The sequence below is a fragment of the Bolinopsis microptera genome, chromosome 6, assembly GCF_026151205.1.
Source record: "Bolinopsis microptera isolate Bmic1 chromosome 6, MBARI_Bmic_1.0, whole genome shotgun sequence".
Classification (NCBI taxonomy): Eukaryota; Metazoa; Ctenophora; class Tentaculata; order Lobata; family Bolinopsidae; genus Bolinopsis; species Bolinopsis microptera.
Window position 1 is genome coordinate 16,600,752 of NC_087077.1, and position 144,179 is coordinate 16,744,930.

Below are 144,179 nucleotides of genomic sequence, written 5' to 3' on the forward strand. Positions count from 1 at the left end.
TCAGGGGGGCGCAAAAAGCTGTAGGGACACAAAAAATTTTAGGGGGGGGGCACTTTTCGTCACTGAGCGGGGGGCGCCAACAGGCAAAGTTACGCCACTGAAGTAAGGTAATGTTACAAGATATAAAAACTTTATAAAATGAATCAATCAAAAAGGGGTGGCTCAAGAGCTACATAAATATTTGTTCTATTTTTTATCATAGTAAAGTAAAAAGTATAGTAGTTTAATTGAATCCCCCGTTCAGCGTGTTATTTTGAGTTAACCCCTGTTAATTTGGTTATTTGAATGTTATGCTGAAGTTTTCCCAGGATCACCTTTTATCGTTTTAGTGATAATGAGTAACAGGGGGAGGGGTTGGGATGTGGCCACCAAATCTTCGTTTAAATCTGGAATAATTTTCCACTGAAATCACACGTTTACAAACACAATATTTTAGGGATGTTATTGGTCAATCACCTAATTTGTTCAATTTTACATATTTTGTACTTTGTTAGTATACATATAATATACCTTAATTATAAGGGTAATAATGCTGACCTACTAATGCGACTGTTATTAAAATTAATTCTCACTAAAATACTTAGGACAAACATGGACGCTATCATTATGATTAAGTACATCGCATTGTTGGGAGGTGTCATTCTTCTAACCATTCCTTTGATAAGCAACTACTCTTCCACATCTACATCTAATTTACCTCAAATAAGCAGATCTCATAAACATGGGACCATCCTCTTCTTCAAGGAGTTATTTGATGAAGATCAGAAAAATCAGCTAAGAGAGTTGCGTTCAGCATTATTTGGAGTAAGTGATATTCAATTTTTCATTGATTCTTTTTTAAATACTGCATTGTGATTTCGAGTTATCTTGAATTAAAATCGAAATGGATAACATGCTTAAATTGAATAACTTAATACATAATATCAAGATAGTTACGGGTATCGGCCTTACAAAATGACACGAAAAAGGAGATGGCTCTGACATGCACAAAAATGAGTTTTGTTCATGTTTTATTATCCAGATAGGTAGTTCAACAGGTATATTTTTCTTACCAGGGGTTGATTTGATTGAAAAACCGTAAATTTTGCGATGAAAATTGTCATCTTTGAAATCTTCCAAAAAAACATGCCTTACAAAAAGACAATTTCGTCACGGCTGTCATTTTTTAACAGCAGCCTATAGAAATTTGATTTCACCTAGGACAGTTAGATAAATATAATAGATTGAAGATTAGAATAGCTTTTACAGGAAAAAGGATGATTAAAAAAAGTTGGGCAATTTCGCGTGAGATAGTGCCTTACAAAATGACAACCCAAAACGGCATCACTTCAAATCCGATTTGGGAAAAAGTTTCATTATTCTTTCACGTGTCTTACTGTTAGATATATATGTTGTTTATATTATACCAGTTCTGTTTTTACTAGAATATATTAAAAAAGGAACATTTTTTATACTTTAAAAAAATTATAAAAATGTCATTTTGTGAGGCGTAAAAATCATTTTTTGTTTTCATACTTGAACACAGTATTTGGTTATATTTGATATTTTCTATGACTGGATAGATCACTTTTCAGTGTTTAGTTAACGTTTGACATGTTTTAGGAGTTGTTATTACTCTCTGCTTTCACAAAATAGAAGCTTTATTTCGTTGAGTTTTGAAATCAGAGTTTGAAATCAAAGAGTTTGAAATCAAAGTTTTGATATCAGAACTGCACTTTTTTAATGCTACTTGATTGTTAACTGTCAGATTATGATTATTTTTAACTCCTTCTTGTATTGACTGTTTCTGATCCATTTTAGATGATGAAAGTAATTCAATCTGAAACATTGTCATTTTGTAAGGCTTTTCGGTGTCATTTTGTGAGGCATTTTGATCAAAATTGATGATCAAACAAACACATTTAGGCTCATCATAAGCTTACTGGGTTTAAGAATACCAATAATTAGGCGAGGGGCATCCAATATAAATATGCCATCTTTGTATCATAAAATAAAACTGTCATTTTGTGAGGCATAACACTGTCATTTTGTGAGGCTAGGTCATTTTTTTGTCATTTCTTCTACCAAAGTCACTAAATCAGTTTTTTTATTTGACCAGATTAGTCTTTGATTGACATAAGTCATGGTAGTACCTGGTTTTCTGGGGTTAAATTCTAAACTTTGGTCTCCATTCTGGGTAACAGTTAGGCGGGGCAATGACTGAACAGGAAAAACGTCCATATTTATGTAAGAAATATAGATTCTATGTCATTATCATTCCTTGGGAAGTGTTAATTAATGCTTTTTCTTTCATACAGTAAAAGGAATAGGGTTCAATGTATGGGGAACCTAAGCTACAGCATGGTCTATGTGGGCTGTCATTTTGTGAGGCCTGTCATTTTGTAAGGCCGATACCCGTATTAAATTTATTATTAAAGGAATGTAAAATACAACTTTTAGTTTAACTGAAAACCTTTTTCATTTAATACATAATATTACAGAAATGGTAGAACTAATATATAATTATAATCGAAATTGCTTTTCTATTGAATCAACATTCAGCACTGTTCCAGGACTATATCATAGAGTAAAAGCCACTCATAACCGTTAAAAGCATGTCCATTTGATTCTTCTTGGTCGATCTTGCTTAATATTGTACTCCCTAATAACATTACATGTGTTGCAAACATGCAGGTTAGAATACAGTTCTTTGTTAGAATAACTATCCACAGGCTGTGTAACATGACACAGTACACACTCCACCACACACAGCACTGGGGATCTATCTATCACGTGACTGTAAACCCGATTATGAATGTCATACTCACTTCCGTCTCTGTGTGCTTTCCCTGAGTTCACTTTGCTGTGTCGGTGTGAGATTGTGGTGAAGTAGGTGGAATCGTGAGGTATCAGACTGGTGCTGTAGTCTGTGAACTGTGTCATGGTATCTTGTTTTCCGTTAAAAAGGACTTCTCCTAACTCGATCAAAAAGGAAAAATGCTTGTTGAAATATTCAACCACCAGTATTTCACTGTCTAATCCTCCCATTTTGTTATCTAGATAGTATCTAGAGCACTCGTTTATATCAAACAATTGATCTCGTAGTATAACCTTGACTATCCGACCATCCCTCTGCACTGCCTCCATGGGTAGTGCTACTCGTGACCCCACCTGCCCTCTTAGAACCAGCTCCATTATCTGCAAATCCAGAACATTGTCCAATGTGAGGTTGTGTCTTCTCAAGAGGCAGTCAGCAAGATCTCTGCAGTCAAACACCACCTTTTTTATTAGAGAGTGCTGAAGAAAGGAGCTTAGCGATGATAGGTGCGAGGATGTGACTATGTAGATAATTCGTTCTGGAATCATTATTCCCAAACCTTGCAACTTTCCTGGAATGTTTTGGTAGATCAATTATAATGTGTGATAATTAAATTTTTGATTCGTATTTTATCACAAAAGTACATGATCTGGAGAAAAACTTACCTAATCTATTGAGAGAAGGTACACCAAGACCAGCAATGTAGACATATTTAGCGTCTTCAGCCCACCTTTGACACCTAAGCTCCTCAAGCCTGACTGCTAACTGTTTCACCTCACTTAATGTGGACACCCATTTCACTGGCAGATCTGAGATCATTTCACTCGAACATTTCACTCGAACATATTATAGTGGTAGTTTTCAACAATTTCCGCCCACTTTTAGTTTTACAACGTAATTTAAGAAATCACGTCTCAAGCAATCATGATACAATCATACTACACAATACACATGAAAGTAAAATACGGAGTACAGAAATGACAGTAGTTACTTAGTAGGTTACTCTTATAACGCTCTTTAGTTCCTAGTACTTGTTTTGATGTTGAAAGCTATTGTTTCTCAAAATAAGTTGATTATCGCCATTGTTTCCGTTATTAAAGAGGCAGGAAATTGATGAGTGGCTATATTTTGGTATACTACTATAATAAAAGTCTGAGGTTTCGATAGGAGTTACATAATTAAATTGTTAATGCACATCATATTATCAGAAACGCATGTTTGTTAGGGCTAGAGGTAAGCACTCAGTATTCGAGGGATGAATAAATATTAATATGCGTTAAAGTAAACACTTTGAAGTTAGATTGGCTGCACGGCTTAGTGAATAACCTGTTACTCCCTACTAGCACGGTATTTTGGTGTTTTACTATGTTTTACGTATCGAACTATCCGATTATCACATCATATCACAAAACATTTAAAACAGATGATTTACTACTTTTTTTCTGTAAAAGTTCACATATTACAGGGTTACTGGAGGTATTATGATCATGAACATACCCCGAAAGATGGTATTTCATGGCAACTACCAGTTGACGCAGCTCTACTATCCCAATCTCCGTTCTGGAATCTTCTCAACGAAATTATTCCTGATAATGAGAGTCAGGTAAGACCGTCAATTTACCTTAATTCCCAAAAATTTGGGCGACAAAAATTTGAGCGGGCCTCTCGCCCAAATTTTTTGCAGACCAAATTAATTGCATAAATCTTTTCTGTCTGCTAAATTTTTTGCTAACCAAACTTTTGGCATTTGGCCTGTGGCCCTGAAATCTATAGAAAGATGGCTTTGTCTTCATATCCAAGTGAAATAATATTTGAAATTTTAGTTTTCTAATCTGTCATTCATGGCTTGACCAAGTAAAAAGGCTTATATTTTAAATGAACAGAAATAACTGGAATAGCTAACAGCTACTAATAAAACAAATGGCTAGAGGTACGGATAGCTAGAGGTTTAAACAAGATCTGCAAATGGATTATCATCCACCGTAAAGTCTGATCTACAAGCATCAGTTATACCCGACTTCTCAAAGCCTTTCCTTATGTCATCTGGCCTCCCTTTTAAATATACAAAAAGTTCGTTCATCCAACGAGCGTGTACTTCACGGATCACTGTCAAGCGGGTATCAATTTTCGCATTGTCTGATGAAACTCCTCCATTGATCTGACACACTATGTTTTTCGCGTACCAATCTTCGTACTTATTGCGCATGAATTTCTTAGCCAGTCCATTGATAGATATGTCCAGGGGATGTAGATGATGGGTCATATTAGCTGGAACTTTCTGTAGGATGCAGTTGTTGGCTGTCATCAGATCTTTTATTGTCTTTGTGTGTTGGGCCGGAAACACATCTGATATCAGTAGCGCTTTCTGCTCAGGGTTGTTGATGGAGGCTCGAACTGATTCTATGTGGGGAAGAAGGATTTTCTCAAAGAACTGGACACTGGTCAAACCTTTCGACCATCTGGTGAGGCGTCATAATGATAATTGTATGTGAAAGGGGTATGATAAGATATGCTGAGTGTAAGTAGACTAAACTATCTGATTGAGAGACTAAATATCACTATTGTATATCTATCATTTTGTACTGTGCCATCATCACTGTATTTTTTAGTAGTTACTGGGCAGATCGTAAAGTTCATAATGTGAAACAACTCAGACTACCACCTACATGCTTAAAATTGAAAGCAAAATGACTGGAATAATAAGGAATAATAATGTACTAAGGCAAATATCTAACTGAAATTTTAGTGGAAAATTGTTCATTTTTCGAAGAATTTGTGCCCAAATTTTCGGTCGCCCAAATGAGTTCAAATTTTCTGCCCAAATTTTTCGGGCTCAAATAAATTGTGCTCAATATAATGGCACACAAATTTTTGGGAACTAAGGTAATTTCGAATGACCGTTAGTCTGGGGGGCGGGGGGGGGGCAACCTCATGCCCCTTGCCCATTTATTCCACAACTTTTGGTCAAATGGACATGGGCATTACTGTTTTTAAGACTTTCCCATTGGGTAAATCCTTAAAAACAGCGAAAACTTGAGTTGTGATGAAAATAAACATAACAGTGTATTATACCACCAGGGTTCCTCAGAGCACGTGGACGCGCGAGCACGTGTGCTGAGACGTGGAGATAACGTGAAGATACACTCCGTGTGCAATGAGCAGGAGTCTGGGTATACTATTGTTCTGTTTCTCTCCCAGCTTAAGGATAGGAACGATTACGGGGAGGTCCTCTTCTTTCAAGATGTGAGTAGCTGATCACTGGTCACGTGGGCGTGTTTATCATGTTACATAATATAATAGTAGATAGTTATGTACAATGTACATTGTACATTTTTAAACTTATAAGTACTGTATTTCACTATACCGCTTTTAAGTAACCATATTCATTTTTAAGTTTTTCAATACGACTGATTTCGTGAAATAACTCCAAACACCAGAATGATGTGCACACAACCCTACAACCTAAACAGTACAGTGTACTGGTGTGGTCCTGTAGGATACCCTACCAGTTCCAATATCCGTCCATATCTACCGGCTTCGGTCAAGGTAATAACTTGGTCCATATTTAGCTCTGTTCATTTTGTAGGAAGATTAAACCAAATAAATCTTATATTATTAACTGATAATTTTAAATCAAATTTGATTTATCCATTCTGCAACATTATATATAATATCGAAGTTATTTATTGTTTCAAATATAAATAGAAGCTGAAACCCTCATTTCAGTGCCACACGTTTGTCCTTATCTTATTTTATCTCTCCCTTATGATCTCCCTGACAATAATCAATATCCCTTATCTCTATCAGTGTTACTCCAGATAACAATGTACAATACAGTTGATGTGAAGCCCGCTTATCTTCCTCACTCAGTCAAACATTTCCCTATTTTCCAAGGAGTTGACGCTATCAACAAAACTTTCAGGTAAATTTACTACTAAAGTAAGTAAAATTGTACACAGATATGTGTATATATCGCTTAAATTTATTTTTAACAACACATTTACATGGCAATATGTTATGCAGATCTGCCTGAACTGGCGTCTGGGATGACCATAATATATTTGAAATTTCATTTGTCTCAGAAGCACTGCAACCATCATCTACCAACACTTTAATTTAAGATAAAGGTCACAAACAGTGGTGTCAGAATTTATATATAAATTAATGCGATATATCGCATAACCTACCAGCAATTAGATATTTTTAATTGACTAATAGTAATACAGCTGTTGGAGAGTAAGTACGAATAGTAGGAACAGTGATAGATTACAGGACAAACGGCATCAGGTGTTCATACCTTATCAGAACAATACAAATTATTGTATAAACATGGTGCAGTTAATTGAGTTGAGATAGTTAAATGTACTGAGGGTATTTCAAAGAGGCTGTACTCACCGTGCACGTGATGTTACATCCCATTTCTCCCTTTGTTCCCTTCAAAGAGTGAAAACTTCTGTAATTTCAGGGCAGAAGATCACGTGACTACTGTGGAACACACGGCTCTAAACCGACCAATCTACGTGCTGGATAATCTGTTCAGAGAGGGTAAAACTAAATTCTAAATTCTATTTATTAGGGATTTAGTGTGGATCTATTTTATAATAATATGGACATTGTACATTAATACTTTCAACACTACTATATAACAAATAATTTGAGGGATGGAGCCAAAGAATGTACCCGAAGGGGCGTCGACACGAAGCAAAGTGAAGATGAGCCCCCCAAAGGAGGATTCTACTATCAATGTTCCAAAGTCTGAAGAGAAATATTGTCAGTGCGAAGATTACATTCCGGAGCAGCTTTCAGTAGAGTGTGAATCCTGTAAACTTTACTGGCATCTGAGTTGTGTCGGCTTGACAGGTTTAAAGGAGGAAATGCTTCAACTTCTTATCAACTGGAAGTGTCCGTATTGTTTCGTGGTACCCAACACCTCACACGACTCTGTTGAAAACAGAGCAATCAGGGCTATCCTCAAAGAAGAGATCAAGCTTATTACACCAGCTCTGACAAACTCTCTCAAAGAAGCCCTCAAAGGGAGCGCAGAGAAAACAGTTGATATTAAGCTGTTCGTCTCTATTCTGAGGTAACAGCACAAACCCAGAAGAAGGTTCTCGATGACATGAGTCGTGAACAAGCTTCTAAAACTGTTATTTCGGAAGTGCAAATGAAGATGCACACTGATACATTTGAGCGAAACAAACGAAAACTCAATCTGTGTGTGCTCAAGGTTCCAGAAAGCAAAAAGACTACCTCTAAGCAACGCCAGGAGGACGACTCCAAGTTCTGCAGGGAGACCCTAAAGATTAAGAAGGACGACATGATTAGTTGCCATCGCTCTGGCAAGCTTGATGCTGACAAGCCAGATCACCGTCGCCCGCTCATCATCCAGACACGAGATGAAGAGTCAGTAAATTTCTACGCTGACCATGGTAAGGGCTGGAAAGAGTCAACTTATTGGATCAACTTGGACCTCTGCAAGGCAGACAGAGATATTCGTTTTTTAGCCAGAAAGGAGAGGAAGAAGAGGCAGGAGGAAGCGAAGAAAAGAGAGACAGAGAAGATGAAGGAGGAAGCAAAGAAAAGAGAGCCAGAGAAGACAGAGGACAAAGCGGAGGCCGCAGTGCCCAGCCGTTAAATATTTTTTATACCAATGCTAACGGCCTATTTAATAAAATTGATGAACTAAAATGTATTTTATCAATGTATAAATCTATTGAGGTAATTTGTGTAACAGAAACTCTTTTTAGTAGTGATATATTAGATGCCGAAATTTATATTGAAGGATTTAGTATGATTAGAAAAGATAGAGATTTTAGAATTGACAATTCCACTGGCAGTATAAGTGGTGGAGGAGGCTCTATAATTTATGTTAAAAACTGTTGTAATGCTTCACTAGTGAACTCTTTTTTAAAGGCACCGGATTCTTTAGCTGTTAATATCAACACATCAGGTGGACTGATTAGTATTTGTTGTATTTACAGATCCACTTCATTGAATTTAGAACAGAATAATGCGTTAATATCTTGTATCAAGAGCATCTGTAGTGAAAGGAATGATTTTGAAACACTCCTTTTAGGAGATTTTAATTTACCAAATGTTTTATGGGAAACTGGTAGCATAAATAGTAATATTGCTAGCAAGAACCAGTTTTTAGTTACTCAACAGAAATTCATGGATGTTTTCAATGACAGTGGTTTAACTTGGTATTTCACCAACGAGACAACTAGAAGACGGCTTGTGAAGGATACTCTCAAGGAGAGTCTTCTTGATCAGGTCTTGTATACAAATGATGCTCTTGTCAACGGTTGTAAGATCGTTTCTCCGCTTGGTAAGAGTGATCATGTTGGGATACTTGTCGAACTAGTTGTTTCGCCGGATACTAGCAAATGTTTAAAAGAGAAGATTATCAAACCTATATGGGGTAAGATTTCCTCTGAAGAGTTATTAAATTTTAGTTTGAAAAATATCGACTGGGATTATAGTTCTACCAATGATGTTCAAGATATGTGGGCTGAATTACATGGTAAACTGGAGACTGTTGCTGCAGCTGTTCCGACTGCTTCGGTTTATCTCGACAACAGACCTGTCAAGTTGCCATGGAGTACATCTGCACTTAAACGAATGAGAAAGAATAAAGATAAAGCATGGGCTGAGTTTGATATTAATCCATCTGATGTTAATTTTAGTTATGCAAGTAGCAAACAACATACTTATGAAGTAGCAGAAATTAAAGCTAAAGTTAACTATGAAAAGAAAATTACATCTAATCTGAAGCAGAATTGTAAGTCTTTTTACTCTTATTTACGAAATAAACGGCAAATTAAATCAAGTGTGGTTTCTTTAGATAGAGGAGATGGTACACGCACAGATAGTTCGACTGAGTCAGCTGAGGTACTCGCAAGTGCCTTTAGCTCTGTTTTTGTGCGTGAACCACCTGGCCCTCTCCCTAAAACTGAGAATTTAAGACCTGACAATGAGAGTATTGATGATATTGATGATATGGAAGTCAACAGTTCTGATATAAAAAAGCAACTTTTAAAGCTTAACATTTTTAAGAGTTCTGGTCCGGATGGTGTTCATCCGAAGTTGTTGAAATCGCTAGCTTATGACAACAATTTTGTTGAAGCATTAACTAAATTATTTCAAAAGTGTTCAGATACAGGATCTTTACCTGCAGTGTGGAAATCTGCATCTGTTGTAGCATTGTTTAAAAAGGGTATTAAATCGGACCCCTTAAATTATAGACCAGTTTCATTAACTTGTATTTTGTGCAAAGTGTATGAAAAGTTGGTGAGAGCACATGTTTTAAATTTTCTAGAACATCGAATTTCGAAGCATCAGCATGGATTTGTTAAGGGTAAATCGTGTTTATCTAATCTTTTAGAGACATTTGATGACATTCTTGACATTTTAGATGAAGGTGCCCCGGTTGATCTTCTATACTTTGATTTTAGTAAGGCATTCGACACAGTCCCCCACTTTAGACTTCTGTCTAAATTGGAAGGCTTTGGTGTCAAAGGAAAGGTTTTAGATGTTATTAAAGATTTTCTGACAGACAGGACTATGAGGGTTTCTGTAGAAGGACAATGGTCCGAGGTTAAACATGTTTTATCTGGTGTTCCTCAGGGGTCAGTTCTAGGCCCTCTCCTATTCATTCTGTATATTAATGATTTGCCTGACCTTGTAAAAAATAAGATAAAGTTATTTGCTGATGATCTTAAATTAATTGGTAATGCAGCTAACCACGGTAGTGTTGCTGAAGATATCGAAGAATTAGAAGTTTGGGAAAGTATTTGGCTTTTACAATTTAATCCTGCCAAGTGCAAAGTAGTGCACATAAATTTTAACAACAATCCTAATTTAAATTATAAGGTAAATGGTATAGAACTTGAAGTATCTGCACAGGAAAAAGATTTGGGGGTTATTACCCATAACTCCCTGCTTTGGAACGAACAGATCAAAGCATGTATCGCTAAGGCAAATCGTATGATTTGTTGGATTGTAAGGAATTTAGTTATTAGAGAAAAGGTTGTTATGATTGCTATATATAAAGCTTTAATAAGACCTCATCTTGAGTATTGTGTCCAATTGTGGAATCCACCTGCGGCTCATGGAAGTTGGGGGACTGTTTTGGAGCTGGAGAGCGTCCAGAGGCGGTTTACCCGTCTGATTGATGAGGTGGGTACTCTTCCATACAGCCGTAGACTGGAAATCCTCAATTTGACAACGCTGGCAGAGCGGCGAATACGTGGGGATCTTATTGAAGCTTTTAAGGTTATTAATGGTATGACTGATTATGGTTCAGACTTGTTCAGACCAAGCAGATCAGGTCTTAATCTGGTTTCATCCAATAGATGTAGTAAAAGTGTGACAAAAGTCAAGAATATCCAGAAGTCTTTTCTCCCGGAGCGAGTTATTCCATATTGGAACAAACTCCCTCCGGACGTCAAGAACTCTGTGACAGTTTTAGGTTTTAAAATTAAATTAGAAGGATATAAGATAGATATGATTTCTAAAAGTATTACAAATGATTGCTTTTTTTGGAATGTTTCTAATGAAGTTTTAATAAGAATTGAGGGAGCCAGTTATGTCAGTAATAAAGAGAAACATAACAATTATCTTTGGTTCCATCCTTATGTGGCAAAGAAGCGTTTTATAAATCTTTATTCCACTGGGAAGTTTTTAAAATAGGATAATGTTTTTGATGAAATTGTTTTTAAATATTGTATTTGATAATTAATTAATGTTGGTGGGGAAATATTTATTATATATTTTTTCACACAGTGCGATGATAGTCTGTAGACATTTGTGATGATGTGATGTCATAAATTTTACTTTACTTTACTTTACTTTACATGATAGTCAGCTAGTGACTGAATAGATAAACTATTTTAAAGATTCTACTTCAAGACTTACATTATTTATTATAAAACTTTATTCAAATAAATAATTGTATAAACAAATTAAAAATCTGATAAGTAACCTACTAAAACTAAAATAACTTTCTCCACTTAGGTCTGTCTTGGGCTAAAAAAAATCAAATTATAAATGTCTCTCAAGACTTACAACACACTTTAACGGAATTCCTTCACGATCTCTTCTCAGATATGCTAGTTGAGCTGCGTGAACACCTGTACATGTCGTCACAGTATTACTACGACGACAGTGACGACGAGGGGGAGACGGACAACGTGCAGTGGATCAGTGGTCACCGTACCAGCGAGTTTGTGAAGTCAGAAATGTGGGCAGTTGTCAACCAAACCCTTAATCAGATAACAGGTAACTTTAGTTGTTTAATATTTAGTTATTTGTATTGAATATTTGTATCTTTTAAATGTATTGATAATAACCAGATAGGAGAGCGACCGAAAATGGAAACAAAATATACAATTTAATAACTAAAACTAGATTTTATTAAACAATAAACAGTAAGTTCATAAAACCACTCTTAGAATGTCGAGTAATACTAGAGCTGAATACAAATTTGCCTATAGATTATCAAATTTCACAATTATTCAGAAATGTTCAGATTATAATTAACTGTTTAAAGGTTAAGATAAGTTATTTAATTGTGGAAAATGGCGTGTCTGATATATGAAAAACCACAAGAAATTTAAAGAATAGGCGGCTCAGTCTTGCTGATATCAATTTGTCTGACTTCTACCTCGTGTCATTAGATCCATTGTTCTCGATGGCCGTCTAACTCTTCTTTTCTCGTCATCTCTCGCTGAAAAGAGATATGACTAGAAACGTCGAGCACATAATACAAACCTAACAAAAACTGTGTTTAAATTAAATGGCAAGAAGGGGGAGGGGTTTGGGAGGGGACCGAGGGGTGAGTTGCCCTATTCCCTACCTGTTCTCAAAGAGACTGGAAGAAGAGACTGGAACTTTATTTGGATGAATCTCCGGAAACTTTCTATCGTCACAGTGTAAATGTAAACGTTGCACATCACGTATATCGACAGCAAGAAAATTGCTATTCTATACAGATGAAATTGGCACGTGTCCGTTTTGACGAAATGTTTCCAGACGTAGCAAACAAACAAGGGCGAAATAGAGATCAGATAAAATATAGCGGTAAAGGAAACCGCCATGGCTCCTATAAATGAGGGAACTCTTCCTCGAACTCTTCTGGCAGATTTTCTAGCTTTAGCTAGATACATCAGAGTGGGAATTGTGGTACAAATGACAATGATGAACGGAGAAAAAATCATTATGAAGGAGAGGACTAGCGTTATCTTGCTCCATGTTTCGGTTACGTAACGACAAGAATAAATCCTGTAGTCGAACTCCACGTCATTTGTACCAATGATGTGGAGGTATGCCGGGTACATAAGAAAGTAAATCCAAATGATGCCGCATATCATATGGGCCCTTTTCCTGGTCCAATTTCCTGCTCGGAATGGATATCTTAGTACCATCAGTTTGGATGAAGTCAGTACTGCGATGAAGCTCGTGCCTGCATAGAAAAGGACAGGGTTGGAATAAGCTGAAAGAGGACACAAAGAATCTCCCAGTACCCATGAATTGGAAATCAATGAGATGATTCTAGGAAGAATACGAAGAATAACGACAGCTAAATCCGATACAGCTATGTGCTGCATTGTTGTGGCTACGAAGGCATGAAGTTTCAAAGCGTTCTTCTGGTGAGATGCATAGAGGATGAGAGTATCTCCGATGAGAGTTGATAGAAACACGAAGATGTGATAGGCAAGCCACAAGTATCTCTCAACATAACTGTCCGTTCCAAATGAGGTGTGCTCGTTTGAGATTATCATCTGAGGCTCTGGTCTTCGTTATGAATCCGATTGAGCAAACAACGTTTTTAAGTAGCTGGCTTTAAAGTAAAGATTGCTGAAAAGCGTTAAATTTAAATCCCGCAGGAAACAATAACTTTTGCATTCACAGCTAAGTAAAATAATGAACTAGTGATGTAATGATTGCCTACGTTACTGAGATATTTCGATCGAAGAAGTAGCAAGAAATACGCAAAGTGGCGGCATACAGTTTTTGTAAAATTTAACGTATCCCACGATACTGCTGAGATATACGCTTATACTGTTAACACGAACACAAAAGTTTATCAAAAGAAATCTACAGAAATAATTGTTTCATTGAATTGGTATCTTTTCATGATATCCGACGAAACCTTTGTCTAGTAATGATGTTATGCCTTCTGAGGAAACTGTTGCTATCAGAGATGAACAGTAACCATAGTTTATCATGATCTAGACAATGCTTATTTTCATGGTGGCATCATGAATACAGCGTGATCTCGTACGATCTCAAACGTGATCTCTTACGTGATCTCGCTTAAATGGACGTTTCGTCATCAAGTTGGATGTTTTTTTACTCTTACTTCCTCAGGGTCATCCGAAGTCTCTGAAAAGAGAAATTTTAAGCGAGGCACCATATTAAATATCATCTAAAATTAATTGTGTGATCTACCTATCATGGTGATATTGTTTTAAACAATTTCAATTTACAGTGAACCCTCAAATCCGGGCCAAGTTCGTGCCAGCCAGCTGGTCCGGCATTAATCTACATGAATAGATTTAAATGAATAGATTGCTCACCTTGCATAACTGCCGAGTTTTACGGACTGGTTGAAATGACCGGATCTTTAGCCGAAGAAATCTCCGGAAATTTCGTATTGTGAGCGCGTATATACAAGTTGGACACAACGTTAAGCAACGACAAGAAAATACCAATTCTAAGCATATGAAAGTTAAACGGACTCTTTGGCTCATTTGCATGTTTGAAAAACTTGTTACGGATAGTGAAAACTGTCATGGTCGTAGCCGAGACAAGGTAGATAATGGCCGTGAGGGCCACAGCCAATGTTCCTTGCCATGGATCTCTTCCTCTAAGGGGTCGTTCACATATTATTACGTAATCAATATTTTGGCAATTTTTACCCCCCCCCCCTCCGTTATCAACCGTAATCAAGACCGAACCCCCCCCCCCCCCCCTATATTACGTAAATCAAGGTTTGACCCCCCCCCCCCCCCCCCCCCCCCCCCGTAATAATTTTATTACTGATTTAATTTTATTACTGATTTAATTTTATTACTGATTTAATTTTATTACTGATTTAATTTTATTACTATCTATTACATGTTCATGTTAAGCCATTTATTTATTAAAAGCTATCACAACAGATTAATGAATGAAATAATCGCAAAGCACTTACTAAACGAAAATTGGTTTAAAACACGAAATTTTGATTACATAATTAACGAAAATTGTCCAATTGGTATTTCGAAAATCGGTGAAAAATTAAACTTTTGATTACGTAATCAACGACCAAACCCCTCTCTTCATCATGCTGCATCCTGAATAATGTGAAATTGTTGAAATTGCCCATCAGTCAGTCATTATCAACCAGCAAGCTAGTTTAAGTTTAGAGACTGAACGACTCCGTTATGTGGGAAACACTGTTGTAAGGATCGCCAATTACAATGAGACAATCCAAACTGTGGTAACCACCCATCGTATCACTATCAACTGGGACTACATGAGTATGGTGACTTAATAGTAAAAATATGGTAGGAATTATTTCCATTCATCAGCTAATATCTTTGGGAATATATTAGTTGCGAAAAAGGGTTTTGAGTATACCTATCTGAGTGAAACTGAAAAGCACTAAAGCAGCTGTGGTTGTTTGAGTCAGGCCGTTGTAACCACATTTATATATAACTACATATTATAATATATACACAATAATATATTTATACAATAATCTGCAGCTGGGCAGAGTAAGGACTATGGTTGTTTTCCCTCTAGATTACAGCTAGGTAGCTATAGTGACTAGTGTGAGAGTGTCTTAAAATGACAGTATTACATTAAAACAAAGAAATATTACTATCGCCTCTTTGTACGGCTATAATACAATTATATTTACAAATAAAACATTCTACAAATAGAAAGATAGAACCCTCGTTTTATGGCTAAGGATCCTATAGCTGGTGGCTGGTGCACTCTACTTAACGATAATTAGTGAACTATATGTCTATGGTTAGCACCTGCAACCAATCTCAAATAGCTATTATGTTGAAATTACACACGCGTAATCATTTAGAAACCCCCCCTCTCCCCTCAATGAGTATGTTATGATATGTGAACAACCCCTAATAGCCGTTTTGAATACTATTTACAGCTATTTTGGAGCATTGGGAGCTGACTTTACTTTTAAACGCCCGTTTAAATCAAGACATAGGAGCTCTGATTAATCCAGTGCTGCCTGTAAAGACAAAGCAGCTCACTGATTACTACTCGGAAAATAGAATTCTATCGTGGCTTGAAATCCAACTTTAACAAAGAATGTTACCTAGATAGCGTCAGTAAATACACAGACTACTAACAACTTCAACAAAGAATGTTACCTAGATAGCGTCAGTAAATACACAGACTACTGACAATCAGAATACCCGACTATAATATAGGTACAGCCTTCTGTTTTTTCTTGCAAAATTCCAAGGTCAAAAATCAATTGTTCCCACAGTCAGACAACGAATGAGTTAAAAAGTTCCAACAAAATCTTTATAACATCATTGGTATTAAAATATTTTCGGACATCTTCAGTACTTAATAAAGATAAGGGTTAATACTCCAATTATATCAGAAAATTATTATTAAAATGTAATGTAAAGGAAATTAAAAGTCAAACGCTCAAAAAAAAATTCCTAGGTTTCGTGTTAATCTGACGTCACTCTGTCTGTTGTGACTTCACTCTGTAGTCTGTCTGTTGTGACGTCACTCTGTCTGTTGTGACGTCACTCTGTCTTTTATGACGTCACTCTGTCTGTTGTGACGTCACTCTATCTATGTTGCGGTAGTTGCATGGAATTGCGAGTTGCTTTCTACAGCTGCTTCAGTTCCTTGAGTATCTTGGGCTGCTGAAATAATATATTCCATTAACTACAGCGATGGTGGAAGCAATGACACTCTTGGTTAACTTTGTAAAATTACTTCAAGGACTTTTCTGTGCTTTCGTCAGTATTCATTCTATAATTATCGTTTAAAAGTACTGTGTAAAATTGAGACATTCATAGTTATTTTATTCATCTAATAAATAAACTGTACACCTGGAAAACCTCTTGAAGAACGCAGAGAAACCGGAACAAATGAAAATATTTTGCATATTTTCAAATGTAGGAACGTCCGGAAACTTCTTATCGTGAGCGCGTAGATATAGAAATTAGACATAACGTTAAGCAGCGTCATAAAAACTGCAATTCTATACAGAGTAAACTCAAACGGTCCTGTTGGATCTGGCGCAACAAATTTTCTGCTGATTAAGTAAACAATAATCGGTGTAGCCGAAACTAGGTAGACTATGGCCGTGAGGGCCACAGCCAAAATTCCTTGCCATGGATCTCTTCCTCCGACTCGTCTTGCAGATTCTCTAGCTGTAGCTAGATACATCAAAGTGGGAATTGTGGTGCCGATGATGATCGTTACTGGAACAAAAACAAACACAAAGGAAAGAAGAGATGTTATCTTAGCTGTGGAAATGTAACTGCAGGAATAGGTTTTATACCGGAACATAACATCCCCACTGTCAATGAAATACAAGAGTACCGGATCACAAATGGCGATAATCCAGATGGCGCTGCATATCAGATGAGCTTTACTTCTGGTCCAGTTCGCTGGTCGGAGAGGGAATTTCAGCATCAACAGTTTAGAGGTAGTTAGAACTGCGATAAGATTGGCACCCACTGGAAACATTATACGCATAATGTAACCAGTAGCATAGCACAGAGAGTCTCCTATCACCATGGAGTTGGCGATCAGAGAGATGGATCTAGGGAAGGCACGAACTAGGGAGGTTATGATGTCAGATGCGGCTATGTGCTGGATTACTGCGATTATTACTTGGTGAACTTTAAAAGCGTCCTTCTGGAAAGATGCGTAGAGGATGACAGTATCTCCAATGAGTGAAGACAGGAGAACGAAGATGTGATAAGCAGTCCATGAGTACCTCTCTGCATTATTGTGCATCCCGTATAGCGTGTAGTTACTTGTAGTGATCATTGGAAATTCGGGTCTTTCTTGCTTTCTCGTGTCATAGCTTGCTAGGTAGCAAGAGAGTGTAAAGGGTATGCAGCAACAGAAGAGAGCTCAATAAGAGTAGAGTAGTAGTAATAGAGTTGTAGAGAGCTGAACTTTAAAAGTAAAGTCAGCTCCCAATGCTCCAAAATAGCTGTAAATAGTATTCAAAACGGCTATTAGGGGTTGTTCACATATTATAACATACTCATTGAGGGGAGAGAGGGGGTTTCTAAATGATTACGCGTGTGTAATTGTAACACAATAGCTATTTGTAAAACTGATTGTGGAGGAGGGAGGGGGTAACAATTAGCAAGGGATTACGCAATATAATATATATATGTGGAGTGTGGACAACCCCTTTCCATTCAAAATGGCTACTAGCATTCAAAATGGCATTCCAAAAGAGGATTTTCTCATTAAAACGTTTCAAAAAACAAATTCCCCTGCAATCAACCCCCATATCCACAAAGTTGGCAAACCCACCAGATATCTGGGAGGAAATTTGGGAAGAATGAGGAAATTTTTGGCATCTGAGAGGAAATTTCTTGGTTAGCGACTGACAATTGCAGTCCGCAAAGAGCAGTTCAATCATTGGGTATCGAGAGGAAATTTTTCCTCTCTAAATGACTTAAAATTCGTGCCATCTTTTATTTTAATTTGTCCAATGTTTTGAATCAAAAATATTACCGAGTGTCTAATCAACTACTTTGAACCTTCTCTATTGATATCCTATTGGTTTAGCATATAATGCAGTTAAAAATTTTCAGGGGCTGTGCCCCCTGCGCCCTTAAAATATTACTTATAACCACTTGTGTCTAATCAACTGTTTGAACCTTCTGTATTGATATCCTATTGGTTTAGCATATAATCCAGTTAAAATTTTCCGGGGGCTGAGCCCCCGAGCCCCTGCCGCAGTAGCCTCGGAGCCGGCGCTTCGCACCGACTCCTCGCCCACCCCTTTTAAAAATCCTGCGCACGCCCCTGTTGGGAAAGTAACTTAGCCGCTGCGAGCGAAGCGAGCGGGCCACAGCGAGCGAAGCGAGCGGGCCACAGAAGGGTCTGAAAATGGGTTTGGGAGGAAATTTTTAATTATGTGGATACGGGAATCAACCCGACCCATGGAGAGTAAAATATTCACACCTCATGTCATTATGAAAAGTTTTGTATGTCGCTACTCGCTGCAGAGAATGCTGGAGCACTTTTATCAACACTACTCGGAAAATAGAATTCTATCGTGGCTTGAAATCCAACTTCAACAAAGAATGTTACCTAGATACCGTCAGTAAATACACAGACTACTAACAGTCAGTATAACCGACAGCCTTCTGTTTTGTCTTGCAAAATTCCAAGGTGTCATGTTGTGACGTCACTATGTCTGTTGTGACGTCACTATGTTTGTTGTGAAGTCACTCTGTCTGTCGTGACGTCACTCTATCTATAATGTTGCAGTAGTTTCATGGAATTGCGAGTTGCTTTCTACAGCTGCTTCAGTTCCTTGAGTATCTTGGGCTGCTGAAATAATAGATTCAATTAACTACAGCGATGGTGGAAGCAATGACACCCTTGGTTAACTTTGTAATTACTTCAAGGACTTTTCTGTGCTTTTGTCAGTATTCATTCTATAATTATCGTTTTAAAAAGACGTACTGTGTAAAATTGAGACATTCATAGTTATTTTATTCATCTAATAAATAAACTGTACACCTGGAAAACCTTTTGAAGATCGCAGAGAAACCGGAACAAATGAACATATTTTGCATATTTTCAAATGTAGGAACGTCCGGAAGCTTCTTATCGTGAGAGCGTAGATATAGAAATTAGACATAACGTTTAGCAGCGTCATGAAAACTGCAATTCTATACAGAGTAAACTCAAACGGTCCTGTTGGATCTGGCGCAACAAATTTTCTGCTGATTAGGTAAACAATAATCGGTGTAGCCGAAACTAGGTAGACTATGGCTGTTAGGGCCACAGCCAAAATTCCCTGCCATGGATCTCTTCCTCCGACTCGTCTTGCAGATTCTCTAGCTGTAGCTAGATACATCAGAGTGGGAATTGTGGTGCCGATGATGATCGTTACTGGAACAAAAACAAACACAAAGGAAAGAAGAGATGTTATCTTAGCTGTGGAAATGTAACTGCAGGAATAGGTTTTATACCGGAACATAACATCCCCACTGTCAATAAAATACAAGAGTACCGGATCACAAGCGGCGATGATCCAGATGGCGCTGCAAACCAGATGAGCTTTACTTCTGGTCCAGTTCGCTGGTCGGAGAGGGAATTTCAGCATCAACAGTTTGGAGGTAGTTAGAACTGCGATGAGATTGGCACCCACTGGAAACATTATACGCATAATGCAAGCAGTAGCATAGCACAGAGAGTCTCCTATCACCATGGAGTTGGCGATCAGAGAGATGGATCTAGGGAAGGCACGAACTAGGGAGGTTATGATGTCAGATGCGGCTATGTGCTGGATTACTGCGATTATTATTTGGTGAACTTTAAAAGCGTCCTTCTGGAAAGATGAGTAGAGGATGACAGTATCTCCAATGAGTGAAGACAGGAGAACGAAGATGTGATAAGCAGTCCATGAGTACCTCTCTGCATTATTGTGCATCCCGTATAGCGTGTGGTTACTTGTAGTGATCATTGGAAATTCGGGTCTTTCTCGCTTTCTTGTGTCATAGCTTGCTAGGTAGCAAGAGAGTGTAAAGGGTATGCAGCAACAGTAGAGAGCTTAATAAAAGTAGAGTAATAGTAATAGAGTAGTAGAGAGCTGAACTTTAATAGTAAAGTCAGCTCCCAATGCTCCAAAATAGCTGTAAATAGTATTGAAAACGGCTATTAGGGGTTGTTCACATATTATAACATACTCAATACTCATTGAGCTGAGGGGAGAGAGGGGGTTTCTAAATGATTACGCGTGTGTAATTTTAACATTTGTAAAACTGATTGTGGAGGAGGGAGGGGGTAACAATTAGCGAGGGATTACGCAATATATATAACTATCAAGAGTTTAAATTCCCAAATAGTCAGACTGAGCAGGTTAAACTGTAGTAAAACACAGTACGGAGGTGTTAAAACATTTTCATTACTATCTTCAGTAACATCCTGAATCAGAAACTCGGTTAATATCAGTTCCTACAAAGTGTAACATTGGAAATGAAATGACACAACTAAAAACGATATGAATATTCAAAAAAACATAACTCTTGTGCCCCAATGCAATAGAAAACATTTAAGATAAATCCAATAATGGAATCCCAAACGGGTCCATGGCATTGAGCCCCAATGGACGTATAGTTCTTAGTTTCTGAATATAACGGTGTTCATCCACTTCTAGAGTTCTTGGGCTACTATTACTGAGAATTGACACTTAATAAGCCTGGTTGAAATTGTCACGTTGTTTCATGTTATGAACTTCTACAAGGTGTTTACCCATGCTGAATCCGTCGTCGTTTTCTTCAGGGACAAACGTATTGTCCGAAATGAGTTTGTAGTAATGGGCGCGGATGTTCGTATACTCGTGCCCTGAGGGGCTGCACCGTTCTTCCTACATAACACATGTTACAAAGTTGGCAACTGAAGAGTGAAGAGGTATACAACATTGTAGCTGACACATGTACCAGACACTGCTTTGGCTCGCTGTCCATTGACTGTTATTGATGGATTTGGAGATATGATGTTACAGGTACCGCAGTGTCTGCCCCCACATGGTCTTGTGTGAGGTTGGGTTAAGTCATCTGCAAACTGTTTTGCTTTGACTAACTTCCTTCTAAATGATGTTCCAGTACGTCTGACAAATTTGAAGATAGGGCGTGATGTACCGGCTCTAGATGATATTGGGGAGCCTGGGGTGTTTCCACTTGTATGGGAACCAGATAATCCTGAGAAGCTCCTGGTTCTACTGAGTTCTAGTTCCAATCTTTGCACCGATTCTACTAACTCTTGATCACTGCCAAATGTTGAAATAACGCGGACTGCTGGTTCTGGAGACTTTGGTACCAGGACATTGCTGTTTGAGTTGTCCAGTGGTTTGAGACATCTTTCGAAGCCTTTGACCTTTTCACTGATGTTATCTACCATAGTTTTAGGGTAGTTGGATTGGAAGAAAAAGGTTTTTAATTCATCAATTTATTTTCGGAGTCTGTCGTTATCATTGATGATTCGCCGGAGTCTCAGGCATGCACTATAGACTATGCTGCTGAATGTATGGTTCGGGTGGTGGGAACCGAAGTACAGGTAGGAGCGGGCATCAGTCTCTTTAACATGGAGGTCTGTCTGAAGATCACCTGCGGTGTCGAAACAAAATTTGATGTCTAAGAACGACACATAAACATTGTTATCTTCTATGATGTTCTCATCAATGTGGAGGCCAAGTTCTGCTAGCCTTGAGTTGACAGTCGCGATGAATTTTGAAAACTGTCTTTTCGTACCATGGAATACTCCACATATATATAACTATATAATATGTGGACGACCCCTTACCATTCAAAATGGCATTCCAAAAGAGGACTTTCTCATTAAAAAGTTTAAAAAACAAATGTAAATACACTATGTCTGTTGTGACGTCACTCTGTCTGTCGTGACGTCACTCTGTCTGTTGTGACGTCACTATGTCTGTTGTGACGTAACTCAGTCTGTTGTGACGTCGCTCTGTCTGTCGTGACGTCACTCTGTCTGTTGTGACGTCACTCTGTCTGTCGTGACGTCACTCTATCTATATTGCAGTAGTTTCATGGAATTGCGAGTTGCTTTCTACAGCTGCTTCAGTTCCTTGAGTATCTTGGGCTGCTGAAATAATAGATTCCATTAACTACAGCGATGGTGAAAGCAATGACACCCTTGGTTAACTTTGTAATTACTTCAAGGACTTTTCTGTGCTTTTGTCAGTTTTCATTCTATAATTATCGTTTGAAAGTACTGTGTAAAATTGAGACATTCATAGTTATTTTATTCATCTAATAAATAAACTGTACACCTGGAAAACCTCTTGAAGATCGCAGAGAAACCGGAACAAATGAACATATTTTACATATTTTCAAATGTGGGAACGTCCGGAAACTTCTGATCGTGAGCGCGTAGATATAGAAATTAGACATAACGTTAAGCAGCGTCATGAAAACTGCAATTCTATACAGAGTAAACTCAAATGGTCCTGTTGGATCTGGCGCAACAAATTTTCTGCTGATTAAGTAAACAATAATCGGTGTAGCCGAAACTAGGTAGACTATGGCCGTGAGGGCCACAGCCAAAATTCCTTGCCATGGATCTCTTCCTCCGACTCGTCTTGCAGATTCTCTAGCTGTAGCTAGATACATCAGAGTGGGAATTGTGGTGCCGATGATGATCGTTACGGGAACAAAAACAAACACAAAGGAAAGAAGAGATGTTATCTTAGCTGTGGAAATGTAACTGCAGGAATAGGTTTTATACCGGAACATAACATCCCCACTGTCAATAAAATACAAGAGTACCGGATCACAAGCGGCGATGATCCAGATGGCGCTGCAAACCAGATGAGCTTTACTTCTGGTCCAGTTCGCTGGTCGGAGAGGGAATTTCAGCATCAACAGTTTGGAGGTAGTTAGAACTGCGATGAGATTGGCACCCACTGGAAACATTATACGCATAATGCAAGCAGTAGCATAGCACAGAGAGTCTCCTATCACCATGGAGTTGGCGATCAGAGAGATGGATCTAGGGAAGGCACGAACTAGGGAGGTTATGATGTCAGATGCGGCTATGTGCTGGATTACTGCGATTATTACTTGGTGAACTTTAAAAGCGTCCTTCTGGAAAGATGAGTAGAGGATGACAGTATCTCCAATGAGTGAAGACAGGAGAACGAAGATGTGATAAGCAGTCCACGAGTACCTCTCTGCATTATTGTGCATCCCGTATAGCGTGTAGTTACTTGTAGTGATCATTGGAAATTCGGGTCTTTCTTGCTTTCTCGTGTCATAGCTTGCTAGGTAGCAAGAGAGTGTAAAGGGTGTGCAGCAACAGAGCTTAATAAGAGTAGAGTAGTAGTAATAGAGTAGTAGAGAGCTGAGTAAGTATGTTTATTCAAACGTTCAAGAAGAGAGCTATTTTACTTCGTCCTCTATTTAAAATGACAAAAGAAGTGTCACAATATGTTGACATTGCAATTATGTTGAACATCACTTGTTACATACTGTCATTGAACCCGTATAATTACAATCTAGAGCAATTATAACACAAAAGTGACAGCTATAGGCACATAAGGGCTAATTTGAGTACAGATGCACATTTATATCATATGACTAGTGACATTTCACAAGTATCACCTTTTATTCTCAACAAAATGCTGAAAATGACTGTTAACTACACTAATACAACTACTACATAGCTTGACAATGTAACACTCAAATTGTAAAACTCCTCTTAAGTTACTAAAAAGGTAAATATGTGAAAATATAAGAAAACGACTACTACTATACAGTATACAGCTATAAAATGGGTATAGGACACTAGAGCGTAGGACACAAGGGCGGTAGACGCAAGAGCGGAGGACACGAGGGCGAATCACATGATTCATTTTAGAATGGACACGAAGGCGGAACAAAAACCGTCCTGAATGATGGTCGTTTTAACTGAGAGGATTGATGGTTTGAAATTGAGTGAACACAGTACACACCTCAGTGAAATTCGTCTACCCAAAGAAAATACCTGTTTTGGTACGTACTACCCCTGATCTAAACCCAGGTAACCGTAGCGTCAGCGACTGCGATATTTTGAAGGCCAAGTTTGTCACATGAACATCTCGGCAGTGTTTGATTGGTCTAAGCACGTTACCAAACGCCAAAATCTGCTGCTGAGTTGGCTGAGATATTTGAGAAAAATCTCTCAATTTTTGGCTCGTTTAAATCTGGGGGATTATTTGTCACATCACTATGTTTTGTTTCAAATTTACACGCGAGTAGATCCAATTCTTCGAGCTAAGTTTTACCTCAACCAGACTGTTGAGAACATCAAAAAACCCATTTGTCCATGTTAATGTGATTCATTTGATTCGCCCTCGTGTCCACCCTTTAAAGAAAGTAGCGCACTTGTGTCCTACGCCCTCGTGTCCGGTTCCCCTATAAAATATCTGAAGTAATAAATTAAACCGTACTGTAACTACTATAACAAACAGTAAAAGAAACAAAGCCTCTATCGTATTCGACACTAAAGTAAATATTTTACAATTAAAACTTGAATAAAAGATAAATAGACGTCAGTTAACATTTCACCACCTTTTATTCTCAACAAAATGATGAAAACGACCCTTCTTCGTTAGTTTCCCTAAAAATAACCATTACATGCGAAAATAACCATTACATCCTCTCAAATATGTAGTATAGTACATATCTAATATCTATTGTATATTACTAACTTACTTGAAGTAGATTGGTACATCTAACACGGTAAGTATAATTGTGGTGGCGATGATAAATGGTAAGAGACACATATCAAACTAACAAAAAGATAATGTGTGTCGACCGTTAAGCTTTTAAATGCATCTTAAATTGTCTCCTTTTATGTCAAAGAGTAGAGGAGTATTCAAGCAATGATGATAAATAAATAATATATTTCATATTAGTTCTTTATATAAATATCTATACTATAATTTAAACTTGACGAAATTTCCCCGGCAACGGGGACATAGAAGAAAAAACACCGAAAATCGACCTCAAAATGACCCTCTGGTGATGCCAAACCCAGCTCGCAAATGGAGTTGAAACCTCGCCATTTTTAGCAGGGTTGTAGAAAAAGGATAGGAATAGGCTATAGCATTCTTAGAATTTTGATTTAGGCTTTAGATTTTTTATAATTAACGTCAGAAGTGAGGTAAAATAACCGTTAGAATAATGTCGTTATTTTAGCAAAGGTTTACTGCGCTGTTGCGTAGCAACGTTAAAATGCACGTGCGCGAGCAAAAACATTTTAACTACGCGCGTTGTTATGCTGTATGCTACGTCATAATTTCAAAACTAGCTCACATTTACGCTCACGCTATGACTTATATTCATAACTTGGGTTGTGATTGGTATTTTTTGATGCGGTAAAAAGTATCGTTTTGGGAATCCGAATACTAACAACGCTGTCGCCATTGTTAGATAAATTCCATTATGTCTACAGTATAACAGAGCTATATGATGAAGAGAAATTAAAACATAACTGATTTTTAAAATTTCCTCGAACAAAGCTTTCGACTAGCGGGTTTCTAGTATAATATATTCTAACAGTTAGAATTTTGTCTTTACTGCTACACACCTATTCAGCCTACATAATAGTATATGGAATTGAGAAGAAACCTAAGATATTCATTATACTTCATGACTGAAAGATGATATAATACTGTATCAGAAAACTCTGGATTATCATAGTTCAGATATCCACTAACCACTTCAATCCTCAGAACTTTTACCTATGACTAATAGTAATCGTACCAAGCTGCATGTCAAACTTTTAAAAACCTTATTTAATGTAAATTTCAGGCCACGAAGGATGGTACCCTTACGACGTTTCCTGTAATCTGAACCGAGCATGGGACCACACAAGGATACATAAAGACTGCTACGACAAGGATGAGTACACATTTCTCCTCTACCTTAACCCTGAGTTCAAACCGGGACATCTGGGTGGTACGGTCTACTATGAACGTAAGTAATTAATTAGTTAATTAGTTAATTACTATGAACGTAATTAGTTTTCTATTATGAAGCCTGAAGGTGGCGTGACAGCTGTATCTACTAGGGGCTGCAACCACTGAGGGGTGCATGATCACTAATCATCGTATATAGTTCTTTTAATAAAATCTTTGAGCGTTTTGACTCCAGCTGCCTGTAAACAGCTGTATAATTTAAAACACCAATGCTATTTAGTCGTCAGGTGACTACATAGACCTGACAAATAATTAATAGTTCTTATTTCTAGATTTAAGGAACTAACTTTACAATTGAAACTTTCATTTTACAGACGAAGATTTATCCAACATTGTGATGTCAGTACAGAACAGATACGGACGTGTAGCACTATTCCACTGCGAGATAAAACATGCCGGACGACCACCACACGCTTATCTTACTAACGCACGATATTCGTTCGCTGTAAAGGTTGCTAGGACCAAGTGAGTGAATCATGAACTAGATTTTCGCTAGCTGCCACATTTTGACTTAAGTCGCGACATCCTACATGAAGTGGCTATTTGAGGCTAAAATTGGGCACTCTAGGCCGCATGTTTGATGGAAGGCGCACTACAAATTTTCTTGAACACAAAGCGCACAGTTGGCCGCGCGATCGATCACGGCTGTTCAGAACGTCGATTTCTGCGATTCTAATTAGACAGGATTACACTAGGATTTATCCTAGCGCGCCCGAGATCTCTCGGATTTTATCAATCCTAACGCCGATCCAGTCCCCCCAGGATACCTCCGATGAATTCCTATCGCCGAGCGGCGATAGGATGTGTAAGTTCCGAGAGGCGATAGGATTTGCTCTCGGACCCGATAGGAAATTAAAACCCTATCGGATCCGAGCGCTAATCCTAGCGGAGATAGGATTTAACAATTCCGAGTGCCGATAGGATTTGCTCTCGGACCCGATAGGATACTCAAATCCTATAGGATCCGAGAGCAAATCCGAGAGGCGATCAAATTTCAAATATCAGGACCGATATAATTGGAAGACGACGCATATCTAACTGTAGGTTGAAACTTCATGCTTTCTGTCAGTTAACTTCAGGATCATATCATCGCTTTATCTTAAGTTGATCCACGGTTGCCTGCAGGTTACAACAACATGGAGGTTGTTTAGGTTAAATTAAGTAGATAAATGATAACTTGAAGCTAACTTGTAGTTCTCTATAAGAGTTAACTCTAGGATACCTTGTAGTACTCTTCAAGTTAAGTTCAGGATACCTTGTAGTACTCTTCAAGTTAACTTCAGGATACCTTATAGTACCCTTCAAGTTAACTTCAGAATACCTTGTAGTACTCTTCAAGTTAACTTCAGGTTACCTTGTAGTACTTTTTGAGTTAACTCCAGGATACCTTGTAGTACTCTTCAAGTTAAGTTCAGGATACCTTGTAGTACTCTTCAAGTTAACTTCAGGATATAACCTTGTAGTACTTTTTGAGTTAACTCTAGGATACCTTGTAGTACTCTTCAAGTCAACTTCAGGATAACTTGTAGTACTCTTCAAGTTAACTTCAGGATACCTTGTAGTACTCTTCAAGCTAAGTTCAGGATACCTTGTAGTACTCATCAAGTTAACTTCAGGTTACCTTGTAGTACTCTTCAAGTTAAGTTCAGGATACCTTGTAGTACTCTTCAAGTTAACTTCAGGATAACTTGTAGTACTCTTCAAGTTAACTCTAGGATACCTTGTAGTACTCTTCAAGTCAACTTCAGGATAACTTGTAGTACTCTTCAAGTTAACTTCAGGATACCTTGTAGTACTCTTCATTCTTCAAGTTAAGTTCAGGATACCTTGTAGTACTCTTCAAGTTAAGTTCAGGATACCTTGTAGTACTCTTCAAGTTAACTTCAGGATATAACCTTGTAGTACTTTTTGAGTTAAATCCAGGATACTTTGTAGTACTCTTCAAGTTAACTTCAGGTTACCTTGTAGTACTCTTCAAGTCAACTTCAGGATATAACCTTGTAGTACTTTTTGAGTTAACTTCAGGATACCTTGTAGTACTCTTCAAGTCAACTTCAGGATATAACCTTGTAGTACTCTTCAAGTTAACTCCAGGATACCTTGTAGTACTCTTCAAGTCAACTTCAGGATATAACCTTGTAGTACTTTTTGAGTTAAATCCAGGATACTTTGGGGGGGGGGTGTAACCCAAAAAAACCCAACTCCTACCCAAGAAAAGGTAATACTGGGATTGGGTTTTTTTGGGTTTTTTTGGGTTTTTTAAACAAAATTTAAACAAAATTCTAGCCATTTCATTAATTGTATTGAATGTGAATTATTTCCCACTGAGTCTTACCTACGTGTTGTTCTCATGTCTTAACTTAATAGATAGTTTACATAGTATATAAGTGTGTTTATATTGATAGTATGTTATCACGATAGCAAACAGGATGTCTCGTTCATCGAGATATAATCCATATGAATGCACAAAGTGGAAATGTGCCAAACGTGGCAAATGTTTTCTCCTGTCATGAAAGGAGGCTATGACGAAGGTCAAGGGCAAGTCAAAGCACATGACTTAAATTACTTGACTTAAGGCGGCTTCAGAGTCCGAGTCTCGATGATGTGTCTCCAAAGCTTTCTGTCCGCCATAAGCTCCTTAATCTCCCCAGTGTTCTTGAGTCCAGTGTCACTTATTAGGTTATAGACGAAGGTTAGCGGTGGTCTACCCCTCCCTAGGTTCCCAAAGGAGAAGTTGGTGTGCTGCCAGGTCATCATGTCGCTGGATGTGCCCAGCCAACCTCATTCCTCTGGCCTGTATCTTCGAAATAACTCTTGGGAGTGATCCAAAGACCTCCTTGTTGGTGCGATGTCCTCTCCAGTCCACGTTTAGGGCCATCCGAAGCATTCTACTGTAACATCCGTCTATTCTTTTCTTCAAAGATTCTGTTATTGTCCACGTTTTCGTTCCATACAGGAAGATTGATTCAACCGTAGCTTGAACAAACGGATCTTTAAATCTCGGCGCAAATTGGACCTCCATATAGCCTACATTTTGTGGTAGGCAGCCCATGCCTTGGCATTGCGTAACCTAAAGTCGTGCTCCGTTGTACTAAAATCCTCAACTTCTTCTAAGGCATGTCCGTCCTTAGAAATTATTGTGTGTGGCTCCTCTCCTACTAAATTAACTGTAAGATGCTTGGTTTTAGACAAAAAAGATTTCATGTCTCCTCATCAGATGAGGCTTCTGTAGGACTGTAGCATGTGATGACAGTGAGCATGGGCTTTCCATTAAGAGACATGGTGAGGATCCTTGCGCTGTAAGATTTTATAACTTTATAAGACTTATAGCCTCATATGCGCTGCTGTCCTCGTCAAGATGATTCCTACTCTCCCATTAGAAGCGCCAGCTGCGTTTCTCCACGCAGATGATATCACTGGATGAATCCCTTTGTTCATCTTTTCTATTCTGGTATTCTCAGCAATCAGCATGCACTACCCGATGTTCGATTCTTGCAGGCCAAGGATGTGCAGCTTGCTTCGAGAAAATAGTTCTGCAAGTTCGATGCGTTTGTGCTGTTCTCTGGCTGTTCTTATGTTAAATGTGCTAACCTTAGCAGTCCTTTTACATGATACAATACAATTGATGTTCATATTTTTTTGATGTTTTCTTGTTTGACTTTCTGTAGAAATAGGTTGTCGTGATGTGGAGACCGAGTCATCAGCTTCTGTAATAGCAGCGTAATTACCCCGGCAACCACTTCCACTAGAAAAATAAAGGGCTTTAACCCTTAAGCTGTTGATAAACTTCATCTTGACTTTTCAGTTGGCTCACAATCCTGTGCAGTCCCTTGTAGTACTTTTTGAGTTAAATCCAGGATACTTTGTAGTACTCTTCAAGCTAAATTCAGGATACCTTGTAGTACTCTTCAAGTTAACTTCAGGTTACCTTGTAGTACTCTTCAAGTTAAGTTCAGGATACCTTGTAGTACTCTTCAAGTTAACTTCAGGATAACTTGTAGTACTCTTCAAGTTAACTCTAGGATACCTTGTAGTACTCTTCAAGTCAACTTCAGGATAACTTGTAGTACTCTTCAAGTTAACTTCAGGATACCTTGTAGTACTCTTCATTCTTCAAGTTAAGTTCAGGATACCTTGTAGTACTCTTCAAGTTAACTTCAGGATACCTTGTAGTACTCTTCAAGTTAACTTCAGGATACCTTGTAGTACTCTTCAAGTTAACTTCAGGATACCTTATAGTACCCTTCAAGTTAACTTCAGGATACCTTGTAGTACTCTTCAAGTTAACTTCAGGATAACTTGTAGTAATTTTTGAGTTAACTCTAGGATACCTTGTAGTACCCTTCAAGTTAACTTCAGGATACCTTGTAGTACTCTTCAAGTTAACTTAAGAATATATTCTAATCAATTTTGAGCAGATAAGAATGTTTCAGATAGATCTTAGAATGAAACAACAAAGCCCTTTCAGACAAAACTTTGTAGCTATTCTAAGCCATGTTATTCTGACATTTGGAAACATTTCCTTGCGTTTGAACATAGACTATATTGCTAAGGATAAAATGCTATTCTTAATAACCACTGCAATTCTGAAAAAGCCATTCACAATTTCTTCTGTTCAGTAAAACAATTCTTCGGAAATATAACAAAAGGATACGGCACCGAGAATTCCCAGGCGGTCACCCATCCAGGTACTAACCCGGCCTGCAGTTGCTTAACTTCCCAGATCGAACGAGATGGGGTGTATTCAACCGAGTATGGCCGTATCTAATGATGATGAATTTTGCTTCTCTATATTTTCTCATTAATTTTACGGAAGAATGAAAACATACTAAAAGTTAATATTTTAAATTTTTTTTTCATGTTTTCGATCTCGATGGAATTTTATTTGAGTTCGGAAACGCGCAACACGCATTTTATCTCCCGGAAATGATAAATCCGAGAGCACACCTCTCGGAAACGTAAAATCCTAGAGCTAGGCTCTCGGATTTTTTTATCCTATCGCCTCTCAAAAATAAAATCCGAGCGCCTAGCGATCAGGAGCGATCGGACGACGATCTGAAATGCGATCGGATCGCCCTAGGACAGCGAACGTCGTCCAACCAGGAATGGCGTAATCCTATCGGATTAGAATCCACGCTAGAACAGCCGTGCGATCGATGTGCGCATGCTGAATGGTATATATATATAGCGTTCATATATACTGCATTTAAATCTGATATTTAACTTTTCAACTAGCTATATATCTCCCTAGTAATTGAACATGCAGTATGACTAAGCACATACAATTATCAAGCTAGGTTGTCTACTTTCTTCAAACTCAGATGACATGACAATGTATCCAATTAATATCGTATAAATTTCAGTGTCGTTCCGCCAAAAATTAGCCCTTCAAATCAAAATAAATCGGTCTGCAGCAGGTTTCCTCGAGGGGCCATGAGCCATCTACTTAGGACGTCCGGCAAATAGGGAGGGGGTGGTTTTGGAATTTCGGACAAATCCGGGCAGGGGGAGGGGGGTGGTTTCTGAAAATCCGGACGTCTGGAAATTTTGGCAGAATTTACGAAAACGTCCCATTTATTTCAACTCTTTGATGGCCCCGGCCCCAACCATTTGATACGGAAATTGCTAGATACTATCTATGATATTCCATTATTTAGGCTAGAAGCTGTTCAACGTGAGATGCAACAGAGTCTGTGGAATGATTTAGATGACGAGTGAGTGATTAGTTTTACATCATTTTAACATGAGGTTAACGAATTTCTCTTTTAGAGGCAATTTCAAACTTGATCAATAGTAATGTCATATGTGATCAATAATAGATGATAATAAGCAGCGATCGGATCTTATTAATTATGAACACACCACGTGACTGACTAATATTGCAGGGATAAGCCGGAGGAGATGACTAAATTGACTGAGGAAGTGGGATCCGATCCGGATCTACTCGAGAATAAGTTTGTAGATTATTTTGAAGAAGAATTGGACAATAGGTTAAATGATTTAGAAACAGCTTTGAAAACGGCTGGTGGCAGCTAATTTTTTAATCCAAGACTCAGGTTAATATTGTTTCTTATTTTCAGAAATTAATTGATTTTTATTTTGCAATACTGAAGAATTTTGTGTTTGTTGGTTTTCCTGTATTGATTAAGACCGTCCAGGAAAGGGTTTGTTGGTTAATTTCCTGGACAGTGAACGGTATCTTATGTAAATTATTGAATTTTAATCCAATTTGCAAGTCTTTAATATTTATTCACAATATGACTTCGTTTAAAAGGTTGGTTTAAATGAATAACAAGCAAAAAAATGTATTAGGATCGAATATAATCAAATAGATCAAAACAGTAGGTCTGGGTAAAATACAAGAAGTAAAGAAAACGACGTCCCCGTCCCCGGCTTGTCACGCGGCCCAGCCAAACGGCACGTGACCTCAATTTGCTGACCAATGTCATTTAAATTAAGTCGGCGATGTTCATGGGCATCTCCTCAATCTGCGTATTGTAGTAGTTCTCGATGTCTTTCATAATACGCTCAGTATCAGTGGTCACAAAGTTGATCGCAACTCCCTTACGACCAAAACGACCAGATCGTCCGATTCTGAGATGGAAATATGTTACACTTCCTTAATCCTTTTATTCCCAAATTTCCTCCATCAATGAGAATTTGAAGTCATGTGGCTCACTGAGTTTAAATCTAACAGTAGCTCCAAGGATCGAACACCAAAGTGATGCTATACCAAAATTATTTTTAATAAGGGATGAATTTAGTCTTTAAAATCTCACCTGTGGATGTAGTTTTCTCTGTTTTTGGGAAGATCAAAGTTAATTACGAGGGAGACTTGCTGTACGTCAATACCTCGAGCCTGAAATTATGATTGTGTGAATGTACTTGTTATATCTTTGTAAGTGTTGCTTTTCAGCTATAGTACTTACTTTTGAGTAAATCCGGCTGGAATAGCATTCAGAGAAAGGTATCATGCAGGTTCTTCATCATATCGTCGACTACAGTTCTATAGTGTATAGATGATGTCGGGTGGGATATACCCCCTCGGAATCATTTTAAAGAAGCATCCGAGAAAAATTTTGAGACTGTAGCGTTGGTTGTTGGTGAACTTCTGTTGGCAAAAGATTCAGTAACTTTGTGGTATTTAAACCAAATGAGTTCTCACAATGAGTTGAAATGAACTTCTGAGCTTCGTTATTTATCACTGCTTCTCAGGCAGATATGAATAGCTGAGATTAAATACAAAAACTTAAACGAGAGAAGAAAAAAGGCCTATGACAGGCTGATGATCTAAGACACAAATGCCACACTCCAGGTATGTACATACCAGCAGATCTGTGGTGATGAGAACACGAGAGGAGCCAGTCCTGAATTCTCTCATGATACAATCACGAGTCTTCTGGTCCATATCACCGTGCATGGCAGACACAGTGAAAGTTTTCTCTCGCAAATGTCTTGTCAGGTCGTCCACACGTCGCCGAGTATTACAGAAGATGACAGCTTGGGTGATTGAGATGGCTTCGTACAGATCAGCACAGGGTCTCGTACTTCCAGGCCTGAAAATGAAGAAATGTTATTAGGGTATTAAATATTATTATGGGATTGTTGTAGGGCGGGCGTTTTAAATCCGATGACAAGTATTAGTGTCTATCAACCACACGTTTAAAGTGGTTCAACATGTACATTCCGATATACACGTAAAATGTACATATGTGCGCGGCGCCCTCTGGCGCGTCGTAAAATAGCAAGTCAAATGCTTAAATGTTGTGCTTGCCGCGAAATCGTACCCAAATATTGCTAGTTGTTCAAGATGTTTCGCGCTCTATTGCATAACCGACCGGGGCATCAACCCATAAAAATCCAGTCTTCAACGATTTGACTATTTTCTAGAACAGGAAACAATTCTACCGGTTATTATACACCGATACATCCACTAGAATACATCCGCGATTGTCAAGAACATTGGTTCACCGAAATTCATTCCCAAAAGAACGCGGATGTGTAGCGGCTTATCGTAATGATGACGTTATTATACACTTGATTTGTTTCTAAGGTCATGTCATGTTGGAGTATCTCATAATATTAGGTCATAGAATTAGATTAACTTCGAAATCCTCGAGAACTATAGTAGAGTTTATTACGTCATTGATGCATCGAAAATAAAGCATAATTATGCAGACAAACTATTTCATGAGCTTGATATGAAGATGAAATAGGAAGATTGCCAGCAATAACAGTGCGATATATTTGCTTGTGTACTCTTAACCGCGTTTAACAAATTTTCCGTGTGAGTGTGTCGTGTGAGACATTTTAAGAGATGAAATACAAGATAAGGTGGTGCGTCTCGAATTTCAGCGGCGTGTGTGGGTTTAAGTACAATTATCATACCTCAACATTTAACATAATTACTTCTCAAACACTCTCTTACACTCACATCATCATAGGCAATTGCTCTTTATTAAAACCATTAAACACAAGAAGAAATAAGGGAGAACAAAAGGATAGCTATAAAGGTTGTTGTCATTTCACTATATTTAGAAAGTTGAACAATGTAACTTGGTAATATTTTATGTAAAGCACATCTGTTGAACTAAACTGTCGGGTCGCTTTACTGACACGAATGTAGTGCCATGCCACACCTAAGTACAGTAACTGTTACAGGGGAGGGTTTACACATTGAGACTGTAAATTGTTGAGCGAGTTCAAAATTGGTAGGATCAGATATACCATCGTATCTGGCAGGGAAAGGAACGGGTTTTTTGTCAGATAGAGATTTAGGTTCATAATCTCATTGATCACCAAAGATCGTCTATTTTCTTCCTCTCGATCTTTCAGTAACTTCGCCCTTAGGCAAAACGAAATCAGATGACTTAACAGTGGCGTAACGTTGCCTGTTGGCGCCCCCCCCCCCCCCCCCCCCCCCCCCCCCCCCGGCTGAAAAAGCGCCCCCTCCCTTTTTGGCGGCCCTTGCTAAAATTGATATGCCGGTAAAATCTCTAAATAATTATGTTTCTAGAAACGCTCAGTTTTTCTAGTATCGTTTTTCTAGTATCCCCCCCCCCCCCCCCTCCCTAGCGGGGTCGGCGGGGCCCTTGGCCTTCGTTACGCCGCCACTGTGACTTAATTGTATTGTAAGTTGAATAAAATTTGCCGCTTCTTGGAGAGGTTGTGAAGTTTGCTTGTTGCAGTTTGAAAGGTGTAAGACTAGATTACCAAAGAAATGTTCACTTTTCATCAATACGAACTGTTTTATACACCTGTTTATCTAGAAAACGAAGTCTTTATCTTCAAAACTTTCATTGAATTGTGTCACGCGCCTGGCATTGTATCACGCCTGGCACTGTCATAACGAAAGCAAATAAATATACCTTATAAATCTACTCTGATCTTACATTTTAAGTGTGTAGTGGGTAGTTACAGTACGTGCTTACAGTACATCTAGGCTAATGAACCGAAAAGTTTAAATATGCAAAGTAGCCTTATTGTACAACCTGGTACATGGTGTTTTCAGTCCAACACCTCTCGGAGATGCCCCAGCTTAAATCAGTCTTAAAGGAGTTGGAACCGGACATTGAAGCACTATTAGGCCCAACACAAATCACGGTGGCATCGAAGAAAGGCTGCTCGATTGGTAACAGAGTACTGAGAAACAGTGCTATCTGCAGAACACCGGCAGAAAATAATTCAGAGTGGACTCAGAAATGCAATGCACCAAGATGCCGAACATGCAGGCATATGTGTAGGGCAGGGGAAGAATTTGTAGTTAATGGACAGAAGATAGTAGTTCCTATCAGATATAATTGTAAATCTAAAAATGTTATTTATGTGGCCCAATGTAAGCTTTGTAATCTTATAAAGGAAGAAGGTTATGAGATAGTTGTAGAAGACACTTATTTCGGGCAAACAATGCAAAACTTTCATAAACGTGTCAATGGACACAGAGCCTGTTTTAAAGTAGAGGATCGTAATAAATCAGCCCTTTCGATTCATGCCTATGAACATCACAGAGACATTTTTACTATTGACAACTATAAATTTGCCATTTTGAAAGAATGTAACCCCAGGGGATTAAATAGGGAGGAATTTAGGTATATTGAGAAGTATAGAACTAATTGCTTGGGTTTAAATAGATGCAAAGTTGAAAGATAAGGTTCTTAGTTTTTATTTCTTCTTTTTTGAAGCTTCATTTTTGAAGCTATATTTTTGTGTAGTTCATCTCCATTTACCTTGTGTATTTTATTTAGGTTATTTGATTCTCGATTGTTTGAGGCATTTTAGATCTTCGTATATATAGTACTAATAAATCTAACCAACTTAATCCCTTTGTAGCTAATGATGTAATTTAACGAAGTATACACTACATTTGCGTGTTTCACTGTCTAGCCCACCAACCATAAGCTGGTACTGGATTAGCTCACTTGTCAGTTCAGTGTGGATACTACAACAGCTGTAATCAGCGAACACTACTGCACAACATACATTACTGATTTGGCCTTCTTCAAGGCTGAAGTAGATATGAAAGTGTAAGTGGAGTAATGTTCGATGCCTGGTGCACCCTCTTCTCTTGTATTGTGTTGAAATGTCATCCTCTACTGACGAAATATTATACTCTGAACGTCCTTTTCTTGCTTAACGTCATTATTAGACTAATTTCGAGTACATGTCAGCCTTCAAAATCCATTTATCTTGTTTGTGAATATTGAGCATGAACTATAACTGGATAAGCAGGTCCAGAGGCTTTTTGTCCTCTTCCAGATATTATCTTGACTGAAGAATGTCAATATTTCAGAATGTCCCCTCTACAGTGTACGGACGAGGGGGGGAAGGAGGCATTAGAATAGTTCACTGTTCACATTACTGATTACTCTCTGGCATGGTGAACAGGGTGGTAAATTAGGAACAAAGATCTGGTGGACAGGTGTTTTCTAAGAGAAGGAGAAAGCTCCGTTATCGGGTAATAACTTAATTGAAGTTAATTAGGCAATTATGTTAAAATCGGAAATATCACATTCAAAGCAGTATTTGTGACTAGTAAGATATTTCCGCCGACATTTCTCTATGTATAGTATTACAATGTTTCTTGAAGAGATCGGAGTCATGAGTGAAGAATGTTCCAGAACGTAGCCGGGTCCTGACTATTTATGCCTTCTTGATCTTTCTAGCCTTCAACAAAATGATGGTGCACCATAATAATGAATGAAAATTGTTTCTTTACATTTCATTTGGGTACATATGTCTTGAATATTTTTGCTAAATTAAGCGATGAATCCAAAATGAATGCTAAAGTTTAAGCATCTATTAGCTTGGTACTTTAAGTTTTTCAAGGAATTCCCCGAATAACGATTAGAGTTGGCATGCTTTACGTCAAAATGTACACTACATCCCATATAATGGAAGTAATAAGAATGGATCGCATGTTTAACATTTAATCAAGTTTGTGAAAGTTCGTGACGTGAGAATAGAGTGAACTGCATAAACTTCCGCTTGGAAGACATAGTGACGTCATAACGTCATAAACAGGAGCCACTGTTTAGCGTGGTAAACATAATGCTGAGTGGTGCGCAGTTACAGGTTTAAGAGGCTAAAGAGGTTACAGGTTAACATAGAGAGGTTAAGTATGTGTTTCGGGGAATTTAAATCACTACTATTATAGTGGGAGGTCGAATAAAACATAAAAAACATAAAAAATGAGCTTTGCCCAGAGGTTTGGATCGACCACTGCACCGTAACTCTTTATTCGACCGCGACCTATATTATTAAAGCAGTTTATTACTGATCAGAGTTACAAACAACACTACTTAAGATCTAATTTACATATTCCTTGATTTGAACTTGATTGAGAACTACTCATTGTCGACTAGTGATGATATGAGTGTATACATATTCGATCGGGCTAGGTCGATCAAGGATGTGTATTTTATGATGTAGGTTATCAAATTGACCAGCTTCTAAGATGTATGATTACATTCTAATTCCACCGATCACTGTTTACATGCAGTGCTTAGACAAACCCACAGAAAATCAAAGATGTGGTCATGCCTTATTTTAAACCCATTTATAAGGTATTGGGGTATTAGACGATGAAGATGATGTTATGTCAAACGTGTATCGATTATCGAATGATGCGAAACATGGGTCAGTAAATCAAGTTCCAAAAAAAAAGTTAAAAAAAGAAAATATTTGAGGCCAGTGTTCAGCAGAATCCAGCGATGATAATATAAGGGCATCAGGCATCAAACACTGACATTTTTCGTACCTACTGGAAGGCCAAACTTGTAGACCAAAACTTGTAGACCAAAACTTGAAAGCCAAAACTTGAAAGGCCAAACTTGAGGGCCAAAACTTGTACTGTAGAGTGTAGTGTATGCTGAATGTTTACTACAGAATTAGCAGTTAACTACACTGCGTATTGACCACCATGACCATTTCGTGTCTTTAAGTTTGTCTACCTATAAACATTAATCATGTTAATGCATTACTGGAATGACCGGAAAACCGTTCTTAGGATACCCCTTCTGTAAATATACATAGTCATTAGTCCTGTACTGTAAACTATAAACTTAGTACTACTATACAGTATATACATATTTATCCCTTCGAACGTGAGACCAGGGAAGACTCAATCTTTAATATCATTATTTATTTATTTACATTTCAATATTTTTATCGATATCAACGTACGTCACGATCATCTGCATCCTCCAATATAATGAAAGTTTTCAGAATGTTACCTCACATAAACACTGGACAGTCAAAAGCACATTTTAACAACTTTTTAAGCTTGACACTGAGCTCAGGAATAAAAAAAGAGAGATAAAAGCTAGTAACATTTTCCCAACCAATAAGATCGACAAAATCTCAATTCTCAATGTGGTGTCACCTAAACGCTAGTTTAAGCAGTTGATTTACTGACTGTCACAATAGGAAGCGATCTCTTAGAAACCGTTGCTTATGTGAAAGAGGGGGTAATTCTTATAGAATATATATTCTTCTTCCCTTATATTAACAGGAAATTTTAAAGGTTAAACAATAAAGAGGGGGGTATTTTAACCGTTTAGTGTTGAGGAGTCTAGTTAGAAGAAGATAGGTGAAACTTCAGGAAAATTTTGGTCATTCCGTTTTGAAATTGAAAACTGAACGCAACAAAACAAAAAAGCGATTTAATGACATCTGTGTGTTGCACAATTTGTTCGGTATCTGTATTTCAGAATGGTGACTATAATCTAGAGTTCTTGGAGTTATTTGCATAATGACCAATAATTGCCGCCTTTTCGTATATTCACAAAAAGAGATTCCTTGTTATTTGGTGAATGGTGACTGTAGTTTTCAAGCAATAATGTAGCAGATTTTAAGGTATCTTTATGGGTATTGGGTATATAATATATATTTTTCCATGATTTCTCTGAAATAGCAAAGAACACCAAAAGCATCTCATTAGTGTGCTGATACATCATTGAAGTTAGGGAGCTTTTGCTGATCGATCCCATCGTCATTAATAACACGTTATTGCCGGGCGGGGCATTTGTTGGTTTTCTAAAGAAACGCCCCAACGTGTCCCAGCGTCATTACCATTGTGGACACCTTACCTTTATTAGGGGCAAGGAGAATATTTCAGCGAGTAATGGATTGCAACACAGTGCAATGCACTCTGGAGTTTCTGATGCTGCTTTTAAACTTTGACACAACACGATCTAGCACGGATAATATACTGGGCACGATTGCAAAATCCTAATCGGCGATACTGAAGGTAAATAGAGCATAAGTTAATATATGATAATAAAATACAAACCTCTTTCTCGACGTTGACGAAGAACTGTTTAATACCCTCAAGAGTCAGCTCATCTTTCTTAACGAGAATTTCTACGGGATCCCTCATGAACTTCTTGGTGACCTCCAACACATCGCTGGGCATGGTAGCGGACAGTAGGATAGCCTGGGGGAGAAAGTGGTGAGGTCTCGGCAGCAAAAACAGGGTTTTACTTCTCGGTTGGATAAATTTGGGAGATTCTTGAGGCGGTTGTGTAGGACGTTCGACACTGATGATTCCTCAAACACATTGGTCGAAGGTAGAATAAGGGATACTTCTTGCCACCCCCCCCCCCCCCCCCCCCCCACTTCTGCATTAAAACAGAGACATGCTTTATATGACAAACCTGTGTGTCGCTGTTCATGTTCCTGAAGATCTCGTAGATCTGGTCCTTGAACCCTCGGTTCAACATCTCATCAGCCTCGTCCAGTACAAACATCTTGATACTCTTCGTCTTCAAGTTCTGAAGAGGAAGTTGTTTAAATGCCACAACATACAATAACATTGGAAATGAGAATTAGTGTAGTAGACGAAAACTAAGTGAAATTTATAACCAAATCGGTATCTTCAAATGTACGAGAGGAACTATCACAAATGTTCAATGAAGGAATGCATTGTTACCTTTCGCTCGATCATGTCTTTTACTCGGCCGGGGGTACCGACGACGATGTGAGGCCTGTTATCCAACCTCTTCATGTCGACAGCAATGGCAGTGCCACCAATACACGCGTGACAGTCAACCTTAAATGATTAATTGAATGTTACACCGTATACATATTACATAGGTAATAGAAGTAAACAATGTTGGAAGTGCACAGTGGGCTACCATGCTAGCATAGGCCTAAAATCGACTTTCTTAAATTTCTTTGAAAATAAGCTTTCCTTATTGTAAAACGCTAGCCCGATTTCATGCAAAAAACCGTAATTAAAAACTTTGCAAGATGCCAAAATGGCGTCGCGTGAAAAAATAGCATTTTTCACTGTCAAGAAATTTTGCCTTTTTTAGCCAAAAATTGCCTAATATTTATTATTTTGGGCTAAAATACTTGATCAAGGCAGTTTTTAATAATTGAAATACAGTATAGTACTTAAGAATACTCAGCCATCTAAAAAAACTGTGTGACTTTAACATTTTCACCTGATTTTTGACCGCGCCTTTTTTATGGCGTGTATTTTAGACAATTTTTGGGGTATTTAACGACAGAAATCGTTGTTGGTTTGCAATAGTTCGGTATAATGCATGGTATCATCAGAAAGCTTAGACAATTCCCTATCAGATGCAATAAGAATCACTTTGGGCAGTTTTGGGCAACTCTGTTTACAAAATTAAGAAACTCAAAAATTGGGTAAAATTTGCTGCATTTTTAGATAATTTATGAGCTCAATTTTGCTATTAAATTGACAAAGTTACCGACCACTTATCCTCAGGTAGTTACACCCTCTTAACGAAAGACCCCACTCAATCCGTTACCACTAAACTACAGAAAGTCCTCAAGAAACTACACACCGACAAGAAGATCACGACCGACCTATACCACAAGATGCGCAACCTACATCCTAGATGGCCTCAACTTTACGGACAACCTAAGATACACAAACCCGGCGCACCTATCCGTCCCGTAGTCAGCTTCTACAACACCCCCCTCCAAGCCCTCCACAAAGTCCTCGCATCTTTCCTCAAACCCCTAGCCCAGAACCCCTTACGCCTCAAAGACTCTTCCGACTTCAAACATCGCTTCGACTCCTCTCTCAATCCCTCCTTCCACTACCACGCCTCCTTAGACGTCCAATCCTTGTACACCTCCTGTGACATGCGCCTAGCCCTCAAAACTGTCATCTCCTCCTTTGAACAGAACCCCTCTCGTCTTCCCTCCAATGTCACCACAACCACCATAGGCTCCCTCATCAACTTTTGCCTTGACAACTCATACCTTGAATTCAACGGCTCCTTCTACTCCCAAGACGAAGGTGGTACAATGGGATCCCCCCTCATTGTTGAACTAGCTGAAATCCGCCTTGCTGAAATCGAGACCTTAGCTTTATCCTCATGTCCTGACCCTCCGGACACTTACTCCCATTTCGTTGACGACGGCCTTGGATCTTTCAGAGACAGAAACCACGCAGAATCCTTCCTTACATTCCTTAACTCCCTTACTGAAGACCTCAACTTTACCCAAGAACATCCCTCTACAGACGGAACTATACCCTTCCTTGACGTTCTCATCCACCCTGACAAATCCACATCAGTCTACAGAAAACCCACCCACACCAACCTCTACACCAAGTACTCCTCCTGCACCACCAACTCATCTAAGAACGCAGTTATCCGATCACTGACCAGAAGAGCCCACAACATCTGCTCACCCCAACACCTTGACGACGAACTCCAGACAGTACGACACGTTTGCCTCCAGAACGGCTTCCCTCCTCACCGCATCACCACCATCATGGACGAAGTACAACGGAAATTCACCAACCCCTCTCGCCACCAATCCCTAGCCTCATTCAACCGACAGACCCGTGAACATGCCCTTAGTGTTTCTCTTCCTTTCCATCCCTCCCTATCCAAACCCATCTCCAAGATACTCGGACAACACGACATCAAAGTCACCCACTCCTCTGCTACCTCCCTCCGCAACCTCCTCACCAAAACGAAGACCACACCCCCTACTCACCTCACTCCCAACACCATCTACGAAATTTCCTGCTCACAGTGCCCCTCCAAATACGCCGGACAGACCTACAGACCCTTGGTCCACCGCATGAAAGAACACGAACGATGTTACAGACTCAACAACGCCATCGACGAATCCACAGACAGAATCAAATCAGCCCCTGCACATCATGCCCTGACCACCGGCCACACCATCTCCTGGAACAACATCGAAGTCCTCAAATCCCTCACCTCACGCTCCCAACTTGACCTCACAGAACACGCAGCTATACAAATACGACAACCAGCTATGAACAGAACAGACCGCGCACCCAAATGTAGTTCCCTCTGGGACCCCATTCTTCCTAAAATTGCCAAATCCTTAAAGTCCAGACCATCTGGCATTTCCTTCTCAACCTCAACAGAAGACTAAATTTTTATTGACATTGTACTGTAATTTTCACTTTCCCACCCACACCTCCCCCACCCTCCATCCCTGACACCACTCAATCACATATAAGCATTGTCCACCACATCACATTCAGCTGACGACGATTAACACATGTTTATTGAAAGCTTCTACAAGTTAAATCATCGTATCTCTTATATGTTTTTAACCCAACTCCACTCAGTGACATATTTTAGTTATTCTCCATGTTTGTGGCATTTTTTGCACCCTAGACCAGATGCATATGGATGAAAAATCAAAATATCACAATTATTATAGTTAAAATTGATAAAAATCCAAAAAATCGTGATTTTAAACGAAATTTTTGAAAATAACAGGAACAATTTTGGTGTTTCAGAAAATTTTGGTCATATAAATGGGCAAAACTTTTGTTCTGATCAATATTTTTTCATAATTCAAAAAGATTTGAGTTCCTAAGATAGCTGTCCTTCGTTTACAGTTCATAAAAGAGCTTTAAAATTGATTAAACCTCTAAAAAACAACTTTTCCTGGGATCAGCCTCCTATTTTTGTACTACAAGATTGCTCAAAATCGGCCCAAAATTTTTTTTCTGAGACATTTTCGGCCCTGTAAATGATTGGAATCGTATTTTTGTACCCAAATTACCTTAGAAACAAAGTTAGGGGCATGTGTGATGGTCTAAAATACCCTATGCTAGCATGACCCCCACTCACAGCCCACTGTGAAGTGATGGAGAGTGGACCACTTCTTCTAATTGTTTTACTGAAGATAGCACGGAAGAGGTTTTGATCTATGTGGTTTCACATAATTCAATCAAGTAATGACTCAATAATCACGAGTTAAAGATTGAGAGGATACATAATTTGTGGTACCAATACTGCAGTTGTTCAATTTCGGGCACAAACCAGGTTAGCAACCAAAATCAGCTGTAAAACTTACCTCAAGGTAGTCTCCAAGAGCGATAACAACCTTCTGGATCTGTTGAGCCAATTCTCTTGTGGGAGCCAAGACCAAACCTTGAGTTTCCTTCACCTCAAAGTTGATCCTTTGCATAAGAGCAATTGCAAATGTTGCTGTCTTACCAGTACCTGGGAAGAAATTTATGAGGTTCAATGTTCAATTTTGCTACCTCTTCAAAATTGAATCAAACATTGATTGAAATAAATTTTCGTGCACATACAGAATGAATGGTTAATAATTTAATATATATGTAGACCAAGCTCTGTGCACGGGATGCTTCCTGGAAGAATCCAGTTCTTTTAGCGGGGCACCCTACCTTGAATAAGGTGAACTGAATAGTGAATAGATATGGCCCATTCAACTACACAAGTTTAACCGTTTATACGGTAAGCAATGTAGTACTTACAGTAATTATATAGGTTAATTGTATTTATATAAAATATAATTGTTATCTCACCAGACTGGGCTTGAGCAATAACATCGTGTCCTTGCACACAAGGAATAATAGCACGGGACTGGATTGCGGAGGGTCGTTCAAAACTGAAATTATAGTTCTATTAGGAACAGAAGTTTGGTTATATAAATATATGTAGTAAATATTTGGATAAAATTTAGTCGAAATTAAGAATAGCGACTACTAGCACTATAAATTGAACCAGAACATCGCTTTTTGTACATACACTTTAGATTGTGTTGTGAACAATTCTAATTCTAGTCAGGTTAGGCGATATTCGGTTAATGTGACATCTACGAAGAGCATTCTTTAGCAAAGTGAAGATTACTTACCCGTAGGCATAGATGCCTCGGAGGAGCATTTCGCGAAGTTTCATCGCATCGAAGTCATCAACAACCTCATCCCAGTTTCCCTGAAATAGTTGTAGGTTAGATGGGGTTACGTGATTAGAATATTTGGACCCCGTATTTGTTGTTATCGAAATCATTACCATTCAACATTCTATACACTGTTTAACTTTCACAATCTCATCTAGGTCCAAGGGAAGCTATAAGAACCCGTTTGGTAACCCATTAAAAAGTAAATAGATGACAATCGGAAATTAAGTTAGAATCAACTAGATCTAAGACACCCGGGATAGCGCATCGGCAACAAACATGCCACAAATATTTGTGTGTTCAAAGATAGAAAAACTTAAAACAGTAATATTAAGCTAATACTTACTGAGATGACTCCTTCCGGGTCCATCCCGTCGGAGTTACTGAAATGATAAGGAGTGAGGGTTTTGAGATATTGCAAGTACGAAAACTAATCGAAAGACTAAATCCATCCGGTTTTGAGCAAACTACTGGCGAACTAGGTAATGCAGACGAAGTGGGGAATGTAGGCAAAGTTTCAAGCATTCAAAAACAACGATAAACTTACGGCTGTTGGATATCTTGTTCTTCGTTATCTCCCATAGTTAGAGCAAATTCAAATTGTAAAGTTGTAAAGGTATGCCAATGACGTCAAACGATGAAATGCGTGCGGAGAGAAATTTGTGCCATAGCGCGGAAGTGCGCGGCGCCAGATAAATTATATAAACGAAATTAATCAAATTCATAAAATATAATATAGAAATTTATTTGGATTGAATTTAAGAAATTCAAAATTATTAGAGCGTTTAATCATTTATATCATCGAATCTAATAGTTAACTATCCTGATATCTTGAAACATATTTTAACAAGAAAAAGCATCATTGATCATATCCATTGCAATAATTAATAACAAATAATAAATGTAAAATGATGTGCGCAGCATATTTAATTCGCAAATTAATGTAAAAATAAAAATTGGTTCTAAGGAGTTATTATATGCCTAGACTTTTAGTAAATTAAATTGTGCTTAAGGCAGTTATTATATGATTAACAGTAAATTGGTAATATTATGTTGAAATTAAAGTTTATGTAAGATGGCCTGGGTTTGTAGCGCGATGCGTTACTGTGCCGCGCCGAGCTGCCATGAATTGACATCGTCAATTAAGCCTGGGTATAAAACAGTAGCAGTATTTTGTAATTTTAATTTTCCTGTTTGGCACCAATTGGTTCAGGTCTGGCAAACGCAAATACAAATAAAAATCCAATCGTTCCCGGGCCAGCAGCCAACTGTCTTGACGAATGATACTCGTCTAAATTTCTTCGAAGTTGCTTGCGCGCGCCGCTCTCTTCCCAAAATTTACTGGGCTGTTGTAGCGCGATGCACTACTGGGTCGCGCGCGCATCAAATAATGCTTCTCGCAACCGGTAGATCGGCGAGATGCACCACTGTGCCTCACCGAGCTGCGAAGGATTGACATCGTGAATCAAACTGGGCTGCAGTGGGCGGCTTGGAGGACTTTTGTCATACGTTGTATGACCCGCCGCGCACGAAGTGCGCGGCTCCCCCTGTAGCGTCGAAGACGCTACAGGGGTAGTAGTAGTAAAACGACCGTGGGGGTCGCAACGTGATACAAGAGGACTTCGCCGCTTCGACGCGCCGCGCAAACTATAATTCTTGCTTCGCGCATTCATTCGCGCATTCTTGCGTCGTCGATCGTTACTCTGCTTCGCAGAGCATGAGCAACGATCTCGATGGATTGACATCGTCAATCAATGGGCGGCACTCAGCTTAGCGCTGTCATTCTTAAAATTAAGGTGCACAAATCTGTACTAAGCACCAACTTTTAATGATACATATCATTTGCATTGATCTCAGCTCAATTAGCTTTAATTGTCCATTGATCATGCAATTGTTAATGGACTAGCCTGACGCGCGTTACTTCGTAGAACTTGCCTCGAGATAACATTTGCCTCGGGCTAACATCAATTGCCTCGGGCTAACATTTCGAGAAGAAAGCGGCGCGCGCTACTTCGAAGAAATTTATACGAGTAACATGACATCCGTTCAAATCAGCTTATTCATTGTAAACATACCAAATAGAGATCAGGCGAAATGACAGGCTGCGAGCGCCGCCCAGTAATTAATTATTTCATGAGATGTTGGTTGAAGTAAATTTTTTCAATCGGAGCGCTGATCGTTAATAATAATATTTGTAGGTTTACAACCTACCAGGACGCGCGCTGAGTTGGACTCGTCGACGGTCCAATATATGGAACAGATATTTTACGAGTATCACCCGTTAATAATAATATCTGTTCATAATTCATATAAAGTATATTACATCATTGATCATTATGTTTGACGGATGTTACTCGTCTAAATTTCTTCAAAGTTTATATAGCGCGCGCTGCTTTCTTCTCGCGCCGGGCCAGATCATTAACAACAGTCAATCATTATGTATGAGTATCATCAGTTGAGTAATTTGAATAAACTATTATCAAGGCGTGCAAAGGTCATATATGAAATTATATAATGTATAAGGTAATAACTTGTGTTGAGCAGCTAATAATGGCTAAAGTGATTTACTTTATGCTTTACTTAATAAATGATTTACTTTACTTAATAAATGATTTACTTTACTTAATAAATGATTTACTTTACTTAATAAATGATTTACTTTACTTAATAAATGATTTACTTTACTTAATAAATGATTTACTTTACTTAATAAATGATTTACTTTACTTATAAAGGCTGTTTGGGAGCTTTAAATAGTAATCTATCAGTCAGTTTGAGCTACATTAAAATTATCGAATTATTATAATATTATTTATTATTATGTATGCCCTATAAGTATATAAATTGATTTTTTGAAAAATTGAGGTTAACATATTTTCTTTCGTCTCACGTCGTGACCCTCAGGCTCATGACCCTGAACCGTGGCGAAAGCCACGATTCGGCCACACACGTTGTATACCTCTTTTCTAAGAAAAGATAAAATTAAAAGGTATTATACTTATAGTGTAATGTGTATTATACATGAACATTACAACATAGTATCAGCTAGAATTAGTACGGTTATAAAATTTATCGAGGCAACCAATAGACTACTAAAGGAGGATCTTTTCGAGGATCCCATTAACCACTAACACATATAGGACATCTTACTATACAGTTTTTCTAGGCACTGACCGTCCCTGGAAGTCCCTGTCTCCCCATCGTTAACCCGTAAGGGGTTGCACCAGGGGCGGTGGTAACAGCACTTCAAGACTCTCGGAGTCTGTTGTCGATATCTATGTATAATATGTTTATGGTATATAATTTGGGAGTCTCTCTCTCCAGCAGCAGGAGTTGGAGAATGGGGACGCGTTGTGAAAGCCACCGCAAGGAAGGCTTACAGTCGACGCCGACCAATCAAAAGAAGACATTACAACATGTAGCAAACTAGTGCGCGGCGGGTCTTACCTACAACGTGAGGCGAATGTGAGTCATGTCGTAAACTCTATAGTAAAGAAGATTTCAATTACAAGAGAAGTACAGCCGACGGGGCTGAAATACTTGCAAATTAGAGAACGGTGAACACGTTTGGTAAATGCTCCCCCCTCACCCCCGCCCCCCCCCCCCTTACCACATCAAGTTATTCAGTTTACACATATGATGATATGTAAGCTTTTATTTCTCGGTCCAAAAGCGACCATAGCAATAAAAATTGCTGGAAAGTTGCTAATTCCGAGAATTCGTCCTTTTACAGCGAACAAACTAACCTGATCAGCTGATCGGAATTGATTATCAGAATATCAGTGTAAATGTTGTTGATAGAATAATAGTGATTGGTACTTTCTATTCGTTTTCTATTCGCTTGTTTGCTTTAAAATGAATTTTCTGTTAATTGTTCACATGATCGAGAGACATCAGTTACCGCACTTTAGCTTTATGGTTGGAACTTACACTATGATGACATATAATTTGCTTATTTTAGCGGAAATTCCAGCTTTTCTGTTGAAATTATCCGTAGGAATTTACAAACTTATATTCTTATCGAGGGCCCGGCCCCCTCGCTTATAATTGAGCTTCGGTAAGGCTTTACCGCTTAACCCCGGCTCTTAGGTTAGTTTGCAAGAAGTCTCTAACATCTTTCTATCATAATTACCAAATTGCGTGTAAAAAATCAGTATTTGGCCAATAATTCCGAAATTTTAAATTAGGCATTTTACATTTCAAACCTCAAAATTTTACGCGCGATCCGAAACGTTTTGTCGATGAGGACAAAAGCATTCCAAAATGTATACCGAGCTGTACAACATATCAAAATATCCCACAACTTTTAGGTACTCTCAGTTTAGATTATTCAATAGGGTAATAGTATTTAAGCTTAACACATCAAATAACTTAAAATGTTAATGTTTATGTACTACACCGAGTTCCCTGAAAATTAAAGATGTAAATTCTAAAACCACCCTCATGGAAGCTTTTACAGTTGGGTTGGTGATGAACGTAATTGAGGCAGGGTATTCGACACGGGATGTTGTGATTCCAATTGTGCAATTGTGTAATTGTGTGTAATAATAATAAGAGGCAAGTGTGGAATCACACTATTGAATATTGGCAAATAAGTAACTTCTCGAGCTGGATCAACAGATTGAAATTGAGTCACTTAATTGTTACGTTTCGATAATATAATTTGCAGGCATTTTAGCTTATTATAGTCCACGCGAGATGATTACAATTAGAATGGCTCTCTTGGGTATATATCGCAAAGCAATAAAAATTAAGGTTTAGCACTAGTGGGCTTACTTATTTGTACTTGAAAAAGGCTCCTAGTGGTTGGAGTGGCTTGCACCACACAGTATTTTTTTACCGATGTATGAGACCTCTCCAATGTACCCTATCTGTTGCTTCTATTGTGATATTAGAGACCTTTTGCTGTGCTTCAGGACATAAAATAGTTGGGTATTCTCTCTTCTAAATCAAACATCCTCACCGCATAACTAAACCATCTGAGCGTACAAATATCAACAGTGGCGATGTTGGCCCGCTTGAGTACGTCAAAGTTAGATACATGATAGTTCCATTTGATTTTCAGAATTCTTCTCAAGCATCTTTGATGGAACACCTCTTTAGAATACGACCTCTGTGATGAACTTTTACCGACAGCCATGGTCTGTATTTTGCCAGCATTAATCTTTAGACCCACCTAGGCACTGTATTTGCAGATAAGGTCTGGCATGTAGCTTTTTTACCCGGCATCAGATCTCGAGATCAGACCGGTACCTAGACTGGTACTCAGTTACTAGTCGTATGTGATTATATCAAATGTGGTCTGTGGTCAATATCTATATAGCGTACTCTACAATCTAGATCTATACCACGGGGCACGTGTTACATAGGGCACCATCATAGTCTATTAAGATGATGTGAGTATAGACACATATAATTAGTGGAAGTGAAGCAGCATGAGATAAGTGGAACTGTAAAGCAATTAACGAACGAATAGACTTCAACTAACTACGTGTACATTTTATTTCTCCTCTGTAGTTGCGATCTTATCAATTGAAACGACTACTTTAATTTTAACATTTTCCCTAAAAGTTTTGAAATCTCCGATCTCAAGCGACGATCATTTACGAACTTTAAGTGTATTCGTCCGCTTGTTCTCCACTTATCTCTTGCTGTTCAGTTATGCTTATGTTTGAATGTTATCTTAATGAGAGCTGATCGGAACGATCGATCACTACAAGTTGACTTTTAAATTCTCTGTAAGTCTATTGTAAGTTAGCACGATTGGAGACTATGCGGAGAAACAAGAGGCTTTCATGGAGCATCGATAAATCGTACTCCGTTTTATAGATCTAGATTATACAGTACGCTATGTATTGACCACATAACACATTTAATATAATCACATACGACTAGGATGTACCGTAGCCGTGCTTTTACCAAATGGTGATCCGACCCGATGTCAGCAAACCCCTGCAAACTTGCAGAATCGCGATTTTCCCATTCTCCGCGACAAATCGCGATTTTCTCAGATCCTCGCGACAAATCGCGATTATTCCAGTTCTCTGATAATCAAATTTGCGCATTCTCCTTTAAATCCGAAGGCCAAATATCACGTTCTTTATAATTATATGGAACTAATCACATCCACAGCCTTCCGAATGTAGGCACGGACCGAACAAGTATTTTCGGCTCATAATAATCAGGGTAGCATGAAACATGAACAAAGGTAGTTTCCAGAAAAACTTTGAAAATAATTTCGATTTAGAAAATTTTCGGTCCGAGTCATTCTCGATGGTACAAGGAAATTGCCTCAATATGTAAGTTACTCTCCTTGTTTCTATATAAACATAACTTTTATAATAATTCTTACGTAATAATTATAATAATTTTCTATTATCACTAGAAGCCGCACAGACCTAGTATCTACACACAAACCAAACTAGCAATTGTCATTACTCTAATAGTAATCCTATGAACCAGTGTATCCCTAATTCATAATTCGTGTAACGATTAAAAAACTTAGACTCTTGGGCTTCTTCAGAGTTTTGTGGGCACCTTACCGAAAAAAAAACCAGCCACGTACCTCTTACCGTTTTCTAACTTGACAATATTCACCGCGATTTTGCCTAGTTTGACTTGTCGAGGCGCCGCAATTTTTGGCCTAAATTATCGCGATTTTCTTTTGTCCTTGATGGTAAGTCTGTGATGCAAAAGTTCAACAATCGGAAACAAATGTCATCCGATGATGGATGAGCTGTGGAGCGACTGTCCACCATTGACACCTGACAGTAAGCTGCAATCCGATGTAACCTGAGCATTCAGGTCACTAAGCACTATTTTCAAATCGTGTCAGGGTTATTTAACAAATACACTTGAAAACTGCCTGGTAAAATTCATCCTTATCATTATCTGAAGCCCCTCAGTTAGCTCATAGACTCCTGAGATTATAAAATCTCTTGCCGCAATAGTGGACTACTCTTACATCATTTATCAAAATGAATGTAAGCTTAAGGATGAGACCAAAAAAATAATACATACATGTATTCGATCTCATTCATATATTCCTTTCGGTGCTTGATCAGTTTTATTATGGCATAATATTGAATACAATGAGTTCAGCATCTGATGGTTATGTATTATGTAGTCGCATAGTCATACTCATAACTTTGTTGATATTTATTTTCTCTGATCGACTGCCAAGAAGCAGTAAATATTAAAACTTAACCACTCTATTTTGTTTTGCTCTTTTGGTATTTTAACCCCCAGTATAACGTCACAGTGATAGATCCCGAATAAAAGTAATACAAATCTGTGATTATTTTTAGGCTGGTAATTCTCCGGCCTCTTGATAACCTTAGGTAATTCAAAGTGGATCTGATAATTTCTATACATGATACAATATCATTATGATTATATAAAGACATTTAAACAGAAACTTTCCGAGACTTACAATTTAGTATTGACATGATGAATGATAATTTCCCCCGACTATTCAATGTTTTATAATGAAAGATCTTAACGCATAATTTATAACCTTCTCTAGACCCCCGATGAACACATGTCGTATGCACGCTCTCTTCTGGACCATGGTTGTTACCTTAATCCCAGTGATCGTGTCCATAGCCTTGCTGAAACTAACAGTAATACCCAATTACCATGGAGCCCAATTCGAAGTAGGAACATGTCTTCTAAAGAACTCTTCCGATTTCAACGTGGAACAATACGTTTGGAAGGACTGTTTTTGTGGGATTAGCTGCACTGCTAAGTTCCCGTGTATCCCTCTTGTCGGATATTTCACCCCGCTTGAAGGAGGTTCTAAGCGTGAAGGCTTGTTTTACACCGACTACAGTGCTCTCCAGAAAGACTGCTTCGTGGAACCTGATAAATGTGAAAAAGATAGTTTTGATAACTCTAAAACCGTCGCGTCAGTCATATCACATACCTTTCATTTACATTGGGATCAGAGAGCTAGCTTTCACTGTTGGGGTTTCGGGAGAACTTTTTATTTGGAGAATAACTACTCTATAGAAAAGGCGATTGTGGCATTCTTCACGCCTCTTTTCTTCGTCATTGCAGTCCCCTCGCTGGCATTTATGATTTGGTGTATATATTCTTGAAGCTGCTCAGAAATGCTGGCTGGTGTCACAATGCCTGCCAAATACTAACCTTTTTAACGAAAAGAAAAAAATTGATTTTTTTGATGTTTCATGGGTAAAGTTTCGTCGATTAAATTACATTTATGGTTATTTTTCCTAAGTCAGGAAGTTTGGTGTCAGGACGTCTTTTGGCTTGACGACTGACGTCCTCGAACTTACAGCCAATGGCGCTAAAAATCTGTTACTCAAAACGCTTGTGTGATTTAAGATGTTTATTACTCATAACTATAGATGTGGATACTGGCGGGGAGGTGATAATTGTTTGTTTACATTAATAGTGAGCACATGTTAAGCAGGCTGAGGAGGTGATAATTGTTTGTTTACATTTTAGGTCGAGCACATGTTAAGCAGGCTGATGAGGTGATACATATTTTGTGTTATAGAAGGTTTGTAACACTTGTAACGCCTTCTTGTTACCCCCCTTTGAGGACCCCGAATTATTTTCTGAACGAAAGCTCAAAAATAACCGAGAAATCGACCTTCTTATTAACTCATTTTGATGACTGTTTCTGACCTAAAATTGCACGAAAAATCGATTTAGCTAGGTTTCAGAACCTATAAACACTTCCTGAACCCTCAAAATTGATGTTTTATAGTTAATACGACCAACAAGCAACATATATTTTGATCCTTCGGTTCTACTCATGACCTAGACAGTTAAGCTGAACCCGACAGATTGAGGCAATCCTCACCTTAACTGATCAAACTGGTACTAACACAATTTTCAGATATAAATGTTCTTTGCGATACGTTTATTGCAGCTTTGCAACTTGAGTGAAGACCAGGTAAGCAACACACAGCAGGTAAGCAACTCACTTTTGGTGACTGTTCCTCACGAACATTCTGATCCTGTAACATATGAACAGGGAGATCGTCTCCTCAACAAATCGAACAGGTACTATCACAATTTCCAGAGCACAGCATGATAACAAAGTCAAAAGAAACACAATGAAGGTAGGTTACCAACACCACAATATAACAATCATACCAACAACTGAATTAAATTTATTCTGACGACGGGCAGCCCTGATGTGCTCCGTGATCCTCAACGAGCGACCACTTATAATAGAGGTGTTATGTCACGTGACACTGATCCGTCCAATCACAAACAGGAAAAGTGAGCAGATCGATATCGTGTGTTTACTTTCCTTATCTTTATTTGACCCTCTGTTCACATTGTTATCTCTACCACATCTTGACTCGGCAAGGTCCGCGTGCAATATCTGCACCGTGGTAAACACGCGTCGCGCCATGATTACGTCATGAACTTGAAATAGTGTGATTGTTGTACACTTATATAACCGTGCCCATTGCCCACGTACAATACAAACTGTTGGGGGGTGGGGGCGGGGGGGGGGGGGGGGTGGGGTTTAAGATAAACAACCGATCTTGATAGTGTGTTGGTCGCTCCTCCAACTGAATGTGATGCTAACCGTTCAATCATGAACGGAACATTAACATTGTTTAGTTATAGCATGTTTCGGTTTAATTGTTCAATTGCGGAGATTAGTATTATCAAAAACATTTACTCTAATATGAGGTCGCGATTATGAACTGAGTGAGATTCCAAATGATGAACTGTGCTTTAAGTTTACACCAACTGGAAGCAAAGGAATAATGCATATTATTATATATATATCCATGAGTGCTCCTTTGCTTAACTTAGACAGTAAGTGTTTGGAAACAGAATCTAGGACACGACTTCACTGACAAGAACTGTATGTTCCAGGAGGAGGCAGTATACAGGAGGACAAGCATGATTATACCTGACAGAGTTGAAGTACTAGTTCAACATGGTGCAGTTCATTTTTGCCAGGTTAGACACTAAAAATTTCAATTTTTGCTGTGTAATTAGTCATTGCCGTTTTAAATATGTAAACTTGGAATCCTTCTCACAATTGTAATAAGAGTTTGTGTAACTTTTTGTGTTAGGGTTAGGGTCATTCTGGGTGGTTAAGGTTTCAGAGCCAACTAGAAAACGTGTTGAAACGTCACGTAACAGTTGAGTGTAGAGTGATTAATCATCGTCCGGTTAGTTAAGAATAAGCAGAATAAAAAGCAAATTAAATTTCAGGAGTTACACTAAACATCCCAGCGGGGATGTGGGGCAAGACTCAGTTCACGCCGGAAGAAGTAGCAGCCAGCAGGAAAGTCAGCATCGCCCGCATCCACGTGGAACGCTCCATTGGCTATCTGAAGCGGTACAAGATTTCGGGAAACAAAGTTGTGGCGAAGATGTTGCCTTATCTGAGCGACATCGCATTCGTGTGTGCCCAACTTGTCAATTTGAACCCTGTTTTTTAAGGGAGGTGGACAACGATTTTTAAAAAATGACCAGGGCTACTTGAATAAATAAAAAATTATGTTATTATTCTGTTCCTGACTGGACGATAAGCACCACAGTCAGTTGGGGGAGAGACCAACACACTATCAAGATTGTTTGACTATCATAAACAACCCCACCCCCCCCCCCCCCAACAGTTTGCATTGTACATGGGCAATGGACACGGTTACATTGTAATGATCACAGTTCACACTATTTCAAGTTCATGACGTAATCATGGCGCGACGCGTGTTTACCACGGTGCAGATATTGCACGCGGACCTTGCCGAGTCAAGATGTGATAGAGATAACAATGTGAACAGAGGGTCAAATAAAGATAAGGAAAGTAAACACACGATATCGATCTGCTCACTTTTCCTGTTTGTGATTGGACGGATCAGTGTCACGTGACATAACACCTCTATTATAAGTGGTCACTCGTTGAGGATCACGGAGCACATCAGGGCTGCCCGTCGTCAGAATAAATTTAATTCAGTTGTTGGTATGATTGTTATATTGTGGTGTTGGTAACCTACCTTCATTGTGTTTCTTTTGACTTTGTTATCATGCTGTGCTCTGGAAATTGTGATAGTACCTGTTCGATTTGTTAAGGAGACGATCTCCCTGTTCATATGTTACAGGATCAGAATGTTCGTGAGGAACAGTCACCAAAAGTGAGTTGCTTACCTGCTGTGTGTTTTCGTACTCTGGTCTTCACTCAAGTTGCAAAGCTGCAATAAACGTATCGCAAAGAACATTTATATCTGAAAATTGTGTTAGTACCAGTTTGATCAGTTAAGGCGAGGATTGCCTCGATCTGTCGGGTTCAGCTTAACTGCCTAGGTCATGAGTAGAAGGATCAAAACATATGTTGCTTGTTGCTCGTATCAACTATAAAACATCAATTTTGAGGGTTCAGGAAGTGTTTATAGGTTCTGAAACCTAGCTAAATCGATTTTTCGTGCAATTTTAGGTCAGAAACAGTCATCAAAATGAGTTAATAAGAAGGTCGATTTCTCGGTTATTTTTGAGCTTTCGTTCAGAAAATAATTCGGGGCCCTCAAAGGGGGTAACAAGAAGGCGTTACAAGTGTTACAAACCTTCTATAATACAAAATATGTATCACCTCATCAGCCTGCTTAACATGTGCTCGACCTAAAATGTAAACAAACAATTATCACTTCCTCAGCCTGCTTAACATGTGCTCACTATTAATGTAAACAAACAATTATCACCTCCCCGCCAGTATCCACATCTATAGCAACTTGAATGTTTTTATATTGTTTAGATGATAAACGCCTTTTAGTTTTATGGCGTCATGATTCTTTATATTAACAATAACAATTTATATTTATAGCATTATACTTCTCGTTTACTTTTAATGATCGGAACAAGCTAGTAATAGTATTTGGTATTCTGTTAGCTGGATTGCAATACTATTACTAATTGATTGTAATTATTATATAAAATTCTGTAGGTGGTTGTGAGTAGCATTAGGAATCGACCGGTCTGGGATTTTGCCGGATATTAATATATTTTGATCGGTTTGCCAGATTCTGCCATACCGAAACCGGGAGTTTAACAGAAAAGATGTCAAGCCACCAAATAATTTTCATTGTACTTAATGGACTAGCCCTGGCTAACATTTCGAGAAGAAAGCAGCGCGCGCTACTTCGAAGAAATTTAGACGAGTAACATCCGTTAAAATCAGCTTATTCATTAAATTACATTTGTACATAATTGTAGCGCTTTGTCTCATATCGTGATCCTCATCCACAATCCATATCATCGTCATTTCATTTAATAATTTACTGAGGTGAAAGCCACGATACGGCCGCGGTGGGCCCACAACTAACAACGTGATATGACCATGTGTTGATACACGTTGTATAGTGTATATCTTCGGCCGCGAAAAGAGGTATATTATACAACTTCAAAGAAATTTAGACGAGTAACATCCGTTGCAACACCAAATATTGCCGGAAATTTAAATTCCTTAATTCTTAACTAACATTTAACGGCCAGGTAGCGCAGTTGGTTAGAACGCCTGTCTTACAATCGTTAGGTTGCGAGTTCGAAACCCACTGACTGCCTGGTCGTGGGGTGAGCGTCGTCGACGTTCAGCTAAGGATCATGAGTGGTCTATGCAGCCCCCCGGTCTACTCAGCCGAATACTCGAGAAATCGGGTGTGAGGGTTAAATGAGGAGCTGCACATTGCAGCAAAGTCTCGGACGAAGAAAGTATGGTACACACTACCTTAACCGTCACTGGCAAAAAAGATCCTTCGGCTTCCTGTAATTGGCTGGTTGCACTTGTGTAACATTGTGGCTGTTGGAATACACCGAAGTAAAATAAGTGTCTAGATAAATAAAAAAAATTTGGCAGTTGCGAGCAAAGTGGTCCAGAAATACGTCATACGTGCATAGCGCACTACTTGCTCCATATCTTGATACACGTTGACGGATGTTACTTGTCAAAATTTTTTCGAAGTAGCGCGCGCCGCTTTCTTCTCGAAATTTTAGCCCGATGGCAAATACTACGCGTGATTGAAGCTTAGCGCGCGCCGGGCCAGACCATTAACAATGGTCAAAATACACGTTGTATAATATACATCTTTTCGTGGCCAAAGGTATACACTATTATATATAATATACAACGTGTATCAACACATGGTCATACTACGTTTAGTTGTTGGTTGTTGTCATACGTTGTATGACCCGCGCACGAGTGCGTGGCTCCCCCTGTATCGTAGAAACTCTACATAGTGAAACGCAAACGTGTAGTGGGAGCCACGACGTGATACAAGTTGGTTGTGGGCCCACCGCGGCCGTATCGTGGCTTTTGCCTATAATGTTTTATAAACATTATAGCCTGTACTGCCTACTAGGGTCCCCAGTGCCCAGGTAATTGGTAATGGGTAAGAAATAAATGTCCGTATTTCCTAAAATTAAAAGCTGACGTTTAGTTGTAGGTTTACAACCTACCAGGACGCGCGCCGAGTTAGACTCGTCGACGGTCCTGTATATGGAACAGATATTTTACGAGTATCACCCGTAATTAAACATTTAGTTAACAGGTGATACTCGTAAAATATTTGTTCCATATATATATACAGGACCGTCGACGAGTCCAACTCGGCGCGCGTCCTGGTAGATCGTAAACCTACAAACATTTAGATTTTTAATTTTAATCAGCCAAATTGAGGAATTAATTAAAAAATAAATGATACTTGTTTACATTTTTTCTAAGTAGCGCGCGCGCCGGGTTAGTCCATTAACAATCACAAATCAGTAAAATTGATTAATGATTTTAGTCAATTAGACGGCCGAAAACAGTTAAACGAAAAACAAATAGTAAATGGATTATTGTAGGTTAACAACCTACCAGGACGCGCGCCGAGTTGGACTCGTCAATATATGGAACAGTTATTTTACGAGTATCACCCGTTAAATCATAAATGGATTACTGGGCCACGCTCAGCTTACTGGGCCGCGCTCAGCCTGTCATTCCGCCAAATCTTTATTCTTTATGTTAATGAACATAATAGCCTGGGGTCCTCAGGTAACGCTCAGCCTGTCATTTCGCCGAATCTCTAAATTTTTATGAACATGATAGCCTGAGGTCCCCAGGTAATAAACGGACGGAAGAAACAATTTTTCAAGAATGCGCGGCTTTGGCGGCCAGTTATTGACTTATACATTAAATTGAATTTTAAATAGTAATGTGAATATATTAAAATTTAAAACTTTCAAAACGAAGGCTTATAAATATTATTATATTATGATTGTAAAATAAAGGATAATATTTTAAATTTGTTTCACTAAAAAATTTGTTTCACTAATGTTATTTTCCAAAAGTGCTAAATCACTTTATCTTTGAAATTTTTCTAAAAGGGCCCCGCTGGCCCCCAAAACCAGTTTGAATCGAATATGTGTATGTATATTATATTATTCTCGGACGCTAATTTCGAATAATCTCCCATGACCAATGACATATAGAGTTAAAATGCTCCCCTGTCGAGATATTGGCGAAAAACTGTTTCGATCACGTGATATGACTGTATATTACTGCAGGCGGCGCTCAGCCTGTCATTCCGCCGGCCGAATCTCTATTTATGAACATTATAGCCTGGGGTCCCCAGGTAAGACTGTATAAGGAAATTGGTATAATTTCTTGTTAGGGTTAGGGTTTCAGCATTATATTATCTTGTTAAGGATTGGGTTAGGGTTAGGGTTGGGATCAGATTAGAGGGTTGCGGTTTCGGATAGTCGCTCAGGGCTAGCTATACAGAACGGGTTGAAGAAGTTACATGACAGTCGAGTGTAACGTGATTAATCCATAATTTGTAGGTTTACAACCTACCAGGACGAGCGCCGAGTTGGAACAGATATTTTACGAGTATCACCCGTTAATCCATAATCATCATCCATCACTTCCGAGGCACCTCAAAAGCTATTTAGGCTATGGTGCTTTTTACGGAGAAATAAGTTATGACAATATACAAATAAATACCAAATAGTGTTGAGTTTGTTATATTTTAAAAGTTTCCCAAGTCAAAAATGATTTACATAAATAAAAGTGCACATATTGATTTTAAAAATAAATTACGAAAGATGAAGATTCGGAATGTGCTTTCGCGGGAGATCATATAAAATGTAAACTGCACCTTTCAGATTTTAAGAAGCTTGAATAGGGATAATGATTAATCACTCTATACTCGACTGTTACGTGACTTTTTCAACCCAGTCTCAAGCCAGCCCTGAACGAATATTTGAAACCCTAAGTCCTAACCCTCTAGTCTGATCCCAACCCTAACCCTACTCAATCCTTAACAAAAGCATATGCTGAAACCCTAACCACAGAGAGACTAAAGTGCAAAGAACTGCTGCTGACTGCTGCTAACTGCTGCTAAGTGCTGCTAAGTGCTGCTAAGTGCTGCTGACTGCTGTTGCTAACTGCTGCTAACTGCTGCTGTCATGCGCCCGCCATTTTCAGCAGTTAGCAGCAGTTTTATGCGTGTCTTTACTGAGCAGCGCATGCTCTAAAAGGGGATGCTCCGATCAGCAAACATTCAAAATAGTCAAAAACTGTTTAATCGTTAACGATTAATGATTTTTGAAAAGTAAAATGAGAGCTAAGTAAATTTGGGATTCCTAGCGTATATATTAATTAAATATGCCTTTAAAAATAAACTATAAAGGCCCTTTACTATAATAATATCGATGAAGCAAATAATTATAACTCATACTCGACAGCATGTTAGTCTTGTTCAGCTTTATTTGGGGGGAAGGAAATGTTAACGGGTGATACTCGTAAAATATCTGTTCCATATATTGGACCGTCGACGAGTCCAACTCGGCGCGCGTCCTGGTAGGTTGTAAACCTACAAAAGGAAATGGCAAGGATAAAAAAGCTTAAAATGATAAATTAAATCAAATCACGTAGTGCTTTCACTAATTTAATTTATGTCCTTGTATTAAAAAAGGATTGCATCCTATATTTCAGCTGCTTCCCTGCTTTATGACTTTGGTACTGAACCGCCTCCTGTAGTCAAGAAGACACAAATTTTAATTACGGGCTCAAAGAAGCATTATTAGCAATTGTGAATTGCTCATCCTTTACCCTCCTACTATACACAAGTAAAATACAATTTTTAAGTAAAATACAATTTTTATTTTCCTCAGAAGAATCAATACATATTGAATTATAAAACTCCGATAATTCCATTAACAATGATTAAAAGTTGCTTTGTCATTTGTAAAATCAAAAACGAAAAGCCGTACGCTGGACGCGCGCTGCATTTTTTCTGCAGCTGCCTAGCTTGTAGCCGCTAACATCAAAGCATTCTCATTGACAATTAAACTTGGTCAAAGATATTTATATACAATTCCTAAATTAAATCAATAATCATATTAATATGAGTATTCAACACTACTCGACAACAGATATTTGCCGGCCCATCGACGATTCAGTCGCCGAAACAAAAATCAAATGTTTGCTTTTTCGTTTCGGGAACTGTTTGAACTCAGTACTATAGCCATTATCCGACTAATCATACTTTATAATGGTTAAAAAACAAAGTAAAAAGATTTTCCTCGATGGGCCGGCATTCGCAACCGCGAAACGCCAGTCTGTAGTCAGATCGTTAATAAAATTTGAACATTTTCGTGGCTAATTCATTGAACAACGCCAGACTTAATATGTATTTAGTATTAAACAATTCAGTAAGTTATCTTTTCATGTAAGTTGTAGTTAGTAAATGCAAACCAAACTTTTTTATCAGCCGCGCGCTGAACCAGTGTTGCAGAGTACAAATTGTGTATTTTTTGTACATTTTTTGGTGTAAATTAATTTATTAATTTATCACTTGTACACATATCAAAAAATAATTTTATTATAATAAAACCACTTCTGTGAAATGGTTATTTCGATTTTAAATATTTGAACTAAATATGAATTGTTTGTGGCGTGGGTATAAAATAAAATTTTGTTTTGCTAAAAGTATTAAAACCGGTGTGTGGTTGAAATAATGTTAATTGATCCATAGTACGTAATATAAGGTGTTTAAGTAACTGGTATAAATATGTTAACAATTCCCAACACATTCGTCATTCAGCTAACAAAATAATGCTAGACTATTCGGCATTTCTTGTCAGGATGTCATAAAAATCCCTCATATAAATTTCTTAAATGTGTGACAGAATTGGTGGTACCATTTAACGAAAAAAAGTCTATAAATATGGAGATAATAGTCATATGAAACTATCCTATGGATTGGAAATTCAAAAATTTGGTCAAACACTAAACAGTCACTGAGTGCCCAATTGAAATAATTTTCTCTGGTATGAAGTTTACTTCCACCACTGGTTCGATGAATTTGTCAAATCAAAAAATATTCATGTTCATTTTTTCAAATGAAGGTTCATTTTCGCATTTATTTGAATAGTCGGATCGAGCCAAATGTTATTGAATGGTGTTTGGTCACTTTAATTACGTTTGTCATGAAAGAATGATAGTTCTAGCTTCTCAGATGACCAAGATATGAAGCATAACGAGTTTGTTCATTGCGTGTGATCAGGTGATTCGGTTGAGGCTAGATCCGCATTATGGGAATCGTGCAGAGAGCCCAATTACGGTGTCGTAATTCGGTAATCATTGAGTACCCAATCAATTTTGCTAACGAGACAAAAAAATTGCTTGATAACTTCGTCATTTTAAATCCGTTTCGCACCATCTTTTCAGATTATATTCCGGATTAAATGAGCTATTGTAATATGTTACAACGGAGTCTCTAAACATGTTCACAAACACGAGTATAAGCAATTCAATGTTGATTGGGTGTGGCCCCCAAAAATCGAATTTTTCAAATTTTGGTGACGGAGTCCTCGAACAAGTAGGTACAGTATGCCATCTGCAAAGCAACAACTCTCAAATATAAAACACGGCGGTGGCATAAGACCCAACGTATGGGTAATGACTTTTGGCCCCATGTATTTATTTTGATATATTTTAAAAGTGTAACCTGACCTTAATTATAGTAGTAGCATGATGGCTGCTGTCGACGAGAACACAAGAGGTGGATACTTCCTTCCTGCCTTTGCTATCCCTAGTAATGACCCAGGTGTGTGATTATTTCAAGAGAATAACTTGGATTTACTTCGATTTAACTACTAATTCTTGTATCATTTATGAAACATTTATTCATAACAAGATCCATATCATTTTCAATTTATTATATACCCTTATTAGCCCGAGTTAAATGCATGTATCTCTGCTTATAGACATAGTAGACATTTTATTCTTTTTGTAAACGTTGTACTATCGCAAATCTGTAGATGGCGCACAGTTTGATCAAAATATTGAGTATATCCACCAAATGAGAGCTTCTAGAAGTTGAAATTTTTCCCGTGACAGATTCGTTAACATAGTTTTTGAAAGTGCCCATAATCAATTTCATCGAATTCTAATTCATCTCAGAGGGCGTGGGAGGTGGCAATGCAGATTTTCCAGCCTTTCAAAACAACATGAAACCCCTCCCTCAATATCTACCTAGCTCAACTCGCAGCTTCGCCAAGTTAGAGGGAAAGGAATTTGAGTATCTGGTAAGTTGTTATTCTCACATATTCTTCACATATTCTCCACATATTCTTCACATATTCTTCACGTTTTCTCACCTCCAAAACAAGCAATAGTACTACTCAATAACTAACTTTTTGTGTCTGTAAAACCACAGCGACAGAGTGGAGTAGGATTGTTCCATTCTGCAGAAATGACAAACAACTCCCTCAAGAACATGATAGGGTCTGACAAATAAAACAAAGTTATAGTGTTGTTGAATCAAACCCATCACATGATATACCTCAACAAATTGATGTTATTTTTTCCTTGAAATTATTTTCCGGTTCAGTTCCAATGGATTTAAAAAATTACGAAACAGTTTGTATTTTAATTAAAATCAGAGATCTGTATCGTTTAAAAGTTTAGATTAACCCCTAAACCATAAAGATGTTATCTAAGTTCCTGTAACTCCCAGGTCCGGAAGAGAAGTATTACAATAGGAAGAAACAGTAGCGCTGGAGATGTGGACGTATCCATGGGTAAAAGCAGCTTCATTTCACGACACCATCTAACCTTGAGAAGGGATGGCAGGGAGTTCTTCTTGAAATGTCACTCTAAAAATGGGATCTTTGTTGACGATTTGTTCCAGTCTAAGGAGAGCGAGTCTGTTAAACTTCCCAAAAGGTACAAGGTCTTGTAATACCTTTAAAAAACTGTAAAATCGTGAGAGTCATTTCCGGTTTCCCCTCCCCATAATCTATATATATATGTTATAGATTTGTACCTATTTAAAGTATATAGATACTTTAAATAGTTCACATTTATTGGGCTATAACATAAACGATATTGAAAATGTTTTTATTATGCAAGGGAACTTGTTACCAGTTGCAAAAGGGTGGATTAATATATTTGAATTTTGGAGCATAAAATATGGCAATCTTTTTGTCGCGTCAGCTTTAGCATAAGTTCCACTAAAACACGAAAATGTAACCGTACTTATTCCGTCACGTAGCAATCATTATTCGAGTATATTTGGAGTTTTATGTACAAGCAAAGTGTTTAATGCGATTCTAATGTTTAAACTGACTTGTTTAAATCCCCAGCGAATGTTAATATTTATAATACCTTCCGGGAATTATATCCACTAAAACTCGGGGACACCGAGGGCTGATAATTTGCTCATTTTTCCCGCAAGAGAAGCGAGGGTATTATCAGCCCAGACTCAGACTGGCTGGCGGCAAGTTTCAAAACAAATAACACTGGCGTTCTATATATTAGACACTATATTGTATGATGCGCACGTATCGGATTACACCCCTTCTGCAATCGGAACCGGAACGTATTATAAAATATAATACCTCCGCAACTTCGTGCCCGCAAATTCCCTCCAGCAAGCTGTCGGGAATTATAGCGCGCAGCACTCAGTGGCGGAGGTATTATAGTATTACATTGGTTCATAATTGGAGTTATGTTTTTTATTCTGTTAGCAAGGTGGTTTTTGAACTGGTACTACCAAACAGCAGACATTGCACTGTAATTAAACAGAGATAAAAAGTAATATTTAGCTTTGAAAGTTGGCAACGCGATATTGTCTTGTGTTACAGTGTCTTGGAAAATTTCCAAACTGTAACAAGATAACACTGTTTTGAATAATAGTAAGTGATAAGCGTGGAGGACTCGTGCACATTTATATTTTATATATAATACCCTGCAATGATGTGTCCCTGAAATCATATCCCGTCTAAGATAATAGGATAAGTATAAAGGTTCGTCTCTACCCCTGATGTCTACTGGGCAGTCTGTGCTACTGGGCAGTCTGTGCTACTGGGCAGTCTGTGCTACTGGGCAGTCTGCGCTGCTGGGCAGTCTGTGCTACTGGGCAGTCTGTGCTACTGGGCAGTCTGTGCTACTGGGCAGTCTGTGCTACTGGGCAGTCTGTGCTGCAATTTAACGAACAAGATGGCACATTCCGTCTATCACCCCTCTGTTCTTTATCAATTATAATACATTAATACCTTGGCTGTTGAATGCTACGGGCGATAATGCTCGACACTTTAGTGGAGGGCGAGCCCGGCACGATAACTAAGCCAAGGTATTATTTGTTATAATTTTTTCCCGTTCTGGATGAAACAATGTGTAATGTGATACGATCGTTGATATAATATAGTGTGTAATAGATAGTGCGCAATTGTTATTTGTTTTGAAACTTCCCGCCAGCCAGTCTGAGGTGACTCGCAGTCTGTCCTCATAATACTCAGGCAACCCTTGCTTCATATGCGGGAAATTATCAGTTACCAGTGTTCACGACTTTTCGGGGATATAATTCCCGGAATTATATTAATACTAATACTATAAAATATTATAACTAATACTAATTTCAGCTGTACGTTGCGGTTCCCCAGCACCAACATCCGAGTAAAATTCACGACAATCCCGTCAGAAGAAGGAACATCCTCGCCGCACCACGCGCCCCCACCACACAACCCCCAGCAGCACCAATACACGCCGCCAGCTCCTGTCGTTACGCGCTATCCCATCAATACTGTTACTTTTACTAGACCTGACAGGACTATAATGATATCTCCCTGTCCTTCTCCAACTCATACCATCAGGTGGGTTACACTTTCAGGTTATCATCTTTTATTTTAGTTTATCTGTACACGGTTTGTGTGTAAGTTTCATGTAACAACGATTTATTATTTGCTGATGATGCTTTTACCACTTCGGCAATTCTTTTATAAAATATCAATAGGCTTTAAAAAGAGGGATAAATTTAGCTATTTAAATTTTAAGGTTTCACTGTCTTCAAAATTAGTGAGTGACTCTTACATCACTTATACATCATTAATGAGTTAAAACAGCATCCCACCTTTTGGGTTTGTAACAACTGTGATTCAGGCTTACTTCTGGAGTTCTATGCATTTTAAAATGTTCATACCATATTCAGTATTCATGCATATGACATATTATAATTTGGATGGCATATTCATAGATGTTTGTACACTTTTCCCATTATTGCACCTACGTCAGAGCTCTCCTATTAGTGCTTTACTCCTACACACAAACCATAATGTGAATCGCTCGCGAAAAATCTTACTTTATCTTTAGAATAATGGCAGTGAAAATTGTTTAACACTATTCGATATGCGTTGTAGCGCATGTATAAGGGTTAAAGTCAAGTGACATAATATCAACAGTTACCAAGTGTAACCAGAAGCAATATAACTGAAGCACACTGATATTAGTATAACAAATGAGACCATTTAGAACAGCCTAGAAACAGATAAGACAACGTATAATCAATGAAATGGACGTATTAAAAACTCGTAACCTTTCTAGGCTATTCTTTTGACGTCAACTGAACCTGAAAATTGTAATTAGATCTCGGCAGTTTCGTCAAGTGAACCGTTTTATATTTGTGAGACCTAATTTTTAATTCATCCATTATATATTGCCTGTGGTTAGCACAACTCTGAACTAGCACTTCCGCAACTTGTCCTTAGCTTCAATTTAAAGTCGTGTAAATGAAAATGTGGGATTGTGCGGCCAAGTTAGCTTTTAACTAGCAAATTTGCGCTTTAAAGTTGAAGGCTAACATCACTACATGTAAACAAACGCCGAAATCCGAATTAAAACATTAAACATATGAGAGTCTTACAACATTCCGTCATCATGCTCAAGTTATTCAAACACGTTAAAACACACCTCTGTTTTGGGTGATGTCATGAAATGGGGATGTGACGATGACAAAGATCGACAACAGTTTCCGGCCGCGGGTTTGTAGTTTTCCGCCATGTTCAAAACATCATTGTGCGCGACAGCATCAAAATATTTGTGATGATAACAGCGCGCACGCACGTTTTTTGTAATAAATTGTAGAAATCCTCCGACACGCCGTAGATTACGTAAACAGAAATCTAGAATGTACCTACGTAAATGTAGCCTGAAAAGGGACAATTGACTTATACTGATTTTAAAACTATTTCAGTGCCGTTAATTCATGCCCCGTGTCACCAAGAGGACATCACAAATCTATGGCGGATCACATGGCAACTCTACAGGCTGCCGCCGACAGAATCAAGTCTGAACAAAGAGCTTTGGAAGGTATAAATGGTTATTAGTTGTGTTCATTTAACTATCAGTGTTTTCTCCGAATTACATTTTTTCTTTTATAGGCAATTAAAATTTTTAAGAAATTAAAATCGCACCATTTCTTTAGAACGATCCACCTGATTATGGTCGCACTTCAACTACATATTTTACTATTTTATAACAAAAGTTTTAATTGCCAGCATCTCCCCGAGTAACTTATCATCTCCTATCTCAGTTGCGAACAGACTGACCCAAGCTAACTGCGATGTGAGTGCCGACGAGAAGCCTCCCTACTCTTACGCTCAGCTGATAGTCCAAGCTATTGCCAGCTCCGAGAGCAAACATTTAACTCTAAGTGGAATATACCAGTTCATCATGAAAACGTACCCGTATTATAAAGCAGCTGACAAGGGCTGGCAGGTGAGACTTAAATCTGACCTGAAAATAGTCACATTGATAAACTAACAACTAACAACTAACAACTAACAACTAACAACTAACAACTAACAACTAACAACTAACAACTAACAACTAACAACTAACAACTAACAGCTAACAGCTAACAGCTAACATCTGTGCTATTTCAGAATAGTATAAGACACAACCTATCGCTCAACCGCTACTTTATAAAAGTACCGCGAGCTCAAGACGAACCTGGCAAAGGCAGTTTCTGGAGGTTGGACAAGAACAGCGAACCTAAACTTGTTGAACAAGCCTTCAGGAGGAGGAATAAGAGAAGTTTAATTCCATGCAGAACAACTTTAGGAATGATGTCCAGGTATGTTCACCACAGCTCAAACAAAGAAGAGATTTTACTTGACTGTTGGTGACGAATTAATGGCTGTTTTTTATGTACGTTTCACAATATTAAATGCGTGAGAACGTCTCGTTACACAATTCATTGCTTTGTGATTATATTTAATACCATCGCCAACATGGCATGAATTGTGTCGAGACAAACTATGATTATTGCAATATTTGACGTGTTATATAAAGTATCGCCAGGTCTGCCCCCGCCTCCCCTACACATGGTAACAACACATTTGACCAGTACTCACGGCCATCCTCTCCCTGTATCACTATTCCTGAACTTATGGAGAACTTCAGTGCTCCTACTTCACCTTTAAAACTCAGTCCCACTGATAATGTAAGAGAAATAATCGGTTGATTAGATTTCACGTAGCTTTCATTTTAGTCCGTAATGTTTTTGGACAATTTTCAATAGTCCATTTTCAATACTCAATAGTTCAATTTCAATAGTCCAACTCTTTTAAAAGTCCGAGTTTCGACCTTTTTAAACTAATTAAAGCTGTATTTGATATATATTAACGGGGATAACCGAATTAGGTAAGTAATGATTGAAACAAACTATAATCGTCTCCATGTTCAGGGTCGATATGGGCACAGTTCTCAGGCTGCAATCCCTATCATGAACCTGCCTTCGCCGACAGAACGGAGCCAAATGAACCATTTCTCAAATCTAGAACAATCTAAAGCATCGTCCTCACCAGCTAGTGTCCAAGAGGTTTTAAGCGTTTTAAACACAGAACTTAACTTATTTTTTTCAAAGTAGTTGTGATCCGCTTCATTGTCCGTATTTAAATTAGACTCAGAAAACTGTGACATTTACTGTAATCTACGGTGTGCTGTGAATGTGGGAGTTTGATTTCAATACCTCGTCCAGATACCAGCCCCTGAGAAGAGGGAAGCTGAGAATGGGAAGAGTACTGAGAAGGAGAATGAGATGAAACAAAAGGAGCCTCCTTTTAGTGGCAACCGCCGGGAACCTACTCGTGTAAAGCAGCAGTGGGGTGAGTTCTAGGGTTCATACTTTTGCACTTTGCAGCCTGTAGGGCAGTTTAATATTTCTACCAGGGGGTGGGGGTGGGGGTCATAGTTTTGTAGGGCAGTTAAACATTTCTACCAGGGTGGGGGTGGGGGTCATAGTTTTGTAGATCAGTTTAACATTTCTACCAGGGTGGGGTCATAGTTTTGTAGGGCAGTTTCACAGCTCAGTCTAATTTTGTTCTTAAGAAACATATTTATATGATGTTTATTGTTTAATGTTTTAATCGATGTTAATGTACAGGACTATCTTCAGAGAAAGAGCTAGAACGTCGCGTAAGCGAGGAAGCTAAGAAAGTTTTTGAATATCAGGACGAAGATGAAAACTAAACACCGCTAAAATCCCTCCTCCATCTACTTCATTTTGTCGGGTCAACGTGCTTTGATCGAGATATACTATACAAGATCCTCGGATGTATTCTTATATTCTGTTCGGATCTACTAAACAACCCTTTGCTGAGAAATAGTGTTAATGATTTTTAACGATTTCTATGATCAGCAGGAGGGCGCATGTTCTTTATCTCTTTAAGTTGGAGAAACACGGTTATTCAAAACATTGATGTTACTATATTTAGGGAGGCGACGTTGAACTTTAATTTTAGCAATTTATTAATTAGCGATTTCGTCCCCCTCCAGATAGCGACATTCCCTTATTAGTTGCTATTGTAACATATATATTTCCAAGCTCCTGTTTTTACCACGGAATTAATCCTAAACCATTATACTCTGTAATGATATGCCTGGTCCAGTTTTGAAATTGTTGCTGAATAAATTTCTTAACTTATTATTTTTACTGTCGATCGATTTGGCTGATTAGGTCGGATAATTTTATGATCATTCCTCTTGATTTCTATGAATTTTGATTCATATTTGATTCCATATTGTTAGGATAAATGATATGGCTATACGTTTTCACAGATTTATTGACAAGCTAGGGATTAAAAGGTTGGGAAAGTTGATTAGATTTGATAAAAATTTGGTGGGATCATTGAAACTATGTCGTGAAACATCTATTTCCTTACCAAAGAATTGTCTTATACATAACATTTTTCAAGGCTTTTTACAAGAACATTGTATAACTTTTATCGCAATGTTAAGAATGATACCTTGACCCTTATTAACCGATCATTTTTGATATTAATAGTTTATCTTTCGTGATTTAACATCCGATTGCCAATTTGATGATTCTGCTTTGAGGTTTTACGTTCGAGTTAACAAATAATTATTATTGATGAGAAAATTTTTTGGAATCGAGCTTAAGTTTGTCGTGATGTTACCTATAAGTTTGAAATGTGGAACTTCATGGGAGGGTAAAACAAATGAGCCTCCTATCCAGCAGCATATCGGTTTGCCGAAAGGTCGCATCAAATTCCCGGACTTCCCATACCGCGAAAGGTTGGCCTCTAAAGTTTGAGCCTTTATGCTATTGCAAGTTCTAACCTTTTGCTACAGTGTGTTTGCAAATGAAATTTCAGACGGCTGATACCGTATTATGGGAAATCTGTGATGGTTCTCTGTGAATATCCACGTGATTTATGATTTGAACTGTATTTCGACTGTGAGAGAAGTAAGCCACTATTATAGTATATATAGGCCGGTATCTACCGGTTTCTATCAGTATTTCTACTGCCGTTTACACTGTATTTCCCGACTGTGAAACTGGAAATTAGTAAGCGAATATATAGGCCGGTGTGTTTACACTAAGTTTATTTTTGTTATGTGCCGACTGTAATATTAACATACATTACAATTTCATGCCAATCTTAAACGTGTTGTGTCAGTTTCTTTTAAACATCTCATCATGCAAATCATATACAAAATAGTTTGTTGGCTGCTTCAAAAATGGTCAGAAAATTGTACTTTTTGATAATGTATTAGTCATTGATATAAAGCTTGTAAAACCTGAGCTGTGTTACAATCTGAAAGGGAACTGGACTGCTTAGTATACCCCATACGTAAAAAAAAACTGTCATCTGATTCTGTACAAATCAAGAAACAAGCTATATTTTATGTAAATCATGTTTAAATCAGTAATTGTAAAATGTATGTACATATCGAGTTGACAAGCAAAACAATACCCTGTATTGCATCACGAGGAAGGTATGATTACAATTCACTAAACAGCAAGAGCAGCCGTACAAATACACGCAAAGATCGAGAGATATCATCACTCTACTCGTCACTCTTAAATTAAATGTACACTGTCACACATAGCGCTGATATTCTCCTCCTTTTTCAGCACTTGTCGTTTTTTGCGGTCTAGTCTGTCTGGTTCTGTACATTTCGCTTTTGTGTAACAAATGCATTGGTAGTCGACTTATCTGTCTGACTTGACGAACATCACAGGTCTGTTCATTTGTTCGTGAGTGATTTGTTCAGGGAATAATTGTAAGCTCTGTTTCAATTGTTCATGCTCGGAGCTGTACTAGTATTGCATGTGAGTTTTGGAGGAAAGGCTGGTTCTGGTGGTCAGGGTATGGAATCAGCTGCTGTCTTTCATCTTTGTATAGCGACCGGATTAGCTTCAATCGTATCGCTGTCCTGTCAGGGTGACGGGTTTATTATGTTTCTGCCTTGCACAAGAATTTCTCATCAAAAAATCAAAATTTCGAAAATTAAGCATATTTAAACCGAAAAAAGGATTTACGTAAGTATTTATGTTAAAGATGAAATAATTTAGCTCATTGTCATAAAATTAGTTGAACATGTTCCCTAACTACAAACCCTACTACTACTATACTAACTAACCTGTATATTATTAACCCTGTACACTACGCGTGGGTGGGCACTGTGCCAAGGTTTCCTCCAATTCCTTCTCTCCACCCAAGGGCAGGTCAGGGCGAACACAAACACTAAGAGCGCCATTATTGAGATCAGTGTACCGACTATGAACTTTGCTTCGTCTTTTGGGGTCATCTTTGTGCATTCTAATCACTTCTATTTGGGTTAGTTGTCAGCATTAATAACTTACGTTGAAAAATGTACGTTGATACTTTCTGACTGATAATATTTAATAACAGATATGGAAATCGAGTAAAAAACATTGCGAGAATACCAAAAACAGAGTTATATTAAAGTAAAATAAGCAACCTGGACAGCCCTATCCCGACTGGGCTGTTAAACAGTACTCTAGTTCGACATCTGAAGTTCGCTAGAAATCACCACTGTCTAACTTCGGTACGTGTCGAACTAGAAGTAGAGTACAGTAAGCAAGCGTACTCTAGTCGGACTTTACGGTTTGTTGAACTACAGAGCTTTTACTGGGCCGCGCTCAGCCTGTCATTCCGCCGAGTCTCTATCTATGTTTATGAACATAATAGCCTGAGGTCCCCAGGTAACAGAGCTTCGGTACGTGTCAAACTAGGGTGCGTGTACCTCCCGACTGTACTACGACTTGAAGCCCGAGTTGAAGCCCGAGTTGAAGGGTGGGTCGCCCATATTCAGAGGTAATGACCATCACATACAACAGTAATAAGCAAAAATGTACTGGCTCTAGCACTCTAGCTGTAGTAGTAGTAGTAGTGTAGTGGCGACATCTAATTTCCTACTGCTATATATTATAAATGTCACATAATACATATGGATTGTGATATAGTGATCTATACCAAGCTTATTGTTCTAAAGTCAGAAGTCTAGACTATGTAAAGTGAGAATAATGAAACAGTGCTCGTTATTTCAAACTGTATTGTCTAATATCATTAAGAGTCAGGACCCTCAGGGGTCGCTCACATACAACAAATCACGTTATCACTGAGAGGGACTGATTACAGTGAGGGGCGGGGGGTTATTGGTTAAAATTGGTAAAAATGTGATTATTTATAATATCTATATTAGTATTACTATCAAGACGTGTTTCAAAACGTTACAAAAGTTGGGAAAGTTGTGATTAAAAGAAAACACAACTCAAATTTCAAAGCTTTAAGTTAAATATGTTGAAGAAAAGACTGATAAATCTAAATATCTAATAAAACGATCGGGGAAAATACAACCAACCCAAACAGATTGACCTTAAATCTCACGAACCTAAAAGTACATTTTCATCAGTACAAAGTTTCCAATAAGGAAATATTGCTGAAGTAAGCTGTAAGCCACTATATCTCTATATATAGCTCATGGAGTCATGGAGTCATGGCTACTGCGAAACTAACAAATTTTGACTAGCGTACAAAAAACACATGAAACTGTAGAAGCGTAAAAATAGATATAAAAAGATAAGGTGTCCCACCCGTGAAATTAATTTCAAAAGCTGCCTCATATCTCTTGGTATGATTGCGTGAGCTGGACACCAAAAGTGATTATATGAACAACTGCTGATTTTAGCAAGGACCAATTTGATGTCAATAAATCACAAACCATACAAGATTACAAATATTTGTTAGAGTTATTAATCAAGCCATTATTGCCGGGTTGAGTGCTTATCACGACTTTCTCTTTTTAAAGAAGCTGCGCACATAGTTGGACACTTCCTTCTTGCAAGAGTGCATGCAGCTGATCAGTATTTATCTCATCACAATTCCATAGCTGGCTCTTGATTGTGATACGCGTGAGGCCCAGATATATGTGGTGTGATCATGCTCGCAGATACCTTTAAACCTTAGCTTGTATAGTAGGACATACTCAGATATTGTGATGGAGATGCGGGTGGGTGGATGTAAGGACTGCAAAGTGAGGTTACTAGGTTAGCTTTACCAGATAGTGTCACCTGTTAGTTATCCGGTACCCGGTGCTGCAGGTATCTTTCCCCGCTTTACCTCATGTTTTGCAATGCCAACAGTCAATAACTGCGAAGCCTGAGGTCTTGACGCACGTTGCATTCCCCTTTTCGTGGCAAGCCGGCTTCGCGTGCACGAAAGGGATATGCATTATGCAACGTGTATCTAAAGGGCGCTTACGTGCTATCCCCAGTCCAGTCTCCAGCCAAAATGAAGTTGGTGTGACCTATTGAGTGAGGCAGTCAACTTTGAAGAAGCTAAGCTAGAAGCCTCATAATTTAAATGCTTCTGGCAAATTGTGGAATTGGTACAATTTACAACCTATTGTAAAATGGTTTTAGCAATTACTTAGCACAGGAAACGCTTGATTATCAGCAAATTATTGGATTATTGAAACACTGAGCCTTGCTTACTATGTAATTGCAAGTTTGCGTCGTTTTGAATTGTTATGTGTGCCTAAACTAGATCTCAATATATTTAGGATATAGTGAACCAACTTATCCGACAAGCAGAAGAAATTAGCAATACAAATGTTAGCCATAACAAAACACGATTAAGCGCCGGCTATCAGGTATTTTGTTACAGTAACAGCCCTCTAACAGCCATTTTGGGTGCACTCACTAATAAATAATACTAATACAGCTAACAGCCCTCTAAACAGCCATTTTGGGTGCACGTTCACTAATAAATAATACTAATACAGCTAACAGCCCTCTAAACAGCCATTTTGGGTGCACTCACTAATAAATAATACTAATACAGCTAACAGCCCTCTAAACAGCCATTTTGGGTGCACTCACTAATAAATAATACTAATACAGCTAACAGCCCTCTAACAGCCCTCTAAGTCTAAGGTAAGCTTCTGCTGGTCGGATAAGTTGGTTCACTATATCTTGAATATATTGAGATCTTGAAACCTGTTTATCTGTTATTTCTAGTGACGATTGCAGGTTCATGAGTTGTCGTTTCAAAGTTAATTAGTTGACTCATTGGGTTTATAATTATTTTCCCAAGCTACCCTTCCTAGGAAAAGTCAAAATTGGGTTCAGCCGTTCAGTTGTCCGGCAGCCCTATTAGTAACTCGTTAGAGGGCTGTTAGTGTTACAGCCAGCTAATAGCCCTTTAACAGCCGGTCTCAAATCTCACAGAATCTCATAGAATTATAATTAGGCATGTTTCATGACTTACTGGGCGGCGCTCAGCCTGTCGTTCCGCATAATCTCTATTCGTTTATATGTTTATGAACATTATAGCCTGGGGTCCCCAGGCAATTCATGACATGAAGTTTTGACATTTCCTTCACATTGCTTAGGGTCATATTGATATAATACATCTTGTTCCTATTTTGTTTGATCGTATAACTAAAAGTAAACAATCAGTAATAAATCCGAATCTAGGAAGTAATATAATATTATCACTGCTTTGTCCCTTTGCTTATGTACCGCTTGTTTCAATACCATATATTACTGTCACTGCCAAACCTGTATTTACACACCGTAATTCCGCTAGCTAACTGTTTCAATTTGGAATGTCTTCTAAGAAGAGCTATCCAGTATATTATTATAATAATTGGCCAGTCTCCTGCAATCAGCTCACACCCTGTCACCTCTATCCCGTTAACCAGTTGGTTATAATCCCAGATAACGTGCCGAGAACACACAATTTTTCCCTCAGAACAGTTAGGTATTCAGGCAAAGTTCGCTTGTCGTCATATAATTATAATACGCTAAGTTATTTGTAATACATCCCTCTGATCTAAGCCTAAGGCAATATCGGTATCAGATTATATATGCCCAAAGCCGATGACAGCAACATTAATTACTTTCATTCCAGTTATTTTTTTGCGATTCAATTTTATGATTGTAACCCGTTGAACAGACTGTACATTTTCGTTCTTTTCGTTAAATTTAGTATAAAAAATGGAGGCATTGTTGATTTCTTAACTGGAACTGAGTTGCCCAAATATCGTACTGCTAATTTCATGTCAATGCCATCTAAAAATAGATAGATGTCCTGATGTCTAGCTATGGGCTGATTTTTGACCTTCAATGCAAGCGAATATTCAAATACAACTTCTGAACATCGTTAGAATGTATTTATAGAATGTACCTTTCATAATTTATCGACGTAAGTTCTATGTACCTTTGTGAAAGCTCTCTCTCTCTGTTGAAGAAAATAAAAATAATCAGAATGTTTAATGCACACCATGACCAAGAAACTTATTAAGTCTGAAAAATTAAATCAAGCCGGAGTGACCTTTAAAATGTAATGCACATTGTTTTGCTCTTTTGGATCTTTCTCACCGAATTTTGTCATTGCCGGCATCTTCTTCATGTAGGCCTGCCACACCCTAGATCACAGGTAGATTGAGCTTCTTCGATCTTCATGCTATCGTCTCGTGGGCCACCGGCGTTTCGGAAAACTATAAGCAAACCTAGTAGTATAGGTATGTATCGAAATTCAAAAAATACAAAAGTGTCTGGATATCAGTAAATCATTAAAAAAGTCGATCGTTCTCTGTTCATTTTATTTTATACTTTATTTGACAGCCCGGAGTACAAATGAAATAACAACGAATGCTCAAAGTCAATGAATACAGTAATTATTTTATATAATGAGCTCAGTCTCTTTACTTGAGTTTGCAGGCCATGTACCAAAGTATTAAGTAACGCATGGAAAGAGGGCAACCAGTTTTACTAACCATGTGGAGTAATATGGATCTTAGCTCTGGATCTTTAAGTCGTCAGATTAGCTCTTTATAATCATATTTGTTCTCCAAATCGTTCCTACAGATCTAACTTAACCTTGTTCCAACCTTGATTATTATTTTATTAGATATTCACTGAGCTTAATTTCTTGAAGTCTGCGGAAAGCGTGTAAAGGAGGAGGTGTAAATTGGTATCTATCATGCAGCTTAGTGACAGGGTGTACAGAAGGCCGGCACACACAACATTACACAGTATACTACACTCGTCTAGTAGTAGTACTAACCAGTTTTACACAAGCAGCGTAACCCAGCTAACTTATGTCGACCTGTTTCCGCTTGTCAATTGCATTTTGATTTATTAAACCGTTTAAAAATCAAGAAATTCACTTTATACTGAGCTGCAGGACTTAAAATCATGGAATTCTGTATAAAATTAGTTTGTTCTTACCGCTTACGACATTTTTCTCGGTCGTGACTCGTGCATGTAATTTTGATATGTTTTCCTCGATTTCGTGTGCAACACTTGTAATTTAAGTACATATTAATTGAATACATGTGGTTCTCTCAAATCACAATGCTATCAAAACATTCATATTGAACGCTTTTTGTTGTTGAGATCTCGTTGTTTTGATTCATTCCCACCTAGTTTAAAGAGGATCCTCGACTTGCCACGTTAATATTAGGGTGTACAATTTCATCTGACCCATTCGCCAGAGAATTTTATGACATCGATCGTTGGGTTACGTAACTAAACCATTCTATTCATATTTGGGCCTTGAGAATTTAACAGTTCTTTGTATGAAGTGAGTGTAAATGTTTTGTTTGTATTTGATGTTGCTGAAAAAATGTTACCTTTTAAAGTGATGAAAGAAATCAAAATTAATTTCCAGCTAATTAGACGGCGTGTAACGTGTCACGTGATCGACTACGAGATGCGTTACCTGCCGTCTAGCTGGGGTCTGATATCTAGCTGGGGTCTGATATCATAATTGACCTTATACTACTATACTATATAATGCAGATTGCAGAGGCGGGTTGCAGTTTATTATTTACCCCCGCTTGCTAATTGAAAGTATCCAATAGAACTTAACTAATTTCAGTTTTGAATTCTAGTTCATTTGATTGAACATCGCATCAAACATTTGCCATGCTCAAAACCTTTTGTTAATGACCTCTATTAGTATTACTAAAACTTGATTTTAGCCGCTTTTAACCGTTTTCAACAGTTTCTCATACAGTTTCAGCACAATTTGATATTCGTTTAGCTTGTCCTTATATGGCTAATGAAATTCTACAACTACCAATACCAAAGTCATAACCCCAAATTGTCCGATTTTTACGCCTGATGATCAGCACTCTTCTAAACTAAAATTTAATGTCAACCTCATAAATAGTTGGACTGATTCGGCAGAAAGTTCAACCCTGAGTGTCCCTTGGCAATGTATACCTTAGTCGGTAATATTATGGGGGGTCTAATTTGGTCCTTTTCGGGCCAAAGAACCATATTTATAACAGCCCATATTTTTACCCCCCATAATTTAAACCCCCGAGTCAAATTTTGGTGTTCCTTTTGGTATATCAGTCATAATATGCTTAACGTTTCTTTCATTCACGTCCAGAAGTATGCTTACGTTATTGTTTGCTGAATTGAAGCTAGTTCTGGTTCAAAAAGTCCGATTTGTCTACTATTCAATCCTTTCAATTTGAGGGGTTAACTAAGAACAATTTCAATCGGATATATAATGAAAAGTTATTAAATTTGGCGTGAAAGCGGCAATGTGGTTATAATTCCGAAAAATATTTGATCAATATTTTTTATTTGAGATTTTTTCACGAAAGGAATGTCGCATTTAAAATTGTGGGGGGTCGAATTTGGTTCTTTTCGGGCCAAAGAACCATATTTATAACAGTCCATATTTTTAGCACCCATAATTTTCCCCCCATAGTATTACCGACTAAGGTACTCTGAACTCCGAATTTCATATTCCGAAATCACTTGTGAAATACCTTCACTCAGCTGGTCACGTGATAAGATCTTAAACTAATATCATCCCAAAAAGGGTACAACTAAACATGTCAATCTGTAGAGTAAACAAAATAAGTGACAATTAAGCCTAATTAAGGAAAGTGAGGTGGAAACAGCTTGCTAACCGTGTCTAATGAGGTAAAGAACAAAATGCCAATAAAAACATAGGAAGAAGAACTAGTAGTATAGTCTACAACACATATTATGTGGATGAGATGCAAATGTTTTGTTTATCATCATGTATTTGATGTTGTTGAAACATTTTACCGTTCTATCTGCTTGCTATCCTTTCAAAATCAAAGTGACGAAAGAAATCAAAATTAATTTTCTGTATAACGTTGTTGACCCGTAACATTGCCCTAATCCTATGTAAATTGTAAGGCCCTCTTACTTTCTTAGTCTTACGAAATTTTACAATTTCATAGAGTCTTTCAATGAGCGGTTGAATCATAACAGTCGAACAACAGTATATAATGGTGTGAAAATAATTAAAAACTTGTACTGATAAAATAATCACGGTAGTATAGCTGTGAAGCTTTTATTAACATGATTATGCTTGTCAGTCGTATTTAGATACAACTTTTTACGAATAGAAATGTTCACTTTCTACAGTTTTGAAACTTAAAATCAGGTTTTCTCGTCTCAGAAAATGATTCTATTGATACGAGTTGTTTCTAGATATCTATAAATCTTCGCAATTCGCATAATATTTTGATATGTTTCCCTCAATCTCGTGTGCTGGAATACAATTTCAGGTCCGAATTAAATACAGGGTGGGCCAAAAGTCAGTACCCATACGTTCGGTCTTATACCTCCGCCGTGTGTTTTATGTTTGAGAGTTGTTAATGCTTTGCAGATGGCATACTGCACCTACTTGTTCGAGGATTCCGTCGCCAAAATTAGAAAATTCGAATATTTTTGACCGCGCCCATTCAATATTAAAACACCTATATTGTTCTCTCTGAATTATTTCAATTGGGCACTCAGTGACTGAGCTATAAAGGCCAACGTATGGGTACTGACGTTTGGCCCACCCTGTAATTGTATAAATGAACACGTATTATGCACTATGGTTTCAAATTCTTTCATTGCGATATAATGATCGATCCAGTAACGGCCCATCTACAGTGAACTTAAAGTTCTTAAATTCTTATCCTTTAGAAAAACATATCTGGGTTCAGTAAATTGTTCCTAAAAAGTTAGACCATGTCCAGAACCGGACCACACCACTTCCGGCTAATAAGTTAAACTCGACTACTTTACTGATAACTTAAATTGGTCAGGGTCAGTACCAGGCAGGTATTAATTTCCGAAATCGGGAATTTTTGGTTAAAAACTTGATCTAAGTGACATATACATTATATTTATATTTATAAAGTTTGATCACACAGAACCACCATAATGAGCTACGAAATGGTGGGTAAAAATGGAGATGCTGAAGTCGGCGCGAGTGCAGATTACGTGAGAGTCAATGTCAACAGTGGAGCAAAATCCGTGAGTACTATATTAATATCATAGACAGTGCATGAGCAACAGTTAACAGCTGGTCACAGAAAGGGGATTGAGAGATTTATTTGACCTTTAAACCTGCACATTCCCAATAAAGTATGAATAACTTATCGGAAATGACGCCCAAATTGAAGTCCGGCTACCATGTATGATGTATGTTTAAAATAAGGTCTGATAATGTAGTAAAATTAAAAGGAGCTACATGCTTCCCGTACTCAAAAGATGGCAGCTTCTAAATAGTTTAAACGATACAATCTCTGACTTTGTAAATTACTGATGTACAATTTGGGTAGAAAATATCGATAACATCCAATTCCCTTTAGGGTAACTTCATTACAAACAACATTTGTGAACTGCATAGCGATAGAGACCCAATGAGTACAGAAGAGATGCCCTTACTAGAGCAGCTGAATAAATCCCCTTATTCCCCAGAACAGAACATGAAACCTGCTCAGACTTACGGGTGTTTAAATTCAAAATGGGTCGATGAAAATTGCTATATCAGGTATATAAAACAAACGATATAAAGAAGCATATTGATATGAATCAGTGACGATGTAAGAGTAAGACATCGATTATGGTATTGGTTTCCATAATTCAATTTGTTATTTGGAGTGGTATTAAACCTTGTAAATAATAATCAATGACACCCTTATACTCTGATTTGCCCAGACCAAAGTTTCTAAAGTTCGCTCCTCACGAAGGAGTTCTACAGCATCTACAAAACCTCTTGTGTGAGAAATGGAAAATGGACCAAGCCAAGTTCCTTATCAACGTCTTCACAGCTAGTGAGAAGCCTCTTATAGAGACGTTAATTTCAATTGTGAATTACCTGGTTGCTTTGAAAACATACTATGTAGTTGGGTTTCTGATTATAAAGACTATATTTCGGTCTAATCCACTTATAGCCACGTCTGTTTAAGTTATTGATATCTAATTCCAAAATTAAGCTGACGAGGATGAAAGAGAAGATCAGTCTCCTGAAACGAGAGAGAAGTTGAGAAAAATAGTCAGACTGGGGAGAAAAACTAACTCTTGGTTTATGGCACACAGTCAGGTTTTTAACCAAAACTTCACTCCATTATTCACATAATTAGTTTATTCAGTTTTCAATAATAGACTATACATAATGAGAAACTTTCCAGTGAGGAAGTTTCATTAATTAAAAATGAAAAAACGTTTAAAAAAATTGTTTACCATAACGTATCGACTCGTAAGTCAAAGTTATAAACTACGTGCATTTTGCTCCTCTTTAACGTTTATGAAGACAAAAAGTCAGTATAAAATCGACACCAAGTGCTAGCTGGCGATTTTATGTATTAGATTGTTATCTTGCTTCTTGTGCAACAGATGGTCAACAGTAAAATTTTAATCGATAAATGATAGAGCTTATTGAACAAACTTTAGCAGTCAAACAATAGCAGTTATAAGATACGATGATTGAAATCTATATTACTCAAGAGTGCAAAAAGATTTTATTGATCAAGTCATCCAACCGTGGGTTTATTTCAGACAGACCCTAGGATAGCACACTACAGCCGGGAGGAGTCACAGAAATCAGCCACCTCTCACAGGAACATGGTGTACTGGAAAACTTGGTCAGATATAAAGGAGGAGGATAGAAAAAAACTCACTGGTCCTGATCCGGCAACACTAGTAAGTTTTGTGTGAATTTGAGCGTTGAAATACCCCATGTTCTCTCTATAAAGGATGTTTGAAAATCTTTAAAATGAGTAAGGGGTGATCCCTCATATTGGGACAAGGATTTATCGCTTTGCTTTGTATTATCGGTAGACATTGTATCCAGGTATCTACATTTTGTATTCTATATATTTTTCTATATTTTGGTATTAATAACCCATCGTTGACAGGGTAGTAGAATCAACACCCCTGAGGTTAGGGTAGTGGAAAACGATCATGATCAGAAGATGTTGGCCCGAATGTCATCCTGTTTCTTGTTCCCTGAGTACTCCAGTAGTAATGAAGTTAGAGATCACCTGGTACTGGTCAAGGAACTTGCCAAAACTTTTGACGACGGTAAGACATCTCGTGCTAGCTGTTAATTTTGAACTCCATTTTGCAGCACCTAGTTTACCTTTTGTTTACTTAGCTCTTTATAACATTTAGTGCAACATAATATTTCAAACCACTAGTAAACCTTCAACCTTGCCACTTCCCCTCAAAACCACTAGTAAACCTTCAACCTTGCCACTTCCCCTCAAAACCACTAGTAAACCTTCAACCTTGCCACTTCCCCTCAAAACCACTAGTAAACCTTCAACCTTGCCACTTCCCCTCAAAACCACTAGTAAACCTTCAACCTTGCCACTTCCCCTCAAAACCACTAGTAAACCTTCAACCTTGCCACTTCCCCTCAAAACCACTAGTAAACCTTCAACCTTGCCACTTCCCCTCAAAACCACTAGTAAACCTTCAACCTTGCCACTTCCCCTCAAAACCACTAGTAAACCTTCAACCTTGCCACTTCCCCTCAAAACCACTAGTAAACCTTCAACCTTGCCACTTCCCCTCAAAACCACTAGTAAACCTTCAACCTTGCCACTTCCCCTCAAAACCACTAGTAAACCTTCAACCTTGCCACTTCCCCTCAAAACCACTAGTAAACCTTCAACCTTGCCACTTCCCCTCAAAACCACTAGTAAACCTTCAACCTTGCCACTTCCCCTCAAAACCACTAGTAAACCTTCAACCTTGCCACTTCCCCTCAAAACCACTAGTATACCTTCAACCTTGCCACTTCCCCTCAAAACCACTAGTATACCTTCAACCTTGCCACTTCCCCTCAAAACCACTAGTAAACCTTCAACCTTGCCACTTCCCCTCAAAACCACTAGTAAACCTTCAACCTTGCCACTTCCCCTCAAAACCACTAGTAAACCTTCAACCTTGCCACTTCCCCTCAAAACCACTAGTAAACCTTCAACCTTGCCACTTCCCCTCAAAACCACTAGTATACCTTCAACCTTGCCACTTCCCCTCAAAACCACTAGTAAACCTTCAACCTTGCCACTTCCCCTCAAAACCACTAGTAAACCTTCAACCTTGCCACTTCCCCTCAAAACCACTAGTAAACCTTCAACCTTGCCACTTCCCCTCAAAACCACTAGTAAACCTTCAACCTTGCCACTTCCCCTCAAAACCACTAGTATACCTTCAACCTTGCCACTTCCCCTCAAAACCACTAGTAAACCTTCAACCTTGCCACTTCCCCTCAAAACCACTAGTAAACCTTCAACCTTGCCACTTCCCCTCAAAACCACTAGTAAACCTTCAACCTTGCCACTTCCCCTCAAAACCACTAGTAAACCTTCAACCTTGCCACTTCCCCTCAAAACCACTAGTAAACCTTCAACCTTGCCACTTCCCCTCAAAACCACTAGTAAACCTTCAACCTTGCCACTTCCCCTCAAAACCACTAGTAAACCTTCAACCTTGCCACTTCCCCTCAAAACCACTAGTAAACCTTCAACCTTGCCACTTCCCCTCAAAACCACTAGTAAACCTTCAACCTTGCCACTTCCCCTCAAAACCACTAGTAAACCTTCAACCTTGCCACTTCCCCTCAAAACCACTACCTTCAACCTTGCCACTTCCCCTCAAAACCACTAGTAAACCTTCAACCTTGCCACCTTCCCTCAAAACCACTAGTAAACCTTCAACCTTGCCACTTCCCCTCAAAACCACTAGTAAACCTTCAACCTTGCCACTTCCCCTCAAAACCACTAGTAAACCTTCAACCTTGCCACTTCCCCTCAAAACCACTAGTAAATCTTCAACCTTGCCACTTCCCCTCAAAACCATTAGTAAACCTTCAACCTTGCCACTTCCCCTCAAAACCACTAGTAAACCTTCAACCTCGCCACTTCCCCTCAAAACCACTAGTAAACCTTCAACCTTGCCACTTCCCCTCAAAACCATTAGTAAACCTTCAACCTTGCCACTTCCCCTCAAAACCATTAGTAAACCTTCAACCTTGCCACTTCCCCTCAAAACCACTAGTAAACCTTCAACCTCGCCACTTCCCCTCAAAACCACTAGTAAACCTTCAACCTTGCCACTTCCCCTCAAAACCACTAGTAAACCTTCAACCTTGCCACTTCCCCTCAAAACCACTAGTAAACCTTCAACCTTGCCACTTCCCCTCAAAACCACTAGTAAACCTTCAACCTTGCCACTTCCCCTAAAAACCACTAGAAAACCTTCAACCTTGCCACTTCCCCTCAAAACCACTAGTAAACCTTCAACCTTGCCACTTCCCCTCAAAACCACTAGTAAACCTTCAACCTTGCCACTTCCCCTCAAAACCACTAGTAAACCTTCAACCTTGCCACTTCCCCTCAAAACCACTAGTAAACCTTCAACCTTGCCACTTCCCCTCAAAACCACTAGTAAACCTTCAACCTTGCCACTTCCCCTCAAAACCACTAGTAAACCTTCAACCTTGCCACTTCCCCTAAAAACCACTAGAAAACCTTCAACCTTGCCACTTCCCCTCAAAACCACTAGTAAACCTTCAACCTTGCTACTTCCCCTCAAAACCACTAGTAAACCTTCAACCTTGCCACTTCCCCTCAAGACCACTAGTAAACCTTCAACCTTGCCACTTCCCCTCAAAACCACTAGTAAACCTTCAACCTTGCCACTTCCCCTCAAAACCACTAGTAAACCTTCAACCTTGCCACTTCCCCTCAAAACCACTAGTAAACCCTCAACCTTGCCACTTCCCCTCAAAACCACTAGTAAACCTTCAACCTTGCCACTTCCCCTCAAAACCACTAGTAAACCTTCAACCTTGCCACTTCCCCTCAAAACCACTAGTATACCTTCAACCTTGCCACTTCCCCTCAAAACCACTAGTAAACCTTCAACCTTGCCACTTCCCCTCAAAACCACTAGTAAACCTTCAACCTTGCCACTTCCCCTCAAAACCACTAGTAAACCTTCAACCTTGCCACTTCCCCTCAAAACCACTAGTAAACCTTCAACCTTGCCACTTCCCCTCATCCCTAAGCACAATCTTCACAACAACAAAAAAACATTCACATAGTTGTTCCAGCTACAGTAACACCTCAAATTCCAGATGAACATAGGGATAGTTGCAAGTTCAGAGTCAACGTCTGCTCCCCTATCAACTTCTTCGTTCCCACTAGTGACTCCCCTGAAGAAGAACTTAGTGACGAAGAAAAAGACATGGTCACAGAGCTTCTCAAGAGTGGCATCCCAACTATTGTCCTGTACAGCAGCGCTATCTCCATTAGTGACTTTAAATTGAAATTAGGAGACAGATTGGATGGTGTTTCAGATAACGATATTTGGGTGAGAAATATTTTACTTAGAAATCAGTTATAACGGCCACAATTTCCACACGTAATTTTCAATTTTTACCTCAATATAAAAGATTAAACAGATAATAAATTTAAATTGCCATGTCAGAATTTGACTGTAATCACGATTTTCACGATGTACAAATACAAGATTCGTGTCTGGATAAACAACGAAGATAACAACGATGTAGAACAACCGGAACATACATTTATTGACCTTCCCACGGGACTTAAAGATGTCCTTGTGAAAAGTACAGAACACAGTGGACAGAACGAATTCAAGTAAGATGAAGTATATATACTTAAATATTACGATGCATATCCTTCAATCGGTATTTACTGTTTCTTAATTCTAACCCTGAGTTTAATTAACCTTTCAATCACCATTTCAATCACAGAGAGCACTGTACTCAACTATACTTGAGCATGGTACTGGGGTTAGAAGAGACGTGTAAGAGCATCATAACTGATGAGGAACTCGGGGATGGGCAGAAAGATGATCTTGTGTCTATGATACATTTATACGATAGACCTGATTTGCTAGGTTCGTGTATCAAATTTTGATATTCTCGCGTGATGACTTTCTCATTTTATTCTGATGGCAACTATCTAGCAAGTAGCAAGGTTATGAATACATCGCAAAAAGGCAAATAAGGTAACACCTTCTAATCTTCTGTTTGAGTTGAAATAAGTAACTAATCCATTACCAGATCTTTGTATAAAGAGCAACTACGACATAAAGTCCTGTTTGTACAACTGTGGAGCTGGAATAGTAGGGATGATGCTACAAAAGGCTGATAAAACTATCACAAAAGAGATTAAAACTGCCGTGGTGAAATACCAGGTATAACTTCATTGATATAAAGTTCCCAAAAATGAATCTTAAGCATTAGGTCAATACTATTTCCCTTATGACCAAAGTAATTTTTCCTACAACTCATTCGACCCTTTTTAGGGAGAGGACTTTAAGAAACGTACAGCCGAATTCTACAATTGTATCTACAAGTTGATAGGGAAAGACGGTCGCTCAATCATTAACCCGATCGATCTTGATAATCCCAACCAAGCCCAAGGCAAACTAGAGCTGGATGACGTCATGTATATTTTCTACTGCTTCAACGAGGATTGGGAGATGGCAGAGATAATGAGGAAACATTCCGATTTCTCAATATTCAAATGTTTTGTGGCCATCAAAGCCATGCAGCAGATAAAGAAGATTCAGAGTAACACAGGTTCTTCAGACTATGTTGAGATGCTGGATGATCAGATAGAGTAAGATAATTAATTATATTGCTAATTGATTATCTTGCTACTCTTCGACTATTTGATCAGATAATCATAATAACACTATTTTTCCAATTTCACCAAATTTCTATCAGTAAGCATTAGAAGTTGAGCAACATAAACTGATTTTCCGATGTCACTTTCATCATAATGACCGAACAACAAGCTTTACTCTTGTCTCAGGAAAATGGACAAGCAAGCAGGAAAAATGATTGAGAATAGCTATAAACAAAGTCTTGATATCGGACCAGTCGTCTTCTGGGAACATCATCAATATAACGACAAGGTAAGGCATGAAACAATGGAACTATTAGTATTACCTACAGGAAACAACAGAAATTAAAAATTTTACAATAGATCACAGAAACTTGCAATCAAAATTATGGATATGAAGTCGCATAAAGGATGCTCTTCATTTATTTGCTCCTTGAACAATAAACGTCCTAATATTCAATTTTCTCCAGACGATAATAGATATGGCAGGAGAGACAGGATGTCATAGTATTCTGGAGGACAAAACCCACATCCACTCCTACATAACAACCCGGTTTAACGGAGCTCTTGACCCCACTACATGTTGGATCAATGTAAGGGTTTGATCTAACGATTTAATAGCAACGCTATTATATTCCATTTCCAATACCTACTTTATCAATAAGACACCTTTGTGCCCTAATTAATATGTGTTTTTCAAAGTTATTGATCCTTGGTGCTAAAAGTAGTTACTTATAGTTACTAATATTTACTAATAGTTACTAATAGTTACTAATAGTAGTTACTTATAGACTGCCAGTGGTTTCAAAACCATGACTGGCGGAAGGATTGAAACGGTCAAATTGTATCATCAATAAAAGTAACTAAAATTCCAACTCCCAGATAGTTTTATCGTGGGTAACATGTGGACTGCTAGCTCCCCTCCTAATCAAATTTGTGAGTACCTAACTTTTCTCTGACGATTGTTTTCGTGTGTGACGTCATAAGGTGAACTTGCGAAATATTATTTATATACAGGGTGGGCCAAAAGTCAGTACCCGTACGTTGGCCTTTATACTTTGATAGCTCAGTCACTAAGTGCCCAATTTAAATACTTCTTTCTGGTATGACTTAGTACCACCACTGGTTCGAGGAATTTGTCAACTCGAAAAATATTCGCGTTTATTTTTTTCAAATGGAGGTTCATTTTCACATTTATTTGATAGTTTGGATGGTCTGATCAAGCTAAATGTTATTGAATTGTGTTTGGCCATTCGAATTACGTTTGTCCTGAAAGAATTAGAACTGTAGCTTCTCAGATGACCGAGATATGAAGCATAACGAGTTTATTCATTACGTGTGATCAGGTGATTGGTTTACCTAATCACGTGATAAGGTGACCCCTTTAACTACCCCGTTAAACATTATGGGAATTGTTAAGGGTGCCCAATTATGGTGTCGTGTCACGGTGTCACATAATCACCCAGTCAATTTTGTTAACGAGATACAGAAAATGCTTGATAACTTCGTCATTTCTAATCCGTTTTGCTTCATGTTTTCAGATCATATGCAACATTTGATAATCTACTGTCTCTGAAAAAATTAGGCGTTCAGCATGTTCAGAGAAAACAATATAGGTGTTTTAATATTGAATAGGCGTGGTCTAAAATATTCGAATTTTCCAATTTCGACGACGGAATCCTCGAACCAGTAAGTACAGTATGCCATCTGCAAAGCAACAGCTCTCAAATATAAAACACGGTCAGTAACCAACGTATGCCGTATGGTTACTGACTTTTGGCCCACCCTGTATTAGTATATATATTGTATTAGTATCCCACTGTAACTGCTGTGCTAGCAATACCACAAAAGTGACAGCGAGATACTGATGAAATACTGAAACAAGCGCTTTGAACATTTCCTCACTGATTTTACAAATCACAAAATTTGCATCAAGTATGAAACATTATCTAATTTTGGTTGTTACGATTGTTAAGTTGGTTTGCCTGTGGGTTTTGAAAACAATTCTCTCTGACAGGTACCCAAACAGAGCAAAAGAGATGAGACTACTTTATTTCTAAATGAAAAGGGGACTAAGCGGACATTTCTTGAGAAAATAACCTCATTCTGGGCGTCTCCCCGCAGCAAGTGTTACCTCCTCATGGTTAGGATATATTTGCTACATTTTTATTTTTTGGCACTTATTCTGAATCATAATGTATTGAATTTGACATGAGTTGCAGAGAAGCAATAATCGCCACTGCACTTACCACACGAAACCATAATATTAGAAAACAGCTACGCAGAGATCATGTTAACAAATTAAACAAAATCATATTTAAAATTCTCCGTATTATCCTATTTATTTAAAAAGAGACTTACACTTCTACCTAACTTCAGGTAACCTACCTGGTGTTCTTGTACTTACAAACTCTGGTGATACTGGACACTACCAGGATAACGCCAACTATATACGGGGATATATATGGGGATCAAGGATGGTACTTCGGAAAAGAAAAAAGGTAATGTGTAATAATAATGTTAATGAGTCAAAAATATGCCTCACCTCCCCACCAGAATCTATATTTATTTAGATCTTTTTTGTGAATGGAGTACAACCTAAATCAATTAAACAAATTCAGTCGACTGTGCGTTTTTGTTTTCTTGTAAGCTTACAATTTACATTCGCTGTATCGAGTCTCACTACCTATACCACAGATCAGATGAAGAAGAAAGGCTCCGGTGTTACATTAGAGCGTGTTTGGTGTTTGTGTTATGCTTTCTTACAGTGGAGATCGACATCAGTCAGGTAACAGTTTGATTTCGATATTAAAATTTTAAAAAAATCTTTGCCTGCTTTGTGTTCAGGTTATCTTCGGTCGTCGCCGTACAGCCAACTATTTTAGATTTATATCCTTCAGCACGGCACTTTTTATACTTCTTGACGGTCATGTCGAATTTCTTGCCCTCGCATTTTGACCCAGCATCTATCAAAATGAAAAGAACAGAGAAAGTTACAATCAGGATGAAATTCCTCATCGCAGTAAATAGAGTGAAAGTGAAACGTTAGTGAAGTTTAGATAGTCGAACTGATGCCGATGAGACAAAAGCAGTTAACACGATATATTGTTAATCACGAAACAATGTCTGTTTGGGAGTTTAAGCCAACATCAAGGTCCCTTCCTGAGCCAATCCATTGCTGTGGAACATTTGTCCGGCCAGTTCCAGCAGGGTTAGAGACGAAGTCTTCATCCCAGGAATATCAGAGATGTCAAGAAATATGATCCAACTAATCGGACGAAAGCAGTTGTTACGATGTGTTCAACAATCAACATGAACCAATGTACTGGGTGTGCCACAGAAAGTGTGACTTTTATGAGTAAGTATAGATTGGTCAGTAAAGAATTAACAGTTCATCATTATCATAGTTCTAAGCCACACCACAACCCGTAGACTATTCAAAATTTAAATACAAGCAAAATTGTTGAATTTTCAGTTCCAGTGCAAGCTGAAATAACAACGATCTGTCACTTGGAAACTATGTCGCCCCACGTGAAACTGTTGCCTCTGAGAGTATCATACTCCTTTAATGAAACTGCCAGTGCCCTTCATCACTGAACTACCTGTGACAACACGTGCTGTGAAGAATTGCTAATGATCAGATTCGCGACGTGCAATGCGAGATCGAAAGTGTTGTGACTTGTGATCGTGAGTGGACAGATCTGACTTCTCTGTCATTCCTGGGATGAAGACTTCGTCTCTAACTCTGCTGGAACTGGCCGGACAAATGTTCCACAGCAATGGATTGGCTCAGGAAGGGACCTTGATGTTGGCTTAAACTCCCAAACAGACATTGTTTCGTGATGAACAAAATATCGCGCGACAACACGGTGACAGCACGTGCTGTGAAGAATTACTAATGATAATTTCCGTGACGAGCAATGCGAAATCGAAAGTGTTGTGACTTTTGATCGTGAGTGGTCACGATTATGGATTAACAATTACACTCAATGTAATCTCTGTGCTTAGACTGGTTATGAAGATAATCATTTAAGGAGTCTGAAAATCTTTAAGAATTATACTTGTTCTTTCATGGTTAATGCGATAAACCTCAGCAAATTAGATTTTGTCACGGTCCAACCTACCCAATTTAAGACTTACCAGCGAAACTGGTCTAGTATCATCAAACATTAGTTAACCCTACAGTGGTTTTCAGCTTTTTTGCTTGAAAAAAATACATATATATATACATAATTCTGGTCTAATTTAATATTTTCAGCTTTTGCTTTTTCCACTTTTTAAGAGCTCAAAAAAAGAAATAAGACAATTTTTATAATTACTGTACAACTTATTCAATGTAAAATAGTGAGATATGTACACTAATTGTACTTAATTAAAAGTGCATTACAGTATTTTCCGCTATTTACAAACTTCATCTACAGATGGAAATTCTTACTGTTGTAGTGAACAGTAAGAAAAATCACTCTCATAAAATGAACAACAAAAGTACACTAACCCAGGTGGTCACGATTATGGATTAACAATTACACTCAATGTAAACTCTGTGCTTAGACTGGTTATGAAGATAATCATTTAAGGAGTCTGAAGATCTATAAGAATTATACTTGTTCTTTCATGCCAAATCTATTCATAATGAAATGTATTGCGCAATGTTGTGTGTTACAACTCTGGTTCTGTGAGCCAGGTCCTTGACATCCTGCTCCACCATTTCGAGGGGCAGGGTTAGTGCAGCTTCTTGACCTACTTTGAGATCCGCCACCACATTTTGCAGAGCACCCAGACCAACCCCCGAAGCCACTCCATCCTCCATTAATAGGGCAAGCTTGTGTGTTACAATTCTGGATCTGTGAGCCATTTCCTTGACATCCTGCTCCACCATGTTGAGGGGCAGGGTTAGTGCAGCTTCTTGACCTAACCTGAGATCCTCCACCACATTTAGCAGAACACCCAGCCCAACCCCCAAAGCCACTCCATCCTCCATTAATCGGGCAAGCTTGTGTGTTACAATTCTGGTTCTGTGAGCCCTGACCTTGACATTCTGCTCCACCATGTTGAGGGGCAGGGTTAGTGCAGCTTCTTGACCTACTTTGAGATCCTCGACCACATTTAGCAGAGCACTCAGACCAATCTCCGAAGTCAGTCCATCCTCCATTAATCGGACAAGCTTGTGTGTTACAATTCTGGTTCTGTGAACCGTGACCTTGACATCCTGCTCCACCATGTCGAGGGGCAGGGTTAGTGCAGCTTCTTGACCTACTTTGAGATCCTCCACCACATTTAGCAGGGCACTCAGACCAATCTCCGAAGTCAGTCCATCCTCCATTAATCGGGCAAGCTTGTGTGTTACAATTCTGGTTCTGTGAACCGTGACCTTGACATCCTGCTCCACCATGTCGAGGGGCAGGGTTAGTGCAGCTTCTTGACCTACTTTGAGATCCTCCACCACATTTAGCAGAGCACTCAGACCAATCTCCGAAGTCAGTCCATCCACCATTGACAGGGTCAGTACATGTGTAGCCACATTTTTTTAAAGATGTCTCAGCTTTTGCACACTTCTTTGCCTTCTTTGTGTTCAGGTTATCTTCGGTCGTCGCCGTACAGCCAACTATTTTAGAATTATATCCTTCAGCACGGCACTTTTTATACTTCTTGACGGTCTTGTCGAATTTCTTGCCCTCGCATTTTGACCCAGCATTTATCAAAATGAAAAGAACAGAGAAAGTTACAATCAGGATGAAATTCCTCATCGCAGTAAATAGAGTGAAAGTGAAACGTTAGTGAAGTTTAGATAGTCGAACTGATGCCGATGAGTCAAAGGCAGTTAACGCGGTATTTTGTTAATCACGAAACGATGTCTGCTTGGGAGTTTAAGCCAACATCAAGGTCCCTTCCTGAACCAATCCATTGCTGTAGAACATTTGTCCGGCTGCAGTTCCAGCAGAGTTAAAGACGAAGTCTTCATCCCAGGAATGTCAGAGATGTTAGATCTGTTAAGAAATATAATCCAACTAATCAGACGAAAGAAGTTGTTACGATGTGTTCAACATAAACCAATGTACTGGGTGTGCCACAGGATGTGTGACTTTTATGATTAAGTATAGATTGGTCAATAAAGAATTAAAAGTTCATCATTATCATAGTTCTAAGCCAAACCACAGCGTAGTTGAAATGATCATACCCGTAGACCATTCAAAATTTAAATACAAGCAAAATTGTTGAATTTTCAGTTCCAGTGCAAGCTGAAATAACCAATAACAACGATCTGTCACTTGGAAACTATGTCGCCTCACATGAGACTGTTGCCTCTGAGAGTATCATACTCCTTTAATGAAAGTGCCAGTGCCCTTCATCACTGAACTACCTGTGACAACACGTGCTGTGAAGAATTACTAATGATCATATTCGTGACGTGCAATGCGAGATCGAAAGTGTTGTGACTTGTGATCGTGAGTGGACAGATCTGACTTCTCTGTCATTCCTGGGATGAAGACTTCGTCGCTAACTCTGCTGGAACTGACTGGAAAAATGTTCCGCACAGCAATGGATTGGCTCCGAAAGGGACCTAACACCTGTCACTTGGAAACTATGTCGCCTCACATGAGACTGTTGCCTCTGAGAGTATCATACTCCTTTAATGAAAGTGCCAGTGCCCTTCATCACTGAACTACCTGTGACAACACGTGCTGTGAAGAATTACTAATGATCATATTCGTGACGTGCAATGCGAGATCGAAAGTGTTGTGACTTGTGATCGTGAGTGGACAGATCTGACTTCTCTGTCATTCCTGGGATGAAGACTTCGTCGCTAACTCTGCTGGAACTGACTGGAAAAATGTTCCGCACAGCAATGGATTGGCTCCGAAAGGGACCTAACACCTCTATAAAAGCTGTTCTGAAGCAAGTTTTTTAACAATTTAACTGCCCAGAGAGGACGGAATTGAAAGCACTCTCACGGCCTACTTGTTAATTCTAACCTTCATTGTTTATTTAGGAAACTTCAATCCTCTGTCTGAAGCAAGTTTTTAAACAATTAAACTGCCGAGAGAGGACGTAATTGAAAGCACTGTCATGGCCCACTTGTTAATTTTAACATTCATGCTAGAAATGCCATTATTTAGCTAGGAAACTTCAATCCTCCGTCTCTCTGATATATCCATTATGAATACTGCCTGATATATATATTTCTCAATGGGTGATACTCGTAAAATATTTGTTCCATATATTCCAGGACCGTCGGGACGAGTCCAGCTCGCCTTCGGCGCGCGTCCTGTTAGGTTGTAAACCTACAAAATATTTCTAAACTGATAATTGTAATTTTTTCACTTACCTTATTTGTAGCGCGATGCACTACTGGGTCGCGCGCGCATCAGATAATGCTTCTCGCAACCACTTAAGCAGATCGGCGAGATGCGAAGGATTGACATCGTCAACCAATTACCTTATCGGACCTTATTTGAACGTACATTAATTGAACGCTGGCTAAGTGGCTTAGTTGGTTAATCTGCTTGTCTACTGGCCCTGACGTTGCGAGTTTGAATCCCAGTTGGGCCAAGATTTCAAAATTGATGGGCAGCCGTCACTCACCAGCCCATTTCTAGGTCAGTTAAATCCTACTGATGGATCACATCACTAATTATACGTCACTAATTAGTGACATGATCTGATCTCCATGAGCCCCCTAGTAATGAGGGGGCCTGGAAGTCGGCCTCCCGATCGAAGTGTTGTCACTAGCTTGTGATCGTGAGTGGTCACGATTATGAATTAACAAATACACTCAATGTAATCTCTGTGCTTAGACTGGTTATGGAGATAATCATTTAAGGAGTCTGAAAATCTATAAGAATTATACTTGTTCTTTCATGCGATAATGCAATAAACCTCAGTAAGTTAAGACTCACCAGCGAAACTGGTCTAGTATCATCAATCATTATAGTTAACCCTACAGTGGTTTTCAGCTTTTTTGCTTGAAAAAAATACATACATATATAATATTATAATCCAATTTACCCAATTTAAAATTAGCCAAAATTAAGTATGAAGTAAGTAATTTAGTAGGCTCTTACTAATTCGCTCGCCCAAAAATTTCACGGCCTACTTGTTAATTCTAACCTTCATTGTTTATTTAGGAAACTTCAATCCTCTGTCTGAATTAAGTTTTTTAAACAATTAAACTGCCGAGAGAGGACGTAATTGAAAACACTGCCATTGGCCATGGCCCACTTGTTAATTTTAACATTCATGCTAGAAATGCCATTATTTAGGAAACTTCAATCCTCCGTCTCTCTGATATATCCATTATGAATACTGCCTGATATATATATTTCTTAATGGGTGATACTCGTAAAATATTTGTTCCATATATTCCAGGACCGTCGGGACGAGTCCAGCTCGCCTTCGGCGCGTGTCCTGTTAGGTTGTAAACCTACAAAATATTTCTAAACTGATAATTGTAATTTTTTCACTTACCTTATCGGACCTTATTTGAACGTACATTAATTGAACGCTGGCTAAGTGGCTTAGTTGGTTAATCTGCTTGTCTACTGGCCCTGACGTTGCGAGTTTGAATCCCAGTTGGGCCAAGATTTCAAAATTGATGGGCAGCCGTCACTCACCAGCCCATTTCTAGGTCAGTCAAATCCTACTGATGGATCACATCACTAATTTACGTCACTAATTAGTGACATGATCTGATATCCATGAGCCCCCTAGTAATGAGGGGGCCTGGAAGTCGGCCTCCCGATCGAAGTGTTGTCACTAGCTTGTGATCGTGAGTGGTCACGATTATGAATTAACAAATACACTCAATGTAATCTCTGTGCTTAGACTGGTTATGGAGATAATCATTTAAGGAGTCTGAAAATCTATAAGAATTATACTTGTTCTTTCATGCGATAATGCAATAAAATTAAACCTCAGTAAGTTAAGACTCACCAGCGAAACTGGTCTAGTATCATCAATCATTATTCATTATAGTTAACCCTACAGTGGTTTTCAGCTTTTTTGCTTGAAAAAAATACATACATATATAATATTATAATCCAATTTACCCAATTTAAAATTAGCCAAAATTAAGTATGAAGTAAGTAATTTAGTAGGCTCTTACTAATTCGCTCGCCCAAAAATTTCACGTGACTTTGGTTTTTATGGTTTTGCAGCCGTACAAAACGGTTTTACATAAACCCTTATCCCAACCCTAACCCTAACCATAACCCCGAAGCTAACCCTAACCCTTACCACAACCCTAACCCTAACCCGAGCCCTAAACAATCGAATTCGTATTTTACTAGCCTGTCACGTGACCAAAACGGTTTTTTGCCAATAACTCTCCAGGGAAGCATTTTAACCCTACGTCATGGGGGGTGATTCGGAATCAGCATCAAAAATACACTGATTCAGATCACTTTCATACCCAAAGGGCCTTTTCACAAGAATTTTCTTAAAATTTGGGCGAGCGATTTAGTAGAAGCGAACAATAAGTGGTCGTGCTCTTCGTAGTTCTTGTTTTAGGGATATGAAGGTTAGGGATAATGATATGAAGGTGTTTGCTTTTTCTTACTGGGCGGCGCTCAGTCTGCCATTCTGCCGATTGCCGAATCTCTATTCGTTTATGAACATTATAGCCTGTGGTCCCCAGGTAAGCTTTTTCTAATGTTTTCTATGTTGCACAGTCATATTTCTCGTCACTTTCACTTCAGTCCATGGTGGAACAGTATTAAATCCTAGTTTAAAATTAAATGATGTTTACAAATGAAACACAATATGCACTGAATGATAATTTAGCGTGAAGGGATCTGTGCTGAAAATTGGATCACTTTTTATAATTACTCATTCTTTAAGAATTAGGGAGATAACGCGAACCAAAATGTTTACAGGTTTATTATTACTCGGCCATCGATGAGGATACATGTGCCGCTTTATCTTTAGTCGTTAGTATGGTTAACTCCTGAACTGGAAGTTTGCCTTCTTCATCCGTTCCGTCCGCACATCTTGTCCGCTCTACCATTTTTAAGTCCAATATTTCTGCTAAACATCAATAACAATGAATCCTTGTGTTTGAAAATAGTGTAGGACTGCAAGCTTACTGTTTAAATAATGTTTTAAAATATGTCTTATTACCTGATATTTAATCGAATTTGGAATCAAAATAAGGTATGTTTTTATAATGTATAGGAAAATTTATTATAAAGGACGATGGAGAACGGACGAAATATTCGCAACAATGCAAACATCACCACAGAGAATACAGGAACAATTATATCTAACCCCATTGCTGACACAATCTGTCAAGAAGAATTGGGCGGGAAGCCAGCAGAAATCCCTCCCACAGAAGTGACAGAGAAAAAACCAATAAAGACTCGGATTGTAGGATTTTCTCTGATGGTATTGACGAGTGTAACAGCTACAACTCAAGGGTCCATCGTGAAATACGTCAACGCTCTTCCAACCGGAATGATACTCCTGCCTGTTGCTATCTACATGTTCTGTTTCTTCTGTACTATAGTCACCTACATGGGCGTGTCTATAACTGATTTTCCCATGAAAAAATGGGTTGCAGTCAGGGTGGCTTTTGGTTCCGTCGCTTACTTATGCAAGGTCTGGAGTTTCCAGTTCTTGCCGTTAGGTGATGCCAGTGCTTTGGTATTTACCTCTCCCCTCTTCACCTGCCTGATAGCTCGGATCTTTCTCAAAGAGAGGATAACTCCAGTTACAATATTCGCTCTATTTACAGGACTTACTGGAGTTGTACTCATTGCTAAACCTTCCTTTATCTTCAACACAGAGTCCCAGGAATTCCCCTGGTACTACACCTTAGTACCTCTTCTTTCATCATTCACCCTAGCTGTAGTCTACGTCATCCAGCGTAAAATAGCAGGGAAAGTGAATCCTCTAACTATCTCGTTTTACATTGCAGTCGCCCAGCTCTTCACAGGAGTTGGATGGCAGGTAGCTTCGGGTGATGAATACACACTTCCCCTCTGTTACACCCCCAGAATACTCCTAGTTATTTGTAGCATCTGTCTTCCAATTGTCTGGGTTGCCATGAACTTGGCGTTGAAGTATGAAAGCGCGGCTTCTGCGTCACTTGTCAGGAACTTGGACACTGCACTTGCGTTCTTCATACAGATTGTGTTGTTCGGGAATTCAGCGGAGACGTTGTCCTTGATAGGAGCTGTGCTTATTATGTCGGGAACTATAATCATTGCTCTTTCTAAAATATTCAATATCACCTGTGGTTTCAAGTTGTAATTTTAGGTCGATCAGAAAAATTGCAGAATGTTCTGTGTGTGTTGAAGTGGAACTAGTTTCACTTTCACGATGATTTATTTGACGACTAGAGTCCCTGACCAGTACTATATTTTATATTATTACGCTAAATGTTTAGCAGCTATAGTAAAAAACTATTTGATTGTATTCCTTGGTATTTGCAAGAAACGTACGTAAGATTGTAAATTGTTTGACTAGCTTTTAAGTCTTAACTGTATCTAGAAATTGGGAATCACACTACAATAATAAATCATAGATCTGGAAATTCATCTGGAAATTGATCTGGAAACTATAAATTACATAATGAATATAAAAATCAACGCAAAACAGTTAATGGAGAGCAAAGTGAACTTGAAAAATGTTGATAACCTGTTGTAAGAACCTTTTTTGAGCTCAACCTCGAGCTCTTTCTTGTTCTGTTTAAGTCGCTGAAACCGATTGCAAAACATTTATAAAAAATGCTATTTTACTTTTATCATAATACCTAAAAAACTTTATTATGCAGGTGAAAAGCTACAACATAAAGTCCAAGCTGTGTCACTACTTCAGCAATGGTTACAACCAAGTTGATCTGTTCTCAGCATCTACATTCCTTTTATACGTGATCCTTACATTCCTTCTCCAAGGAAACGAAAACGCTTACCTCGTAGCTAAAGCTGTTTGTGAGTACCTAACTTAACTTTATTTGTGGGTACCGGCCTTACTGGATGGTGCAATCTTGTCACTCCGCCATATCCTTCTTATCTGATGCGTGTGTCTTTAAGCCTGAAATTCCTCGGCATAAAGGTACCAAACTCAGAGCTGTAGTTGTACTTCTCCCTTAATGAGAGCACTAGAGCATTCTCATTTATTGAACCTATTGAAACAGAGCTGTTCTTAAGATTTGTAAAGTGATGATAAAAGCTTTACTAACTTTAAAGTTATACTATGGTGTATATTGCAATTTCGAACTTTTACCGGCCAGATTTTTCAACCGTGCTAATATATCTAAATCTTTTCAGTGTCTGCGTCCTACATCGGGTACATCATCCGGTTTACTCAGTTCTTACAACTGTTCGAGGATATTGGACCAAAACTCATCAGTATTAAAAACATGATAGCAGATCTAGTTTTCTTTGCCTCCTTTTTGTTGCTAACCATCTTCGCTTATGGAATCGTTTCAGGTATGATATTCTGCTAGACAAAAACATTAAAAGGATTTGATACGCTCTTTCAAAAATCTAGGAATATCTTTGCTGAGGCGTTTCCCTTTAGTTTGATTCTCGGGAATTAAGTCCCGACCATTACATGATATTAAATGATTAAAGTCCAACATGAGCCTACTTTTGAGAATTTAATCACAAAACCACTTTCATGTTACAAATTCCAATCAACAAAAATTCCGCAGAGTTTCTGTTGCACCCATATCCGAGGAGTGTACCTGCTGGTCAGATAGCTGATATTCTCAAGAGACCCTATGTGAATATGTTCGGGGAGTTGGACCTGGACACTCTTGAACAAGGGGTGGGTTTCAAGATGATGAATATAATTTTCTAATGATCATGTGACTGTATTGGTGCATCGTTCTATTATATCTATGTGCAATACATATGATTATCACCAATTATCACCAATTAGCAACGATTAGCAACATATTACCATGACTATAATTGTTACAGATAGAAACAGGAGTATGTAAGTACGAACACTATCTAGATAGTGTTAAGCTTAACAATGACGGTACATCAGTAGATGAGGCCGCTAACTGCGAGGATTACATTTGCGGGGATACTTGTCGTACATTCAAGTTAGTTATTAATTAATTTTAGTTTAAAAATAAGTTATTAATTAATTTTAGTTTATAAATTAGTTGATTATTTGCATAGCTGTATATTATCAAAAGCTATAATGAGGTTTTTGAAGGGAGAACGTTGCATTTCTGGGCGGAAAAGGAGTAAAACTTCTAAAACATGAGATAAGTTTTATCCTCATTCCTCAAGGTCCTCTCTTTGCCGAGGCAATGGTCTCACAATCAAAATTTTCTCCAGGTTACTGGGAAGAATAATGCTGGGAATGTACACAATGATGACCGTAATTCTCCTGACAAACCTTCTTGTGTCCATATTCGGCAAAACTTACGACGGAGATTTTGATAAGACCAGGCAGTTGTGGCAATTGCAAAGATACAAGGTATAAATAATACCTTCCATTTGTAAAAGAGAATAATATGGACTTGAGATTGAACAATTTCTGAATGTTTATGTAACAGAATTTTGTCCTGAATTGACAACTTAATTTCATTTCAGCTGGTAAAGGAGTCCGAGTCTCAGTGTTTTTTACCCTTCCCACCGTTCAACTTCCTACATTCTGTATATACGTGGATAAGATCGTGTCCCTGCTGCTGTAATGGTTCGTAATAACTACAGGATCATCACAACTATTTTATCCTACGTCCGGACTCCGGAAGGCCGAAATAGCACAATTGTATCGTACCTTACATACATTACATACCTTTAAACATAAATTACACTAGTGTTATCATTTCGAAACCCCCTAGCCTCCCCCTCGGCTGATTACGTTATATATGAACGACCCCATATTCTTGCAGGAAAGAATACAGAGTTCTATGAGCAGTATATTAAAGAGGTGGAGTACCGGTGTGGTAGACAACTTGAGGAAGATGACAAACAGGAAAAAGATGACAAATAGTAAATAGGAATGATGATTTATTTTGGAGATAAAAAATAGGAATGATGACTGATATTTATTTGTGTTTCTGTTGGAGACGGATAATAGTCGGAGACGAATATGTCGGTGATTTCCTCAAGTAAAACTTACTTATAGTACATGAATTTGAAATGGTATTTGATTCAGAATTATACCCTGATGGTATGTGCCAACAACTAAAGGTTGCAATTACAGTTGGACATATTTCTGAGAAATGATCACTAAGAATCAGTGCAATCTTTTACTCTTGGTAGAGAAAGATCGTTAAAAAGCATTAAGCAGCCTAAAGTTAGCTCAATAACTGCAATGTTACGCTCCAACATAAGGAACTAGGACGTCCACCCCTGTTTTTTAAGTTGCTACTAGCGGACCAGCGGTGTGTTCTTAACTGAATAGTAAATCTGTAATAATGGGACGGGATTATTTTTACATTGTTATATATGATGAAATATGGTTGAGTCAAGTTTTTTGAGCTTAGTATTGGAACTCTTTGCTTTTATCATATAGATATTGAGATTGCATTTTATTTTAAAATTTCTGATTGTTGTTAATAATAATATAATTCTGGTTTAGTTTAATATTTTTAGCTGTTGCTTTTTCCGCTTTTTAAGAGCTCAAAAAAAGAAATAAGACAATTTTTATAATTACTCTACAACTTATTCAATGTTAAATATAAGTGACATATGTACACTAATTGTACTTAATTAAAAGTACATCACAGACTTTTCCGCTATTTACAAACTTCATCAAAACTTCTACATAACATATTATACATAATTTAGGGAAAATGTCTGAGATGAAAAACAAATGAAAATACGACTAAAAATTCGTAACCAGTAAAAATTCTTAACTTATATAATACTGAATCTACAGATGAAAATTCTTACTGTCGTAGTGTACAGTAAGAAAAATCACTCTCATAAAATGAACAACAAAAGTAAAATAACCCACGCGCCACTGCACATTATCTTTGAAATGTTGCAATTGCAAAAACTGATACAACTTGGAGATATATTTGTCACAGAATGTTTAAAATGATCCCATAATAAATTACCTGCATCTAAATGTTGAAATAATCCTGCCACAAGCACTCGGATAATGATCTATATGATCCAGATCACATTGTTTAGGCAAGACCCCGAAATATTATGCCACGTTGTTAGCACAATCTGCTCTAATCAGCCAGGGTTTGTTTCACTTCTTCTGATGAATTGGCAAAAGTAATCATGGGAGGGGGAGGGGCCAACTTCATCGCATAAAATTGTGCTAGGACTAAACCGTTGAGTCAACAGGGGTTAAAAATACCCAAAAACACTACATTCTTAAACAAACAGCGTTCCTGATGTTTGAATAGACCGCGAAAATTTTGTATTTAAAGACGCAACGAAAATGATGACTAACAAACGCAATGATGGCCGGAAACATTACCCTAATTGATGCTTACTTATGAGCTATTTCTAGTTTTTTAGCGGGTTTCAATGGTGGCAATATAATATTAAATATATTTGTTCATTTTAAACGCGTTGTAAATCTTCGAAGACAGATAGATAAACTGCAAGTATATATTTATGAATATGAGATCACGATTTAAAAAAGATCCCAGCCACAGTTTAACGGTTAAAGTTGAAACCTAAACTGTGGCTGGCATCTCTTATAAATTGTAATTTGTAGTGTGAACTGGTCATGGTCATTTTCTTAAATCTTTCCAAGGAAAAAACCGAACACTTTAAAAGTCCAGATTATACCAGTCCTTGTTATAGTTTTACAGTTTTAGAGTTTTATAGTTTTATAGTTTTAGAGTATGGTACACGCTTTAGATTTGGTCTGGTCAGCAACCTCCTTAACATCCTCGTTAGTTTTAACAGCTTTAGCAGTGGTTTTAAACAGGTTACCTTCCTCTCTTGCTTTAGATACCTTCATCTTGAAAACTGAGGAGAGATGCGGGGAAACAGGACTTTAGTCTTGCTGTTCAGAGACAAATTTTACACAAGCCTTATAGTTCTGTGCAGAGACACTGAGACAGATTTTACACAAGTTCTAAAACACATCTAAATCTTAACTCTAAAGTTAAACTTCCACAACCAAATCGTATTATTGGAGATCATGCATTGAGTTAATTCGATATTTATGTTAGAACTAAGATAATAATTGTACCAAAAAGAAGCATATAAGTCTAATAATGTAGCATTCTCAATACACGTGGCAATGGAGAGGAGGTGGCCGTGCAGGTAACATCAGCACGTGACAGGAATGCTGGAATTTGATTGGTCACAACTGCAAGCATTGGTTAATCACTAAATCACTGTCACGTGCCAGAAAAAAACTTGCACCACCTCCCCTCTATCACTCACTTCTAATACTGACACCAATTTGACCACTTCGAAGTTCGAGGTTTACAATTTAAGCTCATCTTTTTTAGAATTTTTTCTAGAATTTTTTCTAAATTTTAGAACAGCAAGAAGTCCTGTTGTACCCGGTGAATTGGTTAGTTGCTAATATAACTAGTTGATGTTAGTTGCTATTTGCTAATGTTTAACAATCAATAAAACAATGAGTTTATAGATCATCTTACAGATTGATTTGTCAGCCTTAGATTCTTGTAGGAGCCTGCCCTAGATAATTCACGAAATAAATAACGAACAAGGACTATTCTCCCATTTTAAAAACACTATTGTCATTATAATAATCTCTTACCTGCCACACAGATCCCCATAGAATCCGCATTTGACTCCAGAATCTTCTGGAGGTCAGCAACCTGTAAAATGTAAATAATAGTTTTAAAAAACGGAGATAGATTATTAGTTATAAAGTTTAATTAGAACATAACTGATTTTAGATTTTCTCGAATATAGCTGCATTTGACCAGCAGGTTTAAGGCATTTGAAACAGTCAAAAAAGTTTAAGTTCTATATCTTTTACGGTTTTTGCGGAAATTCGTGTTAAAGTTGATGCCATGGTGTGTCAGTAAAATAGTACGGATATATAAATAAATATATAAGGATGGAAGGATGTGGTTATTAGACCTTTTGACAAAGGGGTAGGATTCTTTCTTCTTGGAGAGGAAGAATATATTCAACGAATAGGTGTACATTTGAATGATAGATCTGTATATAGTATTGTAAATAATGTAGATGATTTAGTTTCAGAATTAATTGATAAAATTTCATGTTGGACAGTCAAGTATAAAGAAGAATTAGGTATGTCTAAGAAGGTCAGGGAGTGGGTTATTCCGTGTACGGAGCTCAACCAGCCTGGTAATATGTACCTGAATCCCAAGGCCCACAAGCCACCTTTGTACCCTGGGAGGATGATTACTACTGGATGTGGTTCGTACATTGAGAACCTATCTGCCCTGACTGCATACGAATTGAAGAAGGCTATTTTAGATTATAGAATTATTGACACCCCTCATTTTTTGAGGAAGATTGATAGCTTGAATGAGTCCACCATATTGTTGGGTAAGGAGGTGATACATGTTGCCATAGATATATCCAACATGTTCACCAATATCCCCAGGGATATGGGGATCCAACAATGCACCAAGCACCTGAATGAAAGAAGTAGTTATGATCAATTGTTCAGTACAGAATGCATTATTAGTGCTCTAGAAATCACTCTTGATTACAACATAGCTTCGTTCAACGGTATAACATACCGTCAGGAGCGTGGAGCGGCGATGGGTCCTAAGAACTCATGTGAGTATGCAGATTGTGCAATGGATAAGATCGATATTTTAGTTAATGAAAGAGATTTAGAACATGGCCCGCCACACAGACCAGCATTCTGGGGTAGGTTGCGTGACGATATATACATGGCCTGGCCTGGTACTGTTGAGGAGCTTCTACAATTTATGGAATGGCTCAATAGTATCCATCCGGACCTTGTGTTTACTTACGACTACTCTAAGGATGGTGTTGAGTTTTTAGACACCTATGTCTATGCTGTTGGCGATGTTATTCATACCAAACTTTACTCTAAGCCCAGTGACACCCACTGCTATCTCATCCCCACCTCATGTCATAGGAGCCATGTTCTCAAAAACATACCCTATGGTGTGGCGAGGCGAGTGAGGCAGAACAATAGCGAAGACACTAATTTCTTAGAGCAAAGGGAGGTATATACTGGTTACCTTGTAGCCCGTGGTTACCATTCTAGTATTGTAGACGATGCTTTCAACAAATTTAGTGATATAACCAATAGGAAAAACTTGTATGCCCCTAAAAATAAGGATGAGACGACTACTTGTCTAATACCCATGGTGATGGATCAAAATCCAGCACTTCCCAACATGGGGAGCATTATTCACAAGTATAAGCACCTTCTTAATCTCGATCCAGCCTTGAAGAAGCTAGTACGTGCTGACAGTGTATTTGTAAGTCACCGAAAGAATCAAACTATCGGTGGCATGCTTGTACACAATAAGTATCGTGCTAGTGGAACTGTAAGCAGTGATAGAGATGGAGAAGCCACTGCTAGTCAATTTCTTGAACCAGACGCTGCAATATTGCCGGCTGTTCGGGAGGCTGACAACGCAGGGTGCCATGCCTGTGGAAAATGCTATGTTTGTAAGCAATGTTTCCTGTCCCCTTGTTCCAAATTTAGTAGTCACCATTCCAAACAAGTTTTCCCTATTACTAAATATATAACTTGTCAGAGTAATAACCTTATTTATTTAATGGAGTGTAGAACTTGTAAACAGTCGTATGTAGGATATACTACTTCTAATCTCCCTAAGAGATTTTCTAATCATAAGAGCCACATTAAGAAAGGTATCAGAAGTTGTAAGTTAGTAAATCACTTTTTAGATATTGATCATGATTTAGATTTTAGTTCAGTAGCCTTATATAACTCTTCACTTAGTACGCACCTTTCTGTTATTATAGTGGACGCTCTTGAATTTAAACCTGAAATAAGTCAAGCAGATAGGGAAAAGGCCATGGAAGCTAGAGAGGGGTTCTACCAGACCCAATTGAAAACCCTTGAGCGTTATGGGGGTATGAACACCCTCGATAGTAACCACATCCTTTTTAAATCCGCTGGAGCTTAGTGTTTAGTTTATTTATTTTATTTGACATGATCTCAGCCTATAAACCCGTGTTTAGTTTACAATATTGCTATCAGAGACGTGTTATATTCTTTACTATTTATATATTTTTACTGCTTGATTCAGAGAAATCTAGCTTTTTCCGAGAAACTAATCTTGAATAGATTAGATAAAATGTACACAGCCATTCTTTTCGTTTGATTATTACACAGTATATTTTAGTTTTGTACCGTTTTAAGTCACATAGTTTTGTACGTCTTCCTAAGACTTGTTTTCCTTTCCTAGTTTGTAAGTTATTTTAAAGATTTGTGAATATTCCAGTTGCTTTTAGAACAATTTTATCTCAGATAACGATGTTTAATAAAATGATGCAAAGACTTATTTCGAAGATCTAATCAACACCGACTTTTAATGTGTAGGAGTACAGCTACAAAATATATATATATATCGTCTCTCTTTATATATAAGTATATAGTAAGATATACAATTAGTTTGTTAGACTAGGATAAAAGTATGTCTTATTATCATCTTATTGCTATTACTTACTGATATTGTTTCAGATTCGTTATCATTCGCAGCATCCAGTAGTTCCTGTACTTTAATCTGAAATTAAAGTTTTTTATTAAGCTTAATAAGATTACATTGGTGCGCCACGCCCACATTGTTCTATGAAACTGGTCGTGACAGCACGGTAATAATCAATAGTCGAGACCAACTTTATTGCTTCCAAGATGACAGCATTATATTAACATGTCTTCTTATGAACTGGGACACAATCAGGGAGATCACAAATATTTCTTATCAGCTAGATACCGTTCATTCATCTCGCTGTCTAAGTGATATCTACCATAATCGAGACCACTATCATTGTACTAGTTCTTCAGATAGGAAGTGATGAGTTGCTTTAATCGGATTCGAAAAACAACAAACAGTTTTTCTGCTGCAGGCTGCAGCAATAATTATAATATGATCGAAAAAATCTCATCAGATATTATAAATATAAACATATCGAAACTGCAGTGTTTGTTCAACCGCTTAGACTTGCAGGTTTCTAAAAAAGACGTACCAGTTTATTTTGCTGTTTCTTCGCTCGTCTCTGTGTGGACTGCAGCTCACCCATTATGATCTGTTTCTCAGGATCCATCTGTCATTAAATTTGGCTATTTTTTGCTCTAATATAATTTCTGAATGATTATTTTACTCGTATTTTACTTTTATAGTAACCGATGTTATGAAACATTGCGGTGCGTTGAAACGACAAGATTTAGCTTAGTGGTGAACAATAACTCGATTTATCTTCTAGTATATAATATACTAGAGTTATTATATATAAGTTATTATATTGATTGAGATTTGGGACAATCTAGCATAACGATATTAGTATATTCTAGTCCGCGATTTATCATTTTCCTGACATTTAATACTGATACAATATGTCATAGTTCTTGGATTCAACAACGAACAGCGATGACTTATAAAACTTATCAAATGGATGACAAGGACATAATTACATGAATAATCAAGCGATCTGCAATTAACTTAGACATACCATAACCAAGTATTATATGACATACCAAGTATATGACATACCATTACCAAGTTTATGGAAGCAGAGTCAGTGCCCCACAACCAGTACCTTCAGACGGCAAGTACAATACCGACTGTTAGAGGGCTATGAGCTGTTACGGTAACAGCCCTCTAACAGCTGGCTAATTGCCATTAGCATAACAAAACAGCCTTCTTAAATCATGTTATTGTTTGAGTAGGAGAATAGGATTGATAGACATTTACCTAAAAGGTGGTATGCTTAGCTTACCAATGCTAGTTGGGTCTGGTTCAAAGAGAAGTTAGAAGCCATCAATTGTTTGGTGGTTCTCTCATCTCCAGCTTTCATTGGAGTTGGTATCTGGGTTCCTACCACTTCAATAACAAGACTCGTCTTCTCCAGGTAGTCTATAAACTGAGGAGAATTTAGAGTTATTTGGGGGCAAAATGTCTTAACATGTTTGTGAGTCAGATGTTAACAGAGTAATTGATTTAATTTTATTGCCTTGAGGTATCTAATCTAATTATAGGCTGGGAACCTGACCCAGTTGCAGTGACCTTGTGTAAGTTGTCCAGAGATATCAGATTATAGAAGGAACAAAGTAAGAAATAAGTTAAGTCATACTTGATTAAAGTTAATAAATAAAATCTACACGTGCCGCCAGCAATCTGTCTGATAATAATGTTGAAGACTTGATTTTTAGGTTTCAGCTATTAAGTTATTTCATAAAAGCAATGCAAGTTATAAAATTAGCTTAAAAACTGATATAAATAACTAAATAAGTAAAAGTAATGCATAGGTATGGGTTGTGTAAGGTGCATAAATTAAGTGCTAACAAATATATTAACTAACGACATATCGTAAGTAGTAAGATGTCGAGATTTGTCATTTTATTTGTAAGATTTTGAATTAAATTATGCAGGACTCTGACACATCTGACAAATTGTTTGATTTATGACAGATTTTATAAATTCCTGCTCTAATTGGATAATCAACCCTCAAAAATAATTTTTGAGAATGGTATTGATTTGTTCATCCTCAAATGTGATCACAACTGCAACACAAAAATCTTGTTCAGGGGTGGGGTGAGGGGTCTTCATCAAAATTCTCTCGAAATTGACTTTATAGTTGTTTCTGGCAGAAGGGAGTGATATCTACCAGCTGCTTTTGGTCCCATGGAAAAATATTGTTCCTAGCCGAAATTATCGCCGGTCTAAGGTCAGCGCTTATAAGTAATTGTATTGCGCGAGCGATTTTCAATCGAAAATTCTGAAAATCGAGTCTTAAAAACTATCTTCTCCTACATCGGCTAGGAAAAATATTTTTCCATGGGACCAAAAGCAGCTGGTAGATATCATTCCCTTCTACCAGAAACAACTATAAAGTCAATTTCGAGAGAATTTTGATGAAGACCCCCCCGGCCCCCTTAAACTGTTTATTTAATAAAATTAAAGTGTGACGTTGGTAGTTTTATTCCCCGTTTTTAAGCAGTTTGATTTGTCGTTTTAAGCGGTTTTGAATGATCGATTTTCGGCCCCCTTAACAAGTTCATAATGTTGTAAGTGCTGCTAACTGAATTTTGCTGAGCTGCTCTGAGTTGTGCAGATCTCGAGCACCTTTAAAATCTGCCACATTGAACAGAATAAGTCAGGACAGTTTAAAATCAATTAATCTATCATTTGATAAATCGCAAAGGATCCTTCTTTTGAGAAGCAGCTCTTTGAAGCAATCTAAAGATAACTTGATTGTCGACAGCTATGACGACGATCAGTTTATCTTTATGAAGAAATGGAAATTGAAGATCAATATTCGTTTATACCGCGGTGCTCGATATGATTATCAGTCTCAAAATCTGCACTGCAGTCAATAAAAGTTCATTTTCGTGGTGCTGATACTACGAGCTCGCATGCTCCACTATAAACTCCCTGCATGTACTCAGTGGCGTAACGTGTTGCCCCCCCCCCCCCGCCGAAAAGATTACACAGCACACCTGACCTATTGATTAAAAATGTAAGCTCAATAATATTCATGTCATATATCATGCTCTACTGAAATTTTGGTCTGCTTTTAAATTAGTCGCCGAATAATGTAGTCTCAATAAATTTGGTTACCAACAATTTTAGTCAAAATTTTGACTAAACTTATGGTAGACTAAATTTGTCGTTCTAAAGGTAGTATAACTATAATCATCAAGAGTATAATGATTATAATGTGAAAAGACATGCAAAGAAATTTCGAGATCTTTCACTATGTTTTAGTAATATATTTCTTTAGAGCTGCAATGTTTAGTGGCCGCACTTAAACCCCAGCTAGACGGTATGTAACGCGTCACGTAATCAGTTACGTGGTGGAGTCTTTGTTTTAGTTAGAGGGCACTTTCTGAGTACGTGATGCGATAGAACTTCTATGGTACGGTTTATATTAACAATAAAATATTAAATTTTTGCTTCTATTAGAAACAAAATCTTGACTTTCGTTACATCAAAATACAGTCACCTATTAATGGCTCATGCGAGAGATCATAAGTAAGTTAGTACCTGATTTTTACGCTGGACGTAAAGCCAAAGGCCCAGTCTAATACCACCGAGTATATACTAACCACCCCTAGTAGCCTAGTGGCTCCTAATTACGATTTAAAGTATACAGTAAGATGGCAAGTGGTTAATTAGGAGCGTAGTATCTCAGGGTGACAGGTGCTCTCTCTCTATATATCTGCTCTATATCTTTCTAGTTCAGTTACTCTTCCGTAGACTATTTCTCACGTACTTCACGTTGTTTAGTTATATAGAACCGTTTCTCTCCCAAAATCATACTTTTGCAGATGATCGGCAATGTCTGAACAATGTGAGGGCATTTGCACCGCTCAGAAGGAGTGTGAAGGTATTATCAAATTATAGATATTCCAATTACCTGCGAGGATATAACGAGATCAGAATACTTGATTCTTAAAGGCTAAGATGGCGCGTCTAAAAACTACGGCCATTACCTTGCGTAATTATTCATTAAAACAAATATTATGCATATAAATATAATTGTTCATTAAACTAATGAACAGAAAGATTAAAAGTGTGGCACTGGTCGTGACGTGTATTAGGAGTATGACAGGTGCTCTCATTTAGGACAGCTGTTCTCATCTACCAGCTCAGTTTATATGCTGTGTCTTAACAGCTTCTTAACAGCTTCACCCCCTGCCCCTAGCCTTAACAACTTCACCTCACAGTCACTAGATTGTGTTCGCGTGTGCGTGATTTCTTAAATTAGTGGTTAAATTAGTGGTTATATCTTATGTCTTGCGAATTGCTTTGATAAAATTATTTATCACAATTTCGCCATTTTGGTGAGCTCTAAGGAACCGACTGCATATCTGGTTGAATCCGGATCCGGCCGGATAATTGATCAATGTACTCCGGATATAAGCTACCAGAAACCAATATTTTAAGAATTTCTAGAATTTGGCAATGTTAGCATTTTTAGTTTGAAATCTTGTGAAATTTTGCCTTTTTTGAGAAAAAAACATCCAACTGAAAGAACCAGTTCGGTTTCCGGTTACAAAATTAAAATGCGGTCCCTTTCTGACTCGCCTGAAAATAATCTGATATGGCCAGTTCCGCAGGACACTTACTTTTCATCAAAAACTCAGTGTACATTAAGTCAAACTTGATGTGGGTTTGAATTTAGCTTTCAGTCTCGGTCTCAGTCTCGGTCTCAGTCTCGGTCTCAGTCTCGGTCTCAGTCTGGTCTCAGTCTCGGTCTCAGTCTGGTCTCAGTCTCGGTCTCAGTCTGGTCTCAGTCTCGGTCTCAGTCTCAGTCTCAGTATCAGTGGCCTAGATATTCCAGACTAACCTTGTTTGGCTCATATCATATAAACTCAAAGACTAGGGTCTCAGACTATCAGCAGTGTTCTTAAAAAGTCGTCTGAATGCAAACATGAGTCAATTACACTGATAATCACCCGTGTTAAGATGTTGAATAAGTTGATGAGTAAACAGTTTTTTCCTATCTTAGACGTTTAGACATAGTCTAAAACCTATGAATAAAATTAGCGACTAATTGATTATTATACCCCATCATTCAAAAATGCTATGAATATTTAAATGCCTGTTACTCTAACACCATTCTCTTAAAAGCGACTCTTTTTAGAGTAATACGCTGTACACGACTCTGCATGTGCTCTCTCTGTCGGGCAGTGTCTGACAATATAAAACCTATGAATATGATTAACTCCCACCCAAATAACAACGGTTAGCTTCCAAAGTATTCATAGCCCCTTTTAGAGGGTAATGAACGGGATAACTACAATTATGGTTGAGGGGGTTTCAAGCACAGGTCACTCTCAAATCTTAAAGATAAGCAGTGGCCTTCGGCACTTGAAACCTCTTCAAACCTCCCCTGATTTATTTAGTATTGATATTGTTTGATTGTGCCGTAAAAATAAATATTTGTTTTATTAATATTTGTTTTATTATTGTGTCACCGGTTCTATATAAATACAGAGTTGGGCGACATGATGTTTGGCAAGTTTGAAATGTCATCGTCATGTCACATGTGTACTGTTTAGTTGAACCAATATTTTTACTGCCATTACTCAATTTCTAAGTATTGAAATAACAAGACTCAAAAATTGGCGCGTTAGAAAATGTTTCATATCTTATTCTAAAATTTCTTCTAAACCCGAGATGCAAACCTTCATTTAAAGGGTTGATTTCCAACTTAACTAATTTTATGAAGGATGAAGGTATCCAGTTAAATCCCAAATTTCACATAAACTAATTAAATGAACGCGCCAAAAATCCCGCCACTCTGCTCTACATTAAGGTTGATCAGGGGTGGTGCTGACTGTACTACAAGTATGATAAACAGATATTGTATTCACCTAGTCAATCAAGACGTTACAGTTCACTTGTTCAGTCCTTTTGAGAGAATTTGAACAAGTTAGTAATATGAAATTATCAAGAATGCTTAAATATCAGGGCTGCATTCGGAAAACTGCTAGGCATAATGAATGAATAGTATTGTAACATGTTCTTTAAAAAAAACAATGGTATATGTTACTACAAGGTTTCCCGATACTCAAATGAGAAGGCTGAAAGCTTAATTCCTAGCCGTGTTAATTCCTAGCGTGGTTAAAAACGTTTTTATTCCAAAAACAACCGTCCATAACAACTATAAAGCTGTAAAGCTCCAACTCTATTAATGAATACATTTATCATATTGTTTCGGTTCATTTACTTAATTATTCTTAGAACATCCTCTTATTAGTTTAAGTAGATATGTGATATTAGAGTTGAACCAAGATCTTGAAGTATAACAGACCTAATGAATAAAAATCAACCTCCTCACTGCCAAAATCAATATACTGATTGGAAGTTGGAATCTTCGACCGTTTGCAGTGTTCAGTGTTCTCGTACGTTATACATATTAAAATGCACTAGCATGAAGTGCTCGTTTGTTCAGATATTAACACATTTACCAGCGCAAATATAGCGTACAAATTGAATGAGCATGTTAATAGCAAGTTTACTGTTTAACAGGTGCAGTGTGCACCGTGTGTAGGACTTATTCTGACACTGACCTCCGGGCTGGTCGCACATCATTTCATAACAGAACTTGCAATTTTTGTGGGGAACTTCTGGACGCTCACTCTTAATTTAAATTAACTTGTTGTTTACATAGAATCCTTTTCACAATCCCGTAAAAATAAATTCAATTTTCTTTAATTTTGAAGTTATGTTATATTAGTAGTTATATGATATTTAGTAGTTATATGCTATTTAGAGACTACGATTAGTCAAAAGCCTGGAGGTTTTTTAACCACATTATATGGTTAATTATTTTATCAATTTAATCCTAAATGTCAATATAATCCGTTAAAATAGCCGCTAAATATATTTCTTATTAAAAGTAATGTTTATAAGTCCATTTCATCGTGTTTAACATTACTCGACTTCCTTCCTCTAATGGCACGGTCGCTTAAATCTGCAGATTTGTTGACTAAGCAATCCTCTGGGTAACCGCTATATTTATAGAAATATAAGCAATTTCAACAAATTAGTCTCACCTCCCACACAGTTAAAACCCAACAGAGTGAGTTGTACAAACTTAATATTCACTATAAATTGAAATATAATCTCACGCAAAATTGAGAGCAGCTGCCCATGTAACTATCACTGAATCAGTGATTCATTGACTGAGTTATTAAATCGGACACTCGGTAGTGCAAATATAGTGGTTGGGTTGAGGGTTATATCAGCTTGTAGGTACATGAAACTAGTTATAAAGAGATTTACAGAGCAGCATTTATATTAATTTTGTGGTTCCTCATTAAAAAACTTAACTCTTTCACAATTCCTTGTTATTCCTTTGTTCGAGACAAGCGGTTATATACTGAGTCAGCATATATAAAGAGTATACACCCAGTGAGTGTTACCCAGTACCCACGGGGTGTGTATTCTACATAACTCTGTACCCACGAGGTGTGTATTCTACATATCTCTGTACCTCATCAAGCATTAAACATTGTATATTTTATTATGAGTCGGTCTTAAGGAAAACCTTTATCAACCTTAAACATTATTTTCCATTGTTCTGTAAATCCAATCTAAAAGTTTTACATTAAGGAGGGACAGATATTCAGCTGTAGTCGCAATTGAGTGTATTTATCAGTACATATTGAAAAATGTGCAGGGGGTAGGGGAAATAATTGATAATACACACACGTGGGGCTTATTTCTATTATCTTTCTGCCCGATTGAAATAACTTTTTCTGGTATGACTTGATATTATCACTCATTCGAGGAGTATACGGGAGTATAAAAAATCAAATAATAACGACTCAAGTATTGAATTTTGCCTCCTCCTCCCCTTCTCCCTGTATTATATACATACTAGTGTAACCCGGCCTTCGGCCGGGATTTCACTGCCGCAGTTAAAAAGGGTAGGAGTAATTACCCGCTGAGTCAAAACCCGCATTAGGTGACCCAATAGTATCTTTAAAAATAATCTCATAATCAGTTCTTTCGTGTGGATAATTAAGTCATTATTAGCGGATTAGCCATTAGGCACCATATTCCATGATCATAAGGTCTGAACACCGACTATTACACCTCATCACTCCCGTCTTGAACCGCTTTCCATTTTTATTTAAATCGTTATAGAATTAACCCTTGTTAACTCCGCACCACATCCGCCTATTATATTTGAAAACACGCATAACATTGTCGTATGAACTCTCTCTACGGTCAAAACAGGCCCCAAACAATAACAGAATAACAGTGCCCCCTCCCCTAATAAACTTATGGTATAACATTACAGCGAATCTTACCGGGCTAACCCAATTATGCCGCTACTTATGCAGCTACATAATATACAGTAATGGGAGAGAGTGAGCGAGCCCCGTAACTCTTGCCGTTCTGCTCAAGCCATTTTATGTAACAACAATTAAACCACTTACCACCGACTGATTTAAAAACCCTTTGCCATTTGATTTTGACTTACTCATAGTTTTGTCGGCACTATACAGAAAAAACCAGCCCAGTAACTCTTACCGTGTTCTTGATTAAGCCGCTCGGAAATTACACGCGGACACACAGACAAAACACACACATCTTGAAAATATTATTATAGCTTTATAGATAGCTATTGTGCACACGTTTTGCCTCCCCCCGGATTAATTATTATGTACATATAGCTGCACAGCTTTCCAAGCGTCGTGTATTTGAACTCAATTAGGAGTCGAAGGGTTTGCTAGCAGATTATGTAATTCAACTTTTATAATCTATTCTGTTACCTTAGTAATAGTACTCAATACTCAGGTATATTCTATATATTAATGCTTTCTTTCTCTTCCTTCCGTTTTTGGTTTTTTAACTTGAAAACCTCTTGAATATTCAAAGTTTGAATTTAAAATCAGTGGTTCCGAGTCAGAATTATGTTCGCCGGTCCGGATTTTGGGTTGTGTCAAAATTCAGTACAATTCCTTACTCGAATCGAAATTGAGTTCCAGACTGAATAGAGTGCAGGAATCCACAAAAGTAATCTTTAACCAAGTTGAACTTGACCAGTTAACCAGTACAACATATTAACACGCACGGTCTGAATCGATCTTTACTAGAGTTGACCAGATTTTAATCTCTTGAGTCCGAGTATTACTTGATTACTTGATTTAACGTTAGAGTATTAAAGATTTTGGCGGATAAGTAACAGGGAAATGTAATGCGATTCCCCAAATGACAAAAAACCGTGCCAATTATATACACCCGATAAGGCAAACCTAGTTTTGTTATCGCGTTTGTTCATGTACTCTGTTACAAAACACACAATACTCCTCCTAAAAATTCTAATAAAGAAAATCAGATAACACCATTGTGTTAAGTGTTAACCACCAGTAAGACTGAATTTCGAAGGAATAATAATTTAATTTACATTATAATTAAAATAATAATTTAATAAGAACTGCACCTGATCAGTAACTGGGGTGCAGGAATGTGTCTGGGAGAAGCCGAACTCAGGATTCTGACCGGTTACTTGGCCAGTAGAGGTGGTGTCAGTGTCCAGGAAGAATCTGTATCTGAAAAATAAGACCCGTTTTAATTAGTAGCGATGCAGTGACAAATTTGCAGTGACAAATTCTAGCGCGTTTGATCGATCTTTTTATCAAAAATTATTCAATCAGATTAGGCCCAAGGATATGAGTGAGATTAATTTGTCTGATAGGTATAGGCCGGACTGTGGTAAATGAAAATCTAATTAGAAGATTACAAAACAGGGGAACAGGACGAAATATCACGTATAACCGTACATATCAGTTGCAGTTGTTATAACTTAATTTCTTCTAATGTTCTAGCGTTTTAAATTTGTATAAATGATGTTGAGTTTATTATTTTGAATTAGAAATATCATAATTCTTCGGTGGTAGAAATTGTGGAGACTGGAGTCTAGGCGGGGTTAACTCAATTATTACCAGTTTACCGATATGATTCTTCGATAACAGTAGTTACTGCACGATCTTCCACGTAAAATGACAGGCAGCAAAATCAATTATAATTTTTCAGACATATCAATTATCATACCTATAGCAATGGTTGTGAATAGATTGGAATATTAATAGGATTTGTGGGAACTAAAAGTGACAAATGCATTTTACCTAGATTTGTCAAAAAAATAATTAGTTTTGCGTAGATCTCATTATTATTGGAGGGAAAGGCTTCCTTTCTGTATGTCATTTCTGATACCCTTAAAATGTGCTCGCTAATTTGCTTTTGAATCAGAGCAGTGAGCTTCATCAATCCAAAGATATCGACTTCACATAGGCCAACTGTTTTTCATTAAACATATACCTTTTGATGCCAATTATTGTTATGATTTGGAATTTGAAAACTTTGAAGAAAAACATCAGTTTTGAAACGGAGTTTTTAAGTTTCCAAGGTATGATACTACAGGCCACAGGGGCACTGAGTGCCCAATTGAAATAATTCTTTCTGGTAATATGACTTACTGCCACCACTGGTTCGAGGAATTTGTCAACCCGTTAACCACTCCGTTAAACATTATGGGAATCGTTAAGGGTGCCAAATGAAGGTGTTGTGTCACGGTGTCACATAATCACCCAGTCAATTTTGCTAACGAGATACACAAAATGCTTGATAACTTCGTAATTTCTAATCCGTTTTGTCCCATTTTTTTCAGATCAGATGCAACATTTACTAATCAACCGCGTTTCTGAAAAAAATTAGGCGTCTAGCATGTTCAGAGAAAACGATATAGGTGTTTAATATTGAATGGGCGCATGGTCTTAAATATTCGAATTTTCACATTTTGGCGACGGGATTCTCGAACAAGTAGGTACAGTATGCCATCTGCAAAGCAACAACTCTCAAATATAAAACACGGCGGAGGTTATATAAGACCCAACGCTGGGTACTGAATTTTGGCCCACCCTGAATGATCTGTTTGATTTTGTACATCAGCCTTTACCTAGGAATGTAAGAGCTCGAGTCAATTTCATGATGAACTCTAGTACCAATAGCATTACCAAAATAGCTGGGTTTGTGAAATGTCAGGTTACGATTAATGAAGCATGTTTTGTTAACTTTGATCGCTGCTTTAAAATGAAGCATATAAAGGTATGTTATATAACTGCTATACTTTATCCTACCTGGCTGTTTCCCCTGTAAATGTGCCCGATTTTAAAAATGTAGTCTAATAAATCGTGTTTTGGTTTCTAGTTGATGAGATCCTAAGTGATCATGATAATAACATCTCTATGCCCGTTAAGCGTTCACTCACTTCACAGTAAAAATTAAAGTCTGTAAAATTTACAGTGTGACTCTCTGCCGGATATCAAACAGAACCCGTAAAATCTAACTTTATAAATATAAGAACGTTTCAGATAAAAGCTATCATCATTATGGTAACTAGTAATGACTTATAACCAGGCAGCGCTACCTTATCCAAGCACGGTGTACCTTAACCGATAGGGTTCTTTACCTTTTTGATCTCCAAACCAAACTATCTTTTATTAAATTACACAAGGACCAGACACAACTTTTATAATGTCATTTGTCTAAGTTGCAGCAAAATTGCACCGCCGAGGTGAAAATTATTTTGACTTCTCAGTTAGTCAGTTCATTAAATAGTCTTTCTCTTGAAAGATTTCAGTTTCTAAAGTTTTGCAATCTAATAAACGTTTTCGGATTGTGATTATCGGAAATTGGCTGGGAAATGATCCTTTTCATCGAGTCTGTCAGCACAATATTTATCGAACAGTGTCACAAAAATGCTAAAAATGTCAGTTGACCTGTTTATATAATCGTCGGCTTTCTTTGACAAATTACGCGAAATGGTGATGGTATTTGCTCGACTCGATAACAATCGTTAACTACCTTAAATTTTGTTTTATCTTCAAACTCAAAGTTTAATTTTACCGCAATCCTACGAGACATTTTTGAAATGGTATCATTTCTTGTTTCATCATTTGATTTTATATTTACGATTTGATAATTGTTTGTTTGTTTGAGGACCCATGACCAGCTTTTGGTACACTGGTTAATATTTACTATAATGATAGGTTCTTTCACAGTTACGCCTTCTCAAATTCTAGACCAATCATTAATACTCTGCATCTGCAGCCCAATCTTTACTATTTTGACTTACGAGATTCCCAGCCATGGAATACCTCAACTACGAAAATTTTAGTCGCGAAAACAAAGTTGGCCAACATTTTAGTCAACGGAAGATGGACCGTACCGTCGTGAATATTTTCGTCGGAATACTGATGTTTTTCCTTTTTATCGCCATTTTCGATCATAAAATGCATTTAAATATGACCTGATTTTGAAGCCACATGACACTAAGATCTTTGTTTTCCACACACTGATACAAAATTTTATTGTTACCGGGATCTCTAGTCCTTAATGTAATGTCACTGGGCTTTTGTACAGCAAAACATGATGTCCTCTATTATTACCTTTATTCCTGGTCGAACGTCTGGCTCATGAAACGATATGACGAAGTTATGACGAAGTTCTCAACTCTCAAGTAATTAGTTTATCTCGTTAGCAAAATTGATTGGGTAATCATGTGATAGCGTGCTAGGATTCCGTAATTGGGCTAACTGCACGATTCCTATAGTACGGACCTAGTGGCAACCCAATCACCTAATACCACTTAATGCAAATGATTACACCTGTTTTGCTTCATATCTCGGCCTTCTGAGAAGCTAGTGTTAGTAGGTCATAACAGAAAGGATTGTCTCAATCGGGCAGTGACTGAGCTATCAAGACCAACGTATGTAATTGTATACCGACTTTTGCCCCCCCCCCCCCCCCCCCCCCCCATGTATTTTATTTACAAAACATCTGTGCGTTAAAACACTACTTTAAAACACACTCCTAACCAAAAATTAACTGAATGACTAGGGAAAATAAATTCTAGTCTCGCACGAATATTTTCTATCGCGCAAAAGTTGTCGTTACTCATCTAGGTAACTTACCAAGTTTGTTGCCGGTCATCCTATTCCGATTTGTGTTGCCTCAATTTGTGTCGCGTTAATTTCCTAAATAACAATTACATATTTCTGATCAAGTTAAAGGGCGACACGAATGACATGAATGATTGGGTCTAGTCACGTAAGCCAGCCAATGAATTCAAAGTATTCCAATTTATTTAACCTTGATCCTACCAAATTTGGAAATTGTACAATTTCTTGTTTTATCATATTTGTATGTTGTAGACTGATTTGATAGCTTGATCTCCTTTCCAGTCTAGTTCATTTAAACAGTAGTTTTATATTCAAACCGTAACTAACCGTCGAATTTAAGACAGTCATTGTACCTGTCGTATTTACATCAGTTGTGGTATGCGTTACCATTTTGAAGGGCTGCACATTGAACTGTCGTATTTAGTTTTACCTGTCGTAAGAGGCGAATTCACGACAGATGGATCGCCATACATCGGGTTATTGTTTCGTATGGTGCAGCTATATTTCAACCGTATTAACGATAAAATATTCTCCATCGTGTTAAGCCATATAAACATAAATAAAGCAAATCCAATTCAGGCTTCTATGACCTCTCTCGATTTTAGCTGCTATTTCTAAGTTCATTAAAGTTAAACAGGTTTGCTAGTGATGAAGCAAACAGTAATACTTTCAAAGAATGTTGTCCATTACTCCGTTACAATGCAGCCTCACTGCAAATTAGCGGTCACCCTATAACAGCAGGTACCAGTTACCACCCACATCTAAACTCACAATTGAGTTTTCCAGTACGAGATTGGGCACGGGTTCTTTAAACAAAGAAACAACAGCAGCTATAATATCAGTAGTTGATGACTAGACAGTGTTATTAATCTTGAATATTGTCCTCTGTAGTCTGTAACCAAGTTCGCTTCCGCATCTCGGAGGAGAATTTCACTCGGAATCTACCGACTCACAAACATTGGCTCTACCCTTTTGAAATTGAGTTAGATCACCACACATTGAATCCTGTACGTGCAGCTGATGTTTAATTTGTTTCGAAACCGTCCTTTACAAAGCAAGGCTCTGAAATTTGTCGATCAAATGGAATTGGATATGCTTTCATATAATTTGTGTGGTACTATAGCAGAGCGATCTGAAAAGCATTCTTGTTATATTTTATATCTCATAATAATATGGGTACTATTTCGCTTTATCGTTCAAAATATTCGAATATTTTGCTGCCACCGTTATACAGTTGAACTGATCAAATCACAATGACGCTCTATAAGACTGGCTAGTACTGAGTTAAGGCGGGTAGCGTTCCCGAGATCCATCGACAACAGTTCTTACTTCTCCACAGCTTTCAGTTCTCCATCAGTCTAGCTATCTCATCTACTGACTTTACCTTATATAGTTATATCTAGCCCATTTCTAGGTCAATTAAATTCTATTGATGGATCAAATCACTAATTATAATTTAAGTCACTAATTGGTGACATGATCTGTTCACCGTGTGATCCCTTATAACATCACCTGATGTGTAACTACCTACACCTATTATAGGCTATAGTTACTGTTAGTCCTTCCGGGCAGTAAAGCTTTTAAAGTGTTACAATTGATCGCATTGCTTGTGATAGGTAAAACGCCTCTTCCTACCCCTAAATGCCTTGGTACATGGATGCATATAAATTGCTCGTGGCAGCTTCTGTTTACAGTTAACCTATTGCGTAGACCGTGGCCCCGAGTCTGTAGCCCCTGCATTCATGCTTTTTAGGAGTCGTATGTTCCTGACTTCAATTCAATGAGCTACGAGATAAACATCGATAACATGTGAATCTCATTGTCCCGTCTTTAGCTTTATAACTTATAAAGCTATTAAGACGGGAAACACAAAAGGTAATGATCATCTCTTAATGTCATAACTTATGATGATGATCATTACCTTTTGTGTTTCATTTTGTTTTGATTCAGGACACAATGTTATATTGCAAGATCCTGAATTCTTATTCTAGGAGCAGTAACATATATCATACTATTAGTAATTACACTCTGACTCTTATAAAGCGTCATTGTAATTTGATCAGTTCAACTGTATCCTCACTCATTTTCAGATTGGATCACTCCTTGGTTGCGTTAGCAAATTGAGGTCAAGGCCCGGTTGAGATGAGTATAACGGTGGCAGGAAAATTTTCGAATATTTTGAATGATAAAGCGAAATAATACCCATATTATTATGAGATATGAAAAATAACAAGAATGCTTTTCAGATCGCTCTGCTAGTACCAAACAAATTATATGAAAGCATACCCAATTCCATTTGATCGACAAATTTCAGAGCCTTGCTTTGTAAGGGACGGTTTCGAAACAAATTAAAGATCAGCTGCACGTACAGGATTCAATGTTTAGTGATCTAAATCAATTTCAAAGGGGTAGAGCCAATGTTTGTGAGTCGGTAGATTCCGAGTGAAATTCTCCTCCGAGATGCGGAAGTGAACTTGGTTACAGAGGACAATCCTCAAGATTAATTGTCGCTAGTTTCAACCCTGCGGGACCACGCCCATATTTCATTTTAGGTGAGCATGTACGGGAAATTCGTATTTCTGCAGCTTCAGAAGGGCTAGTATATAGACTTTACTGCTTTCCATAATTGAGCGATTGATAATAAGTATCTAATTAGTGTAAGTTAGACAAATTCCATTGTCTTAAAGTTATTAGATGCTACTCTCTGCTTAATTACTGACGAAATAAAACAGCGTATGATGGCAGAAAATGGTTGATTGATATATTTCTCTGTCGCTTAATATACAGCCTCGCAGGAATCTTGCTTGAATAATTTGTTAAAAGTTTAAATATAAAATAGCACTGTTGAAATTATTAAAACAAGCTGTGAGTGAAACAGAAATATATCAAGATTATGATATATTTCTGTTTCACTCACAGCTTGTTTTAATAATTTCAACAGTGTTATTTTATATTTATTCCATCTGTAATATTTTGACAGCTAAAATCGAAGGTGCAAATTGGGGAACTCGCAATACACTTTCTGACACATTCTTGACATTACATATTTTACTATTAATTTCTGAAATCATTTTGACACTTTAAGTACTTTACAGTTACCATCAACATCAAGATTTCTGACAACTAAACTGTCAGTATCGCGCACTGGTCAAGGCTAGTAAATTAGTTCATTTTATTGGACACTAATAAGTTATTATAGAGCTACCGAAGCTAACCAATCTTGCTTTGTTTGTTGAATTTAAGATATGATTTGAGTGGGCTGATCCTAGAAAACTAGTATAGTAGCAATTTTACTGAACATTTTACGGCATAGCTTTTTGTGAACGTGAAATCATACTAAATATCTCATTAATTAACAGCCGATACAGTTTAGTTGCAATACAGTTTAGTTGCAACGTTGTACATCTGATATTATATATTTTTAATTGCAATCAGCACACGCGTCCCTTTGCTATGAACACGATTGCAAATGGCAAAACAAGCTTATCTGAAGTCAGGATATACAATAATCTTTTGATTGATTTTGCTTCTCTGATCGATGTAGTATTTAGTTCTCTTTGCGACTTTACGATTGAATGATCGAGAGCTTATACAATGTTGCATTAGATGAGAGTGTGCCGTATAATAGGCTTCAGTAGGAAGTAGAGCTATTAGGCTGATAAAATATACTACTTGAGTTGTTGTTTAAGCTGATAACATATGTGCCCATCCTTGGAGAACCCGGTGGATGTCCTTGCTGTACGGCAGTCTTAAACAAGGAACTGAAACCGAGGGGTTCCGTTCGGGCCCTTCACACTTTGTTTCTGTCTAGTTCTAATGTACCGTCACAATAGTGACTTTAAATATACTACAAGTTGTTGTTTCGCTTTCAAATGGCTTTTGTTAATAGTCTTCAGCTTATCAATGTTCATTCATGGAAAGAGTCTACTGTTATGAAATAAATTTGTCAACTGAAAACAGACTACAAACCAGTGCAGTGGATGACTGCCGAGTGGGTTGTCCACAATCAGTCCCGTCTTAGATTCAGAACGTTGTTACGTTTTACTCTCTGTAGTTTGGTATTCGTCCGCTTTCGAAGTTAATACGTTACTAGACGAAAGTGAATTGTAGATTATTAGTCTCATACAAAAAATTGTACGTTAATCAACTATGGGATTAAAAGGGTTTTTTAGATGGCGCGTCGGCCAATTGGAATTAATCTGAGAGAATAAAACATTTACAATAAAAATGCGTATAAATACAGGTCCCGCACGTACTATAACTAAAAGCTTTGGTACGTGATGTGCTTTGGTACGTGATGTGCGATACGTGATGTGCGGGGCCTGTATTTATACGGATTGTGATTGTAAATATTTTATTCTCTTTGATTAATTTCAACTCGCCCACACGCCGCCCAAACAAGCCCTTTTGAGACAAAGTTAATAGCTTATTCTATGGCTTATATTATTTATTATCTTTCGTATGCTTTTAGGGCTTTGTTCCAATGATACTAGTTGTAAAACTAAATATTAGTTGCTTTTTTAAAATCTGCGATATATGCTAACTAGGTAATTTAAATTAGGGACAAGCGGAATAAAACAGTTGCTTTAATACTCTGTGACAGTAATATAATATCCTCTTCAAAATAGCACATTTTCAAAGGGATGTCCGTACTTGCGGGTCTTAATATGAAATTATCAAACGGTGCCTGACCTGACACGTGGCCAGAATTCTCTAATAATTCCTAAGGCTCAGGTAGCACGCTTAAAGCATGGCATGGCATGGGGTACGTCATACGTGATATCAGATTTACACAGTGGGAAATTTTAGGGTAGCCCAATTAAGGTGTCATGTCACATAATCACCCAATCACTTTTGCCTAACAAGATAAACTAAATGCTTGATAACTCATTTATTTCAAATCCGTTTCACGTAATTTTTGCTGATCAGATGGAACGTATGATGATCTACCGTCTCTAAAAAAATTAGGCGTCCAGCATTTTCAGAGAGAACAATATAGGTGTTTTAATAATGAATGGGCTTGGTCTAAAATACTTGAATTTTCAAATTTTGGTGACAAAATCTTAGAACCAGAAGGTAAAGAATGCTATCTGCAAAGTAACAGCTCTCAAATATAAAACACGGCGGAGCTATTAAGGCCAACGTATGTCCAGTGACTTTTGGCCCACCCTGTATAAAGTCGATTTCGAGAGAATTTTGATGAAGACCCACCCCCGGCCCCCTTGATATTAGTTAATATAACCTGTTTTTGGATGGTTTATGTATGAACAATGTTGCATTGCTGTAGCCTCTTTATTCAGCGCCTTTGGTGAATTTATCTTCATTGCAATTTCATGCTTTTAGCCCCTGCTTTTAGCACCTATGCGATAATGTGCAAACTGTATTGTGGTTTGGTTTGTAGGAGTGAGGTGGCATTTTACTTTTAAATGCTTTTAAATGCTGTGTCCAAACAGCACGTACCTACACAATACAATTAAGAGGGCAGGGGGGGGGGTCTCTCGAAATTGATTTTATAGTTGTTTCTGATAGAGGGGAGTGATGTCTATATGCTGCTTTAGGTCCCATGGAAAAATATTGTTCCTATAAGCCGAAGTTATTGCTGGTCAAAGGTCAGCGCTCATGTGTAATTGTACCTATGGCGCGAGCGATTTTCAATCGCGTGCAATGAAAATCGAGTCTAAAAGTCTATCTTCTCCTACATTTTTTGAGCAATCACCTTGAAACTTTCGGGATATGTTTTAAGAACCATTTAGAATGGAATCTTTTAATGATATGTTCTAAGAACCATTTAGAATGGAATCTTTTAAATGGTCCTTAGAACATATCCTGAAAGTTTCAAGGTGATTGCTAAAAAAATGTAGAAGATAGATTTTTTCCCGATCCATGACTCAAAGTGCCGAAGGCACAAAAGAGTCAAGGACAAGGGTTAGCGATCGAGGTTTTTTTTTTGATATGGTAGCTTTGCGACCGTGCGACCGTACGTGCGTGCCTGCCCTCGTATCGCACACTGTTATCGCCCACGTGACTACCTGCGCAAAGTTATTTTGCGCACAAATCTGAATTAAATAATTGTTGGCGCGCGGCGCTGAACTGACCAAGTACATTATTAATTTCACAATGTACATATCCCACTAGGCACTAGTTGATAGCATACTATTATTATTTTGAGTTACTATTACTATTTTGCACAGATCCGTGTCACTGTCGGGTGTCAGGTTGCATAAACAATAAGCATATATATACACGATTTTCAAATTCAATATGGAATTATATTAACTTGGTGGCGCTCGGCCTGTCACTCCGCTATATCTGCATGCTTATAAACAGTTAAAACTGGGATCTCCAGGTTGTATGGAATATGATAAAATACGCCATCACGGATCGGGAGATTGAGCGGCCATCCACAAAAAAAGCGGCCGCATTTCTTGTTAGACTCGAGTTTCAGGGTGCGCAATACAATTACACATGAGCGCTGACCTTTGACCAGCAATAACTTCGGCTATGAAAAACATTTTTTCATGGGACCAAAAGCAGCAGATAGATATCACTCCCCTCTATCAGAAACAACTATATAAGATCAATTTCGAGAGAAATTTCATAAAGACCCCCCCTGCACCCTTAAAACAAAAAATGCGACCGCTTTTCTTTTGTGGATGGAATATGGTATGACATCATATTGTATGGAATATGATAAAATACGCCGTCACGGATCGGGAAATTGAGCGGCCATCCACAAAAGAAAAGCAGCCGCATTTCTTGTTACCTCACTGGCCTTAAAAAAGGTGAGGATGACAGTGATTCGCTAAGGACTAGGGATGTCATCTTGCAGCTTTAAACATATATTGAATATCATGGGGGGTCCAAGAGCGATCATAAGATATCTGAGCAATAATAAATCTGTAACCGTATTAGCTGACTCAGTAATATCCGGCCCACCAGATAAGCTGCAACTTTACTGGAGGGCTTATTAGAAAAAAACAGAAAAATTAACTTAATTAATAAGCTGCATAATATTCTTTATTGCCCAGGTTATTGCATAAAGGAATGGTAAATAGAGCACAATGTGCAAGGTATGTGACAAAAGCGGGCTGCATTTGCGATCAGCTTATCAATTATCAATATCATGTGACCTGATCTTGGCTTACTTTTTAAGACTATTTAATAAACTTTGAAACCGACAAATATTCATTATTCCCAAAATTTCTGGTTCTTTATCGTGTTTATGATCGTCAGAGAAATTATAGCTTACATTTTTCTTCTTCGGAACATTAACTTAAAGATTTCGGTACATATTTATATTATTGGTCGGAATCCCCGTAACATTAACAAGTTAAAGGTCTCTTTCAGTGTTGGAATCCTCGTTGTTTTATTAACAAAAGATTTACCACAAGTTTAGCCCAAAATAAAATTACTGAGCTGTTTTACTGTGGTCTGTGTCACTAAATAGCAGCAATCATTATATTTCTATTAGACGTCAGTATTCAGTAATGTTACCACTATTAGACCGACTTTAGACGTCAGAAACGTTACCACTATTAGACGGAAGTCCATTTTGTGGATTTATATACATATATTCATAATCTTAATATCAAACTCTTTCATGATGAGTCATCATTGATGACCCTCTAATTTTCTAATTTTCCTGACAAAGTTCAGGCTCTATTTTTTATGTCAATCCGGTTTGTTCCAGTTACAGTCCAGTTACAGTTCCTAAGGCACAATAAGACGCTTGGTACGCGTTGCAGAGTTCACAATAAATATAATAGTAATATGTTGTGTATTCTGTGTAAAATTATCTTAATCCCGGTTGGTGCGACAAGTGATATGTTGGCTATCGAAAATGTCGAAGACGGAATAATAAAGTATTGCAGTTATTTGTGCAATAGCTGGGCAATGTCCAAGAAAGTGTGAGACTGTCCAAGAAAGTGTGAACAGGCGCTGGTGCTTGAGTTACAAATCGTATGGAGGTGTTAGTTCAGACCGCGGTGTCCCGTGATGAGGTGCACTGCAGCCCTGTATTTCTGTCTGTTGTTACTGAGTGTAGTGTTAAGGTTTTTTAATGGTGGTAGCATGTTTGGAACCCGGTGTCATCGTTTGGGCTCTCTAAGGAAATTTCTTTAAAAAATTTCTAGCATATGTTTCTCCAATCAGCAAGGCTTTTGCTCGTACAGAAATCGATTTGATGACTCATAACAGAATAAAATATTTTAGCCTGAACTATATAATTTTTTGTGTCAAGCTGAACCGGACCAGACTTCTCAATTATCTATTGGTTTATCATAGAACAAACCTCAATAACTCACCACATATTGGTACATTTAACAATCACACAATTTACACGTGCGATCACACACGAAGAAATCTTTGAATGAAGATAGAGAATATCTGTACGATAATTTCTAATTTTCTTTTTTCTGTCCGTGATGAATCTTTGTTCGGCGAAACTAACAAAGATTAATCACAAGTTAAGCTAAACATAAGACTATCGGACTGCGATGAATGGTGCCTTGTACCACCCTGTGGCATCATTAAAATATATCAAATCTGTTACATCGCTTAAACGTTCATTGTCTGGGTTTTATTTATGGTTTAAATGTTGTAATGTTTGAACTTTGATAACCGTGACGTACCATATAATTGCCCATTAATTCTTCACAAATCTGATCAAACACACGATGCAGATTGCAGGTTCCCTTTAATCATTATTTGACTTGATTTGTAAGCATTATTTGCTTATTTGATCTCAGAGGATTTTGTTGAATCGCGTGATCAATGAAGGCTTTATTAAAAACTCGCTTTATGTTCGATTTTTAATCACATACTGATTTTAAAATAGAACCTAGCACATAAATTAGTATGTTGAACAAGTACAAAGTATTCATAGTGAAGTTATGACAAACCTGCAGAACACGTTCTCAAAACGTTTTGGTATGCCTCTAGCGTAGGGGATCTTCAGGGAGAATCTAAGCGGCTGTCCGACCTGCATGATACAACTTTGTTAGTTCTATTAATACCAACAAGCTAAATATAACAATTAGACTAGCTTTTGACAAGTTTGGTTTCCACCTGGTAACACACTTTTGCAGTCCAGCGAGATGATTTTAAAGATAGCATTACACGTGACATATCATGTAGGTGTTTTTGATCTCAAACAAATATACATCGATTTTGGTATCAAATTGTAAGTTTTTGTGATTAGATTGATTTTAGGGCCTGTCGTGATATCTTGGATCAAATTAGTTCCACTGGTATCAGGTAGTACTCCTCATTCAAAGGTCAGTAGTTGAAGTTACGTTTAGGTAGCTGGTTGTATTCAAAGAGATGGCCAAGATCGGGAGCCAAGGGACCTGGAGCCCTGCTCATTCATTAGGTCTGTAGGGCGACAATCACTAGAACTAGTAACTCCTGCTTCTTCTACAGCAACCTTTTTCGTGTTCTTCAGTGACTCATTCACCACAATTCTCTGTCTGTCGTAGCATGTCTGATTAATCTAACGTTGCCCTCATAGATAAGGAGACTATCAGAGGTTGAACTGGACAAAGATGGTAGTTGGCTGATTAAAAGGTAATAAAGCGGAACAGGATTAATTAGAAATCAGATAGGGAAGATTATTTGTGCTCGAGATGCAAGGTTAAATTATGACTTGTTTAAAAAAATGTCAAAACGAGATTAATCCTCTCCGGCTCAAAATATACTCAAATTGAATAGGTTCAAGGAGCATAATATTTCCTTCAGCCCCAATTAAGTTATTGACTTTTTTAATACCGAATTGCAGTCACGTGCACGTCTTGTGTCCGGTTGCGCAGACATCGTCTCAAAGTGGCGATGGTTTTTTATAATATAATCCACTTTATTTCTGTTTGCTACGTTGTCATTTTGGCGGAGAAATTATGTTTGATGATAACAGAATCCCAGGCAAATGTGATTTTTCATTCTGTATCAATTTGCACTCGGCAGCGCCTCGTTCAATTAATAGTGTAACGAATTGTACGCAGTTAGATTATCGTATATTATGTGATTATATCAAATGTGTTATTTGTTCAATATTTATATAGCGCTTTGTAGTATATAATACAATCTAGATCTTACTAACAACTGAGTGTGAATGCGGCTAAACACCAAAGCACCAACTTGTAGTGATCAATTGTCTCAATCAGTTCCCTCCTCTCATTAAAGATTATATAATATTCACATAGCTCAACAGCATGAGATAAGTGGAAAACAACTAACAGGCTAACTCGACTAAGGAGCTAACAGAATGTACATTTATTTCTCCTCTGTAGTTGCGATCTTAACTATTAAAACGACGACTTTAATTATACAAAATATTTCGGACGTTCGACATCTCAATTAAATTAGTCTCAATCAGTACAAGGTATGGTGCACCGATTTAAAATTGACAGTCGAGTTCGAATCTCCGATAATTATTCTAGAGGGCCTCATGCGGATGCCTCATAGTGCTTTTGCTCGAACGCTTGGAACTTTGCGCATATTTACATACAAACATATTTTTGAGCGAACAATCGATTAAAAATAGTATAGTCCGGTAATGATTGGATTGACTCTCATGTGTATTTCAATGAACTGAATTCTCTAAAAAACTTTCAATCCAAATCAGTGCACTACAATATAAATGGGTACCAATCCCTACGTCGACTGTCTTCTTCTGTTTTTTGTGATGCTTCTTTCCCTTACAGTAACCATGGCGCAGTTGTATCGGCTACTAGTGTATTAACCAAAATAGTTTCGCTATATTGAGATCAAGGGTCGACCGAGGGCAGGATTTGCTACCGAGGCCGAGGAAATTTTGCTTTGATACAACCGAGGCCGAGGCAAACCGAAAAATCGCTATTCCTCGGTAAAACCGAGGAAGAGGCCTAGGACTCGGTCGACCCTTAAAATCTTCAACATTTCGTCGAGGCCGAGGAATAGCAACTTAATTTTTAACCGAGGCCGAGGCAAACCGAAGAATTGTGCTCCTGACCGAGGCCGAGGAAAATCGCTATTCCTCGGTAAAACTGAGGCCGAGGTCGAGGACTCGGTCGACCCTTGATTGAGATAAATATATTATATATTAAATGATATATCGATAGGCACTAGTAGGAACCGACCGGAATAGGCTTTTGGCTGCCGGACCGGATTTTGCCGGATATCAATCTATTATCCGGTTAGCCGGATTTTGCCGGACCGGAACCGGTTGTTAGGAAGGGCAATAATAAGGCTGCCGGAACTTGCCGGAAAATTTAAATTAATCCTTATTATTGTGCTTTTGTCATTATCAACTATGATATTAATTCTACTAAGCCATAGTTTGTAATTACACGATAAGTTTTGCATTCCTAAGAGCAATTTAATACAACCACACCGATGATATTTCCTGTTTAGGCCTAGCAGTAGACATTCACATAGGTCAAATATCAAATCAACAAGCAGTACGTTGTAACCAGAGTAAACAAGTAGTAACAAGAGTAGACAAGTTATTATCAGAAATGATATGCAATTGGCATATCCTGTCGGCTGACGGACAACTAGGAACCTTTCAATTTTACCTAGTTAACTAATTAACATGCAAGCTTGGGAAATCCAATCAGCTCTGACAACTAGGAACCAATCATGACATATCCCCGACAACTAGGAACCTCTGGAGATACTTTAAACTTTCAGGTGTCCACCGATTTCACAGCTGTGCTGTATATATTTCTGCACTCATTAATTAAGACAAAGATTTTTTTCAAGATAATGATAGTTCAAACCCAACATAATAATTACATACAGAATACATTACTCAATATCAATCTCATGGCCAAAGTATTTGCCAATCTCAAACAGATAGTCAACCTTGCTAGAGCAATCCGAGTATTTGGAACAGATCTGGAACAACTGGTCATTGGAAGTTTTCCTTCTAATCCTTTTCTGTCCACCAGCTGTTGAGATCCTCTCTGTCCTTCGATGAATTTGGAGAAAGCAGGCATGTTGAATTGAAACCGATACTCTTCATGTTCACGTTTCAGTATATATACCAGAAGTGCGGTTGTATATTAACAGCTGATCAACTCCCGCACTTGTGATTTTATGTCTCGTATCACTCCCATTGCATGCTCGGCTCACATCCTTGGATACGAAAACCAGCCCCTTTCGGACCCGGCTCACATCGTTCGGACCCGGCTCACGTCCGTAATGTGAACACATACCGAGAGCTCAAACACTTCTTAATATACTTCATAATACACAGCTACTTACTAAACTGACATGTGAACCCTACCCAGGTTCTTGGTTGTCCGGCTGTTAGGATGGTTATAATATGGATCACATCACAAATGATACGTCACTGATTGGGCCATGTGATGTGATACCTGTGGGAGGCCGAAATGAGAGGTTCCTAGTTGTCGGTCAGACCCCTTGAGCGCTATTGGGCTGCACGACTTAGGGGACCCCCAATTATTAGGAGTCCCTCGGGTGATCAGATCATGTCACCAATTAGTGACGTATAAATAATGATGTGATCCTTCAGTAGAATTTAACTGTAGATTTCCCACACACAGTACACACACACACACAGATTTATTGAGATTATTATTTATAAGTATAATCACTTTTATTGTTAATTAGCGGACTAACATCGCTCGCTCGCTTTTCCCATTCATTCACGGCCTACAAATAATTTATTATTGGCGAATGAATTTCCCAAGGGTTTAAGATCTTAAAGAGTTAAGAACAGTTGCCCACACACCACAGCTTGAGTTAGGCACTAGGCAGTGATTACAGTGATAACTGTTGATTGACCCTTTCAGATCGTAGAGGTCTGCAACACATGCTCGCTTTGCACATGCATTGTTTTTATCTCTCTATAACTATAATAATAAAGTAATAAGCAATTAAAAGTTATGTCTGTAGCCCGCTCGTCGCACGTGCATTAATTATGAGTAATTAAACTTGCATGTTCATAGCATATTATTATATATTTTACCAAAACCCATAATTGGGTAGAGTGGACCGTTGCCAGTGTTTCCCAAAACTCGGAGCCAAAACTGGATCATCTTACTATATATAAAGCGAGACGATATATATATATTTATCTGTGCCATTTTACTGACACCACGGCATCAACTTTAACGCGAATTTCTGCAAAAACCGTAAAAGATATACAACTGAAACTTTTTTGACTGGGTCAAATGCTTTAATGGCCTCCAAATCAGCATGAAAAAATAAAAAATCGGCCAAGAAATAGGAGTTTTAGAGCCCAAAATTTGGTACCCCAAGTGGTGTCAAAAACGCGAATTAAATAGGTAATAATTGTTTTAGTCTCTTGAGTCTTGACACCATTTTAGGGTTAGACGGGTTCCTGCTAGTAATAATAAAATGTGATAAAGAGCATTACTAGAGCTACTTTTCGTAATAAGGTTCGGTTCTCCTCTATACTACATAGGTTTTGGAGTCGATGATCTACAAGCAGTACGTAGCAACGAATTACGAGAGCAGACAAGATGTAACAAGAGTGGACAAGTTATTATCTAGAATGACATGCAATTGGCATATCCTACCAGACCCCTTGAGCGCGATTGCGCGTGTGAAACACAGTTGTTCCCTTTTTGTCATGCAGGCCTGAGTATCAAAGCACAATAGTTCCCGATTCACGACACAACTGTACCTTTTTAGCATGCAGGCACACTTAATCACTGGTTAGTTCCAATTAAGCGACACAGTACTAGTAGTACCCGATTCAGGGCACAGGGGGGGGGGGGGGGGGACTCGAGGCTTCCCCCTGGTAATGCGATCTCGGAAGGCAGGCCTCCCCTTTGCAACACAAGCTCGAAACAAGTCGAAACATTTTTGATTTTTTAAAAGATTCGAATTAAAAAGGGAAGAAAAATATACATTTTAGAAATACATTTTTTTGAAGAAATATCCGGCAAAAATGCGGCAAAATTTTCTGAAACCGGACCGGAGCCGGAACCGGATATTAAAGCCGGATATCCGGCCGGATCCAGATTCAGCCGGATATCCGGTCGGTTCCTAGGCACTAGGCAGTAAAACTAGCGGGCTGCAATGAATGTGGACTTGCCAGTTGCCACCCCATGGCAACATACAAATATATCGACTCTGTTACATTACTTCCTCGAATTATTTGTTATATACTAGTTTTGAAAGTATTAAAACGATATATTAACACTTACTATATTTTATTATTTAATACCTGTAATATAGTGGGGTCGAGGAAAGATATAAAAATTAAAATCATAGTCAATAAAGCGGGAATTACTTGATTATTTCATTTCTTACATACTTTGATGTTACATATTGCGCAATAAAAGTTGTACGACGTACGTGGTGCAGTTAAGGGGTATTAGTAGAAATAGTACTCGTAATTACCCATTTGTAAATTATATGCACCATATTCGGTCACGTAACAGTAGATAAAAAGATAAAAGTACCTCCACATATCCATCTCTTAGTATGCCGTTAATATCTTTTAAAGACTGAGACGATTTTGATAAAGACTTTTGATTAAATCCTCTCATGCCGTTATAACGGCATGAGAAGATTTAACAACGAAAATGTAACTTTAAGCAATATCGCCTATAAAACTAAGCAACGGCAGATATCCCAATGAATGGCCACTTACTCTCGGAGCCATAAGCAGACGATAAATATTAATTATGATATCAGTAATCTCCTCATTTCGAGAGAATCCGTAATTTTGCTGATATTATCTCAACTCTCAAGCGTAACTGTGCCATCTTACAAGGGTTCATTGGCGTGGTAATAACTTGTCACCGCCTTCTACTGGAATTGTTTGTCGCCCTTTTTATTTATTGTATAGTATAGCGGAGATGAGCCAGCTGGCCCGTTCTTTACGTCTAGTCGAATTTATTATAAGAATGATTATTATTTATATTAAGTATCATATCATATAAAAACGTATTTATATTTACATCTATATATTTTATATCATATATCATATTGTAGATTTTTATCATTATTTATTTTTGTGCATAGTGGAGTCAGCTGTCCCTTTTTTTATGTCAAGTCGAATTTATTCGAATGACTATTATTACGTACCTCAAATTAGCAACTTATGGTAAACTATACAATAAGTATTACTTATGTTGTATACTATATAAACTCGCCAACAAGTCCTCAATTAGCCTAGAAATCCTAGTATCGTCACCAAACATCCGACATGGATCAAAGTGTGCTTTATATCAGGCAGATAAAAGATATAGACTTTAAAGTTTAGAGTGGGGGTGTCATCGCCGCCTTTTTCTTCAAGGTTCGAGTTTTCATTATGTTTTATCCTCATTTTTATGGCGAATTGGCAAACATTTCGTTATAACTATAAACATGATTCAGATTGTTTTGCCATTTTCGCCATCGATGGCGAAGAAAATGACAGTTTTTTATTCCAAAAAATACCTAATGGCGATGACGCCCCCCCCCCTCAGTTTTGACGGCAGGTGTGTCTATCGTGTCTGGCCACAATGCATTAATGCGTTAAGTGAGACCTGATTTCTAAATTTATCTGATCGCAGCAGTCTACGATTGAGAACTGGCTTTGCTGTTGCAATCTGTTTTATGTTGTTCTTGGATTTTAATCCAGCAGACCACAGGATCCGAGACAACTTAAAAACATAACATTATATTTGCTATTCAGTCGGAGGATCCCGAGACTTTGTCGACAGTATTATGGCGAATATGTTGATTTCATAGAAGCTTTATGCGCCAACTAGAAATCAAATCCATTAAATTTGGAAATGAAATTTTCGTTCAATCAAAACTTTTGTAAAACCAAACCTAAGAATCGTTCAAACAGTTTTTTGAGCTACAATTAATATTGAACTTGAAGAGGGTTTTTCTTATATTTCAATTCCACCGGGATTTGTTAATATCCACCAGACTCGGATCTCTATCTAGGTTAACTTCTGATCTCGCACAAATATTCCTCTCTTGAGTTGGCGATATAATAATGTACACACTTGTAATTTTGGAGTGGTTTAAGGGGGCCGGGGGGGGGGGGGGGGGGGGGGGGGTCTTCATCAAAATTCTCTCGAAATCGAGTTTATAGTTGTTTCTGATAGAGGGGAGTGATATCTATCAGCTGCTTTTGGTCCCATGGAAAAATATTGTTCCTAGCCGAAATTATCACCGGTCAAAGGTCAGCGCTTATGTGTAATTGTATTGCGCGAGCGATTTTCAATCGCGAGTTCTGAAAATCGAGTCTAAAAATCTATCTTCTCCTACATTTTTTGAGCAATCACCCTTAAACTTTCAGGATATGTTCTTAGGATCAGTAAGAAGAGAACTCTAGAGCCAGAATTTTAAGATAGGCCTTTAAAGATTTTTAATTCGATTTTGAAAATCTTGGACCTTGAATTTTAGAGGTCCAAGATTTTCAAAATCGAATTAAAAATCTTTAAAGGCCAATCTCAAAATTCTGGCTCTAGAGTTCTCTTCTAACTGATCCTAAGAACATATCCTGAAAGTTTGAGGGTGATTGCTCAAAAAATGTAGGAGAAGATAGATTTTTAGACTCGATTTTCAGAACTCGCGATTGAAAATCGCTCGCGCAATACAATTACACATAAGCGCTGACCTTTGACCGGTGATAATTTCGGCTAGGAACAATATTTTTCCATGGGACCAAAAGCAGCTGATAGGTATGACTCCCCTCTATCAGAAACAACTATAAACTCGATTTCGAGAGAATTTTGATGAAGACCCCCCCCGGCCCCCTTAACAAGTTATTGAACGGATCCTCCAGATTAGGTGACAGGAGAGACCACGTGCTCTCCTCCATGAATACCCTGTATCAGTATGTAAATGTGGACTGTGGCTGGGGTGCGTGTTTAGGGTGCTTTTATCATTTGATCGCGGAGTTTTCTAACCTGCTTTCGCCTTTCACTCCACTCTCAAACACACTATTAGGAAGTATAAAATATGTTGTTGTAAAACTTACCAAAGTGTCAGGGTCGTCTACAAATATGTCGTCCTCCTCCGTTATGATAGAACCATCTTCCTTCACTGGGTAATACTCCACCTGAAACAGATAACGTCAGGTCAAGGTTCTGTCTAGATTCTAATCAAGATTCAGTCTACACGAGTTTCATAATTTATATGCTGAAGAAGTAACTTCTTCGATTAGTGCGCAACAGTTTTGCCGTGACAATGGAATTCATCATTAGTTTTTAAATGATCGTGCTGGCATATTTTGTCCTTATAGAGACTACTGATCTACCGTATAAATCCTAATTGACATAGTAAAAGTTTCAACAGAGTATCAAAAGTCACGGATTCCTAGATGCATCTATTAAACTCGCTCTGGGAACTTGACGTATTCTCTCTCACTTGATATCTGCAGTCAAAACCCAGGACGAATCAGCGTTAATATTGGGAATATTCGTGTACCAGACACATTGTTGGGACACAATTTGCAAATTGCAACCTGTCCATAGGGATATTTCATAGGGATATTTGCATAGGGATATTTCAATCAAATCGCCGTCCATCCAGTATCAGAAGATCCATTTGGTATTCTAATATCATTACCCATCAAAATGGCTATTATGTCAGTATCAATGGCTTCAAGACCCATGCAAATCATGAATGTCATTCACAGAATATGTTGAGTTGGAAATACTGGTTAGTACTTAGTATAACTGTCGGTATATTAGTATTGCAGTCGTCGAGACTCGAGAGGGTTAGAATCAGAAGATATAGTTGGATTTACACAGGATTCGAATTAAATTATAAGTCCACTATGGTGAACCGTCATAATTGTTTACAGAATTGGGTAGGTAAATAAATTATTAAAAACATTATCAGCTTTGTTTGAAATCAGGGCTAGGGTTAGCCTTAAGACCTTAATTATGAATAATTCGCGAGGTTCTCACCAAATTGATAGTAAAATTGTTTAAGTTTCATGCATTTGAAAAACGTTGACGCATATCATCGGTGAAGCTAATTCGCTCTTCGGAGCAGCGAAGGAAATAAGTGCACACACAATTGATTTTGACAGCATAGGAACGCCTTTCTTGAGATTGAATATACTGTGGGGTGTTTGGTTGAATATTGAGTGAGCGGTGGCAGTGAATATGGAGGCTCTGGTGATTTTGAGGATTTACAGTTGAGTAAGGAGACAAAATTTCTATAAGATGGTCTTTGAGATTTGTTTCATTGATATTGCTGGAGTCGGTGATTTCAGTGCTCATTTCAATAAGTGGCATTTGAGAAATATTTTTTAATTTCGACCTCTGTTTTGAGTACAAGTCGCATACATAAAGAACATGTGACTCGTCTTCGATGCTCTCGAGGCCCAGACTTGTTTGACACCACGCACATAGTCTTTGCTCACGGGGGGTGTTGGAGTATGATCTGCCCTTTTCAATATGGAGATCATGGACGCTGATTCTAAGTTTTGTGGTGCTATAACGACGAGAGAAGCCTTTGCATAGGTATAAGTAGGGCTCTCGGTTGAAGGTGTGTTTGATTGAGTGATAGAATTAAAATTTAGAAGAAGTAGACTTCTGATATTGCCAACATATTTTGAATTGATTGGTTAGAGCTTCAATAATTTTAGGAATTCTATACTTTTTGCTGCATAGTGGTTTGATGCATTGACTACAATTTGACTGATTTTCAATGGAGTCTTTTAATACTTTGCGATCACTTACAGGGTTGTGAGCGGCTTTGTTAGCTGAATTTGGATTGAGAATTCGGTGTGCAGTTACGTGATCTAGTTTGTAAATATCGTCTTGTTCAAGGATAAGTGGTTTGATGTATCGATACCAAGGTAAGTTGAGTGATTTTCGTTCTTCAAAGGCTGCAGTGACAAACAAATTCGACTTTGATTTTGTATTTAACCTTTTGAAGTAATTCAATGTTAAGCGAATTGATTCATAAATCAAAGGAATTCTTCCTGTTTCTCCCCATACACCTATTTGATGCTTTACAATGGACTCCTAATGCCCATTTTAGGAATGGAATATGCAAGTTTTAATGAAACCAACTGTACTCTGAATAAATTACCGAACGGGATTACTGACCTTATTTTGGAAAATTTCTACGAGCCTATCCAGCAAGACCCTGGCAGAGTGACACGACAATAATTACCACACACAGCTAGCTGCCAGGTGCAACAATATAACAACATGACCTTTAAACATTATTATATTTGTTCAAGAGCAACAATACATAGACTTATAGTTATATTTCACAGCGATCATCATCTTTGGTACACGTACTCTAGTTGTCGAACTAAAGCACGTGAATAATCATATTATTTGTGATTATCTTTCGACAATATTGATTTTGCGAGTATTATATTATGTTAAATGACCAGTTACTGCACTATCAGCTTTGCAATTCTACTTTGTTACTTTGTAGGGCTTCATAGAATCCTCTATCGAGCCATCGAAAAAGTCGACCCCCGGACAGTGTAGAAACTGTTTTATCACCACTCCAATCCAGCAAGGAGTTTCCATTCCGACGGCTGTATCCTGGAGCTGGAGGCTCGTCCGGAAAAGGCTTCACAAAGTTCGTTAAAGCTGCTTTGAATTGCATAGGATCCTCGATGGTGTGCATATGTGTTGGGATAACATTCCATAATCGAGGTCCAGTGACTGCAAATGAGTTGTCATGTAGTGCTTGATTACGTTGACTGCTGGACTTAGCTATACTGGGCACAACTGCTTTTTGACCATGTCTGAGAGTCACCGAGAACTGGATACCAATATCATTAGGGCACTTGCAATGCAGAACTTTCCACATGTTGATGATTAAATACCGTTCTTTCAATAGTAGGTAATGATACGAGAATATTCTCGTAATAACGCTGTTATATAGAATAACACAGATGCAGATCGTTCACATAAATGATATCTTGGTATTCTGGGGGAGTAGATGGATTTGCCCTATAGTACAGACAGATCCGTCTGAAAAAATCGATCTGCCGACACACAAAGCTTACAAAGGATTTTTGACGTTTTTGAGTCCTAATAGATGTCCTTTATGGCTGACCAACTTTTCCAAACTTTTCCACGTGTCTTAAGGCCACTTTTTGCCACTTTACCACTTTTTACCACCTTTCTTGTTTGTCGAATATCTTTAGTTGTGAACATCGTAAAAGGTTGTGGATCAATCGAGTGTGTTTATATTACCATGAAGAAAAACTTTTGTTCTAGCAATTTTTACGTCAGATAATCATTTAATTGGATAATTATCAATTAGCTAATTCTGTAGTAGTGGAACAGCAATACTAAGGTAATAGTATTGCTGTTCCACTACTACAGAAATAATCCCGATAACACTCGACCTCTGCCTGATCCAGAGGATATCACCATTTTACCTTCACACAGACATCGAACGCTGTACGAAGATGACGATCAGACCTCATTACAATTAGCTAATTAGCAAGATTCTAAAAATTTTTCATTGGCTCAAAATGATCGGAATAGCTTAAAACACGCAGAAAAGTAGTTTTTAGAAAAACTTTGAAAATTTTTCACTTACATTTTTTTTCGAGACTTGGAAAAATTTCGAAAATTCAAAAAAAAATTATCCGCCAAAAGTGATCAAATCGCATGAAACGCGGAGAAAAATGCTTTTCAAAAAAACTTAGTGAATTTTTCGTTTCAAGAGTACTTCAATCACCAATATTTGTAGTTGGAGTTCAGTAAATCGCGGCAGATTTTAGTAATCAGGAATTACTAAGTGGAAAGGTATGAAACTGAAAAACGTTAACCATACGATATAAGAGTTTCATAACTAATTACAATACAGCCTTATCGATTTTCACAGAAACTGCACCAATGGCACAGTCAAGATCGAAAGACGAAACGATAGCCTGCTGTACTATCATTTTATTGACTTCAATGATGAATCAGTGGGGTTAAGATAATCACATTTGTAATGAATAAAACCTCTCTGTACCATCAATTGTGCTAATCTAAACCGGCCTACCTGGATTACCAGACCTCTTCTTTTCCTCAACAATCAAACCAAGTTGTTCATATAGTATTTGGTGGGCGATGTAAGTACTTATCGAGCTGTATTCAATCACAATACGACACAATACGTGTATATTATATGGCTCTTAATGAGGTTTATGAAACGCTTAATACCGTGAGAAACCCGGTATAGACTATAGAGACGTTTTACAGTTTATCACGAAAACGTATACTTGGCCTCATGGCTCATTTACAGTTCCAAGAAGGCAAGAACAGACCAGGGAAACTAAGGAACAGCCAGATCTAGGAAGCAAGTGTAAATACACCTTCCAACATCTACTGTGGCTTGTTTTGTATTGTACTGCATACCGCTTCATTTGCTATGCGGTATAAAATCACCCCCATATGTCAGGGTCGGCTAAAAGTAAAATCAACAAGGGTAACATACGGGCAAGGATAAGATTTAGATACGAGCGTCGGGCAAGGGGTAGTAAAGAACCGGTAATAATTCATTCAGTAAAATGTTCCACGAGGGCCATAATATAATATACACGTATTGCATTGTGATTGAATACAGCTCGATATGTACTTACATCGCCCACCAAATGCGATATGAACAACTTGGTTTGATTGTTGAGGAAAAGAAGAGGTCTGGTAATCCAGGTAGGCCGGTTTAGATTAGCACAATTGACGGTACAGAGAGGTTTTATTCATTACAAATGTGATTATCTTAACCCCACTGATTCATCATTGAAGTCAATAAAATGATAGTACAGCAGGCTATCGTTTCGTCTTTCGATCTTGACTGTGCCATTGGTGCAGTTTCTGAGAAAATCGATAAGGCTGTATTGTAATTAGTTATGAAACTCTTATATCGTATGGTTAACGTTTTTCAGTTTCATACCTTTCCACTTAGTAATTCCTGATTACTAAAATCTGCCGCGATTTACTGAACTCCAACTACAAATATTGGTGATTGAAGTACTCTTGAAACGAAAAATTCACCAAGTTTTTTTGAAAAGCATTTTTCTCCGCGTTTCATGCGATTTGATCACTTTTGGCGGATAATTTTTTTTTTGAATTTTCGAAATTTTTCAAGTCTCGAAAAAAAATGTAAGTGAAAAATTTTCAAAGTTTTTCTAAAAACTACTTTTCTGCGTGTTTTAAGCTATTCCGATCATTTTGAGCCAATAAAAAAATTTTAGAATTTTGCTAATTAGCTAATTGATAATTATCCAATTAAATGATTATCTGACGTAAAAATTGCTAGAACAAAAGTTTTTCTTCATGGTAATATAAACACACTCGATTGATCCACAACCTTTTACGATGTTCACAACTAAAGATATTCGACAAACAAGAAAGGTGGTAAAAAGTGGTAAAGTGGCAAAAAGTGGCCTTAAGACACGTGGAAAAGTTTGGAAAAGTTGGTCAGCCATAAAGGACATCTATTAGGACTGAAAAACGTCAAAAATCCTTTGTAAGCTTTGTGTGTCGGCAGATCGATTTTTTCAGACGGATCTGTCTGTACTACTAGATTCATTGTTATTTGACGTATTTTAAGGGCCCTCCTAGAGTCAATCTATTTAATGGTTCACGCCAATCGTTAAACAAAACGTCGAACTATCATACAACTGCAGACAGTCGTGATCGTTCACCATTTTTCCCATTGAAACCGTTGTAGTGGCCATAATTTGATAGATAAATACTGAATTATTAGCGACAATGTCGCTAATTGGCGTCATCTAGCGTCATCTAGCGTCATCTAGCGTAATCTATCATCATCTGGCGATATTTCACGCTAGATGACGCTAGATGACGCTAGATGACGCTAGATGACGTCATATGTCGAATTTCAACTATCGGTAAAGGTCCAATAATTGAATTAATTTACCCTGAGTTCTCCTTTAGCTGCTCCTTGATAGTTCGTAATCGTTAGCATCTGTTCTTGCTCGAACTGAAAACAATATATTTTACGTTATTCTTTATAAAGATGAGTTTAACAAACATCAGATTTACGTAAAGATCTCAAAACTAAGAGTCTAGTTGAAACATAGTTGGAAGGAGTATGTCAAAGCCTTCATAATCCCTTTCGACTTCAGTGCTGCCCTTTTAGTGTTTGGAATGGGCTGACGCAAAACCTGACAAATTTATATAATATATTAGTGAGCTAGTGGTCAAAAGTCAATTATAACTGATTATAAAGTAAATGTATGATTTATTAACAAAAAGTACTCGTACATAAATATGCCAGTATTTGCGGTTATTCAGCACCCGTCCAGAAGCCTATACATTTTTCTATCAAAGGTTACCAAAATCAAAGTTGGAAACCCTCCGAAGCTTAGACCATTTCGGGGTCTTTTTAAGGTTCAGAAGCTGATAGGTTAACTTTCCGATATAGGATTTGGTTGGCATGGTGCTTCCTGGAATCTTAACGAATGGATTTAAACGCTGCAACTGTAAGCCTTTTCACCAACTGGTTTCCTAGAACTTAAAAATATGTCCAGAGACGACTGGACTGATATCTCAGTATGCTTTTCTGAGTTTTAGGGTTTCATTTAAAACGTAAAATAACTTTTATACATTTTCACCTCTTAGCTTAGTCATTTACTATTTTTGTCTATTTCCAAAGAAGAAGGAATCATAGTAAAGCTAAGTAAACGTTTCTGAGTAGTGTGCAATGTTCGGATTGTAATAATATTAGAACTACAGAACAAGATCTGATCCTGTGATGAATTAGGTCAGTCTGCTGAAATCACGATGAAGAAATCTTACATTGTAGTACTTCAGCATACGAAAGCATCATAATTTGGAATTTGGATCAATGTACACGCCACAAATTAGTGGAAATATGAAATTCTTGGAAACTAACTTATAGTAAGTTATGTGACGATCTTGAAGGGCATATCATTTAGCTCTCTCACATTTCCGGTTTCCCTTGTGGTCTCTACAACCCAGATATTGTTCAATATCAAGAAATCACGTACATATGCACATGTTATTATGATTATACGAGCTGACACGGGTCTCAACGGCACTGGAGAAATGGCCATGGGCGGACTTATGGCGGATAGAGTTCTATGGAGACAGCGCATCAATACTCGGACGCTGAAGCCGCCTTAAGTCAAGTAAGTCATTATGATTATTATCCAAATACAACCCAGATATTGTTCAATATCAAGAAATCACGTACATATTCATATGTTATTATGATTATTATCCATTATTAAATATTTAATAAAACCACCTGTTCCTACACAGATGTGACACTATTATAGTTAATATAATAGCCTCTTCTCAGCATTGCCATTAAGTTTATCGTATCTCTATAACTCTCTATTTACTCAATCTTATTACCTAGAATATTAGGATCTAGGTAAGACAAAGTAGATTCCCAGACTTCATGAGAACACACGGTTACGACTGATTCGAAGACCCGGCCGTTAACCTTATTAG

General features: G+C 37.9%; 6 protein-coding genes and 1 non-coding gene across 12 annotated transcripts in view; 4 read left to right on the forward strand and 3 right to left on the reverse strand.

Moving 5' to 3' along the window:
- The first annotated feature begins 580 nt into the window (after nt 1-580).
- LOC134817140 (uncharacterized) lies at nt 581-32,798 on the forward strand. The gene is made up of 11 exons (XM_063826262.1): nt 581-804; nt 4,263-4,400; nt 5,876-6,040; nt 6,235-6,343; nt 6,605-6,719; nt 7,263-7,342; nt 11,903-12,076; nt 26,362-26,526; nt 26,843-26,993; nt 32,186-32,242; nt 32,414-32,798. Exons 1-11 carry the CDS (start codon nt 592-594, stop codon nt 32,562-32,564), a joined length of 1,518 nt encoding a protein of 505 aa, XP_063682332.1. The 5' UTR covers nt 581-591; the 3' UTR covers nt 32,565-32,798.
- On the forward strand, nt 7,437-71,434 carry LOC134817139 (forkhead box protein K1-like). Of its 2 annotated transcripts, XM_063826260.1 has the most exons (12): nt 7,437-7,454; nt 63,208-63,292; nt 63,649-63,773; nt 64,205-64,413; nt 66,111-66,341; nt 67,718-67,833; nt 68,057-68,241; nt 68,409-68,599; nt 68,827-68,968; nt 69,212-69,346; nt 69,506-69,632; nt 69,911-71,434. In XM_063826260.1, the coding sequence occupies exons 2-12, from the start codon at nt 63,217-63,219 to the stop codon at nt 69,994-69,996; spliced, it is 1,623 nt and encodes a 540-aa protein (XP_063682330.1). In that variant the 5' UTR covers nt 7,437-7,454; nt 63,208-63,216; the 3' UTR covers nt 69,997-71,434. The 2 variants fall into 2 exon arrangements, with proteins under 2 accessions (XP_063682330.1, XP_063682331.1); XM_063826261.1 differs by lacking the exon at nt 7,437-7,454 and having other exon boundaries at nt 63,207-63,292; nt 69,923-71,434.
- Nucleotides 31,176-31,294, reverse strand: LOC134817680 (5S ribosomal RNA). The gene has a single exon (XR_010160554.1). It is a non-coding gene; the product is annotated as a 5S ribosomal RNA (ribosomal RNA).
- LOC134817141 (eukaryotic initiation factor 4A-I-like) lies at nt 32,837-45,855 on the reverse strand. Its single transcript, XM_063826263.1, is given in 12 exon segments — nt 32,837-33,122; nt 33,308-33,387; nt 33,856-34,062; nt 34,064-34,084; nt 40,318-40,461; nt 40,682-40,798; nt 40,957-41,076; nt 44,358-44,506; nt 44,836-44,918; nt 45,165-45,244; nt 45,556-45,592; nt 45,757-45,855. Coding segments are annotated over 12 exon segments (1,218 nt in total). The 5' UTR covers nt 45,792-45,855; the 3' UTR covers nt 32,837-32,977.
- A 9,053-nt stretch (nt 71,435-80,487) lies between the features above and the next one.
- On the forward strand, nt 80,488-101,997 carry LOC134817234 (uncharacterized). The gene is made up of 24 exons (XM_063826367.1): nt 80,488-80,605; nt 80,944-81,125; nt 81,293-81,408; nt 81,571-81,677; nt 82,133-82,276; nt 82,492-82,657; nt 85,722-85,957; nt 86,117-86,247; nt 86,364-86,509; nt 86,676-86,809; nt 86,921-87,237; nt 87,433-87,535; nt 87,714-87,836; nt 88,126-88,179; nt 89,261-89,386; nt 89,623-89,744; nt 89,941-90,031; nt 99,014-99,170; nt 99,510-99,671; nt 99,896-100,011; nt 100,167-100,294; nt 100,536-100,677; nt 100,794-100,896; nt 101,096-101,997. The coding sequence occupies exons 1-24, from the start codon at nt 80,513-80,515 to the stop codon at nt 101,194-101,196; spliced, it is 3,300 nt and encodes a 1,099-aa protein (XP_063682437.1). The 5' UTR covers nt 80,488-80,512; the 3' UTR covers nt 101,197-101,997.
- LOC134817239 (solute carrier family 35 member G1-like) lies at nt 97,435-98,562 on the forward strand. The gene has a single exon (XM_063826381.1). It carries the CDS (start codon nt 97,435-97,437, stop codon nt 98,488-98,490), a length of 1,056 nt encoding a protein of 351 aa, XP_063682451.1. The 3' UTR covers nt 98,491-98,562.
- The window catches only part of LOC134817235 (kinesin-like protein KIF28P), a 159,961-nt gene continuing 117,636 nt past the window's right edge, over nt 101,855-144,179 (reverse strand). The window contains exons 21-30 of one of the 5 annotated variants that reach the window (XM_063826373.1): nt 142,618-142,680; nt 136,736-136,816; nt 128,682-128,761; nt 116,262-116,370; nt 108,075-108,218; nt 107,325-107,402; nt 106,805-106,861; nt 103,909-103,969; nt 103,566-103,678; nt 101,857-103,142 (exon numbers count right to left, since the gene is read on the reverse strand). In XM_063826373.1, coding sequence (XP_063682443.1) covers nt 103,608-103,678; nt 103,909-103,969; nt 106,805-106,861; nt 107,325-107,402; nt 108,075-108,218; nt 116,262-116,370; nt 128,682-128,761; nt 136,736-136,816; nt 142,618-142,680 — 744 coding nt within the window. In that variant the 3' untranslated portion in view covers nt 101,857-103,142; nt 103,566-103,607. Of the gene's footprint in view, nt 103,679-103,908; nt 103,970-106,804; nt 106,862-107,324; nt 107,403-108,074; nt 108,219-116,261; nt 116,371-128,681; nt 128,762-136,735; nt 136,817-142,617; nt 142,681-144,179 lie in introns of all 5 variants that reach the window. The other 4 variants (XM_063826372.1, XM_063826370.1, XM_063826371.1 and 1 more) reach the window with 4 other exon arrangements.

Coding starts and splice junctions, on each gene's coding strand:
- LOC134817140 (XM_063826262.1), top strand. CDS start 592: ATGGACGCTATCATTATGATTAAGTACATCGCATTGTTGGGAGGTGTC. Junction 4,401..5,875: donor TTCCTGATAATGAGAGTCAG/GTAAGACCGTCA, acceptor TTATACCACCAG/GGTTCCTCAGAGCACGTGGA. Junction 32,243..32,413: donor TGGAATGATTTAGATGACGA/GTGAGTGATTAG, acceptor CTAATATTGCAG/GGATAAGCCGGAGGAGATGA.
- LOC134817139 (XM_063826260.1), top strand. CDS start 63,217: ATGATGGCTGCTGTCGACGAGAACACAAGAGGTGGATACTTCCTTCCT. Junction 68,600..68,826: donor ACTTTAGGAATGATGTCCAG/GTATGTTCACCA, acceptor AAGTATCGCCAG/GTCTGCCCCCGCCTCCCCTA. Junction 68,969..69,211: donor AACTCAGTCCCACTGATAAT/GTAAGAGAAATA, acceptor CTCCATGTTCAG/GGTCGATATGGGCACAGTTC.
- LOC134817234 (XM_063826367.1), top strand. CDS start 80,513: ATGAGCTACGAAATGGTGGGTAAAAATGGAGATGCTGAAGTCGGCGCG. Junction 81,126..81,292: donor GATGAAAATTGCTATATCAG/GTATATAAAACA, acceptor TGATTTGCCCAG/ACCAAAGTTTCTAAAGTTCG. Junction 81,678..82,132: donor GGTTTATGGCACACAGTCAG/GTTTTTAACCAA, acceptor GGTTTATTTCAG/ACAGACCCTAGGATAGCACA.
- LOC134817239 (XM_063826381.1), top strand. CDS start 97,435: ATGGAGAACGGACGAAATATTCGCAACAATGCAAACATCACCACAGAG.